The sequence below is a fragment of the Gastrolobium bilobum genome, unplaced genomic scaffold, assembly GCF_033153095.1.
Source record: "Gastrolobium bilobum isolate Gb01-03AN ecotype WA unplaced genomic scaffold, APGP_CSIRO_Gbil_v1 utg22576, whole genome shotgun sequence".
Taxonomy (NCBI): Eukaryota; Viridiplantae; Streptophyta; class Magnoliopsida; order Fabales; family Fabaceae; genus Gastrolobium; species Gastrolobium bilobum.
In genome coordinates, this window is record NW_026895773.1 from 30736 (window position 1) to 174914 (window position 144179).

Here is a 144179-nt window from a genome sequence, read left to right on the forward strand (position 1 = left end):
AGTTACCTGAACCTGAAATATGTGCCCCAAACGTGGGGTGAGATCTCTAAAAAGAAATCTCAGTAAGGTAAGGGGTCCTCAAGGATTTCTCCACCCCAAGCTCACTTACATGTGCAATATAAGTTCAGAAAGCAGTAATATAATATAAGTTCTAAAATCAGTGCAATGCAGCAGAATAATCATGTCATGTGTGTCAACTATTCTACTAGCCAGAGAAATGCAGGATTTACATACGTCTATTACCTACATTCAGTGCAAGTCACTACTTACATCCACCCACAGAATCACCCTATAGTATGTCTCCTACATACACAGGTTTACCGTCTAGGTGAACAACACATGCATATTATAAGCACTTGCACATATAGCTCAACAACATTTCAAAATCAATACATGAAAACACATCATGCATATAAACCATTCCCCCCATGGGGTATGGTGGAACCAACAATGGCTAAACCGAGGACACGAAAGCTTACCTCGCAAGCTAACTATCTAAGCCAAGCTCACACTAGCTCAATGCCCACAAACAGCACAATCACAATCTGTTTATACAATAATTAATCATCAATAATCATTGCCCAAGGTTACATTAAGTGATTAAGGCTTTCCAACTCATTTTAAGTGATTTCATGCAAAATCTGCATGAGGTATTCAAATACTCCTCGATGAGTATTCGAATACTCCATGTCTCTAGAAAGTATCTGAATACTTTCACTCAAGTATTCAAATACCACAAGGTATCCGAATACTTTTCTCCCAGTATCCCAATACCACCAGGTATCCGAATATAATTACAACAGTATTCAAATACTTATTCAAAGGTATCTGAATACTTTTCTTCCCAGAAATGTATCCCAATACTCCTCCAAGTAGTATTCGACTACCAAGGGATAAGTATTCGAATACTACATGAAAAGTATTCGAATACTTATCAGACAGAATGCAAAAATTCGTGCATTCTCTGCATAAGTCCCATTTTAAATGTCCAAACTCTATTTGGAGTCCAATAACGCCATAAACTGATGTTCATTAACATGTTTTAGACTTAAATTACCAGCCCTTAGCTCAAATGGTTCAAGTTTCCCTTTTTAATGGATTAAACAAGCTAAAACCATGAAAATAACAAAGAGGTGATCATGATATACCTCAAATGCTCAAAACTCAGAAAATGAGGCAGATTAGGAGCCTCCAACACAGCTCCGCAACACTGACTTAGAAAGACCACGAAAATGCAACACAAGATGGGTCATTTCTCCCCAAAGACCACTTCTTGAAGCTACAACAACCAGGAAAGGCTTCTACACCCTCTCAACAAGGTGGCAGCAGCACCACACCACTCAAACAGAGGCTAGCCCTCAGAAATGGACCACCAAGATCCCTCACTATGCTAGCTACTAAGTGTTTATGTGATCAAGGAGGAAGAATCAATGTAAAAGGTGTAATCTTGGTCCATTCTCAAGCCTAAAGGTTAATACTTCAAGAGGAGAAGAAAGTTCATAAATGAGGCACAAGGGAGGCATGTAGAGCTGATGAGAAATCAGCCTAGGGTTTTGTGCCCTTACGCATATTAGGTCCACTTAATTAGTCGTCGGTATTAGCACTAATAGCTACGCTTAGTATTTTAAACTCAAACTTGGGATTCTGAACCTAGCCATTTTTTTAGGATTTTTCATATTTTTATATTATTTTTCGCAGCACTTTTCAGGTACGCGCTTTTATTTAGCCAGTATCAGTTCTGACACCAGTTCTTACTATTTTGAGTTGAAACTTGTTATGCTAGTCCTATACATTATTCTAGTGACATATACATAATTTTCATAATTTTCTGGGATACTTTATCGGTACGCATTTATACCGTGGAGCAGAACCGCTATCTGCACTTTTCGTCAGAAAAACGATTTTCAGCATTATTACTCACTTACCATAGTTATTTAAGCCTTCTCATAATTATTAGGGTCAATTATGGAATTATCTCATTAATTTCTTAATTAATTAATTAAATTCCTAAATTAACGGTGTGGGTTCTTACATTGTAGATCTGTGACTTAGATACTCACTATTTATATTATGAGGTTATTCAGTGTAGATAGCTGTTTATTTGCAATTACATACAGACAACATTTTGAAAGTGATTAAGTAATCAACTTGGTTAATAATAATGACGTCATAATTGAAAAGAAAAAGTTTATTCCGCATTTTAATTAAGCGCTGCTTAATACGATGACATGATAACAAATCGGGTATACACGGGGTGTTACATACATCATTTCTTCTTCCTTGAGTTGGCCAACCTTGTTACAACTTGAAAGTGATCACCTTGGGGCAGAAAGGCACCTGCTTGGGGGAGTTGTAGCTGATGTGTTTGGGTGTGTGGGGACTGCTTTGTGGTTAAGGGTGGGTTGGAGCCTTCTTGGTCACTATTGAAGCTCCAAGGAGTGGGCTTTGTGAAGAAAGGGCCAAGCTTGGAAGCTTCAATTTGTACTCCTCCTTATACAGAATCTGGAAGAGGATTTTCCAACCTTAAAGACCCTTCTTTTCTGGTTGTAAGGCTTTGAGGTACATTTCCTACCTTTGTTCATAAGTTTCTATATTAAAGATAAATTCTTGGCATGTAAAATGAGATGATCAATTAACCAACATGAACTCTGGCTTAAACATGTCTAAAAGTGCATGCTTAAACGTTAAGAAGTATTAAAAATGGAGTCTTGGAAGGATATCTCTGCGAAATGCAAGAACTGCATTCTGTCGCGAAATATCTGGATATGATATCTGAATGTGGATATTCGGATATGGGACTTATGATATCCGGATATGATATCTGGATGTGGATATTCAGATATGGGACTTATGATATCCGGATATGGATATTCGGATATGTTCCCATGAAATATTCGAATGTTCTGGGAATTTCTTGTTGTGAGTTGTTCTATCCAAACAGAAGCGTGAATTGGGTTTTTGGACCCTTAATTGGTTTATGTGAACCTCTATAATAAGTTAACTAAGTCATAACCACTTAGATTGAAGGCTTATGGCTTTAAGAGAAGCCTAAGGTCATTAAACGAAAAGGGAAACATTGTCTTAATGTAATAAACTTCTAGATTATGAATGTTGATAATGTTTCTGGTATAAACAGACTGTGATTGTGCTGTTTGGTGATCGTGGATTTGTGTGGACTCTTAATTGGGACTGTTAGCTTGACAGGAAAGCTTTCGTGTCCTCGGTTTTGCCCATTGTTGATTCCATCATACCTCGTAAATGGATGGTTTATATGCATAATGTGTTTTCTGAATTTATGTGAAGAATATTTGAGACGCTATTGAGCTATTTTATGAGTGCATTGCCATATGATATGTATGTGGGGTATTCCACTTAGACGGTAATCCCTGAGTATGTGGAGACATACAAGATGGTAACTCTGTGCGTTAGGTACAAGAGTACTATGGGTTATAGACGTATGTAATTCCTACATTTTATTCTCTGGCCAGTAGGATGCATACACACATGACATAGACATATGTTGTATTGCATGGATATTTGACATTACACTGTTACTATTGTTTTGGAACTTATATTGCACATGTAAGTGAGCTTGGGGTGGAGAGATCCTTGAGGACCCATTTTCTTACTGAGATTTCTTTTTAGAGATCTCACCCCGTGTGGGCATATTTTCAGGTACAGGTACCTCTGAGGTCAAGACCTCTGGCGGTAGGAGGCCGGAGTTGAGCTGATATATGCATGCCTATATATTGACGCATTTGGATTCATATCTGCCTTGTTATTTCTCTATGGTTATTATATTGGAAGCATGTTATGATTATGTTGTTTTATTTGGTGAGCATGGGGGTTGTCCATGCCACATTGGTATAAGCTGTATTTGTTCAGACTTGAGTTGTATTTGGTATCAGGATATTGTCCGGTCTACGTGTTGTAGTTCCATGACTTGATACTTATTTATGATATGAGGTTATTCAGTGTAGTTATTTATTGCAATTTACATACATGCGATATTTTGAAAAAGAGTAAGTAAATCCACTTGATAAATATGATAAGTTTCATAATTGGAAAAAAAACTACCTTCCGCATTTATTCAGCTGCGTTATTCCCATTTATACGTATAATACGTCGGGTGCACAAGGGGTGTTACATTTTATGATATCAGAGCACTTTCTAGAGAAAAAGCCTGTATGTATTGCAATAACTTAAGATGTCTTGTTGTCTGAATTGTCTTGTGAGTTTCTTTTAGATTTTGTTGTGATAATGCATGCGTGACCACATTGTGTGGGCCTGATCAACTCATTCTTTGTGTAACATGTGCAGAGTTATGGCACCTCCTAGGAGATCTCGAGAGACGAGTGAGGGTCAGTCTGATCCTATCCTGACTGTATTAGCTGAGTTGCAGGTGGCTAGACAAGTCAATCAGGAGGCCACTAGAGCGGCCAAACAAGCTATGTTACATGCGGTGAGAGAGGCGAATAGGAAAGCCACGGAGGACATGCTTGAGGCGAGCCGACTGGCGAACATGACTATGATGAGAGTCATGTTGGAGGAGATGAGGACTGGTCATACTGATGGCTTACATACTTAGCCATTTTATTGGCTTTTGATCGGTCTAATGCAAAAAATAAGCATATCGTTGCTTTACAAACTATTTACTCATTTAATCCAAGCGAAACGCGCACGTGTATACGTTTATGTCATACATCACCCTATGCATGATTTGTGCAAAAATAAAACTCATCGATGCATGTCTTACAAAGCACAACATGTGACACATTTTTTGAATTTTATATTAGTTGTATATGGGGTGATGTACGACTTAAATATGCACATTTTACATGCACTTACACTCGCATTAAATAGTAAAGTTTGCTAAAAAAATTAAACTTTATTTTTTTTAGGTATATGTTTGATTTGTTTAACTACAAGGATAAAACGCGCATTTTATTGAGTATCATGCTGGAAGTGACCGCTGATTTTTTATTTTCTTTTAATAATATTCAAAAGGAATAAGTTCATTAAGACAAGAGTTACAAAGACAAGAGGTTAAGATATTCTAGCGAGAAAACTATTTAAAACACAAAATTAAAAAACAAAATTCAAGAGTAACTGCTAATTGCTGCCCAATCAATAGCAACTAATATTAGTATATTACGTTTTTTATTTCGTTGGCCTTGGATTCGTGTATATTTTTTAATAGGTTGGAATTCCTTGTATATTTTTCTTTTTTTCAATGGTGCGTGCATATTCAAACTATTCTTTTGCATATTATCTAGGACACGGCATGATGGCAACTTGGCAAGACCTGCGTCATTTTTTAAATGTCAACGAAAACTTGTTGCTGATATTGTCAACAAATTAATAACAATTTAATCCTAGACTATGGAATTAATAGCATCTTCAATGCATTTAATGGAACAGTTTCAACTTCGTTCCAAGGCTTAAAATAATGCAATTGCTACTCTACACTCAAACAAAAGAAAATGTTTTCTTAAAATCACTTTGGGTGGATATTGTATAAATATCACTAAACATTTTTAATGCTTGAACTTTTTATTTCTTAGGCTAATTGAATTTAAATGTATGAATAGTTTTTCTCCTTGTCACATGACAATTTTATAGAAAATTGTTCTCTAGTGTTAACAGGCTCAGCCGAAATGGTTTTTGATCTTAAAAGGTTAAACATGTGTTTAAATATATCAGTATGGTTTATCTTGTTACCTGTTATAAATATAATTATCGGTTTGTGGCCTTGTTTATTTACAAAAAAAAAAAGCCTGATTTAGCCTATTAAAAAAAATAAGACAATAAAAATTTATCCAAACAGAATATATGATCAATAACACTAATAATTCTACAAAGATTCATAAATTCAATGTATATCCAAACAACATAATATAGAACAAAATCATTCTAAAAGTCTTTTTTTTTTTTTTTTTTGAGGTTACAAGGAATTGAACACAACACCCTACACTACACACACTCCTAACACAACAAAATCATTCTAAAAGTCTATTAAATGGTTTTTCTTTTTATTTATTTGATGGCAGCTCTTTTAATATATCTGACTTGAAAAATATTTTCCAAATTAATAAAATACGAATCATATAGTTGATGCAACTTACCAATCAAAGTGTTTAAGTGTATAAGGTCGATGTAAAAAACTTAAAAGCTTTCCCTCCCTAAAATCTCTATGCATTAATTACGAACGAGATTTGGTCTTGCCCTTTTGTAAGTGTATTGAAAACAATTAAGGCTGCTAAGCTGATATGGTTATATAAATTAGGTTCATAATTTATTTATTATTTGGTTTCTGTAAAATATTTTACCCCATCCCCTTCATTTTAATATATATCCAATGGTCTTCTACTCATGCTTTGAAAACAAACAATCATATTCTTTCCTGTTTCTTCCATATATATATATATATATATATATATATATATATATATATATATATATATTAGTTATTATTATTATTAAAATTTAATAATTCTCTCGCCAATGGATCCCACTCATTCTCATGTATCAGCCGATTTTTTTATTTTATATTGTTATTAAAAGATTAATATTTAAATATAAAAAAGGAAAAATTTAAAGACACATTAATGACATAGTTAAACAAACATATACATTAAATTGAAAGTTTGAAATCTAGGTTGTCTCTTTGTCCTTCTTTTCTCTTCTCTTCTATCTCCCAAAGGTTTACAAGGCAGTTTCCCTTATATGATGCATTGAAACGTTCCCTCCAACAAAATGCCAAACCCTCTTTCTCTCTCTCTCTTTAAAAGTTCCCATGAGAGAGTGACACATTGAAGCAAACAAGGAAAGAAAAAGGAAGCAATGAAGGGAAGTAATGAACGAAGAAAAATAATCCAAGCATGAACCGAAATTGCTGTCACACTGACAAGTGTGGAGGCGCTCCCAGTCACATTTTTCCACGTATGCATGCAACCCTTTCAATCTTTTTCTCTTTATATATCACATTTTCTCTTTGTCAGTTTCATCTTATGCTTGAAGTCTCACTCTTTCTTGCTCCTTTCTTAGTTGCAGTTCTAGTTTTCTGAGGTCAGTTGGTGTTTTCTTCATGCATCAGTCAGCATCATGGCCATGTTTAATTCAGTTCTTCTTTTTGAGTTGATCATCATGATGATATTGATGATTATTATTTTAAATTTTTTTCTTGAGACATGGATGTCTTCCGTTTCTTTTTATTCGTCTTTATGCATCACGTTTCTCTATGCACATTTCATCTTTTTTCTCTGATACTTCCTTCCCTATGTCTTAACTCTCATGCTTCTCCTTGTTGTAGATTTGTGGTGGAATTTTCACAGCTGTGTTGGTTTGTGGGTTAGTATGATCATCTTGGATTCATTTTTTATTTTTTAATTTTATTGGGGTCCAATGTTTTAGTTTATGTCTTTACTTTGTAAGTTTTTTTAATTTTCTTTTTTAGGTTATAGAATTTTAGATAAAGTTTGAAACTTTAGGATACTCAAGAGTTAGATTTATAGTCCCCCAATCTTTCTTAAACCAACTGTTCCAAATATGATATGGTTTGAGTCTGAAGGAAGAATCTTCTTTCTTTTTTTGTGAGTTCTGCTTTATAAAGACCCTATCTGAGTCACTGAATCAAGTTGGGGAATCGAATCTTAATCTTCACGTATGGATTAAGAGAATCTAGAAAAATAGATAATTCATAGGTGAAAAGGGTGTTTGATGATGGCCCTACTTGATTACTAGGATTTGAACCTTTTGGTTAGCACCTAGGGAATTAATTCTCCTAAATGCACTTGACTGATGTAGGGCACATGCCTTTAAGATTGTTTGGGGATGAAATTGGTCAAAGTTGATGTGAAAACTGAGATAATCTTCCCAAAGTAAAACTGAGATGAAATTGGTCAAATTGGTCAATAGTTATAGTTGTGCATATGCTGATTGGTATACGTGCAGGATCGGTCTGCTATATAGTTATGTAATGCACAATATCTGGTTTGTGCCATGAATTATTTTGATTGTTTTTCACTGTAATCTAGTAATTCAAATCATTTGAGTTGCTTTTACTTTGCTCGAATATATGCACAAACACAGGACAATAGTTGAACTTGTCTAATTTTTCTGTCTGCCTATTTGGAGAACCTCTCATCTGATTTATTATCTTCTTAACTTGCCATTGCCTGTACACTCTACTCTATGCGTGGAGCATAATAGTTTTATCTTTTCAATCAATAGACAAGCCTCCAATTGCATCATCTATTATTACTGATTTTGTTTAACATAAGTAACTGTTCTAATTGTTGTCCTAGATTAATTTGTCAATCTACTCGTGTGGATTTAACTCCTCTTAGATAAAAGTGCTTTACTTGATGCATTATCTATGCAACAGTGACAACAAGATATACCTTTAAATATTTATCATGTAAATAGATTGTTTTGAAACATGCATTTCCTGTTAAACCTATCCCAACATTTCCGAGAATTAGGACCCTCTTGACTCAGTTTGACCTGCTATTGTTTTACATTCATTGAACTTTATCTCTTTATTGTTCATCATATTCATATTAATGAAATGTGAGGTGCGGATTTACTGCTTGATAATTGAATGAACATCTACTAACCCTAAATTTAAATATTTAATTGATATCTTTTCTCAGATAGATTAAGATTTGATTTTTTATATGTGCTTCTCATATAGAATTATAATATTACTAATAGCAATGTATTCTTTTTCTTTTAAATTAAATTCAGAGGTCTGGTTGGCAATTTTCTTGTATGATTACTCGAACGCGTACTTGACCACATGATTCACTCTTTCCTTTGTGGATTAACGCATAAAAATTACATCGAGCATCTCTTCTGGATTTAATGTTTCTGTCAAAGTTTTAACAAGAACTATTTCAGGATGGAATCACATATTAGCAACAATGAGAAGATTGATGGATATCTGGTGTATACTCGACGCAAAAGGAAACAAACTGCTTCTGAATTAAGTAAATCTGCCATAACCTCAAATTCTTTAGCTTCTAAAGAAAAAGTTGATGACCATGTAGACAAGCCCGAGCATGCTGCAGAAAAGGATGGAGTAAGCTTTCTTTTGCCTTTTGAATCTTCACTGCTAGATTTTTCTACATATCATTATATACATAAATAGTTGCCCTAAGTTGCTTTGAAACATAATGATTTCATATACTTTTGCTTGGAATTCCTTTGTTATATTTCTTTCCATTTTGGTAAGACTTTAATGTTATAGAATGGTTGCTGCTAACATGTTTTAATAAAGTTAATTGATGAAAAGTCTGTGAACATAAAAGTTGTGCAACCAGCATTTTTTAGGAAGGACCATTCATTATAAAGAAACTGCTTAACATTTCTGCTTAGTGAACCCAATTTAATATGTGTGAGTGTGTGTCTTCTAATTTTACATCATTTTAATGTGTGTTATGTGCGGTGTGATGATGGGGGAACATTGATTTTCTGTAAGGCATGTTGTCTTAGTTATCATCTCCAGTGTCTTAGTCCTCCACTTGAGGTGTGACTGTATTATGCATATTATAAATCCAGTAGTGTATAGTTTGATTTCTTTAAATGTATATTTGTTTTAGGACTGATATTTGTTTCAATTTGTTTCATTTGAAGTCTGTTCCTGATGGAGCGTGGCGATGCCCAAACTGTTCTGGCAATGATGATCTGTCAAAGCCAATAAAGAATTTCAAGACACATAAGAAAGAAAACAAGTCTTCCTCAACTTGTTCCTTATGTTCAAGGGCCAAGAAGAAATTAAAATTGTCTAAGGATAAGGCTGTTAAGTCAGTGTCCTCAAAGTTCAGCTTAGCTTATGAGGTATGCTTTTAATATGACATTTTTCTACACCTTTGTGTTTGATATTGTTTTGAACATTTTCATTTGTCTATCATTGGTCATCTTTTAAGGCTACATTCCCTTTTACCTAGTGTTTGAATTTTATGATTTTGCTCAATTTATGCCAACCCTCAATCTTCTCATATTTTTCATTGAGTTCATGATCTTCCACCGACCCCAATTAGTTTGGGATAAATTTGTTGTTGATGTTGATATTTTCATCAATTTATGCCAACCCATAAGAACTCAATCTTTTCCTTGTGAGCATTTTGCGTAGTTTAGGCTTAGGTTTTTATCTTACATACTTCTATTTTAACCCTATGTGTTTTACATGAAGTAAGAATGTATTTTAATAAAATGTTGACTGAAACACATTCCAAGGAACATTTGTGTAAGTGATTTTTTGTCAATGGTTTTATGAATTTTTTAATTTTCCTTTAAAGATTACAAGGATGGAAGCTGTTGTAGAATAGGTTATGAGGGATTACTACTGTCCTTCTGTTATCTTTTTCCTTTCTTTTAACCACACATTGATAGATTGTACAACCAAATGGCCACACAAACTGGTTGTTGGAAACTTTTAAGTTGATATCCTTATTAGATTTTCAATTGTGGCATTTTGTTGCATTGCAGATAAATTGTGGAGTCATCACTTATTTATCCAATGGCTTGATCCTATTTGTTGTTTTGAACTGATCTGCTGGTGAAAATCCCTTTGATTTTCAATTTTTCCATACAAAACATATATAAATTGTTTGCAAGAGTAACTGAAAGTTATTGATGGCTAGAATTGCTCTAAAATAAAATAAATGAAATCATAAGTCTGTAGTTAACTTTTTCCTAGATTTTTCTATCATTTTTAAAATATACTTTCAATCATAATGTCATTAAAGTGTTTCCTTATATTTTCAATTGATCTTATTTATTGCTGCTATGCCATTTTATGATTTTTATGCTGCACAACTTGCAGCCCAATGCATCTGCTGAAATTGATAAAAGTGAAGTTGCAAACAGAGGGGAAGCTAAAGTTTGTGACGGTATCATAATAAAAGATACCCTCAACAAAACCAAACTTAGCAACATCAACAAAATCAAATGTGACAAACTTTTGATGCTCAGGTACTTCTCTTCCTTCCCTTCATGTTCTGAATCTTGATTTATTTACTTTTTTTTTTTAACAGCTACTCTAAAATACTTTGGTTTTCTTCTATGATTTATGCCATACTGTTTCCTTATTTACCCATCCCTTTCTTTAACCCGTTATTATTTGCCATGTCTTTGAGTGACTATTGTAAAGAACCTTGGGATACTCACACAAGAGTCCTTTGGGCTTGAAGCGTGGATTATGCACAGGCCCAATTTTTGGTTTACCTTTTGTGCTTTTTGTTTTTAATTCCACTTTAAAGTGGGGGACGGTGAGGCTCTGATACCATGTAAAGAACTTTGGGATACACCACCCCAAAAGCTAGCTCAAAGGGTAGGAGTGCCCAAAGCCTTATAAAGGCCACATTAGTTGCTCATACAACCAATGTGGGACTATATATCTCAACAACTATGTCGTCTCGTCGGATTTGAGCTACTCTTATATAAAAACCTTGCTTCACATAACCCAGTCTTGCTTTCAACTGTAACTTATTCTCTATCAATGTAGAACTTGTTTATTTAGTTTCTGTGGTGCACTGTTTCCAAGCTAAATTTATGGTTGGAAAAATTTACATCGTTTTAGAAACTTGGCACTTATGAACTATTTGATGATGTTGTACGAGGAAAAATAGCCAAGTTTGCTTGGATTCAATTGAGGAGACTCCCTGCTCAGACAAGGCAAGTGATAAATCAAACTAATGCTCTATATTTTACATTCATTTTGAGTTGTTTTTCATTCTCACTTGTTAGATATAATATAAATATGTTAAAGATGTAATAAAAACAATTCACACTGACCTAACTAATACAAGATAAAGGTGTTGTTGATGTTGATATAATAAAATCATTCATGTTTTTCACCCAACCACTTAAATTTTTGGAAGTTGGTTCTTAACATTTTCAAGTGATCTAGAGTTTGATCCTTAATGCTTCTATTCTGATAAAAAAAAAAAAAAAAAAAATTCAGTACAAGATTAGTGGCCTGTGCATTCTTCGAGCCCATTATAAAAAGGGCTCTAGTGTGTTATATATAATATACATATTATAGGTATAATAAAATCGTTCATGTGCCTTCATCTAGCAGCTTAAATTTTTGGAGCAAGATCCAACTGCAAAGAAGCAACGAGATCCAGTGCATACTAAAGAAGGCCAAGCCAGAAAAGAGAAATAGTAAGTACACAAACTTGATTCCTGGTCTTGTTTCTGTCATAGTAAATATTACTTTCACACATAAATTATGTTCTTCTAGCAGTGCTAAGCTTCGTGCAAGACAGAAAGAAAGAGTGGCTTTGAAGAACAGAAACAAGAAGCCCCTTTCAAGTTCAAGACCAGTTAGACCACAGCAAAGCTCTGATCTCCAGATAACCAAGTATGATGAACTTGTTGCATTGAAGGCTTTAACATCTTGGAAAGGTAAGGAATCAACACATTAACATGATGAAGCATGGCAAATCAAATAGATAGACAGGTGATCAAAACTTGGTAATAATTATAAAAAAAATTCCCCTTCTAGGTGCAGATACTCAATATTCTTCTCCCAAAGGTTTGAGTGGCCAGGATAAGATCACTCCTATCTCTTCATCACATTTGAAGGTACTATACTCCTCAACTCGGGAATGGATTCTCTCATATCTTGTTTTAACATAACCATTTTATGTAAAAAATCATAGTCATTCATTTGCAGTTTTAATGACAAAACTCATTAAACTGAATGACTGATATTTTTTCACATGACATGATTATATTAAAACAAGACATAAGAGGATCCATTTGGATTTATATCTTCATGGAAAACTTTCATCACCATGCTAACTAGAGGAAACTCATGATTGTTGTCAGAATGGTTCAGCTTCAGGATTTACATCAAGACCGGAAAATATTAACACAGCAACCTCAATAAGGCCTTCTGGGTTTCTGAAGAGAAAAAAAAATATGGATGGTTGGTCTGAATTTGAACTTGATGCTTTGTGGGTTGCTGTTCGTAGATATGGTCAAGGTAACTGGGAAGCCATATTAGCAGATCCAGTTATGAAAATTTTAAAGAATAAAACTCCACAAGATCTAGCCACAAAGTGGGACAAGGAGACTCTCAGAATCTTTCCATCTGCTATGCCATTAACAAAGAGCACTGTGCCTCCTACTACATGCACTGGTACCACAGCAATGCAATTTCCAAGTACAAAAGTTCCAGCTCGTGATTCTGGCTCTGGTATTCAGAGATTCCCTCTTGGTGTTGAAAATCAAGGTCGACTAAATTGGAGAAAGAGCATTCCTCCACTGAATTCTAGTATCTTTGGTTCTTACAATCAAGGATCATCATCCTCAATAGTTTCTCATTCATTACAATCAAGCATGCCTTCACTGAATTCTAGTATCTTTGGTTCTTACAATCAAGGATCATCATCCTCAATAGTTTCTCATTCATTTCAAAACAGTGCTCCTCAGAGGGCATCATCACAAGTCAACTTAAAACCAATGGTTTCAGAACATGTTCAGGATCTCAATCAGAGGACTAATCTGGACAGAAACATGAGGCCTATGAGAGTGCAGGCATCACAAACTACACCAAAAGTTTTCTCTTCAAAGAGAAACTCTTCTTCAACTAATGCTGAGGCTGAGGCTGAGACTAAGTATCTGCTTTGTGGTCATTACCAGCTTCCCAAGGTTGTGATACATAACAATAACAAGAATGCAGGTCATGGTACCAGAAATAACGAATCAAATCCTTGAAATATATACATATAGAGAGAACGTTTCTGACATCAATGACAACAAACCAGGTGTCTTATTATAGTTATGTTTTTCAATAATTTCATGGGATGATTTGATATTTGATGTAAAACATATATTTGGAATTGTGAATAACTCCTTATAGAACGCTTTATAATGTTTGGACATCAATAACATGATTTTATCAAATGATTGGCATTTTTCTTATATTTGTTGATAAGAAGATTATCATATATATTCTTTATGGTATAGTATTAAAGTATATACTAGTTTTTCATTGTGTCAACCTTTTAAGACAAGTTATTATAAAATATAAAATCTTCTTCCTTTTCTTTTTGATACATAAAATAAAAAATATTCTAAACCCCCAAACTATAATAATTGTTGCAAAAAATTCATTAGGTTCTTAGATATATGCAACAGAAGGTTTCATGTTGGGTTCCTCATTTCTGCTATCACTGCTGATGAAAAAACTTGTAGCAAATATATTTATATAAGATACGGAGCCGGATCCTGAAATTAAAAAAAAAAAAAAAAAAAAAAATTCTACGATACTAAACCAGATTCTAGTAGAAGTAAGTGTTGCTGCAAATTTTCTGAACACCAGCAAGCTATTAAAGCCTTTTATTAAAGTTAAGATTCTTTATTGCTATCATCATAACATGTCAAATGGAAATATCTATCGAAATTAACCGCATAAAGCTACAACATGTATTCTAATAAAAAAAATTTAGATATTGTTAGTATTTGGGTGTCCTAGAGACAATCTTATGATTAAATAAGGACATAGATGTAGACCTTTTTAATATTGTCGAAAATAAATAAAAGCACTATTTATCTTGTTTCATAATTCTGTCTCGATATTAATGTTAATATATTATGAATAACTTGATAAACCTCGTGGAATAAAATAGTTATCTCTTGAGTATCTGTGATGAGATCACAATCATGAGGATTCAAGAATACCGGATGTTTATTCCTAACTTTATGTTCCTAGTCTAGAGATACTGAGAATGGGGTCAGTGATCTCGGGTAAGACTAGCACGACTTATCTACTTGTATATGGATACAAGGTATAGACCTCATGTGCTACAGATATGGAGATGTCTTAGCTAAAGTCGTGGGTAGACCTATAAGGGTATAGCTCGCACTGAACAGACCCACAAAGAGACTCTATGAGGAACTCTCACAGAGAGTATCATTAGAGTAGTCTCTTTATATTTGGGTATGTCTTTCCTAAGACCAGAAGTTATTACCTAGACTGTGCTCTAGAAGGCATGCTTTGATTATGCACCTCGTCTGCCTGAAACATGGAGACTCATAGGTATACTGTTGGGCTTGTCCTGAAAGAACACAGGGCTAGGGTGATAAGCTGAAGGAATTCGTCAAATCTCTGTGAGAGATTAGGTTATCTGTAAACCGGAGAAACCGGGATGACATTTACAGGGACTCGGGAATCTATGCATAGTAAAAGAGATCATGAGATGATCTGCCTTTAGAGTCTGTAAATTGAAGATTCCCTATTTCGAATAAAGCTTACCCTAAACCGTAGGGGTTGATACGCTTCCTTACCCTAGGTTTTATGGGAAGGTAACCGAGACGAAAGGAAATATATACGGCAACCAAATATGTGTAATAGGATGATCAAGTCACTAATCTAACTAGTTCTGAGGCAACAAAGCATTGCTAGTGCTCTGTGTTGTCATTAGATGGATTGTGGGCTTATTGGGGCCAAGCCCATTTATGTCAGTGGTTATGTTGGACCTAATGGGTCACACACTAACACCTAATTGTCTAGATGCTCTAGCATTAATGGTATTGGGCCTAACAATTGTTATTAGCCCAAGAAGTAGTTTGGACTCCACAGATAGGGTGGAGGGCGCATGGATCTAAGTAATGGGCTTGGATAGTCCAAGACATTACTAATTAATTTAATTAGTTAAATTAATTATCAAATGTTTAAATTTTGAATTTTGAATTTGAATTTTGAAATTCGAATTTTGAATTTGAAATTTGAAATTTGAATTTTGAATTTTGAATTTGAATTTTGAATTTTGAATTTTGAATTTTAAATTTTGAATTTTAATTTTGAAATTTGAATTTTGAATTTTGAAATTTGAATTTGAATTTGAATTTAGAATTTGAATTTGAATTTAAAATTTAAGTGTTTGAAAGTTTGAATCCAAATGTTTGAAATTCAAATTTGAATTGGCTATGAAAAGTTGTTTCATAACAAAAGGATAAGATGAGATCTTGTTGGAACATATCAAGAGGAAATCTTTTGGACATAATCTAAGAAGATTTGGGGTGCTGATTTGGCTGTTGGTTAGTCATCAGAATCAGCTCCAGAAGATACGATCTGTTGGGAGAAAACGGGTCGGGCTGAGTTGGGTTTTCTGGCTCGTTTAATTTTTCGGGCCAACCCTAACCCGACCCGTTTTTTACGGGTTGAATGCGGGTTGGGCCGAGTCGAGCCGGGTTGAACCCTTCAGACCTACCTTGATCAGCTTAAGTTTTCACGAACAAGGTATGACATACGTCTTAAAGTATGTATCTTGACATGCATGTGTATTCCGCTTGCGGAAAATTTTTTGTTTTTCCCTCTCACATGCTACGGCCTTCAAGGCCAATTCGAACTTTCAAGTGGTATCAGAGCCCGGTTGCTTTACCATAGACAGGTGATGGTACCTTGTTTGTGATCATATTTTTCATGGTTAAAATTTCTTTAAAAGTTAAAGATTCAATTTTTGCGTATGGATTTCAATTTCCAATACTTTAAACAGTTAAAGTTTTCGTTTTTATGAACATGTTATTTCGAATGCTATGTTCATGAATCCATATGTATACATGGTTATCTTTTACTTTGTGAAAGTTTTAAAAAGGAAACACCTTTTTGAAGGGTGGAGTTCGACCATGAAAGGTGTTTTGAACACCTTGATTGTTTTCTTATTTTTCTCCATGAATTGTTTCATGTGTGTAACACTCCGTGTATACCCGGAATATTACCATTACATCGTATTAAGCGGTGCTTAATTAAAAATGCGGAATATTCTTTTTTTTTCAATTATGACGTCATTAACAATTACCAACTTGATTACTTAATCAATTTCATAAAATATCGCCTATATGTAAATTGCAATAAGACATCTACTGACATACCTCAATATATAGATAAAGTGTGTATCTAAATCACGGCATTACATCAAGTAATCCGGACAATATCCTGATACATTATTACAACTCCAAAAGACTCAAGACATAACCAAGACATAATAATACTATGTGCCATGGACAATCCCCATGCTCACCAAATAAACATAGTAAACAACAAGTCTTAACATAAAACTCCATAAACATAAATTGAAGCTATAAGCATAAGCAGCATGCAAATCCAGCATCCAATCATGGCAGCATAATATAACAGCAATCTAACTCAGCTCCAGTCTCCTACCGCCTGAGGTCTCAACATTACCTGACCCTGAAATAAGCATTCCCCAAACGTGGGGTGAGATCTCTAAACTAGAAATCTCAGTAAGACAAGGGGTCCTCAAGGATCTTCCACCCCAAGCTCACTTACATGTGCAATATAAGTTCAAAAAGCATTTATATCATTATCAGTTCCAAAACTATGTAGTGCAACAGATATCTATGGCATGTGTGTAATCACTATCTACTGGCCAGAGAAATGTAGGAATACGTCTATTCCCTACATGTAGTACAAGGAACACCGCTTGCACCTCACCCACAGCCTCACCCTCTTGTATGTTCTACATACTCAGGCTTACCGTATAGGTGGAACACCTCCATGCATATCAACAGGCACTAACATATAATAGCTCAACAACATTTCCAAAACATCAAAAGCATGTAACACAGCATGCATATACCATATCCCCATGGGACATAGTGGAACCACAACATGGTTAAACCGAGGACACGAAAGCTTACCTCTAAGCTAGTTATCCAATGCCACAAGCTCAAAGTCCAATCACAGCAGATCACAATCTGATATGGATCAAATATAAATCAATAACATGTACCACATGCATACAAATTAAGGACAACGCCTTTTCATTACGTTTTCAAGTCTTAAAGCTTCTAACAAAGCCACAAGCCCTTAATCCCATGATTCTGGCTTAATCCATTAAAAACAGAAGTTCAACTTCATCAATCTAGGGTCTACAAACCCCCAATAGCCTACTGTATGCACAGCACAGCTACTGTTCTGCGAAATCCCAGAATATTCGGATATTCCTCGGGACCATATCCGGATATATCCAGATATCTCACTGTACATATCCGGATATGCAATATCCGGATATCCGGAATCCCATATCCGAATATACAATATCTAGATATCCCAAAACCCCATATCTGAATACACATATCCGGATATCATATTCGGATATCCAATATCCGGATATTCCACGGGCAGATATCCGGATATTTCACGACAGAATGCAGTTTCTGCATTTTCGTGAAGATATCCCAAAAAGGTTCCCTTTTACCGATTTTAAACACCTAATCATGCATTTCTAGGCGTGTTCAACATTACCCAACAACAAGTTATCATCTTTTAACCTTAACATGCATCAAGCTTCCATTTTTAAGCCTTAAAACTCAAGTTAAAGCTTGGTACAACATACCAAAGCTCAAAACTCAGAATGGAGGTGCTCTTGGAGCTCAACACAGCCCCTCAAGTCTGACTCGAGAAAGATGCACGAAAATGAACAAGAAGGTAGGTCTTTCACTCAACAAGAAAGCATCTTGGAGCATCAAAATGCCAAAAAAAGGTCACACCCCTCAAGAACAGCAAACACAGTTCTTCAAACTCCCTCACAGGTTCTCTAACTCAGAAACAGCACCCCAATGCAGTCTCAAGACCAACCTTCACCCTCACCAAGTGTTTGAATGGAAGAACAAGCCTCAAAGGTGAAAGCTTGCTCATGAAATGGAAGGGAAGGCAATGGAACAGTGTATAAGGTGCAAGTCAGCCACCAAGTCACGTAGACAATTCTGAGTGCCTAGGGTTTAGGGCCAAGAGTGCCTATTTATAGAGATTTATCACATAAACGCACTGTATTAACTTAAATTGCTACGCTTAGCACTTTAATCCCAAACTTTGGATTATGAAACTACATAATTTTCTAAGAATTAACATATTTTTCTTATATTTTTCTGAGCAACTTTCCGGTACGCGCTTTTCAAAGCCAGTACCAGTTTCTAGCACCAGTTCTCATTATTTGGACTTGAAACTCGTTTAACAAGTCCTACATATTATTCTAGTAATTATCATGCACTTACTTTAATTTTCTGGGATACTTTTTCGGCACGCATTTGTACCGACTAGCAGAACCGGTATCTGCACTTTTCTTCCGAAAAGCGACTTTCAGCATTCTTAATCACTTATTATGATTATTAAGCCTCATAAATAAAAATTAGGGTCAATTATGGAATCATTTCCTATTTTTGCATAATTAATTAATTAAATACCTTAATTAACGGTGCGGGTTCTTACAATGTGCATGACATTAAATTTTTCGAAAATTTATAGCATATACACAAGGTATATGGTTCGGCAATTAACATGTTAATGGCTACATGATTGGTTTAATTTTGTGTTCTTTGAGAAAGAGTCAACAAAATTTGAATTATAATAAATTGTTATATAATTCGGCCAATTGAAGAATTAAGAAAAGGTTTTGAATTTTAATTATGCTTTAATATTTAATTGTTAAATATCAAGACATACGTGAAAAATATATCATATGATAATATTTTTGTACTTGTGAGTTGTCTAACATTTCAGGTGCAAATGAGGAAGGGGATGGTCATGGTGCCCGAAATTTGAAATTTTAAATTTTAAATTAATGTGTAATTTTGGGCTCTTTTAAAAGAGATGTAATTTGAATTTCAAATTTTGTAATTTAAATTTTGTATTTTAAATTTTGTCCCTCCAAGATGTTTTGGAGTTTCTTTAATTGTAATTAGAGAAATTAGGCTAGTGGCGTATAGACGACAAGAAGCCGTAGCTTGAGAAGCAAGAAGGACAAAAGATCGAGCACCATGACTATCTCAAAATAAAACTGTTTTATTTGCATGTATGTTATTATACGACTAGTATGCATGAGATAGAGTATCGCGATATGTATGCTTTATGGCTTATGACGTCTAGTATACATGAGTTGGACTAAATCGCGTTTGTATGATTATTATGCAAGTCCAATTGCGACTAGTTTAAACCGTTAGATGTATGACATAGGTAACGACTAGCATGATAATATATTAATGCGTTTGATGAGACTTAATAAACCCTTAATAAAATGAACCCTTAAAAGGAATAAAATTATTGAGCGCATGATTACCTCCCACCACCAATATTACTCAAACCTCCTCTAAAAAGTGGTGTTCTACAACCCAGTTGGGACCTACTGTTTCGTTGAGTAAGAGTAGTATTAGAAGTGTAAGACACTTGGGGTGCTGGTTAGTGCTTAACTGAGACATGAGCTGCAGGCTCAGCCGGGCTTGTGTGCTTAGGGTAATAGTGCTAGGTTGGTTGCATGAGATGCACCACTAAGTGACAAGGAGTTGTCAACCTAATGTTAAGAAAGGGTATGAGATACCATTGATAAAGATCAATCCATTATTTAAATTAATCTTGCGGTCTCAGACGGGGGTTAAAATAAATAATCGCATTCTTAATCCCACTAAGGGAAATTCTAAAAGTAGAATAACCCTAAGTCAAAAGGAAGGGTCATTGACTTAGATAAAATAGTGGGAGGGGCAAAATTATTTAAAGTCTTTAATAATTTGTTTTTACATGATCAAATATTAATTAATTTTATCTTTACATTTTTCAGTTAATTAGTATGACTAATACACTGTCACTGCGCTCCATACTTGATACGAATAAGTTGACCGGTCCAAATTTTATGGACTGGTATCGAAACCTAAGAATTGTTCTAAGGGCCGAAAAGATTGCTTACGTCCTAGATGCTGAATTACCCGTAGCTCCTAGGGAAGGGGAAGATGGGTTCGCGGAATTTGATTTCGAGGCCCACAAACAGCACATGGATGACAATGTGTTGGTTGTCTGCATCATGTTGGCATCCATGTCGCCTGAACTGCAAAAGCAGCATGAGCATATGGATGCTCCCTCTATTGTCTTACATCTCAAGGAGTTATATGACATTAAAGGCAGGCATGAGAGGTATGAGGCCTCAAGAAAATTGTTCTCTTGTAGGATGTCTGAGAGCATGTCTGTTGGTAGTCATGTTCTTAAGATGATCGGTCTGATTGAGAAGCTAGGAAATCTAGGCTTTATCATGGATGCCGAACTAAGTAATGACATAGTCCTCACCTCACTTCCACATTCCTTTAGTCAATTCATCATGAATTACCACATGCATGGGATGCAAGTGAGCTTGCCTGAGTTGTTAAGTATGTTAACAACTGCTGAAGTGTCTATCAAAAAGGATAAGACACAGTCTCTTCTGATTGGTGGGCCTAGCAAGGCCAAGGGAAAGGGCAAGGAGCCTGCTAAAGGTGACTCCTTTAAGCCCAAAGGAAAATCCAAGAAGAAGAAGGGAAAAAAGAAGGGTAAGAAAGCATCCAAGGACAAAAATGATGTTGAGTGCTTCCATTGTGGCAAGAAAGGCCATTGGAAGAGGAACTGTCCAGACTACCTGAAGAGTGTGAAGGAAAAGAAGCATGGTGATGTTTCTACCTCACGTATTTTCATGATTGAGATAGATTATTCATGTGCTAATCCTAATTCATGGGTATTGGATACCGGTTGTGGTTCTCATATCTGCAATATGTTGCAGGCACTTAGGAGCCCCAGGAGATTGGAGAGGAACGAGGTGGACCTCTGCATTGGAAATGGAGCAAGAGTTGCTGCTCATTCTATTGGAGAAGCCGACCTCATTTTGCCTACGGGCCTTATTTTGCATTTGAATAAATGTCTTTATGTTCCAAGTATTTCTAGAAACATTATTTCAATTTCTTGTTTGGAACAAGATGGTTTTATTTTCAGTATTAAGAATGGTACATTTTCTATCATTATGAATGATATTGTTTATGGTACTGCTACCTTAATAAATGGATTGTATGTTCTGAAAATGGGAACTGAAGTGCTCAAAATAGATGTGAAATGACCTAGGATGGATAATCAATCATATCTTTGGCACTGTAGACTAGGGCACATAAATGAAACAAGACTGTCTAGGATGCATGCAAATGAATACCTAGATTCCTTGGATTTGGAATCCTATGGACAATGTGAATCTTGTCTAGCTGGGAAAATGACTCGTCACACGCCCAAAGGGCTTGAGAGTCATAGGGCTAGTGAGTTATTAGAACTCATTCACTCTGATGTATGTGGCCCAATGTCTATTGAGGCTAGAGGAGGATACTCCTATTTCATTACCTTTACGGATGACAAATCAAGATTTGGGTATGTGTACCTTGATGAGATATAAATCTAAAGCTTTTGAAAAGTTCAAAGAGTTTAGGAGTGAAGTAGAGAAACAGTGTGGCAAGATAATTAAGACATTACGATCAGATCGTGGTGATGAATATTTGAGCCATGAATTTCAGGATTATCTGAGAGAGAATGGAATTCTCTCGCAGTTTACTGCTCCTTACACACCACACCAAAATGGTGTCTCCGAAAGGAGAAACAGGGCCTTGTTAGACATGGTAAGGTCTATGATGAGTGAGACTCAACTTCCAAAATCGTTTTGGGGATATGCCTTAGACACAATGGCATACCTTCTAAATAGGGTACCGTCTAAATCTGTTCAGACCACACCTTATGAGATATGGAATGGTAAGAGACCCAACCTGAGTTATCTCAGGGTTTGGGGATCGCCTGCTTATGTCAAGACATTGGCATCAGACAAGCTTAGTGCTAAGAGTACTAAATGTCTTTTGTGGGGTATCCTAAAGGTACAAAAGGATACTACTTTTACTCTATGGATGAACACAAAGTGTTTGTATCCAAGAATGCTGAGTTCCTTGAGAAGGATTTGATCTCTCAAGGAGCCAGTGGGAGTAAGATTGATCTTGAAAAAGTTCAATACATGAACAGATTGAGGAACCCAAGTCTGCTCAGCAGGCGACGTTACCCATGGAGAAGTAAACACACAACTCCGTAGGTCTACGAGGGTCATCCATCCACCTGAGAGGTATGGATTTGTGATTGAGAATCAGCAAACCGTCGAGGATGATGAAACAAGTAACTACAAAGAGGCAGTCAAGGATGTTGACTATTCTAGATGGCTTGAAGCCATGGAATCTGAAATGGATTCGATGTATCAAAACAAGGTATGGACCTTGGTTCCTAAACCGAAAGGAATAGTTCCTATTGGTAACAAATGGGTCTTTAAAAGAAAGACTGATGCAGATGGAAACGTTCAGACCTACAAAGCTAGGTTGGTTGCGAAAGGGTATCGTCAAAGACAAGGAGTTGACTATGATAAGACTTTCTCACCTGTTGCCATGATCAAATTTATTAGGATCATGCTTGCAATAGCGGCATATCACGACTATGAAATTTGGCAAATGGATGTCAAGACCGCCTTCTTGAATGGGTTCTTGAAGGAGGAAGTGTACATAACACAACCTGAAGGCTTTGTAATCAAAGATCAGGAGCATATGGTATGCAAACTTCAAAGGTCGATATATGGGCTAAAGCAAGCATCAAGGAGTTGGAATATTCGTTTTGATGAGGTCGTTAGGAGTAACGGTTTCATCAAGAACGAGGATGAACCTTGTGTTTACAGGAAGGTTAGTGGGAGTAATGTTGCCTTCCTAGTGCTTTATGTAGATGACATATTGCTTATAGGAAATGACATCCCCACATTACAAACAACGAAAGAGTGGCTTTCAAAAAGCTTCACCATGAAGAATTTGGGAGAGGCGGCCTTTATACTTGGTATAAAGATCTATAGAGATAGATCAAACAGGCTGCTGGGTTTATCTCAATCCACGTACATTGACAAGATGCTAAAGAGGTTTAGCATGGAAGGGTCGAAAAGGGGTTTTCTACCTGTCAGTCATGGGATACATCTTTCAAAGGCTATGTGTCCTAAGTCACAGCCTGAGAAGGATCGCATGAGTGGAATACCATATGCTTCGACTATTGGGTCCATCATGTATGCCATAATATGTACGAGACCAGATGTCTCCTATGCTTTAAGCATTACGAGCAGATACTAGTCTGACCCTGGAGAAGGTCACTGGACGGCAGTCAAGACCATCCTTAAGTACTTAAGAAGAACTAAGGATGTGTTTCTGGTCTATGGTGGGGTTGATGAGTTAACAGTGAAAGGGTTCACTGATGCCAGCTTTCAGAGTGACAAAGATGACTGCAAGTCACAGTCAGGGTTCGTATTCACCTTAAATGGTGGGGCAGTATCTTGGAAGAGTTCCAAGCAGGAGACAACAGCAGATTCAACGACAGAAGCTGAATACATAGCTGCTTCAGAAGCGGCTAAGGAGGCCGTGTGGATCAAGAATTTCATATCTGAACTTAGGGTGGTTCCAAGCATGGATGAGCCCATACAGTTGCTGTGCGACAACACTGGAGCCATTGTGCAGTCAAAGGAACCTAGGTCTCATCAAAGATCTAAGCACGTGCTCCGCAGATATCACCTGATTAGAGAAATCATTGATAGAATGGATGTAAAGATGGATTATGTTCCCACAGATGATAACATGGCCGATTCTCTGACAAAGGTTGTTTCTCAGAGAAAACATGATAGTCATTATGAGGCTTTGGGTATACGACTTAGGTCTGATTGGCTCTAGGTCAAGTGGGAGCTTGTTAGTATTTGGGTGTCCTAGAGACAATCTTATGATTAAATGACATAGATGTAGACCTTTTTAATATTGTCGAAAATAAATAAAAGCACTATTTATCTTGTTTCATAATTCTGTCTCGATATTAATGTTAATATATTATGAATAACTTGATAAACCTCGTGGAATAAAATAGGTATCTCTTGAGTATCTGTGATGAGATCACAATCATGAGGATTCAAGAATACCGGATGTTTATTCCTAATTCTATGTTCCTAGTCTAGAGATACTGAGAATGGGGTCAGTGATCTCGGATAAGACTAGCACGACTTATCTACTTGTATATGGATACAAGGTATAGACCTCATGTGCTACAGATATGGAGATGTCTTAGCTAAAGTCGTGGGTGGACCTATAAGGGTATAGCTCCCACTGAACAGACCTACAAAGAGACTCTATGAGGAACTCTCACAGAGAGTATCATTAGAGTAGTCTCTTTATATTTGGGTATGTCTTTCCTAAGACCAGAAGTTATTACCTAGACTGTGTTCTAGAAGGCATTCTTTGATTGTGCACCTCGTCTGCCTGAAACATGGAGACTCATAGGTATACTGTTGGGCTTCTCCTGAAAGAACACAGGGCTAGGGTGATAAGCTGAAGGAATTCGTCACATCTCTGTGAGAGATTAGGTTATCTGTAAACCGGAGAAATCGGGATGACATTTACAGGGACTCGAGAATCTATGCATAGTAAAAGAGATCATGAGATGATCTGCCTTTAGAGTCTGTAAATTGAAGATTCCCTATTTCGAAGAAAGCTTACCCTAAACCGCAGGAGTTGATACGCTTCCTTACCCTAGGTTTTATGGGAAGGTAACCGAGACGAAAGGAAATATATACGGCAACCAAATATGTGTAATAGGATGATCAAGTCACTAATCTCACTAGTTCTGGGGCAACAAAGCATTGTTAGTGCTCTGTGTTGTCATTAGATGGGTTGTGGGCTTATTGGGCCCAAGCCCATTTATGTCAATGGCTATGTTGGACCTAATGGGTCACACACTAACACCTAATTGTCTAGATGCTCTAGCATTAATGGTATTGGGCCTAACAATTGTTATTAGCCCAAGAAGTAGTTTGGAACTCCACAGATAGGGTGGAGGGCGCGTGGATCTAAGTAATGGGCTTGGATAGTCCAAGATATTACTAATTAATTTAATTAGTTAAATTAATTATCAAATGTTTAAATTTTGAATTTTGAATTTGAATTTTGAAATTGGAATTTTGAATTTTGAATTTTGAATTTGAAATTTGAAATTTGAAATTTTAATTTTGAATTTTGAATTTTGAATTTAGAATTTTGAATTTTGAATTTTGAATTTTGAATTTGAATTTAGAATTTGAATTTGAATTTAAAATTTAAGTGTTTGAAAGTTTGAATTCAAATGTTTGAAATTCGAATTTGAATTGGCTATGAAAAGTTGTTTCATAACAAAAGGATAAGATGAGATCTTGTTGGAACATATCAAGAGGAAATCTTTTGGACATAATCTAAGAAGATTTGGGGTGCTGATTTGGTTGTTGGTTAGTCATCAGAATCAGCTCCAGAAGATACGATCTGTTGGGAGAATATTTGAGTGATTTGATTCAAGTTTGAATGCAACTACTCAAATGTATTTGGTCATTATTTAGGCTATATGGGGCGCACCATATAGCTGAATATATGATGATATATGATCAAATATTTGATTAGGCTTTGAACCTAATATCATAAAGATATGATAGGATGTTGTTGGCAAGATTTGATAAGATTTGATTTGCAACAAATCCTCTTGTTTCTCCTTGTTGGTGCGCCTTTTGAAGGGATTTTGAGGATCAAAAATCTGATTGCATCATGAATCTCTTGATCACTACTTGTGCGCCTAGTAGTATATATGTTCCTCCTAGGGTTTTGTAAAAAGACTAAGCCATTCTCTCCTTATTCCTGCGCCACTTTTGTGAGGTTTTCTCTCTGAAAACTTCACTCTTCTAAACACTTTTACATAGTCTCCTTTCATCACACATTGAGCGCATAGCAAGCCTTATTGTGGTGATCAGTCGGCGGCTTTACTGGAAGGAGTTCCTGTATCTAGACGCGGGTGGTGTGGACGTTAGAGGGTCTGAACCCTTCAGACCTACCTTGATCATCTTAAGTTTTCACGAACAAGGTATGACATACGTCTTAAAGTATGTATCTTGACATGCATGTGTATTCCGCTTGCGGAAAAATTTTTATTTTTCCCTCTCACATGCTACGCCTTCAAGGCCAATTCGAACTTTCAGATATATGCAAAAGAAGGTTTCATGTTTTTATGGAAGTTAAGAGCCTTTATTGCTATCATCATATCATGTCAAATGGAAATATCTATCGAAATTAACCGCATAAAGCTACAACATATGTATTGTGAGGTAAGATCCTTTGACACCGGTGTCAAATATCTGAGAGCCGTGAGATCAAAAAAGATCAATGGTGTCACATGCTTACAAATCAGAGTCGTTGATCTTTTTTGATCTAACGGCTCTCAGATGAGGTGTCAAACTTTAAATTTGACACCGGTGTCAAAAGATCCTGCCTCATGTATCGTAATAATTTTTTGATAAAAGTATAATTAATTACATTATTTTCTTAATAATGAGATACATTCAATCATTTTATTTTGCTTTAATGAAAAATTTTAAACCAGTACGATGTACATATTTAAATTTTTTAATAATAAGTTATATTTAAAAAATAAATTATTAAGTATTTTATAACGTTTTCACTTTCATAAAGTATATCTTAAAAAAATATTAAATATTTTTGTAATATATATTTTTTAAGATTCCTACAGAATTAATCGCCTCCTTCAAAAGTATTTGCGCATAGACTTACTAGTTCCATATTAGGGTACGTAGAATAATATGCCAATTATTTGTTTGAGATATTCTATTCGTTCATTTCTTCGTTACTAATCCGATTCAGGACGGGTCCAAGATTAAACTTTAAATCTCTCTCATAAATGATACTAGAGAGGATCGAACACATCTATTTTTTTTTTATTCCTATTTTATCTACTTCTCTTCCAATTCCGCTAGATGGCAATCTCAACTTGAGATTGAGATCTAATAATACCAGAGAAAAATAAATACAATAAATATGAAAAAAAAAAAATATAATAGTGTATCCCAACTATAATATAACAAATTTGTAAAAGAAACTCAACAAATTTTTTATACCAATCCTAATTACCTAATTAAGAACGAATTTACTCATGATATTCCCTTAAATTTCAACTAATTTTAAATTTATAAATTGACGTTATTTTAAATTATATATATATATATATATATATATATATATATATATATATATGAATTTAATGTTTCTAAAGTGAACGTAGATAAGTTTAATGTTTCTACGTTCACTTCCAAAACGACGTCGTTTTGGTTATAGGATAAGATATTTTACCTATATTTTTTCATGTGTACCTTGTTTACTTATCTCCAATATTGTTAAATCAAAAGTTTAACTAACTTTTTCCATTTTTCTTACTTTTGAGATTCTGATCTAATAATGTTGAAAAGACAATGAATAGATAGAATAGGCATGAAAAAATGTATATATTATATTCTATCCCTATATCTATATATATAATCTTAAATTAATTTTTTAATATATATTTTTTAAGATTCCTACAAAATTAATAACCTCCTTGAAAAATATTTTGCGCATAGACTTACTAGTTCCATAATAGGGTAGAATATTATGCCAATTTTTTTTTTATCTACTTTTCTTCAAATTTCGCTGGACGGCAATTTCAACCTGAGATTGGAGTCTAATAGTGTTAGAGAAAAATAGATAAAATAAATATAATATTGTATCCCAACTATAATATAACAAGTTTGAAAAAGTAAATTCAATTTTTTTTTATACCAATTTTAATTACCAATTTAAGGACGAAGAATTGACTCCTGTTACTCCCATAAATTTCAAGTAAATTTTATAACTGACACTAGGGGTGTTCATCAACCGATTCAAACCACGGTGACCGAACCAAAGAATTGATAACCGAATAAGCCGAAAATCGAAAAATCGAAAACCGATTAAAAACTGCAAATTTTAATTGGATTGGATCGATTTTTGGATTGGTTGATGAGAACCGATCCAATATATAAATTTCCCTCTACCTACTTGGGTATTTCCTTAATCATAGCCTAAAAATATCTAAACCCAAGAGCCATTAACCCATCAAATAAATCCAAGAAAAAATCTAGTCATATCTCATCAAATAAATCCAAGATAAGTTATCTACGTTCACTCCCAAAACGACGTCGTTTTGGGTTTAAAAATAAAAAAATTATAACGAAAAAGACTATTATAACCCTGAAATCAATTATAATTACAAAAATAATTTGATTTCCGCCTCAAAACGACGTCGTTTTGGTTATAGGATAAGATATTTTACCTATATTTTTTCATGTGTACCTTGTTTACTTATCTCCAATATTGTTAAATCAAAAGTTTAACTAACTTTTCCCATTTTTCTTACTTTTGAGATTCTGATCTAATAATGTTGAAAAGACAACGAATAGATAGAATAGGCATGAAAAAAATGTATATATTATATTCTATCCCTATATCTATATATATAATCTTAAATTAATTTTTTAATATATATTTTTTAAGATTCCTACAAAATTAATAACCTCCTTGAAAAATATTTTGCGCATAGACTTACTAGTTCCATAATAGGGTAGAATATTATGCCAATTTTTTTTTTATCTACTTTTCTTCAAATTTCGCTGGACGGCAATTTCAACCTGAGATTGGAGTCTAATAGTGTTAGAGAAAAATAGATAAAATAAATATAATATTGTATCCCAACTATAATATAACAAGTTTGAAAAAGTAAATTCAATTTTTTTTTATACCAATTTAAGGACGAAGGATTGACTCCTGTTACTCCCATAAATTTCAAGTAAATTTTATAACTGACACTAGGGGTGTTCATCAACCGATTCAAACCACGGTGACCGAACCAAAAAATCGATAACCGAATAAGCCGAAAATCGAAAAATCGAAAACCGATTCAAAACTGCAAATTTTAATTGGATTGGATCGATTTTTGGATTGGTTGATGAGAACCGATCCAATATATAAATTTCCCTCTACCTACTTGGGTATTTCTTTAATCATAGCCTAAAAATTTCTAAACTCAAGAGCCATTAACCCATCAAATAAATCCAAGAAAAAATCTAGTCATATCTCATCAACAAAATTTTATCTTCATAGAGCTTCATATCTCATTGCCAAAATTAAAAAAATTATATTATAGTTTACTAATGCTTTTGTATTTCAAAAGAAAAATTTACAAAACCAATATATACAAAAGATATTATTTGCACAATAATCATGAAATAAATTTTAGGATTTTCAAAAAACCGAAAATCGATCCAATGCAAACCGAAAAAAATTGGATTGGATCGGATCAGAATTAAAAAAAATTAAAACCGAATGGATGATTACATAATCAAACCGAAAGAATTGGATCGGATGATTTTTACTTTCAAAACTGATCCAATCCAGATCACGAACGTGTAAGTGAGACTACCACCGAGTGGGGCTTAATTAACACCGTAAGGCGTAAACCATTATTATCATATTGAATATGGGTTTGGTGTTTGTCATTTTAAATGACATAAGTTATGTCATTTTAGGAGAGAGATAGACACAGAAAAACGGAAATCATGGGAGAGAGAAAGTGTGTAGTTTTTTTTTAATTTAAAATTTAAATTTTCTGTGTCTGTATCTCTCTTAAAATGACATAACTTTCTGTCATTTAAAATGACAAATACTTTATATATTTGAATATGTTTATTTAGCCCTGAAATTACGTACAACGGTTAAAACGAGTTTAGTCAATGAATAAATACTAAACTGACCGTTTTTTTTTTCGAATCCTTTTCATTATCTTTCGAATCCTTAGTTCTCCTTTCTCTCGTTCTCTGTTCGTTCCGATAAATCACGATTTCCACCACTGAACGTTTCGCTGCTTTTTCGTTTTCGCCGCTCAGGTTCGCTTCTTCTTCGCACGTGAATACCCCTTTTAGGGTTATATCTGTTCTATGATGGATCATCTCCTACAATATATGTTCTATGAGATTAGGGTTTGGGGTTTCGATTTTACGCGCTTCCCTGGTGGAACTTTTAGGGTTTTGATTTTAGGGTCCCTTTTAGTTTATTTATCATTAGGGTTTTCCGAAGGATCGGCGATACGGTAATTGTAGGGTTTAGGGTAGTGGCTATTAACGCTGATGAGCAAGGTTGAATTATTGGTCTTTCGTCCAACTCAGTTGTGGGTGGAAAGTCTGGAAGTTCTGCGATCGAGTTGTTCTGCCCGAGATTTTCTTTCGGTGTTTATCGTTTGCTTTATAGTTTCAAGTATTTTATGTTTTATGATGGAAAATTTGGAATATAAGAGGTTCTGTGTTTTTTATGAGGGAATGATTCTGCGGCTTGTTGTTTATTGTCGAGTTAATGGAGGAAAGCATGAGATGTGGAGGATTTTATTGATAGGGTTCAGTGACTGATTTGGTATACGACTGGAATGTTTGTTTTTTTAGAGTAATATGGCTATGAAAGGTGCGAGGAGGACTGAAGGAACCGTTGGGACAACATGTGCTTATTGGCTAGCAGGGCGATGCAACAGAAATCCTTGCCGGTTTTTGCACAGAGAAACACCATTACCGTCTGCTCCTTATTATAATGCATATCGATATCAAAGGAAGCCCCGATCAAATGTCATTGAGGCTTCTCAGAAGCCGTTGGAAAGTGTGGCTTCTCAGAAGCCGTCACAAAGCGTCTGCAGATACTGGATGGAGGACAACTGCTTACGCGGTGACCACTGCCAGAATTTACATTCATGGTTTTATGGTGATAGGCTTTCCATAGTAGCAAAGCTTCAAGATCATAAGAAGGTACTTTGTTTTAGTACCACCTTTTAGTATTCAGTACCACAGAATTGTGATTGTATATCCAATGTTGTGTTTTGTAAAATTCATCTTTATTAGCATTGTTTTACATATTTGGATGAGTATCTGAGTTAATTGGATAAGCTGAATTGATTATTGACTGATATTTTAATAATTACTAATTAGAACCATTGAACTTTATAATTTAACTATATGGTGTTTAATTTGGAAACTGCCAGTAGCATCCTAATGAACCTGATGTGAGCTGGAGTGTTTTTAAAATTACTGTATTAGTTTCCTGGGAAATGCTAGAAATTGTGTGGCTTTCTTCTATGTTAATATGTACTTAACCTAAAACTTTTGACAGCAGGTTGTCACTGGGATTGCACTTCCAGTTGGATCAGACAAACTTTTTTCTGGCAGCACTGATGGGACAGTTCGGATGTGGGACTGTCATTCTGGTCAATGTGTTAATGTGATAAATGTTGGTGCCGAAGTTACCTCTTTGATCAGTGAGGGCCCATGGGTTTTTGTTGGTGTGCGGGATGTTGTGAAGGTAAGCTCTAACTTCAGTTTTCAAGTTGTTTCATTGTGCTGTCATGTCTTACATGTTGCAGCAGCTGATTATGTTGTCATGGTTATTGTGAAGGCTTGGAATATTCAGACTACTTCAGAGTTTACTCTTGATGGACCTAAGGGGCAAGTCCTTGCCTTGATTGTTGGCCATGATAAACTTTTCGCTGGAGCAGAGGTAACAACCATACTGCGGTTTATAGTTGTTATTTAATACTATTTAGATTTTTTGTAATTAGTTGCTGGATAGATTTGTCCTTTGATCAGAATTCTATCTTGCTTTTTAACAGCTCTTTTCTTTCATCTATCTATTTATGTATCATCTGATGATTTGGATTGTAGGATGGTGTGATTTCTGCATGGAGAGGCAGCTCTGAAGCTATTTCCCCTTTTGAACGGATTGAATCACTAAGTGGCCACACTAAAGCTGTGGTTTGTCTGACTGTTAATAGAAATATGCTGTACTCAGGGTCCAGGGACCATAGCATAATGGTATGTCTATTGTCCGTCAATGAGTAGTTTCTATTTTTTTTTTCTTTTAAATGTATGTTGTGATCCATGTCAAAAGATATGTGATTTCCCTGGACCACAGATTGGACAATTGTAAAACCGTCTCATGGTCAGTATATCATACTGACGTAGACATTGCTAAACTGTTTTTGGTCTTTCTGTTGTGTAATGTTGAAACTGACATTATTGTTTCTTTGGGTAGGTTTTTTTATTTTTTTATTGTCTTCATTATGAATCTTAGGCAGTGTACTGCTTTCCTATGTTAGCTACTGAACCGATTGTTGCTTGTTTCTACTTGATAATTTGTCTGAAAGAATCTTTTTTTTTCTTCCTTGTTTTCTTCAGGTTTGGGACCTTGATACCTTAGTGTGTAAAATGACACTCAATGGGCATACTGACGTAGTCAGATCCCTTATTTGTTGGGACAATTATTTGCTATCAAGTTCATATGACTGCACAATTAAGGTCTGGGGTGCCAGTGAAGAGGGAACTTTGAAAGTGACATATACGCACACAGAGAAAAATGTAAGTTCCATAACCACTATAACATTTCTGCATGAAGTAAATATTTGATTTCATGTCAAATATCATTTTGTTGTATTTTCATTTTTAGAAGTCAAGTTGATATTTGTTATAACTGGTCAAGAAGGAGTTAGTTGATTCATCTTTTCCATATTTTCTATTTTTATTATAGGATGTTCTTGCACTCTGTGGAATGACTGATGCAGAAGACAAGCATATACTGCTTTGCTCTTGCAGAGACAGTTCAGTTCGCCTCTATGAATTGCCATCGTTAGTGAACTTAAACTTGCATCCTTTGTGTTCTTTAACTGTCATTATATTTCTGTGTTGGGCAACTGTAGCAGACCTGACCATGTGTACATGTCTACTTTTACAGATTTTCAGAGATGGGTCGATTATTTACCAAAAAAGAGGTTCGATCCTTAGAGATAGGTCCAGGTGGGCTTTTCTTCACCGGAGACTGCACTGGTTTGTTAATGGTGTGGAAATGGCTGGAAGAGCCCAAGGTGTCATCGTCTTGATAAGTGTCTCAGAGCAGCGAGCAATATTGCTTGTTCAAGATGTACATATGACTTGACAAATTCCAATTTTCCACTTCTTGTGCTATTAGTTCATTTTTTCTAGCAGATGTAATCGTCTCCTGTTTTGATAAATATACTAGAAAGAATCTTTTTATCAATGGAAACCATTTTTTTTATCAACTTCTGTTTGTGTGTTCACTTAAAAAGTTTTTTTTTTTCTTTCTATAATTTATATTTATTTGAGGCTGAAGTTGAAAAAGTAGGTCCTTTGGTTGGCAGAAGAGTTTGGAAGTTTTTTAGGTGTCTCCTGATTCTTAAATAATGTAAGAGTTTGGCCTGAGGTTTACCACTACTATCTGAGAACAATGGCTCGAATACACTCGGGGAATGATAAGGTTGCATAAATACTACGAATATTTGCAATAGAGAGGAATCTCTCAAGGGCATGAGGAAGCCTATCAAGTCCATTGTGAATTTCAATACCGAAATGGATATTGAGATTTAATCATGATTATCAAATATTAGCAATCCGTTCAAGCATGATGGGGGGCACCTTAAAATTGATACTGAATTTGTCGTAATGCAACTTTTGGTTACGTGAATATGCTCATGAAATCTGAATGATTTGTGAGGTTGACTCTTACTGATATAACTACCATTTCCTGGAAATTCTTCAATTAACGCTGATGGTTGATAGGCCACGATCAAGCCTTGTTGCTTGCTGCTTTTTATACCAATCAATAATCTACATCTTGTTCTTTCATGGCTGACTTATATGCAGTTTGTTTTGCATTTGGCAAAATTGGTAGAGACCTAATTTGATCATGTTTCCGTCGAAGGCAAGGGATCCATGATTTCCGTGTGTAGACACACATCTTCAATTATGCTAAACAGTCAACTTTCTTGAATGCATTTATATATGTGTTTTGTATTGAAGACTAGGTGTTAAGTATACAATTACACAGCTCTCAAATGAAATGAAAAAGATAACGACTTGGAATAGACTCCTCATAATCACAATTTGTATGGCAATTGTAAGCTTACATGATGGTGCAGCTCTCACTACTCCTGTTAAAAAAAAAAAAAAAAAAGTTACAGTAAATAAGATTTAATCCTCTAATCTTCTTAAAAAAATATAAAAGTTTTATGTTCTGACAGTGTTGTCTTTTGGACAAGCATAAGTCATCAAGTTCTTCACAAAAGTTGTTTTGTGTCTATCACAATTCTTAAGAAATAGGGAAGGATCCAAGATATGTACCTCTTTATTTCTTCGTATTTGCTGAGAGCTTCCACAAATTTGAGCCAGAGAGTACTTGTATCCTGAGGGTTCACATTTTTTGGCCCCACAATATATGCTTGAACAAAAAACTCTGGAGTTCTTTCCCTGAATTACAAATTGAATTGAACATTAATTGGATTGGACAAACAGTCAAGAAAATAAGGATTAAAATTCATCCATTATCTTTTGAGGAAACACATATTTTAGTGCTCCAAAAATATAAGTTTCATCATTTTTATCCTTTAATTTGAAATACATTAAAATGATCCTTCATATTTGGAGATCGGTAACTTCTACACAAAAAGAAAAATTTTAGTGGTGACCAAATCAGACATACCTTCCTTCATATTCTGATAACCATGCTACATAGGCAGCACCAAAGTACATGGACGCAAATGGATTGTTTAGATCATCAACAGTTTCAAGTTTATAAGCCCTGTAGCCCAATTCCCTGAGGAAAACAAGACATTCCACACAGTAATCAGTATTAAGGGAAGAAACAAGAGCATTGCTTGAACAATAATATATCCATTTTTATCAAAATTAAGATGAAAGCTTTTCTTTATAATTGCAAATCAAAGGCAGTAGCAGACTTGTAATATCAAAAAGATTCGATAAATGGTGCCATTTTACTGCATAAAACTAATAGAATTGGACCTAAAAATAGGAAAAAGTAGGAAGGAACTATAGTCTAATGTCGACAAAATATATTACAAAATACACAACGTCATCAACATCATATTTATCCTAAACTAGTTGGGGTCCAAATAAAAGCCTTTGTCAATATGTAATCTAAAAGTATAATAATGGATATGTCCTATACATACAAGTAAAGCCAGTAAGCAGTGGAATAGTCAATTCCCATTATTCCAGGTCGTGGTCCAACTCCATGTGCAAAACGCATGCTAACAACCTCCGCAATGGCACAAAGTACTGCCTGTGAACCAAACAATACTCAGGAAATATCAGATGGAATTAACATTTTATATTTTACCAGCAAATGCATGTCAAAAATGCGCACAATTGAAAGTGCTGTCTGTAGTTTCTTGCACCCAATAAAAAAAAAAAAAGCAGGTCAAAATGCTTGAAATCTTGTCATCAGGGCATTATTATTTCATAATATCATAATGACGCCAAAGAGAAAAAGAAGAAGAAGAAACTTAGTGCTTGTTTGGGAGGTCTTATTTTTAGCTTCTCTTTTTCTTAAAAGCATAAGTTTATTTAAATATGCTTTTGTAAAAGCTCTTATAATACAAAGAGTTTTTTTTTTATATATAATGAATAAAGGAAGGAAAAACCAAAAAATTTGTCCCCCTAAACTTTATATACTATAGGGTACAACATCAAGAGAGGGCAAGCCTTTGAGTACCCTAAGGTTGCTCCAAGGAGTCATATAAATGAAAGCTTTATTGTCAAAGGAATCCTAAACCCCAAAAGAAAATGAAAAAGATGGAAATGAATAATCTCATGTGTTATTTAACATGACCATGTCATACGAGAAGATCTCAACCGTTTATAAACAAATCAACTGTAATTTTTTCCTCACCCTCTTATTTATCTATAAATAGTTGAAATCACCTCACATGACATGATCATTTTAAATGACACATGAGAGGATCATTTCCCAAAAAAGATAGTCATTATAACTCTTATGTTTTTTACTCGTCCTTGAATCATGTTGCCATCTAAAAGTGCACATTTTAGAATTTTCCATTTTTGGCAAGAAAGATCTGACATGGAAGGGGACACTCTTGAGAAATATAAGAAAGTAGCCCCAACTAAAAACATTGAAGTGAGAGCAAGATGGGAAATAAAAAATTTCTCCAAGAACTGCAGTCTATGAGCAAATGTACTCAGGAGAAACAAAAGATTAATCAAGCTTTACATAGCACAGATGCAACGAGGAACCTCTGTATTGTGGTACATTCTACTTCGATAGAACTTAGCAAACTATTATAAAAACCAGTCATTTAATTGGACTTATGGTCCCAAAATGACTACATTAATGGTGAGGCTATTGGGTAAGACTACATTAACAGTTTTATATATCTTTAACACGCCCTCTCATACGAGAGTCCATTGAGTTTAAAAGGTGAATGATGCATTAGGTCCAGCCTACCTGTGCTAAGAAACTCTACAATACTTAATTAATTATTAATTAAATAGAGACAGTGAGGATCGAACCCGTCACTGAGGATTTGATACCATGTAAAGAACCAATTTAACCCAAAAGCTTAAGCTATTGGGTGAAGCTACATTAATGGTTTTATATATCTGTAACAATCGCTAACATGCCAAAGGCTTCACACATGTGTATGATGCCAATATTTCTTGTAAAATAATGTTGAACATATGCATAAGATATGGAAGAAGCAAGCTAGTAAGATGCTCAAACTAAATACTCTCCTGAAGAAAATAGTCATGTAATTACATGATACGCCATTCAGAACAGTAACTCATCAAATCTCATCTCATATCTAATCTTTTAAAGTACGTATACACAGGAAAATTTAACCAAGAATAGATTTGGTCACTGAAGGGGACGGGTAAATAGCAGTGGTGGAAGTATTTATGATATCATTTTAGGAATACACATACTGTTCACTGCCAAAAAGTTTCTCAATATTCTAAACTTTTTCAATATGTGCTGTAGGATGCCTGGACAACATTTATCCTAATCATTTCCAATTTACGTAAAATCAAACTCCTCCAGTTCTATATACTTACTGATTTGATTTTCGTTGTGATGAGGTATTTGTATAGAACTATATCCGCAACTGCCTGTAAGAAAAGATTAATATGATAAGGACTCACATACTTCACCTTCATATGCATTTTATTTCTTAAACACTAAATAATTTTAAAACTTGGGGTCTATGCTATCATTTTTATGTGAAACAAGGAAAAATAAATACAAGGAATGAAACATCAAAATAGTAAAAGCCACCTTCTCAAATCTGTCCCTAGAATTATATATAATGAAGTTATCAGATTGCACCCGAAATTTAAGAAAATAGTAAGCATTATTTTCAACCAAAATTATAAATACTTTCATAATGTACAATTGGAGGTAAAAGCGACAGAGAAGAGGAAACAAAGTAATACAAAATTAATTTATCCGTTATAAGTACACTGAGAAATTACTCAGTAATAGATTCTTACCTTCAATTCCACCCGAGAAAGATATGGTCTCTTCTTTTCATCATGAGAAAACCGCACCTTTCCCTGTATTTCTTTGGTTTTATTCCACTCTTTTCGAACCTCAGGATGATTCCACATAGCTTCCATATCTTCTGGAGATGCTCCGGTGTCCCAATATGTGTCAACACTTCCATCTTCATTAAAAACACAGCAAAAAGTAGTGAGATCAAGCAATGCCTTAAGCATACGTTACAACTTTGGATTCTTTAGAGATTGGAGCAACCTAACCGCTGCTCCAAAGCTCTCTCTCAAAGAAAAAAAGAAAAAAGAAAATCTGTTTATTGATGAGAAAAACAAATAAACATACAACTTCTCTTGGCAATGGGCACTGCCCTTTAACTAAACACTCTCGGTCTAACATAATATTTGTCAAAAGCTGCTTCTCACCAAAAGCATATTCCCTAATATAGTTGGGGAAGCTAACAGCTCCTAACTATCTATCCTCTCAACTAACTAACTACCTCCTAGCTTTCTAATCACTTGGTATATTTTTCCCAGAATATCCCTTCCCTCTTAATGATACATTCCTTGAAGAATATCCTTTCTCTCTTAATGCTAATTGTTCAGCGTCTCATTCTTGAAAAATAAGGTGTTAAAAGTGGGGGGAAGGAAGGGAGAGTAAGTAACCTCTTGAGTTTTCTGATGAAGAAGGTATAGGAGATCCAGTATGAGAATGAGCAGGTGCTGGAGTGTCATTCGGAGGAGGACAATCATCAATAGATTTTCTGCACAACCATGAAGCACTAGCAATAAGACATTCTAAACAACTCATTTCAATTTGAGCTTTCCTTCTGAGTTCTAACCCATGAAATAGACTATAATTCATAATTTCATACACAGCTGTTGATACTCTTGTCTCCCACATTTGTACTAGTTGAAATTCGGTAATCAAGTGACATATTACTATGATATGAGGACTAATCCTCTCTCAGCTTATATTTTCATATTCTTGTCATGAGGAAATTTCTTAAGTATAGATTTTCACAAATATTCATGTCTAGCATAACAATTGTAATCAATTGGAATATCTATGAGTAGTATAGGTTTAAATTTTTAGTGCTACCTAAATACATGCTACACCAAATTAAATTACAACACATGGACGCAAATCAGAACTACAATTTATCAATAAGGAAAAGGAGGAACCACCTGGATGAAAAACTTTCTTTCACAGAGAGATAGCTTTTCCAATAGCGCAAAGTTGATTTGTGAATTGCCTTCTTTGGACCACCTTTATATGCCCTTACAATAAACTCTTCACTTCTTTTTCTGCAAGCAATGCCCCTCAATGTGATGAATATTTCAGGACAGACACTCATGGTAACCACTGGACAACATTCATTGCTAATGCAAAGTGTGTTTGTACATGAATCATGTGAAATATATGGAACTTACTTGTCCTCAAAGTTTGACAACCATTTAATATAAGCCGCACCTAAGTATACATTTATGAAGGGTTTGAATAGGAATTCTATATTCTCTTCTGCTGCATATGAACGATAACCTAATTCACTGTAAGCTGCAGTTAACCTCGGTGAACCATAATCATATAACAATGAAATAAGCTATAACATCTAGCCAGTACCTGATCAACCAGTCAGCATTTTTGGATTGAAGTTGCATAAGCCCCACTGTAGGCTCTTTAGATTTGTGGTCAGACCGCATAACAAGTAGTTGCCTATCACTTTCAAGTTCAGCAATAGCACAAATCATGTCCTGCAGCAAGGATAGATTACAAACTATAAAGATACTTGACACTATCAGCAATTAAAATTATTTTTTAATCATAGAAGTACTGCAAATTAGTAAGAGGTAAAGGTCTAAACAAAAGATAGTTCTGTGTTAAGCCAAAATTATTTGTGCCTGCTAAACCCACCCTTCAGCATGAAATAAAATCTATTTATCTTTTCCCAAGAGTACATACCTTAAAGAAACTTAAAATTGTGTCAAAGATTAACATAGTGTGAAGCTCATCCATATGATCCTATAATATTTCATAGCAGACTAAAACTTATGCCACATTCTTCTTTTATCCCTCTTCTCATCAATATTTCATATCAACAAATCCTAGACTATACTATTTTTACAGCAGCATTGCAGAGAAGTAAAATATAGAAATTCAAATGCCCTACTGCAAAAATATAGCAAGTACCATCCAAAAACTCCAACACCATATTTTTATTATGCCGAAAGTAGTACCAGTAAATCTTATTCAGGACTTGGAAAACAAAACAGATCAAATGATAAAATACTTAAACTAAAAGAAGACATACAGGATCTATCTCTGATTGAAAGTGCCTTTCGATGACAATGTCAGCTACAGCCTGAAAATACACAAAATGATGCAAAGTAAAACAAAATAATAGTTAAGAAAAATAAAAACTAGGGAATACACAATCATCATCTAGTAACATGTTTTGAATCTAACATGCACATTTAATGCAATAAAAAAGCAGTCATGACTTCCCATTTTTCTCATAATACAAGTGTCGAGATTGCTGATCCCAACTAGTTTGGGATAAAGGTGACACTGAAGATGGTGATAAGAAAGTGTCAAGATTATAGAAGGAATAGAAACATATTGAAATCTAATGTCCAAAAGGGAGTGGAACTTCTATTTTAGAGATTAGAACCATAAAACCATCATTTTCATGCCTATTGGTACTCTCAACTTATGGTCAGGTCACCATTTAACCTATATATCATAATTATGCTCTGCTTAGTGAGGACAAACAACTAATCAAGCATAACAGAGACTTGTTAAGCTTAGTATTGCCATTATTTTGCAAAAGCTACTTCTAATGGGTAGCTTGGAAAGATACAATAAGTAGTGTTGATGTGTTAGATAAAGGTATTAGAAAAGTTGCTTTTAAAAGTAGTACAATGTTTGGTATCAATTAAAAGCACCTTTTAATAATTGGGAAATATAAGAATCATGTTGCAGGAATGGCACTGCAACAAGGATCCGTTTCCGTATCTTAAGGATACGGCATCGTATCCTGATTTTGGTCTGACTTTTTTTTTTAAGCGTGGGACCCACACTTGATTTGTGTGTGCAGGAAAGTGCTCTAGTCATGTCACATGACAAAAAGCGAACCCTTAATAATTATAAGGGTTCGCGTTTTGTCATGTCACATGACAAGACCATTTTCCTGCACACACAAATCATGTGTGGGTCCCACGCTTAAAAAAAAAAGTAAAACCAAAATCAGGATACGGCGCCGTATCCTCAAGATACGTTGCCGGATCCTTGTTTCAGGAATGAACAGTGTCATTCCTACAACATGATTCTTATATTTCCCTAATTATAAATACCTAAATGGACATGCAAATGGTAGAAGTTACAACTTACAACAAAGAAATATTTTATCACAATTTGAAAATTAAATGCACGAGTACCTTCTAAAAGTATCCCACGGAAAGAAAAAAAAAAACTTTTACAAAGTAGCATTTGAGAGATTACGAAAATCTTAGTACTAGTGTTTATTATAAGTAGAAGCCAACCATGTAGCAATTCCATACATAGTGAAATCCTTGAGGTAGAATAATGTGTTTTACCCTCATTTCAGTCTGTGTCAAATATGGCTGCCCATCAGGATCACGTGAGATGTGAACCTTTTGATTTCTCGCCTCTCCAGCTTTTAACCATTCAGCACTCACATTAGAAACGTTCCACATTGCCTCCAAGTCCTGGGGCTCAACACAATCACCCCAATAGCTGAAGCTGACGGCCATCCTGACATGAAATAAAATTAATTGATCAAATTCTGATACCTAAAATAAATTCACAAAAGCTAAAGTGACTTCTATTTGAGTTTCCATGGATGAATTTAGAGACACCAGGAACTACCACAAGATAAACAGATAAATAAATAAAAGAAAGCTTGTTCATGAACTTGTACCTGTATAGGAAATCATATAAACATCCACATATTTGTAACCCCAACACATAATTCAAAGATCATCTGGTCCAAATTTCAACCCCACCACCACCACCACCACCCAATTTTTTTATTTTTATTTTTAGATTTCACATGAATCCCATTCCTAAAGAATGAAAACCCATTTGGCACAAGCCATTATAATGTAACAACATTTTCAATCAAACAATTATTGTCCCAAATAAATAAAAATCAGATGCATACTTACAAGACAATGTGGCAAGGTGACAGAGAGACCAAAAGGCTTTTTGCAAGGTGATGATGATAAATTTTCCTCCTAAAGCTGACAATGGAAGAATTGGTTACATAAGGTGAACAATTATTGCCAGGAACGAGGAATGTGGGAAAATCTCATTAGGCCATTAACAATTTACTATTGCCATCTTTTGTGGGATTGCAAAACATATCCTCATTGGGTGCCAAACTTTTTATGGTAATGATCATTTCAGAGAGCAACATTTGGCATGCCAAGCTGTTCGGTTAACGGCCTCTTAAAACGCTTCATTCGAGTTTACTATTTAAAAAAATAATAATATTTAAAATTTAATTTGGCTAACTTGATTGTTTGTTTGTTTGTTTTTCTTTTTAAGAAAAAACGTTATAAATTAAATTTTTATTAAAATAAGTAAATAAGTTTTTTTTTATTATATATTACAAAAAAAAAAAAAAAAAAACTCTCTTTTTGGGAAATTTTAGTGATTCATGGGCTAACAGACTTGAAGCTTGTGTCGGAGTAATGTTTGCTTAGTTATGATTGTTGAACACGTGCCAAAGAAATGCAATACTTATTGTATTTCTGCAAATATGTTTCTTGTTCTCCATGAGTGCTTTGAGCGCAAGTTCGTGTCCAGTCCATCATTCAAAGGATAAATGACCTTATTACCACTTAATATTTTGCTCACTTCATTACACAGAGTATTCTACGATAATGATATGCAAGGCCCACACATGACACATGTTGGGCCAAACAATTAAAGGCACAATACATTCCCTGTTAATTAATATTCCATAGGTGAGTACGAGCCTATTTGTTTTAACTTTAAAAAAAAGTAACTTTTATCTCCTCTTTATTTTAAAAGTATTTTTTATAAAGTTAAAGCTATTTATATTTTTATAAAAATATTTAGTTTTTGAAAAAAATATTTAACTTTTGACTTCTGCTTTTTGTAGAAGTTAAAATTTTTAGCTTCTGAAAAAAGTAAGTTTTTGTCTTTTTTGTGACTTCTACTTTTTTTAAAGGTAGACATCTAAATGAACTAAAAATGAGAAGTGTTTTTTTTCAAGAAAAAAAGCAACTTTTGTAGAAAAAAAAGTCCATCCAAACGAGCCCTATATGGTTTTGGGAATCTCTTCTCCTTGTGCAGCTCACCATCTTACATCCACAGTGATGAGACAATGCCTCACTGCATAGTGAAAACAAAAATAACAATTTTTGACTCACATTTTTTTCTCTCTCATCATTATTAGAGAATATTTATTTCTCTTATAAAAACTCATTCTTTCCATAAAAAGGAAATACTTAATTTCTAATACTTTTATGAGTTGTTAGTTTGCTAGATTTTAGAGCCATCATAGTCTACACATAATCCCTCTTGCATTCGTCTTTGCAAGGTGACTCGCCTTGAGTTTTGATCCACCCCACTGCTTGTTTCATGTGTAAGTATGAATTAATTCAGGCTCTGAAATTGCGAATGACTCCTTAAATCAGTTATAGTTTGTTTGATGGTTCTACTACTAACCGTAGTAATTCTAGAGTTAATACATGCATAAGAATTCACATAATTAACATACTATATTCGATACAGACTTATCTCTTAATCCACAACAATTCACACACAATTGGTATGGGGTCCAGGGCATAACAATTCGGGCATCAAATAAATGATCCTCAAAAATATTTTGACAAAGAATAACGGTGACATATTGGAAAATGATTTTTGGTTATTCTCTCTTTGCACTTTGATCTTGAGCTCTCAATTTCATCCTTGGCCAAACTTATCCCCACCCCCTAATTTTCTGTGCTACCACAACACTCACGCCGACATGATTGAGAATCCATATTCCAAACGAGAAGCTCATGCTGCCTTATAAAGTAATTATGATCTTTTTTTCATGGTTGAACATTCACTCTCTCTTATTATTCTGGATGAATTCCAATATCATAAATAATGTCTTTCGTTTTAAAAATGACTAAAACATTATTTTATATGAAAATATGTTGAAATTTTAAAATATAGGTAATTAAATTGGTTTAGGTGCTTTAAAAACAATTTCCCAAATCAATTAGGATAGGTTAATTTATATTAAATAAAAATTGACTTGATTATGCATCCCTTATCCCTAAGTGATTTGTTAAAGTCAATTTTAGACTTAAAAATGTCCTATTTGTGCAGAACACTAATTAGTAGGGATGTGAAAGGATCAGACGACTTATCAAAGGCTTATTCAGGTCAAGCCAGACAAAATATATTCAATAAAAATGAAACATAATATATTCAGTTAAATAAAATAGACTCAAGTTTTTTTATTTAAAAAAGGCTCGTTTAGAAAATATGTCATAAGCCTGTTTTTATAAGACTTGACTTACAAGCTAATTGATCGGTATCGTATTATTTATTTTAATTTAAATAAAATAAATAAATATTTAAATAATTTTAACTCTCTGTTTGGATGGATTTTCAAAAAATGTTTTTATACCTTGCTTATTTTATAAGTTTTTTTTTTTTTGGTAAATGAAAAAGCCGAAGCCCAGGAAAAAAGAAGAAGAAAAAATTAATAGACTACCATGGCACGAGCCCTACCAACAGAAGAAACATAAGCTAAATGCAATAACAGAATACCGGAAGGAGGTTCATGATAAACAACAACATCAACTTCCTCCTCATTATCAAGGATGAAATTAGCCATCCAGTCAGCACATATGTTGCCCTCTCTATAAGTGCGACGAAGCTTAATTCTCCAATCTCTTTGAAACCATGTCCGTATGCGAGAGACAAGATGACTCTCACGGACTGCTGCTCCAAGATTGGTGAGCATGGTGATTGCACTAGATGAATCACTTTCAAGCTCAATATTTCAAAATTCATCATTCCAAGCCAACTCCAAACCACGAAGAATGCCCTACAGTTCTGCTTTATAAGAAGAACATGTTCCTCCTAACTTAAAGGCAAATTTGCTAAGCCACTTACCATTAAAGTCACGCAGTTAGGGGTGATAAACGAACCAGAAGCCTTTGGCTCGGCTCGTGAAGGCCTAAGCTTACATGCCTAAAATTGGTTGTTGAAACCAGGCTTGAACTTGTATAAAAGCTCGTTTAATAAAAAGGCCTCAGGCTCCAATCCAAAAGCTCGGCCTTGGAGCCTCTCAAGCTGATCTAGTATATTAATTTTTATTATTATTTTATATTTTTTATACTACTTGTAATATCCTTTTCTCTCTCCTCAATCCATTTCACTTCATTTTATTAGATAAATAGACATTTTGAATGATTTTGTTCTATATTATGATATTTGGATATACATTAAATTTATGAAAATTTATGGAATTACTAGTGCTGCTTGTAGATACAATGTATGTTTTGATGATAACAAAAAGGCAAGATCATTTGATCAAGAGCAAAAAGCATCAATCATATGTGGATATTGAAGATGTATGATGTAGCCACACAAGAAGAGTGATGACATATCAAAGTGGCAAGATCATTGGATCAAGAGCAACAAGGAATAATTAGAAGAGCAATAACAAGATCAAAGACAACTAACCATGGACAACATCTAAGAGAAACTCAATATCATAACCATGATGAAAAATGATCAAAACCAATAAAGTGTCAAGTATTGTCATATTCAACAAGTCAAAGCATCAAGTTCAAGAAAAAATCCAAGACACAAGACATGAAGCTAAGTCTAAAATCATATTTAGAATATATATTTAGGACCTAGAATATATGTGAGGGTATATGATATATTGCATTGCATGAGCTCAAAGTTTTTCTCAAAGTAAATGTGTTTTTCAAATTACATAATCATAACCTTTATATACTTGAAAGAAATTTGAAAAATTCATGGAAAAGATCCTTGACATATTTTATAACTTCAAAACATATTTATCAAGTCAAGATCTTTCACAAAAAGTAGTTGGAAGCAAAACATATTTTATATACTTAAAATTTGTTGTTTAATTTTGCTGCTGCCTTCCATACAATTTTTCGTATCTAAGATGATCGATTTGGATCTTGTATTCTTCATAAAAGTTGTAGATCTCTCTTTTATCTTTCCAACGAGACTAAGATCACATCAATCCAACAAGTATAACTCAAATTATAGCCAAAATACAAAAAATGTTCTTGCTGTCAAGTTGGGAATCGATTACCACTGCAACAAATCCCAACGGCTATAAAACGGCTAGTTTTTCAAAAGAGATTCCAACGGCTATAAACAGCTATAAAACGGATAGTTTTTTCAAATGAAATCCCAACAGCTGTAAACGACTAGTTTCCCAACGGCTAGTTTTTTTCCAACGGCTATAAACGGCTAGTTTTTGCAAACACTATATATGCATTCCCAATGACTCAAAAAACATTGGGGCATCATTTCTACACATATTAAGCATGCTTTGAGAGCTTCTACACTATCATTTTCATATTCTTTCATATCTTTCAAAGATCAAACATATTTGAGCTCATATCTTGAAAATTCATATACCCATAGTGCTTCAAGTTGTATATCCACACTTTGTTGAGAATGTATATTCATTTCTAAATATATCCCTCCTTGTATTCTTGAGTTGAAAGGGTTGTGAGACCCATTGTTTGAGAGGTGGCCAAATACCTAAGTAAATTTGGAGTGAATTGTAAGGTTACCAAGTACCTGTAAACTTGGAGATTTAAAGGTATCCAAGAACCCGAAGTCTTGGAAGATTGTAAAGGTTTGTCAAGCACTCGTGAAGCTTGACCTGACCATTAGTGAAAGAGTTGATCGAGCGGCTTCAGTCTGGACGTAGGTCACAAGTGGTGGTGACCGAACCAGGATATATAGTGTTTGCAATTCTCTAAACTCTTTATTTCTAGCACTTTAATTGCTTCTTTGATATCTTGTATGTGCTAGTATAAATTCTTCAATTGTGATACATTATATGCTATGGATTATTTGAATGCATTGATTAGCTTTTCATATGTCAAAGTGTGCTGATTATTTAGAAACTAGAAAGAGGCTTTTGCGAAAATCTTGTAATACTCAATTCACCCCCCTCTTGAATATGGAAGCCACATTCCTAACACTACTGATTGTATATTCTATTTAGATAAATTTTTGTTGTCTTATTTTTTTTAAACAAGCTAACAGGCTAAAACAGACTTTTATTTTTTATAAATAAGTCAGGTCACAGGCCGATAATTATATTCATAACAGGTAACAGGCTTGGTCTGGCTGACACATTTAAATACAGGTTTAGCCTTTTAAGACCAAAGCTCTGCTCGGCTCAGCCCGTTAACACTCCTACACGCAGTATACCTCCGCAAACAGCCTAGTGTTTTTTACAAAAGGTAAAGTTGTTTAGAATTTCTAAAAAAATGTGATTTTTGAAGGAAAAAAAATTGGCTTTAACTTCTGTTTTGTTTAGAAGTTAAAAATTTTAACTTAAAAAAAAGCAAGTTTTTTGTAACTTATGATTTTTTTTAAAAGCATGCATTCAAACAGACTTTTTTGGAGAAGTATTTTTTTTTCTAAAAACAAAACCATCTAAACGGGCTCTAATTAATAGAATAATAATATTTTATTTTATATTATTTTTACAATTTTTGGTAAGTATTAAAAACTTCATAAACTTAAATAGGCTACTTGGCCTAAGCCATATATTTTTTTATTTTTTAATACCAAATCTATAATATTACTTACATAAATATAACTTATTTAAATAAAACTTAATCTAACCCAACTCATTTACACCATAATAATCCGACTTCCCATAAAATCAATCAAGAAACTTATATATTGGGATTGGAGGCAAAAAAATTGATTTATTGTTTTTTAAATAAAAAATTACGAATTTATGATAATTTTGAAAATAATTACACACTTATTGCACAATGTCACACCCAATTTGGGCGTCACCAATCACGCCTAAATTGGGCGTCACTCAAGAGGCAATCACGCCTAATTTAGGCGTCACTCATCAGGTGTTGACAACACGTGTCACATTTTTTTTCCAAAAACAAAATTAACAATTTAATCGTAAAACTTCTGAAGGTAATAACTTTTGACTCATGTATCCAAATAAGGTAATTCTTTTTTTGATTCCGTATAAATTTTTGAGATCTACGCAATGACATCTCATTTGACATATTTTATTTCTCACAAACACAATTTAAATTTGCAAAAGCCTCCTTTTTATCCGTGTACATTTTTTAACGTTTGCCACCTCTTTTAAAGAGAAAAGGGTAGTCATTCGTCAACACCGCCTCTCTCTCACATCTCTTTGGAAAGTTTGCATGTCCTCTCTGGCCACCTCTCAGCTGGGCCTTGTAATGAAGGAAGAATTGTGGATGTGGAAGGTAGAATTGAGCCAATGTGTGGAACAGCATTCCCAGTATGACTTGCCTAGCTAGTGCTTCCTAGCTGACTGTAGTAGATGCATTGATGTTGTCCAAGCAGCACTGCATTCAATCTTGCATAGGTAGGGGTAGGGTTTCCATCTCTATAAGAGCGGTTAAACCCAGAAGCCTCTGAGTTCTAGTTTGTGATTTAATATAAAAAAATAAATAAAGATTTGATTTGTGATTTAAACTCAAAAATCAATTTGAAAAATCTGTATTAATAAAGAAAATAATTAAATAAATATTCTAAATCTCTAAGGAAGAATGATTTTATTTTTGAAATTAATGATTAATGCTATAAGCTTCTGGGTTATTTTTCGTGGTCTGAAATTAATGATTAATGCTATAAGCTTCTGGGTTATTTTTCGTGGTCTGAAATTAATGATGACTTATGAATGTTTTACAAAAATAAAATCCTTCTTCTTTGGAGATTTAAAATATTTATTTAATTATTTCCTTTATTAATACAGATTTTTCAAATTGATTTTTGAGTTTAATTCACAAATCAAATCTTTATTTTGTTTTCCTTTTTAATAATAATTTTTATTTTATTTTTAATTTAAATCACAAACCAAATCTTTATTTATTTTTTATATAAAATCACAAATCCAGAACTCAGAGGCTTCTGGGTTTAACTGTTCTTATAATATCTTTCTTGCATATTTAAATTATGTTGTGAGAAATAAAATGTGTCAAATGAGATGTCATTGCGTAGATCTCGAAAAGTTATGTGGAATCAAAAAAAGAATTAATTGATTGAGATACCCGAGTCAAAAGTTATGGTCTTAAGAAGTTTTACGATTAAATTATTAATTTTTTTTTTTAAAAAAAATATGACACAACACCTGATGAGTGACGCCTAAATTAAGTGTGATTGTCTCTTGAGTGACGCCCAGTTTAGACGTGATTGATGACGCCGAAATTAGACGTAATATTGTGCCATAAATATATAATTATTTTTAAAACAGTTATAAATTCGTAATTTTTATTTAAAAAATAATAAATTAATTTTTTTTTCCCTGGGATTGGAAGCATATTCCTTTTCTTTGAACCTCACCTTGACCTCTCGTGTAGCTTCCCAAAAAGGTCAGCTACCTGTCACAATCCATCCAAATGCATCTATGGGTCAATTCTACATTTGCATCCTGGATGGGATCCCAGCTAACTCAGCCTGCAACTAGCAACACACCAAGCTAGCTAGCCAACAAACAAAACTAGCCACCATCAGCACAAATCATATTTTATTCTCTCTATTGGTTGGTGTGTTTGCTGGTAACGATTGGTGTTAGGAAAAGCGAGCATGTGCTGTGCTATATCTGCCTATGTTGCAGGTACCCCACCCCACCCCAACTTGAATTCCCCATCTTGTAGGGACCGTCCCCACTTCGAACCATCCGAACGTTTCTGCAGTTTCTTCTTTACAGTTTTTAGCTTTTACTAGTTAGTTGACGTTATTAATAAGGTAGCTAATTCACCCTCAGACTTTGCCGTCTTTGTCCTTTTTTTAATTGAAATACGTTATTTTTATAATTTTTTATTTTTTTAAAAAAATTATATTATTAATTAATTTTAAATTTATTTATTACGTTTTTTTTTTCAATTTTTATTTGCTTATGAAGCCTAAAGCAAATTGAATCTTTAAGAAGAGCTTTATAGCTATACTAAATTAGAGTCCACAAGCTGGATAATAATCAAATATCGCAGTATACTTTTTTTCTTTTTAAATTTCTATTCTTTAAAATTTTAAATGTAAATTAATTTGAATTAATTATGTATATATCTTTTTAATACTTTGAATAGTTTTTAATTTATACTTTTAAAATTTTACTTGAATTAATTATGTATAATCCTTTTAATGCACATGATGCTTACGAGTCAAATTAAAAAGGAAGTGAAAAGGATACCAAATAAAAAAGGAAGTGAAAAAGTTATTGCAACCCAAAAATAGATAGGTAATATAGTTAACCGATTTAATTCGTACAAAATAGCGGGAAGTGTTGAATTTGTTAACTCAATTTTTAAACTTAGTCTATTTAATCCACCCACTTAAACCACGAATCAGAACAAGCTGACCCGTATAAACCATCAATTCTCCAACCTTGTCTTATTTTTTTTTGTTGGAAGGTTGACTTACCAAAAAATATGGTGGATTAGATTTCTTTTTTTTGAACATTGCAGGGAATCGAACCGCACACCTAATACACCCTAAACACACCCAACACCAATAGCCTAGTGGTGCGGTGGATTAGATTTCTTAACCTATATTCTTAACCTATATATCAACAACAAATTAACTTCTCTCGCCTCTATTTTGACTAACCCATAAAAAGCACTTCGTGAGTTTATCCACTTTGCCATCCCTTTTCACGAAAGGATAAAAATAGTATTATATTATCAGTTTAAAATATGTATTAATGTATGTAACTTTTCTCAAATGGACGCAACAAATATTGCCTTACTCTAAAATAATTCTTATCTAAAAACGTTATAGACTCAGGGAAAATATGAGGTAACTTAAGTAATAAATAAGTTTTATCTAGTATTTATGTATACATATAATATAAAGGAATTGAACTTGTTAGAAAGCACTTTGTGCAAGAAGAAACTTCAAAGAGAGTAAAAATTTCACACAAAGATATATATATATATATATATATATATATATATATATATATATATATATATATATATATATATATAGTGGCGGACATAATTTTTTTTTTTTATATCCGCACATTCAGTGGCAGGGGTTCGCAGGCAGCGCCCTCGGAATTTTTTTTAAAGAAAGTTTAAATAAATGCTTGAACCCACTCATAATATAGTTGCTTCCATAACAAGCTGCAGACAATAGATTGACCAATTATTTCCCCCCTAAATCTTACCAATCCTCCAAAACAAATATGAGAATATACTCCAGTACATCCATACATCATCATTCTATTTTTATAGTGGTGAATAAAAAAGTCAACACTACCTGTACAGAAGGCAAACAAAATCACAGTGAAAGCTTCGTCTCTAGATATAACTTATTTGAGAATGTCAGACCTGCAATCAATCTTCTCTTTTTATAAAAATGAATGAAGAGAGCATGTCAATGGGTACGTGATAGGGGAGGAAGAATAAGTTTTATGTCTAATCAATTTGCGTTGCTACGTTGTTTTAATCATCTCCATACGTTGCTAACTAATATAAGAATAAATATCCTTTTTGGTTTTAATAAAAAATTCGGTCCCCACTTTAGTCCATTATAAAAAAATTAGTTACCTGGTCCCTAAGAAATTCAAAGTGGATCCATTTTGGTCTTTTTGAGGGACTAATGTAGGTCTTTTTTGAATTTATAAGGGATCACAATTTTAACTAAATTGATCCACTTTAAATTTTTTAGGGACCTCGAAACTATTTTTTTTTGTAAGAGACTAAAATGGGGACCATATTTTTTGTTAGGAACTTAAAAGAATATTTATTCCTAATATATATATTAAATCAAGAGACAAATAAGAACCTGCAACCAAGAAAAAAAAAATGAAATCAAAAATTTTATGTCAGCACTTGCAAGAATTTGTCCGCAAGTGGGTCCGCTAGTGTGTATATATATATATATATATATATATATATATATATATATATAATTGTAGAGTAAAATTACCATGCTCATGAATATGCATATGCTCGCAATCCTTATACCCCTTTAAGATTGAAATTGTACAATAATAGAAAGCATTATACATAAATTAGTTTAACTGAGACTAATAACCTTTCGTGTTCGTAAAGGGCGCACTTTGGCCTTTGGACTACCCCCAAAAGTGATTGCTCTTTTCAACATGTCACGAGCACCAGCATCATCTTTGCGTAGATTATAATTATAAAAATCAGATACTATTTCCATATTTCCTAAATAAGGCCAATGTAGTGGATATTAATTTAGCATGCTATGCAAAGAAAAAATAGAAGAAAAAGACAAAGAGATTAATATATTTTAGGTAAGTAAAAGATATGGGAATATTGAAATCCATATGTTGACAATTTTGAAAATTATTTGTAGACAAGATTATACTTTAATGGACACTATACTATTTATCGTTTGTCTTTTTATCAAGTGTTTATACTTTAATGTAACAAAAAAAATATTTACGAATCAGTTTTTAATAGTTTAGAAAAAGTAAGTGAGATAATTGTAAAATAATCAAAAGCAAAGAAATCAAGGGTACAAAAACTTACTGTATGCAATGCACGCATCGAACTTGTGGCACATAAAGAGAGCTAAAAACAACTTGGACGTAGAAGAAAAACGCAAGACACCAACCCGGTGACGTTGAAAGCGGTGACGGTAGGGCTACAAATCTGAGAAAATGCCAAACACAAAATAATAAAAAAATAATTATAAAATAAAAGATAAAATAAAAATATATAGAAAACGAACACAGTTGTCCAACGTGGCTTTCGAGGAAGGGTCACAATAGTCCTCTCCGTTCATCAATTCAAGACAAACACCCTTCCATACTCTCACCCCTACTCTGTATTTTGCACCCTCAAGATCTTAACCGTCCATTTAAGCAGAACCGTTAAACTAAATATTCTGATTTGTTTTAGAAGAACGAGAAATTCTGATTTTTTTTTTAGGGAAAAGTGTTTATCATTTTAAATGACAGAAAGTTATGTCATTTTAAGAGAGATACAGACACAGAAAATTTAAATTTTAAATTAAAAAAATTACTCACTTTCTCTCTTATAATTTCTGTTTTTCTGTGTCTATCTATCTCACAAAATGACACAACTTATGACATTTTAAATGACAAACACAAAACTTTTTATTTATTTATAAATATGTGAGATTCCCCTTCGTGTTCTATGTGTAGCAATTGATTAGTTGTGTAATTTATCTCTTTGAATGATTAGATTATGTAATTAATCATCCTTTTAACACACACATATACGCTTTTTAATCAAAAAATATTTTTTTTTCCTTTTTGCTTGTAATAGATTTATCCATTTAAGTGTTTGCATAGATTAATTTACTTTATTTTAAACAATTAAATTAAAAAAATTAATTTTATTAGAAAAATTGATTTTAAAAAATAATCATTACGAAACATGCAACAGATTTGATTATGTAGTTTAATAGTATTACTAATATCATATTTCTTACTTATTAACATATAAATATAACTTTATAAAGGTAGAGTTTGTAAATGCTATTTTACATCTCTAACTTATATTATTTGAAAATCTATTACGTCGTAATAATAAGATCATACATCATCATTTACAATTGAGTTAAAACTTTGAATTCATTTATAATTTATCAACATGCAATTACATAATAAACACTTTTGAATTAAAAGTACATAACAATGCAAATTTAGTTACCACTTGAACTACTTATTAAACTAGTTAACTTTACACATATCTAGCATATTTTAAATTTTATCCCCATAAATATTTATAGCGGAGAAATATTTTGACTCTAGTGTAAGATTTAAAGTCTCATTCTCTATCTCAAATGTTGATTTATGTCTATCTAACAATTGTTATTTATTTAAAATTAATAATTAATTAATTGATATAACTCAATAAAATATAACCATTAAATGGACGAAAATCAACGATTAAGATAGGAAGTAAAACTTTTAAATCTTACACTCAAGTTAAAAGATTCCTTCCATATTTATAATTTATTAGACAAATATCTAGTTTATGTTTCAATTAGTGTGTTTTGTATTTCTTCACACTAATTCTTTTGTGTTAATAAATCTTTAAGTAAGTTCTCTTTCAAACAATTTTAAGAATGTTCCTTTACATTCACCTAAAATTGAGAAGAAATAATTAATTTTTTTATGTTCCGAGTCATTTTGTTTTGACGTGCAAAAAATTTATAACTAAAATATTTTAAATAGAAAATTTTATTGATTAATTTTATATAAAATAAATTAAGTCAAATATGCATATACACTCGTAAATTATTATTTAAGATTTAGTAATCATATAATTTAATTTTCTTTCTTTGTGATATATACAATTGTGTAAGTATAGTAAAAAAAAGGAATCTTAATTTATTCTTAAAATTTATAATTTTAATGTGGGAGATGTTATACTTACTATCATTTTTTCTTTTAAAATTTTAGCAATAATAAACCCAATAATTTTTAATAAAAATATTATTCATCCATAAAATTGATATTTAATAATATTTAAAGTAAAAATGTAACTAATATTTTATTAATTAATTCCCAAGACAATATTATTGTATAATGGCATAGATACGAATACAGACAAACACTTACCAAATAAAGCAACCATCCAAAACTTGCCACATTTAATATGATGTATAGGCTCATCCGCAGAGGATAAACACCCTTCTTGAAGTGTGTATACAGTGATGTAGAGAGAGAAATCGCAAACGGTTGGTTCCATAAGAAGCTCCGCTGGGGAATTGCGTATAAAAAACACGAGAAAAGAGTGTAACTCTCGCTTTATTATTATTCTTCTTGCTTCCTAGTTGTTGGTTGGTGCAAAAACCAGAACCCACAACTTTCAGAAAGAAAGAAATCCTTCTTGTTTTTCTAGGGTTTTTGCTTCGTTCATTTCAATGGCGGCTTCTTCTCTTCTCAGATCTGCGTTTCTCGTTCCTTCTCGCTCTGAGGTCTCGTTCTTTATTTCTTCCTCATCATCGATGATTCTCGCACGTTCTTCTGATAATTAGCTGAAACTTTTGAACTACTACGTGCCATGTTTTGATCCATGCTTTCTTTTTTATTTTATTTTTTCTCTTGTTTAGTTCTTGAAGTTTATACTTTGTTTTGGATTTTGTGAAGCCTCTGTTTGCTTACTCAGAAGACAGAGGAAGAGGAAAAAAGTATAATGCTTTACTTTTCTTTTCTTCTTAAATTTTCATTTCTTATGTGTGAGGTTCTTCCGGATAATTGTATAGAACTGATTCATTTTTTAAAACGATTTTAGCGCCTTAGAGAGATGTTGAAGAAAGTTTGTTGCTGCTGAATCCTGGATTGTTAAGAAGAGTTCCTTTCTAATAGTTTACATTCTTAATTTTCTGATGATTTCCGGTTTGGTGCATTTCTATTTGGGAAAAAATGTTTGTTATTCTAAAGGACACACATTTGTGTCATTTCAAATGAAACTACTGTTCATTTAAAATAACTCAAACTTGTGTTTACCCACTTATTTTTGTATTTTCTCAATGTAACAGCTTATTGATATATGTATCTGTATGTATGATTCAGGTATTTTGCAATGCCTCAAGTTGTAATGTAAAATCGGAGAGGTTACAGAACAGCATATTTGGAACTTCAATTCCAATTGAATCATTAGTCTTACAGTTGAGTAGCCCGAATTTTTTCCTTAGTGCCCTTCTTCTTTTCTCTTCTGTGACTGTTTTTTGTTGCTTTAACAATATGTTGTTTTATTGTTATTGATCATGATGTATTGTTATATGCTCAGAAACTGCAATGCCCGGAGCATCCAGCCTATCAAAGCAACTGCAACGGAAATCCCTCTCCCCGTACAGAGTAAGAATAGTGCAATTATTGTGTGTAGAATAGGGTGATTTGCATGCAATTTTTTTATTCTTACTCCTGGCTGGTCTGTTCTGTTTAGAATCAAGGAGCACTGGGAAGACAAGAGTTGGAATTAACGGTAACTTTCTTGTTTCTGCTCACAGTTTTTAATTTTATCACACACTTCCAATTTTGTGCCAAATGAATCCTCATAGATGATTGATGATTTGAAGCTTTGCCTTCCCCACCATTTTTTATCGTATCCGGGTTTCATGTAGGATGTAGTAGGCACAATATTGGGAACTCATATTTGGAATTTATAAGAATGGTCTTTGTTTCGGGTTTATAACTCGGATGGGTCTACTTAGACATAACCTGGGAAGCCCATGTATCGTTACCCGGATAAAATAAGCCCGTGGGTTACGAACCCGTCTACCCGGAACCCATAAGTAGAGCCCAAATCGTGAGCCTTTCTCAGAACACAGAATTGGAGCCCAGAGTGTGGGCCCCAATCCACGATTCTTTCCTACTATATGATGGTAAGACCATGATCATTATAACTGCCAAGTTAGTAACTACCTCATATCCATTAATAATAACCGTTAATAGAACATATATAAGGAGGAAGATAAAGTTCACAGGGGATTAAGTTCTGATCAACCATAAGCACTACCGAACCGATTTAACCTTTAATGTTCACACTGAACATTTGGCACCGTCCGTGGGAACAGTAAAGTTTATTCCCACCATTGTTAATGGCTAGTAATAACCATCACGAGCGAAGAGTCGAAAACGGTCCACTCTCGGCGGAGGAGGAGGAAAATTCTTTCCGATCTAACGCTAGGAGCCGTTCTCTAAACACTATTGGATAGGCATTGATCCAATTAGCAGAAGATATCAGAAATAGACATCACAACGAAAGGAGAAAGAGAAGACACCATTTAGAAGAAAGACCACAGTTTGAGAACAGGCATCGATAGGAAAATCCCAGAAGAGGTTTGCGATCTCCTGCTCCCAGTTACATTCCCCTGCCTCATCCCCAGAGACAAGAGGGTACACGTTAGGAAGACAATCGTCATCATCACTCGGGGGAGTCAAGGAGTCCGCCAGAAAGGCCAGATAACAGAAGTAGAGGTCAAGAAGTTAACTAGAGAAATCAAGAGTGAGTACATGTTGAATACACTCGCAATTCAGATAGGAATGTGCATTACCAGGAAAGAAGGGAATATGGGCATCATTAGGCTCAGCAGGAGGGACATAGGTATGACTTTTACGGTCATCAAGATGCTCGTAAAGAAAACCAGCTTGAGTATAGCCGTCACTACTATGCTTGCCAAGAGGAAGGCCAGCGTAATATTCGAGGACGTCAGTATGATTATCAAGAGGACCGACAAACAAAGGCTGGCAGGTTCCATCGTGCCCGTCAAGAGGAGTACCAACACGAGGTGCCCAGGTATCGCCATGCCCGGAACAGGGAGGATCAAGGGGAATATAGAAGCCATTACCAGTAGGGTAATCAATATGAGAGGGCTGAGCATTATAACGCACAACAAATTGAAAATCAGCAGTATCCACCCTTTCAACAGAGATTCTAGGGGGGTTACCAAGTTCCACCTTATCAGAATGGATTGCAAACGATATACCTAGGGCCAGGGGGACCATGTCATGGGAACTCGCATACAATGGTGGCACCATATCAACCATTTCAATTGCAAATCCAAGCAGCACCAACTATACAGGGACTATCTAGAACACCTTTGTCATGGAGGTTAAGGGAGGAACCAATTCCGGGTTGGTTCAAACAACCAAATGATATGGAGGCGTATGACGGAGGCTCGGATCCTCGGGAGTTTATAACTGTTTTCCAAGCAACAATGTCGCTTTGTGGGGAAACAGATTCGCTGTTGTGTAGAGCTTTTTCAATTTTTTTGAGGAAGCAAGCTCTAGAGTGGTTTACCACATTGACGGAGAATTCAATTGACAGTTGGGCCGAGTTGGCGTCACGATTTACCCAGCAGTTCGCACATTGTGGACTACAATAAAAAACTACTCATAATTGATGTGGAGTAAGGCAAAAAACCCTGGGAGAAGTTAAGAGAGTATTATGAGCATTTTCAATTTGAAGCCAGACAGCCAGACAACTTAGAGGCTTGGAAAATCAGACGTACTTGTTACTATTTACTACTGGGTTACAACCAGGCGGCCTAACAAATTCTCTAGCAAAGAAGAGGCCCGCCACAAAAGAAGAACTATTAGAAAGAACTCGGAAGTATATTGATTTAGAAGAATTTCGGGCATCCCAAAAGGAGATTGAACGTGGTTTCCGAGAAGCCACACAAAACAAAAGACCAGATAGACCCGCTGGTAGGGGGTAGATGGAAGAAAGGAGACTTCATCTAGTAGGAGAGAGGTTCAGAGAGGGATTTAAGGGGGAATTCACTCTTTTAGATGCTCCTAGAGCATAGATTTTGAAGGATGTAATGAACACGGAGATGAGGAATGTCCCGAGGCCGCCACCTATCAGATCGACTTATGCACAGGCAGACATGTCCAAGTTGTGTGAGTTTCATAGGGGTTATGGGCACTTCACAAATGACTGCTTTAATTTGCGTAACGCTGTTGAGCAGTTAATTAGAGAAGGAAAGCTTCAGAAGTATATACGAAGAGGAGGAGTAGATGGATGTAAAGAAGGAGAAGGTAGATATAAAAGGCAAGACAGAAGCTGTAGCCCGACAGGAGAAAGAAGAAAGGAGATAAACAAAGATGAAAAGACAGAGGCACAGTCACCCTCATCCAATCATGTCCAAGTCGTGCATGTCTGCACAATAGCCGGACGAGCTGGGGGAGGCGAATCGGGCAATGCTCGGAAGGAGGAAAACAAGCAAGCAGATAGTTTTTGATGATTTAGATGATGAAGTTTTGGACCAGGAGCATGACGATCCATTGGGCATTTTCGGGCTCTTAGCAAACTATTGAGTAGATAGAATGTTAGTGGATCCAGGAAGTTCCGTGGATATTATATTTTGGGATGCATTTAGACGATTGGACTTGGATCATGATCAGTTAGAGCCTTGTGTAGCAGACTTGCTGGCATTTACGGGAGACAAGATTAAGCCATTGGGGTATATTTCTTTGAGATTGACATTAGGAAAGGCACCTACTCATAAAACGGTGACTTTGTCATTGGCAGTAGTGGATCTCATGTCTGCTTATAATGTTATTCTTGACGGCCATTCATGAAGAAATTTAAGATATTTTTGTCTATAGATTAGTTAGGCCATGAAATTTGTAGCGAAATATGGGAATACGACCACAGTGAAGGCGGATCAAGTCGTGGCACGAAATTGTTACAACATGAGTTTGAGGATTCCTCAAGAAAGTAAAAAAGAAAAAGGTAACAAAGTGGAGAAGGAAGTCAAGTGGGAGGAAATCAAAGCAGAGGAGGAGGAAGAAGGAATATAAATGAAAGAAAACAAGGAATCTCAAGTGATGTTAGTAGGGCTTGATCCCCGAGTTGAAAGTAAAAGAGGAAGGCCGGAACCCATCTGGACAATGGTTGAGTTTCAACTCGGATTATTACCCGAGCAAGTCACCAAAATGGGTTCCGAGTTATAGCTCGAAGTGGCTAGTGAGTTTCTAAGGAAGAACACATATTTGTTTGCTTGGAGGCCGTCGGATATGCCGGGATAGATCCGGCTTTGTCATGTCATTGCTTGTCGGTAATACCCAGTGCTAAGCTGGTCGGTAATGCCCGAAAAGAAGGAAAGCAATTGAAGAAAAAACATAGGAGTTGTTAGAAGCAGGGTTCATACGTGAAATAGAATATGCAACGTGGCTAGCGAACCCGGTATTGATAAAGAAGCCAGATGGGAGATGGAGGATGTGTACAGATTATACAGATTTGAATAAAGTCTGTCTTAAAGATCCTTTTCCTCTTAGCATCCCCTCCTATCCTCAGCAAGCCGAAACTAGGTGAAATTTTACACTTATATTTGTCTGTTTCACAGGATGCAGTTAGCTCGGTTCTTATCCGAGATGGAAATAAAAAACCTACGTATTTTGTAAGTAAGGTGCTGAAATTCGTTATCAGCATGTAAAACGTACAAAACCTGCGTATTTCTAAAACGTCTTCTTTATTCAAGATATCCTTTAATGTACTTTGTGAGGGTTCATTATATTGAAAATACCGACAACAACAATGGAGAATACAAGACAACCAACAAGTTTACAAAATAGAGACTAAAGAATGAGTATAGGAAAGTGAGTGAACTTACTTGTTGTAGAGCGAAACGATTCTTGAAACTGGAAAGGATGCTTCGGCGAAAATTGAAGGAGACACACTAATAGAAGAAAAGAAAGGAAACAAAGAAAAAAGGGGAAGAATAATAGGTGAGAGAGAGAGAGGAAGTTTAAATGAAGAAACGTGCGTAGTAAGTTATTGCCGTTTCAAATTTCGAAATGATTGAAAAGATGTCGTATCGTGCCGTTTGATAAAACCAAGATCAGCCAAAAGAGGATATGTGGCAGATGTAACGTATAATAACAAGTAGCATTTAATGATAGGACTGCTCGGTGGATCCGAGTTATAAAGCTAAGACAAACTCATATTGGCAGCTCGGAGTATTTCTTGCATAATACTTCGAGCTGGGGGGGCCTTAATGTTCCGGGTTTATAACTCGGATGGGTCTACTTAGACATAACCTGGGAAGCCCATGTATTGTTACCCGGATAAAATAAGCTCGTGGATTATGAATCCGTCTACTCGGAACCCATAAGTAGAGTCCAAATCGTGAGCCCTTCTTAGAACACAGAATTGGAGCCCATGGTGTGGGCCCCAATCCATGATTCTTTCCTACTATATGATGATAAGACCATGATCATTATTATAACAGCCAAGTTAGTAACTACCTCATATCCATTAATAATAATCGTTAATAGAACATATATAAGGAGGAAGATAAAGTTCAAAGGGGATTAAGTTCAAATCAACCATAAGCACTACCAAACCTATTCAACCTTTAATGTTCACACTGAACATTCTTGAAAGCTGTTAGTTTGTTTCTGATGTGGAGTTTGCCTGTCATTTTTAGATGTGGAATTAGCTCAACTTTTATATTCAAAGAACTGATAATCTATTTCTTGTTCACAACTTGCTTGTAAAGATTCCTTGATTGTTGAATTGCTTTAGATGGAATGGGTAACCTCTTCTATGGGTAGTGTTTGACGAAAGCTGATCAAGTAAAATAGTTAAAGCATGATCCTACTGTGTGATTATTTGGTCCAATTGACCGGAATTTGTATGTCTTTAACTTGAGTGAAAGATTTCAAGTGGTATTTTGTGAATTCCTGATTTTATAGGATGAACTTTGCTTAATGTTTTTAGGTAGCTTGTATAAGCAAGTTGTGATTTGTGAATAAGAAATAGATTATCAGTTCTTCAACTTATGTTTTAGTTTGGACTTAGGAACATGCAAAATCAGTTGCCCGAACCTGACAGAACTGTTAAAAGAGTATTATTTTGAAATGTTATTATGTGATTCCGAATCAGCTTTGTCTACGAACAAGGAAGCTATAAGTAATGCAACTAGGAATGTCATGGAGAGTTCAAAAGAGTATTATTTTAAAATGTTATTATGTGACATGTTCAAACCTTGTTTTAAAGCCACATATTCGTATAATTTTTCAGCTTGTCTTAAGAAAACATTCATATGCTGTATGCTGAAATGTGCAGGTTTTGGTAGAATTGGAAGGTTGGTGTTACGTGTAGCTACTTCCCGGGATGATATTGATGTTGTTGCAATTAATGATCCCTTTATTGATGCTAAATATATGGTATGTATGTGCAATTACCTTAGTGGTTTTGCTTATAATATATAATGTTCATGGTTTACAATAATTTGTATTTACGTGCATGTATGTTTATATATATATATGGTGATAGGTGCATCTATCTCAAAATTCTTATTTATTTATTTATTTTTGTTTGGATGTCGCTGTAAACAGAAATCTTACGTGGACTTTAAAGATTTAGATTTGTCTTAGTACAATGCTCTGATCTTGGATGCCTACCATGATACCAATCAGTAGTGATATAATTTTATCTTACGTCTTGTATGCTGATTGAGTTGGGATGTTCTGCGACTGTAGTCTTTGTTGTTTTATACCTCTTGCCTTTTGTAGAATTTACTTACATATCTTGGGATTGTTTATTTATATTATACTGTTTTCACCTCAAGTCCTCTCAAATATTTAGCAGAATCCAATTTGCAGTTCTTAAACATATCCCAAACCTAGAAAGTGTCATTCTGTAGAAGTAGATAGTTATGTTGGCTTTAGACTTGAGATGATTAATTCTATTTGCATTGTCATGTAGTGCTGTGCATGCCATGACAATAGACGTTCTAAAACATTTAAGAGATGGTTGTGAGGGTATTGTTTGTACACTTGTACTCCAACTTTCTTCATGAATTCATCTTTTGATTTGTTTTCTTTATTGTTTTATATACATTTTTTAATCCATTCATAGTGGGATGCTTGGTTGTTTTTTTATTTTTAATTTATTCATTTTTAATTGTACTTTATTTATATTATGCATACATTTTGCTTTAGCATTTCATCTCTTCTTTCTTTTAGGCTTACATGTTCAAGTATGATTCTACTCATGGACCATTCAAGGGAACCATTAAGATTTTGGATGACTCTACTTTAGAAATTGATGGGAAGCAGGTTAAAGTTGTGAGCAAAAGGTATCTTGAGTTTAGCCCTAATAATTGAAATGGATTTACAAATGCATGTTATTGGTTTACAATATTCTTGGAGGTATCAGAGTTCAATATGGATTAACATGCATACCTTTTTATTCCTCTATTCAGAGATCCCGCGGAGATCCCTTGGAGTGATTTTGGGGCTGATTATGTCATTGAGTCTTCCGGAGTTTTTACAACATTGGAGAAAGCCTCTTCACATTTGAAGGTTGCTATGTTCAAATATCAATTACTTGTGTATTAAGTGTTCTCTCTCTCTCCCCCTCCCTTTTTCTAGTTCTCTCCAGCTTCAAATCTTAATTCGAGTTGTCTTATTCTACTGTAGGCTGGTGCCAAGAAAGTCATAATATCCGCTCCTTCTGCTGATGCACCAATGTTTGTGGTAGGAGTGAATGAGAAAACATACATGCCGAACATGGACATCGTTTCTAACGCAAGCTGTACAACGAATTGTCTTGCTCCACTTGCCAAGGTTTGATCACATTGTGTGATGCCAAGCTTTATTGAACTCATGCTTTCTCTATAATGAGAATGTTAAATGTTTTTGCATATGATTTAACTGATTAAAAGCCAATTAACTTTAAGATTAATCGAAGTTCCTCTTCCTTAAAGAGTAAGAAAAATGATAAGGGTTAAAAAATCTTAGTGCTTATGTGACATCCTAAAAGGGGAAGCATGATAACAGCATTTCTGGGAGTGTCCAAGACATTAAATATACATTTTTCTCCATTAATCAACTTATAATGCCGTAATTTTCTCTCTTGATCATTATTCTTTTCTTCACAGATGGATCTGGGAATTGATCTTTTTTGTTTTAGGAGGGTTGTGTAAAATATAGAAACAAGAGCTAGTAGGATCATAAAACTCAGATAATTGTTTCATTATCAAGCTTTTCTGCAATGTCTCTTCCAATATAGGGAGTTAAACTATCAGAGAGAAGTTAATGGTGGTCTATCCAAACCTGTAAGCCTTTTGCACAAGTTAATTGGTTATATAAAAAAATCTAACATGGTGCTTCTTCCTCCATTCCCTTACCACTTCCTTATTCATTACAAACCTGCACAAAAGCATCTAATTCTTCTATGTAAATTATTCATCAGGTGGTTCATGAAGAGTTTGGTATAGTTGAAGGTTTGATGACAACTGTGCATGCAACAACAGGTCTCTTGCACACTTGCTAATTATAGCCTCTAATTTATTTTTCTCTTTTGGATTAAACCATCCCTTTGTATGTTCACATGTTGCATTAGTAACATCTAATTGTCTTTTTAATTGCTCAGCAACACAAAAGACTGTAGATGGTCCTTCAATGAAGGATTGGCGAGGGGGACGAGGGGCCAGTCAAAATATAATTCCAAGTTCAACTGGTGCTGCAAAGGTAAGAAATGGACGGCATCAAAGAGATTTTGGTGCTTACTATTTTCAGTATTGATTTATTAATTTGTTTTATTAAACCACAGGCTGTCGGAAAAGTTCTTCCTGAGCTGAATGGAAAGCTCACTGGAATGGCATTCCGTGTGCCTACTCCTAATGTTTCTGTCGTGGACTTAACATGTCGGCTTCAAAAGAATGTTTCCTATGAAGACGTTAAAGCAGCAATAAAGTATGACTTGAAAAGGGTATTCTGATATATTTTAGAATTGTAAATAATGTGTACAAGGGATTCTCTATTTATAGAGAATATGTGACCTACTTTTAACCTAAAGGCCTTGGCCCAATACAACAAAGGGCTTGGCCCAATACAACAATAAACTAAATAATAACTAAATCAATATTATTTACAACACTCCCCCTCAAGCTGAGGAATAGATATTTATCATTCCCAGCTTGCTAGTAAGTTCTTGAAATCTGTCTGAAGGAAGCCCCTTTGTTAATAGATCAGCTAATTGACGCCCAGTGGGAATGTATGGAGTGGTAATCAACCCGCTATCAAGTTTCTCTTTGATGAAATGGCGGTCGACCTCAATATGTTTAGTCCGATCATGTTGAACTGGATTATGAGCTATACAAATAGCGGACTTATTATCACATAGCAGCTTCATAGGTCCCTCACATTTTATTTTGAGATCATCAAGTACAATTTTCAGCCACAGTAACTCACAAATGCCTTGAGCCATAGCTCGAAATTCAGCTTCTGCACTTGATCTGGCAACCACATCTTGTTTCTTACTTCTCCATGTCACCAAGTTACCGCAAAGAAACATGCAATAACCAGTGGTAGAACGACGGTCAATCATGGATCCAACATAATCAGCATCTGTGTAGACTTCTAAAGATAGATTGCCATCACGTCGGAATAACAATCCTTTACCAGGAGTACCTTTAAGATACTGAAGAATTCTCTCTACAGCCTGCATGTGTTTTTCCTTTGGATTGTGCATAAACTGACTGACAACACTAACAGCATAAGCTAGGTCTGGTCTAGTATGGGCCAGATATATCAATTTCCCAACTAGCCGTTGATATTGTCCTTTATCAACTCGAGGACTCTCTTCTTCATAGCTCATCTTGTGATTCTGCTCAATAGGAGTATTAGAGGGTTTACACCCGAGCTTTCCTGCTTCTTTGAGAAGATCAAGAACATATTTCCTTTGGCTGATAAAAATTCCTTTGCTTGAATGAGCTACTTCTATCCCTAGGAAATATCTCAGTTTCCCAAGGTCTTTGACTTCGAACTCAGAGGCAAGCCGTGTCTGCAGAATCTGTCTCTCCACAAAATCATTACCTGTGATAATAATATCATCAACATATACAAGGAGCACAGTAAGCTTCCCGTTTTGGGAGTGATTAAAGAAAAGAGTGTGATCTCCTTGACTCTGTCTATATCCTAAGGTCATCATAACCTTAGTAAACCTCCCAAACCAAGCACGAGGTGACTGCTTCAATCCATACAAGGCCTTTTTTAATCGACAAACTTTATTTTCCCCCTTCACAGAATCAAAACCAGGCGGGATTTCCATGTAGACTTCTTCTTCTAACTCACCATTGAGGAAAGCATTTTTCACATCAAATTGATTTATATCCCAATTGTAATGGGCAGCAAGGGACAACAAGATTCTCACTGTATTCATTTTTGCAACTGGAGCAAAGGTTTCTTCATAATCAATGCCATAGGTTTGAGTGTAACCTTTGGCGACTAATCGAGCCTTGTATCTCTCAAGAGTGCCATCAGAATTATATTTTAGGGTATAAACCCATCTGCACCCTACTGCTTTCTTTCCGTTGGGTCTATCAATAACCTCCCATGTTTTATTTTTCTCCAACGCATTCATCTCCTCTTGCATGGCTTGAGCCCAATTCCCATCTCTCAAAGCTTCATGTACTGATTTTGGGATTGAAGTAGAATCTAGTGCTGAAACAAAGCTTTTGTGCTGCACAAAAAGATTAGCAGAGGAAACAAAATGGGAGATAGGGTATTGAGTACAAGAGGGACAAGAAGAACAAGATTTCTTGGAACAAGATCTTTTTCCTTTTCTTAAAGCAATGGGTAAATCATCAGAAGCAGTAGTAATGGGTAAGTCATCAGAAGTATCATGATCAGAAATATGAGATTCAAGACTTACCAGTGGTTCAGACGATTGAGGTTGCTGTTGAGGCAATGTGGGCTGTTTCCTTCTTTGATATACCAATTCAGGTGTTACAATCTTTCGTATCTCTTGTGTACTTGATGTATCAGTCATAGGAGGATCAGTCACAGACACATTAGGAACAGGAACAAGAGGAAGAGACACTGACACAGGTGAAGGAGTAGACACTGAAGTTTCAAAGAAGGAAGGTGATGAGTCTTCTGGTGAATCATTCTCCCCCTGAAGATGAGGACCTTGGAAAAAGGACTCAGATTCCTGAAATGTAACATCCATAGAAACAAAAAATTTCCGACTTCCAGGGTGATAACACTTGTAGCCCTTCTTATCAGGAGCATATCCAAGGAAGACACATTTAAGAGCCCTAGGATCCAACTTACTGCGATGCTGTTTATGAATATGAACAAAGACAACACACCCAAACACTCGAGGAGGAAGACTTTGCAAAGTTGGAATAGAAGAAAAAAAAGAAGTCATGGAGTGAATAGGACTTACATGATCGAGAACCCGAGTGGGTAGACGATTGATCAAGAATGCTGCAGTAAGAATGGCATCTCCCCAATAGCATTTGGGTACATGTGTTTGAAACAATAAGGCACGAGCAACTTCAAGAAGGTGACGATTTTTCCTTTCAGCAACCCCATTTTGTTGAGGGGTGTCTACACATGTAAGTTCATGAATCATACCTTGATTTTGTATAAATTGGGAAAAAGAGTGATTGACATATTCAGTACCATTATCTGTCCTTAGTCTTTTGATTTTTTTACAAAATTGAGTCTCAATCATTTTATAAAATTGAAAGAACAGTTTTGGTACCTCAGACTTTTCATGCATTAAGTAAACCCAAGTTACACGAGTGCAATCATCAATAAAAGAAACAAACCATTTATTTCCAGAAGAATGAGGGACCTTAGAAGGACCCCAAACATCAGAATGAATAAGATCAAAAGGTTCAACACTTTTAGTAATACTAGAAGGGAAAGACACACGATGATGCTTAGCAAACTCACAAACATCACAATGATAAGACTCAACAGACTTAGACAAAAACAAAGACGGAAATAAAGACTTGAGTAAACTAAATGGAGGATGTCCCAAGCGCTTATGATGAAGCCAAATCAGAGAATCAGCAGTTGACTGGCCATGTGACAGTAAGATGTGATCCTTAACATGAGTTGCAGGAGATTGTGACACCAGATAATACAGCCCACCTTGCTCTTTAGCACCCCCAATCGTCTTCCCTGTGGCGAGATCCTGAAAAACACAGTGAGTAGGAAAGAAGGTTACAATGCAATTTAAATCTTTTGTAATTTTATGAATAGAAAGAAGATTAGTAGAAAGTTTAGGGACATGAAGAGCATCTTTGAGATGTAAGGAAGGCTGTAATTTTCTGTTACCAGAACCCGCAACTGATGTATGGGAGCCATCAGCTACGGCTATCGTATGAGTGCCAATGGTAGGGTTATAAGAAACAAAGGGGTCAGCACAACAAGCCATATGATCAGTAGCACCAGAATCAACAACCCAAGAATGTTTAAAATCAATACATGAAGTAAGAAAAGAAGAAATTTTGGAGCTCATACCAGTCATAGCCAAATCACTAGTACCAGATGGCTTACTCAGAGAATCAAGTATGGTTCGAAGTCGTTCCAACTCATCTGGACGAAGTGCAGGTTGGGTCTCATTAGGTGTAGGAGCTATATCAGAAGAAGTAAAATGCGCTTGACCACGCATCCTTGCTATCTTTTCTAAGACAGTTTGTTTTCCATGGAGGCGATAGTATAGATCCTTGATATGACCTGTTCTTTTACAATAAGAACACCAGCGATCATCTTTCTTAGGTCTAGAAGATGCTCCATCAGAATATTTTGGAAAGGAACTCTTGTAAGTAGAACCATCTTTTTTTGTTGAAATCATAGCAGACCCATCAGTGGGTTTAGAAGCAGCACCATCTTTTGATGATAACATGACAGATTTATCAGGGTTCATCATAACACCCCGACGATTCTCCTCTCCCCGAACAGTATTGAAAACAGCAGAAAGGGATGGAAAAGTTTCTTTGCCAAGTATCTGAACCCGAATAGGATCATACTCGGAATTCAAACCAGCAAGAAAATCAAAAATACGCTCATTTTCTACCTCCTTGGCTAAAGCAGTAGCATCTGCAGTACATTTCATCTTCAAACTCTGAAATTGATCAAGTTCAGTCCATAACTCCTTCAAGGTGCCATAGTACTCAGTCACGGATAAAGAATCTTGTTTTGTAGTGAATATTTTATTGCGCAATTCATAGCGCGCAGCCATATCCTGTTTCAAGGAATAAGTGGAGCGGACAGTTTCCCAAATCTCCATAGCAGGAGACAAGAACATACAATGACGACCCACTTCAGGAGTCATCGAATTCCACAACCAAGTCATGATAAGAGAATCCTCATTATCCCAAACAGCAAAATCAGGATCCGTGGCAGCAGGAGCAGGGCCATCAAGATGAGCAATCTTATTGCGACTCTTGATTCAGATAAGTTTAGAGTTGAATCACCGTCGGAAGCGGCCATACTGCAAAACAACTCAAGGAATAGTACTAAGAAGCCAAAAAATCACGAAAAATTACCAAACGAGGTCCGATCAAAGAGGTGAGCACAGATCCAGAACGAGCTTGGAGAGTCGGTCAAGACTGCACCGGTCCGCAGCCAATAGCAACCGTCACGCGCTGTCACGCGCCGGTGAAGCTGGTGGCGCGTGAGATTCACGCGCAGGGAAAGAAGAGGCGCGTGGAGGCGCGTCTGACGTCCGATCGGGCTGGGCTTTTCAGGCGAAGGTCGTCCAAGGGTTGCGAACCTATCTGGGGCTGATCGGAGTTGAATGGCCGCCAAAAAGAAGGTCAATCGCGATGAACAGTGTTCTTGGTTAGTGAAAAACGCTTCTGTTTGGAGGTGACGTGGAACGGTTCAGTTTGGGGTCTTGTTATTGAGGAAGATGAGAGAAAAACAAAGAGAAGCAATGATCTCTCGGTCCAAGAGGTCCCTGGAGAATTTTTCCGGTGGCGGCTGATGGCAGCGAGAGATGGAAAACAAAAAAAGGGTTTCGTAGGCGCGGAAGCAGAGCCCTCAAGATCGAGAGCTCTGATACCAACTTGAAAAGGGTATTCTGATATATTTTAGAATTGTAAATAATGTGTACAAGGGATTCTCTATTTATAGAGAATATGTGACCTACTTTTAACCTAAAGGCCTTGGCCCAATACAACAATAAACTAAATAATAACTAAATCAATATTATTTACAACAGTATGTCTATTGCCTTATTGCTCTGGCTTCTATACTCTTTTCTTGGGATTCATTGATGCTAATCCTTGGTTGATTTCTGACCTTGTCACTGAAAAAAATGAAGGCATGCCTCAGAGGGATCACTGAAAGGAATTCTTGGATACACAGATGAGGATGTTGTCTCTAATGACTTCGTTGGTGATTCAAGGTAATTGTATTTTTCTGCTTGTAGAATATAAATCACTATCAGCATCTTGAGGATGACAGAACTCTCTCTCCTTTTTTCCAGAGTATGCTTCCTAAGATGTTGTCTTGTACATTTCTTTAGTTTCGTGTACAGATGAAATGAGGGAGGGTTATGTATTATTTTGGTTGGAAAGTGAATGAGACTCCGTAGAACATGAGATGCCCTGTTTCGTTTGTTACATTTGTTCCTAAATGTGGTAAAAACAGATTTTAATTTGCCATAAATAAAACTGAAGTTTAAGTATGCCTTTCTGCTAGTAGTTATAACTTGTAATTTAGTCGGTTCTCTTCAGATATGTTCATTTGTGATATAAATGGCTTATGTAAAATGAAATTCTTTTGAACAGGTCTAGTATCTTTGATGCTAAGGCTGGGATTGGGCTTAGTTCTTCCTTCATGAAGCTGGTTTCGTGGTATGACAATGAGTGGGGTTACAGGTATGTGCGCATGCAATTGCATCCACACTTTTTCTATGCATATAAACTAATAAAGACTATCACTGATGCGTAATGCATTTTTTAAAGCAGAATTTTTTATTCATGCTAACCTTTAATCATGTTATTTTTGAATGGTATGCTTTGCAGCAACCGAGTGTTGGACCTTGTAGGGCACATGGCAATGGTGGGAGCCCACAATTGAACACCAATATGGTTTCTGTTGCTGCTGATGTCGCAATTCTTATCTGGCCTTGAGTTAGGTTAAAAATTAGTGGCTGCTTAGGTTCGCATATTTTGGTTTTGATCAGATTTTTGTAAGATGTGAGGTTAATGATCACATCATGTTCACTGAAAAATAAAATACAAGGACATTATACTGATTATACATGTTTGTAATTGGTTTTCATATGCCAATGATGAAATTTACAAACTTTTAAAATGCTCGACATTTTGTGCGTGATTGATTTATATGGGCCTGCTTGGATAGGGTATATAATTCACAAAAGCTTATCTTAAGAATAATTCAGTCTCGTTACCGAAAAAGAAGGGGAAGAAAAGAAGAAAAACTCAGGTGTTGTGTATGATTTTTCAATTGAGTATTATTTCTTGTATTTCAAAATATTACTTTCGTATTTGATTCATGATTCATTCATGTCTACATTCTGGATGGAAACTATGTGTAATAAAAGGCAGGCCATTCAATTAGTTCACGAAGTCTTGTAATGCTACTGAACCGTTTTGTAATATTCTACGGACATGAAGTCTTAGAAATCTTATAGTTGGATTAAAAAATTTTATTGAATAAAATGAGTTTATGAAATTTTATATAATTTGATAGTTAATATGAAATTATTTAATCATGAATTCTATATAAAAATTTCTCATTATAGGAGACATAGCGTTTGTCCAAAGGGTTTGATGTTTGTCATTTTAAATGACATAAGTTATGTCATTTTAGGAGAGAGATAGACACAAAATGAAAATCATGGGAGAGAAAGTGGGCGGTTGTTTTTTAATTTAAATTTTAAATAAAAATATATTATTTTGTGTCTATTTTTCTCTTAAAATGACATAATTTTATATTAATTAGAATGACAAACACTTTTTGCTTGTCCAAAACATTGAAAACTCGATATTTCTCATCATTTTAGACTTGGTTAAACAAAAGATTAAAATTTACAGTTACAAGCTATGAATTATTGACACGTGCTTTTTTAAAAAAAAAGTGTTGAACACGTTTGAGACACTTATATGTGTTTGACACGTGATTAATATTTTTCGACATATGGTTAATGTTAATGCAGATTCAATTTTTTTATTTTATTTTTTTAACTAAATTTGAAAAATTAATTTATAAATCAAATATTTAATATTGTGAAATTTGACATGAAAAATTAATAAGACATGAAAAATTGTTTTTGCTTTAAATTTATGGTATAGAATTTAAATATGTGATTGATCATATAACTTGTCATGTGCTGTTATATGTATTAAATATAAATTATATTATATATATTAAAAATATTATTTTATATTAAAAATGTGTCATAACATGTTTAAATCTAATATTTTTTAAAATTAATATATTATATCATGTGTCGATATAAGTGAAACACAGGTTACAAGTCACCATAAAATATTAAAAGCACGAATTAAGTTCTGACAAGGCAAATAATGCTGTGGAACGTTGCCTTTGAGGCAGTGTTTGTTTGGGGATAAATTTTTTTTTACTAGAGAAATGTAATTGATAGGGAAATGGTTGGAAAATGAAATTGGTAGGAAAATGTAAAAAAAGTTGTTTGGTTGACCGAAATATTACCAGGGAAATTTATTTAAATATGCAAAATCTATGTTCGGGAGAAACTTTGCACCTGTTTTTTCACTTCTCCAGTTATCTCAAAATACCATATCTCAAGTGGTATTCTGTAACAGTGAATTTCATTCAAAAATCAACACAAAAGTCATTTTCTCATCTATCCTACTTGCCTAGTATTTTTTGAAAAAACCTGAACCAAACGTGGTATTTTCCAATATCCACTTACACTTTCCCATCAATCCCAAAATAAACTTTCAACCAAACACTACCTGAAAATAAGAGGAATGGGAAAGAAACATAACGTTGGTCATCAAATCAAATTTTTTTAATATTTATTTATAGGATTAACATTTCTCCGGATATTTAAGGAAACTTCATAATATAAAAGAAAAAGAAAATTTTCAAAATAACTTATATTTTTCTTTCTTAGATGAATATTATACTTACAACCTATCTTCGTTCACAATTTCTTATAACATATCTTAACCGTTGATTTTTGACTATCAACGGTTATTATTTATTACGAATTAATAATTAATTAATGATTTTGATTTACGAAATAATAATCGTTGATTGACGAAAATTAACGGTTAATATATGGTTGTAAGAGGTTGTAAACAAAAATAAATTGTAAATATAACTTTCCTCCTTTTCTTAAACCTTAATATAACGCGGTTTTTTTTATGGGTTTTATAATTCTCATTTAACATGTGAATTGAAATCTTCCTACATACTCTTCAATTTCCGTGTTGATATGAGTCCCACAGATAATTTTTTCTAACATATGGATCTCATATATTTTTTATTTCTATGGCACAAGATTTTAATTTTCAATGTAACTTGAAAATTATAAAACTCTTTTTTTATCTCGTGTTATATAGACGCCCTTTATTTGAGTAAAACAACTTTTTCAAATCCATATGAGTGCTGTTAGTGTTAACCCACTCAGGGGCATTGGATGAAGCTATCATCCCGCTCGGGTCACATTATTGAATCAAAGACTCATATTACAACCTAAAATAAAATTAAAATAAAAAAATTAACTCATTACAAATCATATTTAAAACAACCCAAAAAATAAGTGGAGGTATAATTATTTCTCTGTATATGCATTGGGAATGGACTGAATAAGTAACGATAGTATACTACGACTCTTGATTTCAGGATCTTGAATAGAGTGGCCATCGCCATGCTGTCTCTAAGAGATTTCTTGAGAAAGAACAACTACGAGCTTCTTCATTCATCTTCTTCCACGATGTACACATTATGGATTTTACATACTCACGAGCATCTCCTTCAGAAGCTCCACTGTCATTCATGTAGCATTGAATTGACTTAGGAACGTCGCCTGTCTCAATTTCACGCTGAAAATGAAAGAACAAAAAAAATGAGAGAAAATAAAATAAAATAGAATGTTTAATAAGGAACATGAATAAGATTGAAAGGGTACTTTATATGTTCCGAGGTCATTAGCAAGGCGTATAATGATTGCTGAGGATCGAATTTTGTCGGAATATTCTTCTAAATAAACTAATTCCTCCTTTTTGAATGAATTGTGGAATTGCAAAGTAAGCATGAACAAGTACAGCAGGGGCACCTATGGAAATCCACGCATTCTCTATGTATTCTCCAAAGCTTGGCTTATATCCACTGTGGTACCACTTTGCTTCAATCAAATATGATTTACATGTATCTGCCCACTGAAAATATTATAAGTAAAAGGGTTTAAGTTTTCTTATGTTGTAGGTAGGAGTGTAAATGGGCCAGGTTGGCCCAGCCCAGCCTACGGCTCGGCCTACATTGAGCCCAGCTCAGGCTCAGCCTTTCAGGAAAGTAGAGTAGGCTTAGGCTTATAAAAAAGCTTTTTTAATAAATAGGCCATAGGCCAATTTTGTCAAGCCCGGCCTACAGCCTTGTAGGCTGGCCTATTTAATTTATTAAAATAAAATATATATTATTATTATTTTATGTGGCAAAGACACAAAGTACCAAATACCAAAATCTCTTACTTTTTGTGCTATTTTATTTTGTGAAAGAAAAACTTGTATAATGTCTCCAAATTTTACATGCTGTTGCAGCTTAATACCATGGAACAATGGGTACCTTGCTGGATTATGATGTTACTGATGAAGATCTTTCAATAATAATCTTCTTTCCCTTGTCTTGATGGTGGTTTAAAGATTTTTAGATGAATGACATTCTCTTGTAGACTTTATTTCAGCATCCAGTAATTGTATTTTTCTTATTTTTCTCATTTCTTCGACTCTATTCCTCTATGATATACATTCTAGAGCTGAGGTATTATGTTGACTCTTTCTTGTTTGTCATTTTTTTCTTATGAGAAGTACTAGTGTATGCATGAATGGAACTTTCTTTGCTCTATACATTTATTTTTTTTGCTTAGTATATATAGTGGGAGGCCTACAAGGCCTGTAGGCCATGTCAGGCTTTCTTATTTTTGAAAATGGGTCGGGCTTGACCTACAAATAAAGCCTTTAATAGGCCAATAGGCCAGATAAGCTGACTTTTTTTTGACGTAGGCTTGGGCCAGAATGGCCAAAGCCCAGCCCAGCCCAGCCCATTTACACCCCTAGTTGTAGGATTGTAGGAGAGAAAAAAAGTAGAGAGAAGTTAAATGTGGGTCCCATATTTTATATTTAAAAAGAAAAGAAAAATTAATTGGCACGGAAAACTAATTTGAGTAGGAAATTGATTTACTCTCATGTAGCATGAGAGTATTATTTCCCTAAGTAAAATGAGTTGACAATACTCTTTATTATTTAAGTACAATACAATATTGTATGCTTTCAAATTTATGCCAAATAGAGAGAATTTTAATATATAGAATCTTAAACCCACCATTGGAAACTTTGATGATGTGTCGCTCTGTGCTTCATTCTCAGTTTTGTGTTCACACTTGAAAGAATTTGAAATGTTTTTTATTTTGGAAATTTTTAAAATTCAAAATTTCAAATTGGTGGGTGTGAAGAATAATTCAAAATATATAGTGGAAGACACATGTATTGATGATCCACTACTTTCTACATGGGTAGGTGGAAAAGTATTAATATCTCATTACTTTTTACATTGGTAGGTGAAAAAGTATTCAAATTCAAAATTTAAACTTAAAGGTGGGAAAAGAGTTCATCATTAATATCACACTACTTTCTGCATAGGTAATTGTTAACCCTATTAATATTCCACTATTGGGCTTAATTATTAAAAAACGAAATTATTTTGTGTATAAATAAGATATGTGTTACTGGGTCTTTTCAATTGGTAATTAGCTTTTGTGCATATGTTTCTTCTCTTCTCTGTTTATTTATCTTCTTCATCTTATCAAGTTGTTCTTCTATTAGTTGAACATGTAATATTTTTCATTTTTTTTTGTAGCACTATTGTAGAGTAAAGCTGACGGAATGATTTGGAATCACTAGAATATGTATTTCTTTACTTCCTCAGTGGAAGGTATGACATTCTTCTCTATCTTTTTTTCTTCTACAAGTATTTTTTTCCATAACACAATATCATGAACGAGATGATATAATAAAATGTCCTTACTTTTAAATGATTAAATATTTATGTTTAGCCTTGGGCACCATCTCAAAATTCAACACGGTAAAAATTTATCTTTTATCTTAAAGTCCTTATGTTTTCTATCTTTAATACCTGCAAGAGCAAGATGAGTTTTTCCTTCTATTTTTTTTGTCCATACATAATTTGTTTCTCACTATTGTTGTTGTTCGTTAATTTATTTTTGTTCTTGAGAAATATGTTTACCGTGATGGTGGAAGTGATGAGTTTGATATGAATGATACTACTTCGACCTCATAAAACCATCATCTATCAATCAGTAGATTTCAAAGCTCTTAATCAATTTCTCTCTGAAAATGTTAGCTGGCAGGATGAGGCCATATGTGCTATCAATCAAACTCTCAACCTTTGTAGATCTGGTGCAGGAAAACGCAGAGGCTCACATGTTAGAGCAGACATATGGTTTGCTTTCCTTGGACCAGATAGACTTGGAAAAAAGTAATACAAAAAGAGAACATTTTTTCGTACAAGTATTTTTTTAAAAACATATTTATTTTTGCTCTATCAATACTTTCTAAAGGAGACATATTTAATATAAAAGTTTCCTCGTTATCCTTCTTCGTATGGCCTTTTGAGCTCCCCAGATTGCATTAGTGTTCAGCTCCCTTTCTGTTGGGATGTGATCCTTATCTTGTGCTCTTTGACTGTTTAATGTTGTTGAGATATTCATGAATCTACCTCTTAGTAGATTCTTAGGTGAGTAGTTGAGATATGATATTTATATATCCATAACAGTATTAGTAATCCTCCCCTATGTATGTATGTCTGTCTTTTGTTTCTCCTTGTCTAATAAAACAGCTTTTCTACATACAATGGGGAATCCTTATACTATCTACAGAAATTTAAATATTAAAGTATTCATGTTACACATGAGTAGAGTAGGTTGCAAGTTAAGACCGTAAGTAACACAAATCAAGTAAAATTAGAACTTTCACATGGATGATAATTAAACAAACCTGTCCCCAATCAAGCTCCTTTCTTTCTGGTCCCCACCTACAAAACCTAGCTCCTTTCTCTCTCTCCCCTGCAAAATCATCAATTTGCCTCATCATCTTGGATGAATGACCGCGATCATGGACATGATGAGTGAAATTCTTAATCTCGATGATTCCTCCTTGGAAAGTTTTCCCTACCTTAAAGAATTGGGGCTAAGTACTTGCGGACTTTCTGATGCTGATATTCTTCCTTCTCTTAGTATCCTTGATTGGGGTGACGTTTTCTGAAGGCGACAAAGGGACAGAAAGTGACGGAAAACGGAGGCTGGTGAAGAGAAAGAATAGCAGCAGAGAATGGCAACGCATTGTAAAAGGTAGTTGTTGTCGTTCAAAGCTCAGAGAAGATGGTGTGTGGGACTTTTCCCTAAATCCTAATCCTTTCTTCTAAGCCCTAAATTCTAAGGGTAATTAAGAGAAAAAAGTTTTTACCACATTCGGCATTTGGCTGGCATCAACTTTATTTTGGATTCTGCATATTCTGCCTAGAAACTTCTTCATTACTCAGAAAACCTGAATCGTGTGAGTCATTGAGTGAGTCTAAATGGATGCGATTTCATGTTCCTTTTATTTTTTAACAATAACGCTTTTCATGAACATCGATCGCCGAAGGGGTTTGTTTCGTTGTTAAGAGTATTAATTCATTCTTTGTTTTCTTAGTCGAATTATAATGACGGGCTATACTCTCATATTCATTCATTGTTGGTGTTCTTCACTCTTGGATCCAACTTTGCAATCAAATTAATTTATTTTACTAATATTTAAATAAAATCATATAAAGTAATCAATCAATATTCACTTTTCGATACTTGATATATAAAAATAATGCTAAATTAAACATGGATGAAAGTGAAAAGTAAACAAATGTAAAAGAAAAGAAAAATAACTGAAATCTATATAAAGGGAATTAAACATATGAGACAAAAATTATTCAGAAAAGTACGTCAACACAAATATTAAATATAAAAAATAATTAAAATCCTAATTTACCCCCCAAAAAATACAATTGATAAATTAAAGATAATTTCTCTACATTGATCTAGATCTGCCTTATGACTTCAAAGCCTGAGACTCAAATCAATCACCTCTATATTTTCATCATGAGGCCTCCTTGAAGAATTGTTTGCTTGATCAGAATTTTTCTTATTATGTGCAAGCTTGCTAATAAAATCAATCTCCTTTACAGTAAAACTCCAAGATCTTTGTGATTGTTGTTGCTCTGAAATTTGTGATTTTCCTCCTTGCATGGAAGAATAAGCAGATTGATTTGATTCTTGGGGCATCAAAGTTGTCTGATGCATGATTGGTTGTGCACGATTAACCATCTGTTGCCCCAGCCATGAATTACGATACGAGTTATCTTTGAGTTGCATATAAGGCGAATAGGGTTTACGCATATTCTCGAATAATGGTTGAGATCCTGCTCTCACGCTACCAAGTTGACCTTGGTTTGAAGTAAAGTCAAAACGGTGAGATTGGAAATTAGAAAGTGAGTAGTAATAAGCAGATGTCGTGCTAAGAATCTTTTCTCTTTTTGCTGCTTCTCTCTTCTTTCTATGGGCATTCTGATGCCCACCCAAAGCATTGCCAGTGCTGAACTTTTTATTACAAAACTTGCAAGGGTACATTTTTTTCACTCTTGCATGACTTGATGTTGTAGCATGGTGAGTTCCATGATTGCTATTTGTTTCTTTGTTTTCCTCTTCTATAACTTGCCTAGGTATACTTCCAAACATCATCGAAAATTGATCAGTAGCAGAATGCATTGTTGCCTCGATGATTCTTGTAATGCATCACTTGAGATGGTAAATGACTTATATAGAAATTCCTTTGTACCTTGTACTGAAGTGAGCAAATAATTTAAGCGATTACGATGATTTTGTAAATTTTCCTTATTTTATCACCAAAATTTCCTTTGATTTCGCATTTTTTCCTTATTATATTACCAAATTTTTCTTCTAAGGTATCCTATGACTTCAGAACATTATTCTATCGTATATCAGATATTGTTCCTTAATTTTTATTACCTGAAATAATGAGATATTTGTTATGCTCTTATTTTAATGAAGATTTGAAATTATTTACGTAACTTTTAAAGATAAACTTAAAAAATATAACTTATTTAAAACTGAATTAATTAACCCAAATCAAAACATAATCAAGAATGAATCAGTTGCATTTTCTTCAAGAATGCAATAAAATCCTAATCATGACCGCTCTAAGCAAGGGATATGCAACATATAAGAATGGATTAATTTTATAATTTTATTTTCTTCTTCCCTTAATCATGATATATTAAATCTTCTAGCTGATATGAATAATGATATATTTAGATTTTTATTAATTTACACTTATTTTCTTTTTATTTATTCAATTGAGTGTTGATTACTGTCCGGATTGCTCTTTGAAATTTCTATTCATAAATTAATTGGTTGAGTTATATATATATAAATTTTGAAATTTTATATATAAAATATATTGTACTCATTAATTCTCTGAGAATAGAGATTAATGGTTATGTTTGACCTATTGTGAGACTTTTTAAATTGTTATTTTATTTTAAAAAATTAAATTAAGAAATTAATTGAGTTGTAAGCAACAAAGAGAATTAATATATCAAGAAACTTCCTCACCAATATATATATATATATATATATATATATATATATATATATATATATCAAGAAACTTATATTCTTATTAATTGAAGGAATCTCCATATCAATTATTGATCAGATTCTAGTTAGGTTAAATTCAGAGTGGCCTAATATGCCCGTTCATACTCTATTTCTTAGTTTTTACAGTGTTTTTTAAATTTGTTCTCATTTAAGACTTTCATAAAGTTTATTTTATTAATAAATTAAATTTATTGTGTGGTAAGAAATAAAGAGGGTTGATACATCAAGAAACTTGATATTAATTAATTTCAGAAATCTTCATATATATTACAAAAAGAAAAAGAAAAAGAAATCTTCATATCAATTATTGATTAGATCCTAGTCTGGTTAAGCCTAATATATATGTCTGTCCATACTTTACTTATTAGTTTTTATTTTATTTTTTAAATTTATTCTCATTCAAGACTTTTAAATAATGACTTATACAGAGATTCCTGTGTAGCTTGTATTGAAGCGAGCAAATAATTTTAAGGTTTATGATGATTTTGTTTTAGTAATTTTGCAAAATTTCCTTATTTTATTACCAAGTTTTTCTTTGATTTTGCAATTTTTCCTTATTTTATTATCAAATTTTTCTTTGATTTTGCAATTTTTTCTTATTAATGTATTGCCAAATTTTCCTTCGAAGTTATCCTATTATCAAATATTGTTTCCACGATTTTTAATTACGTGAAATAATATGAGAATTTTTATTATTATGCTCTTATTTTAATCTTGAAGATTTACACTACTAAAAAACTCCAATTTTTCGACGAAAATTTTCGACGAAAAATATTCCGTCAAAGTCTTCGACGAAAATTTCAACGCAAAAAGTATTCCGTTGAAGTTTTCGACGAAAATTATTTTCCGTCGAAGATTTTTCAACGGAAATCAGATTCCGTCCAAGATGTTTGACGGAAAATGAATTCCGTCGAAATTTTTTATAAAAATATATGTTAAAAGAAATTATATTTATGAATTTTTAGAAGATTTTTAACGGAAAATAAATTTCGTCGAAAACCATTACACAAAAAATAAATCAGAAAAAACATATTTATGAATTTTTCGACGGAATTCAGATTCCGTCGCAAATATCCGACGAAAAATGAATTCTGTCGAAAACCATTATAAAAAAATAAATCATAAAGAAATTATATTTATGGATTTTTCGACGAAATTTATATTCCGTCGAAGAGTTTCGACGAAAAATTAATTCTGTCGAAAACATTTATAAAAATATAAATCACAAAAGAAATTATATTTATGGTTTTTTCGACGGAATTCTGATTCCGTCGAAAATATCCGACGAAAAATGGATTCCGTCGAAAATCATTATTAAAAAATAAACCATAAAGAAATTATATTTATGGATTTTTCGACGTAATTCAGATTCCGTCGAAGATTTTGGACGGAAAATGAATTCCGTCGAAAATCATTATAAAAAAATAAATCACAAAAGAAATTATATTTATGGTTTCTTCGTCGGAATTCAGATTCCGTCGAAAATATTCGACGAAAAATGAATTCCGTCGAAAAACCATTATAAATAAATAAATCAGAAAATAAATTATATTTATGATTTTTTCGACGGAATCTGAATTCCGTCGAAAACCATTATAAAAAAATAAATCAAAAAAGAATTGTAAATAAATGAATGAGAAAAAAATTATATTTATGAATTGTTTTTATAAACAATATTCAATATTCAAAAAAATGTTTTAAGAAACAATATTCAAATAGGGCCTTAATTTTTTTATTTATTTGAACTTGTATTCGGTATTTTGATGAATAAGTTTAGATTTATATTTGATTTAATTTTTTAATTTTTTTGGTGAATGAGATATCTGATTTAATTTTTAAAGCACTTATCTTCCTTGTGATATTTTTAATTCAAATCCACCTTTAACTCTTAAATATTGGGTTAATCTAGTCATTTTGATTTTGTGAATAATAATAAAATTATCACAGAAAATGTAAGTAATGAAAAAAAATTTTGATGAGGTGAGAATGCGATTGGGCATGATATCCATAGATCCGATTACCAATTATAATGAATGTACCAATCAAAATTAATTGTGTTTGGTACATTAATTGTGATTGGTCATTGATATGAACCTCTACATAGATGAAATTTTATTGATAAAATGTGACTAGGTTTTTTTCTGGATCTAGTTCATGGGTTAATGGGCCTTGGGTTTAAAAATTTTGGGGGCTATGATTGAGAAAAAACCCAAGTAGGTAGAGAAAAATTAATATAGTGGATCGATTTTCGGTTTATTCGGTTATCGATTTTTCGGTTCGGTTACCGCGGTTTAAATCGGTTTGGATTGTTTGATGAACACCCCTAGTTTTCAAATTCAATTCCATCTGCTTGTGTACTTTTTTTGAATTAAAGTCAAAAATTCAAAATTCCAAATTGTTAGTACATAGTTGTCTTAAAAACAATCTGAGAGTCAGATGGACCCATGTAGGTATAACAGGTTGATCATTCAATGAACTCAACTAGCTCTAAGACAACAAAAGAGAGCAGGTGGTTTCATGGGTCAAGTTGAAATTTGAAATTTGAATTTAAATATAGTCATTAAATTAGATTTATTGAAGATAAAGAAAATAAAGGAAATAAAACAATTAGATTGATTGGAAACAAATCAATTGGATTCATTAACCAAAATTAAGGAAACAAATTAATTAAATTAATTGGCTGAATTTTGAGAAACTAATCAATTGGATTGATCGGATAAAATCAAGGAAACCAATCAATTGGATTGATCGGATAAAATTAAGGAAATCAATAATTAAATAAGTAAAATTAATTAACTTTTGATAAACTTAGCTTGTTCAAATTAATTTAAAATTTTCAATATTACATATAAAAACAAGAATTATATATCAAATAAAAAAGAAATTAAATTTTTGAATTTTAAAATAAAAAATGGAATATCTTATTTTCAAAATACATATTTAATTTATTTTAAATAAATTTTATTCTATTTTTAAAGATATTTATAAAATGAAAAATTATAAAGATAATTTATGAATAAATCCCAAAGTAAATAACTTGAAATATTATTGAAATGTAAATTTTCATTATTAATTTCATTTGATGATATCCCGATGAGGCATAGAAGCACTTTATTTATTTAAAAAAATTTAGTATTAATTTTTAAATTTGACAAATATGATGTAATTGCATAGCCATAAGATAAACTTTTAAATTGTATATTTTATTTTATATTATATGTTATATTTATTTTTTACCACACATATTATAATCATTAAAAAAAATAAGATTTTTCACTCTTTGTTACTTTTCTCCTTATCCAAATTATTTCCCTCTTCTACTTTTTCACAATCTAAAAGGTCCCGCTTTTTTCCAAGTTATCCACGCTTCCTTTTTCATTTTCACCTTCATCATCTTCTTCTTCGTTTCTCTCATGCCCCAATCACTCTTCAACCACATCGATACTTTAACATGTAGATTCTTACGCTTTCGAAGAATATCTGAATATTCTTCAAAAAATTGCATTATTTCTTTCTTTCGCTCATATTGGAAGGAGAGAGAATATGGGTTCTATGAACGATGATGCACAGCTTATGGAAGAGGGTCTTCTTCAGGTTGCCTTCACTCCATTTTTCATTCTCCATAATCTTGTTAAGTTTGCTTATATGAAAAATTCTTTCTTGTTGGTTCTATGAATGTTCTAGCATATGGTTACTGGGGACGATACTGGACAATTGCTATTTTCTCTACGATTTATTTCTTTTGGGTTTAGATGTTCTATTAGGATTTTTTTTATTTGTGGGTTTAGATGTTTAATTGTGAATATTTTTGATTTCAGCTCCGCAAATTGTAACGTTTAGGATTTTGGATGGAGGTGCTGTTAGTTTATCTCAAAGACAGAGCTTGGTAAAGCCCGTCAACACTAAACCTCCAGCCTGCTTCCTCGCATAATACAAACTGTGGTATATTTAGTGATATACACTTCCAGTTAACTTTTAACTTTCAGCTAATGCATACTAAGTTAAATTTCACTTTTTTTTTAATCATAATGGAAGTTATGCTATGTCAAGAAAATATGAAGTATTAAAGAAGGCTATATACTATTTGTGTATTTATATTATATCTAACAAAGCTATATACTATTTGTGTATTTATAATATATTTGTTGTGAGAATTGGGGACAAATTTATATAATGAGTACATTATCCATTAAAATTAAAAAAAAATGCTATATATGGTTTGTTTTATACGCGTGTAATGTGAGCAATAAAATTGGTTTATATGAATGTGGTGAAAGAATGACCAAGTGAATGAGAGGGAGGCTTGGTTAATGGCCTTGGACAAATGGCCATCATGCATGACTTGCCTTTGCCAAGTGGCTTTCATGCCTAAGGTTCTCATGTTAAGTGTTGAACATGCAACCTTGGTGAATGAGGTATCTCAGCCAAGTGAGTTTGTGTAGAAATTGCATGTCCAATATTGTCTAAGTGCCACACAAGAGAGTGTGGGCCGAGGAGTCCATGAAAGCATGATGGGGTGGGAATTTAGGATTGGGTCGAGAATTTCTTTGAGGAATACAAGGTGGAACTTTGATTTATATAGTAGGGATATTCATATGGTAGGGATATTTTTTTGTATGTATAATTCTAACACAGTGGCACCTATGATGACGAATTTGATGTTAAGTCCTGCATATGATTAGCGTCTCAATTTCAGTGTCTTGGTTTGAAATGAAATTTACTATTTATCCAGGGAATTATGATCATAACCCGTGGTTATGAGGGTTGTAATTGATTATTGTTTTTTTTTTTTTACAATGTTATATTAGGGGATGCTATGATACTAATAACTCTTTTCTCTGGTTGATTGCGTTACTCTGTGGAGGTGGAGGTTGCTTCTCTGTTCAAATGTTCCATAATTCGCAATATCCTGGTTTACAGGTAGAGTATCTAGAGGTATGGAACTTTGGTTATGCAAACCTTCTTATTTTAATGGTTTTTTTTTGTTATGCAAGCCTCTTCGGCCTCCTATATTTGTGTCTTATATTTTTTTTTTGTTAATGCTTCAGTATGTGATGGTTTTGTCGAATAGGATAGTGCCTATTGCATTTGGTGGCACTGAAGAGCCAATTGATATGGAGGAAAAGAAAAAAAACCAATCACTTTCATTTGGTTATTGTCAGGAAATAAGTCTAGTAAACTTTATTTTAATACATTAAGCTGTGCATGCGAGGCATCCTTATTCTTTGATACAAATTAGAGATATCTCATATTTAATGCCATTTGTTTAATACAGGTACTAGAGATTCATCCCACTAGTAAATGGACAAAGGGAAGGCCCTGGAATTTCTGTTAGAGTTACTCCATGAGTTTTAATCTAATACATTCGATTTTGGTTCTTGGTTTTATTTGTAACAGATAAACATGCAAAATATATGTATATATATATATATATACTACAGTCTTTTATTGAACTTTTAAGGTGATCCATTATGATGAACAAATTGTATAGGACACTAAAGTAATAACACATTAGATTTTATGTTGCTGATTATTTTTGTTTCTTGTCTGTGTGTGGATATGGTGCATGGGGACCTCAGCAACAACTTCAAGCACTCATGAAAACGCTTAACAAAACAGAGCCGCATTACATTCGATATATCAAGCCAAACTCTTTGAATCGACCCCAACAGTTTGAGAATACCAGCGTCATACACCAGTTACGCTCTGAGGTCAGTAGTTTAGATATTCTAGCTCATTTACTGTTATCTTTCAACAGGATTTGCCAACTATATTGATGTCTTTCCTGTTTATATTGGTGATTATAGAACCGATGAAGATGCATTCAAGGTATCCCATGATCTTAACTGATATATTTATTTTTAATTGTTATTTCTCTAAAAAATTAGTGCTCTGTTAATTTGTAGACCAAGTATATTTGTTAGTTGATTGTCAATTGTTTTATAATAAGTAGGAAATAAGACACAAGGGACAAAGGTTTTGGTATTCTTGTCTGGAAATTGGGTTTGTGTCCATATGAAGTCCACTATGACTCTGGCTCAGAGTAATTGAGAAGCTGATAAAATGTGTGTCACTTGCTAAATGCTTGGCTTTTTTTTTTATATTCCTTTTCAGTTTCTTCTTCTTTTTCTTAATTCTTCTTTTCATACTGTTAATGTCGAAGAAGCATTCCAGTGAATAGCAAAGAATGCCTTGAAAAGTGGGGAAGAGGAAGAACTGTAAGTTCTTAAACATGTGCACCTTTTTTTTCATGCATGTGAACAAGCCAAGGCAGCATTATTTAATGGCTACCCTAGTGATTGTGGATCTTTTTGTTTATTGGCAATTGAAATATTGCATTTCGTTTAATTCTCCGTGTTGTTATTTGAGTGTTGAAGATACCTGCCGGACACAATTGATTTTGGAAACAACAATCAGCAGCGGTCAACGGGATGTGAGTGCTAAATATACTGCCTTTTCTCTTCAATACAGATAAAGTACATTACTTAAATATGATCTCTTCATGCTTAGCCATTACTGTCTATGAAACTTCATTGTAAATTATTGTTTGCTCAAGAATCTAAGTGGTCCAATGCTTGTTTGTTTTATGTGCTTTGCGTTCAGATTAGTTCTTCTTGTATGGTATTTCTATATTGTCAAGGGTATGCAAAGATCATTCTGAAGTTTTTTGTTTCATTGCTTATTTTTCTTACCCCGCATATGTTAGAGTTTTGTATGCTCAATTTTAATTTTTTGCTTCAATGCTTTCAGCAGAAACCTTATAATCTCCATGGTGGTTGCTACAATGCATGAGTTTTAGATCTATCACCCACTAAAATGTAAAAAACATACTGGAGTTCACAATTAATTCATTTATTTATAATAGCTGCTCATAGTAATAGGCCTTAAAGAACATGTATAATATCATTGAGTGTATCCTAGGAATTATAACCGTTTGATGGGGCTGAAATGCAATGGGAAATGTTAAATATAGGGAAGTATATAAATATATATATATATATATATATTATAACTAACGCAACTTAACTTTATATTATATAAAGTTACGTAACTTTATATAAAGTTACGTTATATTATATAAACTTAACTTTACGTTATATTATATATTATATAAACTTAACTTTATATAGTATTATATTATATAAACTTAACTTTTACGTTAGATTATATGAAGTTACGTAACGTAGCATTATATATATATATATATATAACCTAACAGATTATTATTATAAAAAAGGGTTTTTTTATTTTTTTTGTAAATTTTTATAATTTCATCTTTGATTCTTTATATTGTAAATACATTAGTTTAAAATTTTATCATGGGTGTTTTGATCCCACTATGATAACCAGTACTCTGAACCCTTTCCATTTGGCTCTATGTAGCCTACTCTCCACAATAGTGTTCATGATAGAAGTTCCACCTTGATATTGAATTGAAATCCATGTTTTAATACTATTCTGTTTGTAGATTATTTTGTGGCTGGACCCAGAGATCCAGAAGTGGAAGACTTTCCATAATTGGGTTAAGTTTTGGTAAGCTTTGAACCCTGTTTTTTGATAAGTTTTTCTTTTTGTTTTTGGGTAGTAATTCTGTCATTTTTGACTCCATATTATATGATTCTGGTGAAGACAAATTATTTACACATGGAATTAAGTGTTGACATATGTCAATTGAAATATTTTTGTCTAGTTAATTTTTTTGCTATTAGTAAATACAAGGAGATTATGATAATATTTTATTTTTAAAGCTCGGTAATACTAATACCCTTTTTATGAATACAAGGAGGCTTCCAGGAGCTTATTATAGTCAAGGGTTAGGTACACAGGAGCATATAAGCAATATTGGTTCTCTAGTAGGCTACAACTTGGAGTGTCCCAGCAGGAGCGTGACAGGATGTGCACATTGATTACGCAGTTACAAGGTACAGTTGCACAGCAAGAGGAATGTCTCATGGCTATGATGCATAGGCGAATGAAAAAAATAGAGAAGCTTATGCGGAGGCTTCTTGAGACATTATTAGATATTGAGGATGATGACAAAACTCAACCCCTGTATGAGGACCTACGTGATGACCACAATCATGCAATTCATCCACCAGCATGACTTTTGTATCTTGTTTGGATGCATATGAGATGGACTATTGTATATTATCTCCCTTTTGATTAGTATATGTCTTGGACATTTATACATATAAGACTCTTTCGAAATTATATGACATGGATGATTTTGATATGTTATTTACTTTTATTATATTTGTTTATTAAGTGCAAAACATAAATTGGTATTAATTTGTAGAGAGAAATAAAAAAAATTCGACTGAAAAGCAATTCCATCGATAATTGAGACAAAAGTTTTCGACGGAATTTCATTCATTTTTCGTCGAGTATTTTCGACAGAATTTATATTCCGTCGAAAAATATTTCAAGATTTTTTGAAGGAATATATTTTCTGTCAAAAATTATTACCAGAAAATTTCGATAAAATTAGTTTTTCGTCGAAAATCATTACAAAAATTTTCGACAGAATTTCATTGGTTTTTCGTCAATTTTTTTTGACGGAATCAGTTTTCTGTCGAAAACCATTACAACAATTTTTGACGGAATTTCATTCATTTTCCATAAAAAATCATTACAACAATTTTCGACGGAATTTCATTCATTTTCCGTCGAAAATTTTGGACGGAATTTATTTTCCATCACAAATTGAGATAAGATTTTTTGACAGAATTTCATTCATTTTCCGTCGAAAATTTTCGACGGAATTATTTTTCCGTTGAAACTTCTCACATAAATTATTCTGTCGAAATTTTTCGACGTAATCTGTAATTCCGTCGAAAAAATCGTTACCCACGAAGATATATTCGATGACTTCATTTCCGTCGAAAATTCCGTCGAAAACATCATTTTCGACGGAATTTTAGAGTTAATTTAAATAGCTTTTAAAGATAAAATTTGAAAAATAATTTATTTAAAACCGAATTAACTAACTCAAATCTAAAAGATTATTTGAAGTCAAATCCTAATCAAGAACGAAATCAATTGTTCTTTCTTCATATGAAATCGAAACATTACTTTATACTATATAAGATATTGTTACTCAATTTTCTATTACGTGAAATAATATGAATTTTTTTTTTATTATGCTGTTATTTCAATCTTGAAAATTTAAAATAAATTTACGTAAGTTTTAAAAATAAGCTTTAAGAAGTAATTTATTTAAAACTGATTTAATTAACTCAAATTCAAAACATAATTTGAAAATACAAACACAGATGTTCTTAACTCTTATAATTTAAATGATTTAAAAATTAATTTTAAATGGATGAATACATACTCATTCATAAAAATAAGGGAAATTATTATCTTATTTTACATGAGATAACTATCTCATGTTGTTCTCACATAAAAAATTATGCCACCATTTTTTTTAATAGGTGGTGGACCCCTTCACATCATGTGTCTATAGTAGGAGATAACTATGAGAAAATAGAATCCCTAAAAAAATTATCTCTGTGGAAAAATTCCTATTGGAACAACTACTGCAGAACTTTAATACTCAAGTTATGAGAGAAATTCCAATATCTGTGCAGAACCACTTGAAAGAAAATGTCCAGATGAAGGAAAAAAGAGAACAGAAACCACCCTGGAAACATCGTAAATGGGCATGGGGATAGAATTCTCCATCATAGGGTCAATACTGCTAATACAAAATCAATCGTGGAGAAATACCTACTCGATATTCTTGATCACTTTGATTGGCAGAATCTATACGTCAAACACTCATTGAACGTGGTGGTCCGTCAAGCAATTCCTTCGAGACACAGGAGTTAATGCGTAAGAGCATCAAGAGATCGAAGAACGGAGAGGAATTCTCTCCCAGATTCTACGAACAGAGGGGCGAGCCTTGGGAATATTCAGGATTGCATCCCTTCTGCAAAACCTAAGTCCTTTGCAGAGGCCCTTCGAGCTGACACACATCTTGCTGGAGAATATGATTCTTGGCACAATGATACCCTTGAGGAAGTTAGCGAACCACTCGACCCGAGCCTTGGTACTATTGATGAGTTTGGCTTCCAAACCATATTCGGTGAAGATGGCTCTGTTCGAATACGCTGCACAGAAGAAGCAAAGCAGAGATTGAGGAGCCCCTGGAGAAACACTATCATCGTCAAGCTGTTGGGCAAGAGAGTGAGAGTCATGTACATGAAAACTAAGCTTGAAAAGCTCTAGGCCAAGACAGGTTCCATTGTTGTAGCTGACTTGGGGAATGATTTTTCTCTGTGAAATTCGCAAGTCTGGAGGACTTGAACCTCGCTCTAACTGGAGGACCTTGGATTCTGATAGGTCACTATCTTGCAATCAGAAAATGGGAGCCATTCTTCAATCCCCACAAAGCTAATATCCATAGGGTTGCAGCTTAGATTCGGCTACCAGGAATTCCCCAAGAATTTTGTGTAACTCCTTTCCTAAAGCTTATTGGAACCACAATTGGAAAAGTTCTGAAAGTTGATAGAAATACTTTTACGGGAGACAGAGGGAAATTTGCGAGACTATGTGTTGACTTAGATTTATCCAAATCCCTTAGGGGTGAGTACATCCTGGAGAATGAAACCTTCAAAGTAGAATATGAAGGACTGTACCTGATTTGCATTAGATGTGGCAAATATGGCCACAATACAGAACACTGCCCTGAATCAGAAAAAACAGAGGTTGTTAATAATAACCAGGAAACCAACCCAACTGAGACGAATATACCTCCAGCTAATCAAGGAGTAGGTCCTTGGATGGTAGTCCAAAAAAAAATTCTCCAAACCTGCCTCTCCCAAGAAGACCGAAGGAAAAGGAGAAAGACCCTTCGGGGCTGATATTTCCAATAGTAGTAAGACCTTGCCTCAAAAGGTTGAAGTCATTTCTTTGTTGAGAAACCCAGCCCGAAAACAAGCTATAAACAATAGCAAGGAGAATCATAAGGAAAACATCAAGAACCTCCCGTCCAAGATTACATCTCAAACAGCTCCCCAGAAAACCCCTTCGGTCCTCAAAAAATCTCCGGTCAAAACCAGCTATAAACCTAAGCAGGTTGAGAAGAAAAATACCTTTGTATTTACGTCTGAATCCCCCCGATTTGGTAAAAATCCTTTGCCTTTAGAACTCCCTTCATCCAGTAACTTAGCCAACAGGGGAAAGCAGAGTAAAGCTTCCCCTCACCCTCCAGAACCTGCTAGTTATAAGCAAAAGGGAGCATCTCCTGCTGATGCTAATGGGGTTTTTTGTTCAAAATTTTTGGCTACTAGCATTAATGGTTCTGACAGTCCTATGCCTTCCTGCAACTTGTGTATAGTTGCGGACAAACCTTCGGTTATGGATATCACTAAACCTGAGAGTGATGAAGACCATAGGAAAGCTGTACCTCCAAACAAAGAACTTGATGATGGTATGGAAGTGGAGAAAAATATAACTGAAGATGCTTCTGAGCATATGGAAGAGAGTATCCAGGACCTCTGCAATCCTGGGACCGATACAGTTACCCAATGAATTGCCTAGTTTGGAATTGTAGGGGTGCGGCCAAAAAGCCCTTCAAAACAACCCTTAGAAATTTCATTAGAAAATACAAGTTTGGTTTGGTTGCTATTTTGGAACCAAGAATTAGTGGAGCTTGTGCAAAAAAAAAAAAAGATAAAGGAACTTGGATTCAAGAACTTTATTCTAGAAGATGCAGTGAGTTTTTCGGGTGGCATCTGGATTTTATGGAAAGAAGATCACTTCAATGTTTCTCTCATAGAGCAAACTAGCCAGCTTATTCACATTTCCTGTTCTACATCTCAAGGAATTGATTTCTGCCTTACTGTGGTCTATGCCAACCCAAGAGAGGAGATCCGAGAGGGTCTTTGGCTGGATTTAAAGAGAATTAGTGATAATGTGGTGGGTCCTTGGGTTATGATGGGTGATTTCAATGAGATTGCCTCAACCAAGGGAAAAAAGAGAGGAACTCCTGTCAATCATGCAAAATGTCAGAAGTTCTCTACCTTTCTCAATGATTGTAACATGCTTGACATGGGCTGCAAAGGGTCAACCTTTACCTGGAGGGGACCAAAGTGGCTTCATCTTGATAGAGTGTTTAAAAGGCTGGATCGAATTTGTGCCAATGCAGAGTGAAGAACAGCTTTTGGGGAAGCTACTGTTAGTGCTCTGCCTCGTTTGAATTCAGACCACAACCCCCTTCTACTCTTGCTTTTCCCTTAAGATCATGTTTGGAAAGAGAGACCCTTTAGGTTCCTGGTGGCTTGGCAAGGGCATAACTCCTTCTCCCACTTTCTCAAGTTTTCCTGGAAGCCTCATTTGAAGATCATTCACAGCCTGAGTACCCTTGTTCCCTCTCTCAAATCCTGGAACAAAAGGGTTTTTGGGTGTATTCAAGTGAGAAAAGAGTGCCTGCTTAAGAGGATCCAGGAAAACTAGAATTACTCTTCTAATCATACAGATACAGTTCATGCTGACCTTGACAAAGCTCTTCAATCTGAGCTGAACCGGGTGTTGGAGCAAGAGGAGGCATTATGGTTTCAAAAGGCCAGATGTAAGTGGATAGCTGACAGGGACCGTAATACTACTTTCTATCATACTACCACCATCATTAGGAGAGCCAGAAATAGAATCAGAGAATTAAAGAATGAAGGTCAGATTGTGAGGGAAGGTAATAATCTGATTCGACTTATTCATAATTTTTTTGAGATTTTATTTTCTGAGGAAGATTTTAACAGACCCTAGGTTTTGACTAAGAACAACTGGCCTGATATTGAGGAAGCCGAATTGGCTGCATTGAAAAATCCAATTACAGACTCCTTAATTCAGGATGCATTCTTCTCTATGAATGGCCTGAAGCTCCTGGTCCGGATGGGTTCCCAGCTTTTTTCTTCCAAAAAAACTAGGAATTATTGAAGAACCAAGTAGCTGATTGTGTGAAGCAAGCCTGGAACAATCCATCTGAGGTGAAAGAACTCAACAAAACCCTCCTTGTCCTCATCCCTAAACTGGCTAAACCTGAAAAAATTAACCAGTTCAGGCCTATTGCTCTTTGCTCAGTTATCTACAAAGGCATTAACAAACTTATTGTGGGTAAGTTGAAGCCCCTCCTGAACAAGCTCATATCTCCTCAACAAGTCAGCTTTGTGCCTCATAGACAAATCCAGGACAATATTGTGATTGCCCAGGAGATGGTTCACTCAATGAATAGAATGAAAGGGAAGAGGGGTTTCTTTACGATAAAGATTGATCTTGAGAAAGCATATGACCGAATGTCCTGGAATTTCATCCACAAAGGCTTATCTAAGGTGAACATTCCAGATAATTTGGTTAACCTAATTATGCACTGTGTTACCTCAACCCAGTTTGAAATTCTCTGGAATGGCACTAAAGCAGGTAGTATATCCCCCAGCAGAAGCCTTAAACAAGGAGATCTGTTATCTCCTTATATCTTTGTCATTTGCATGGAGAAACTGTCCCACTTGATTGCGGATTCTCTGGAGATCAAAGAATGGAAGCCTATGAAAGCAGGGAAAAGTGGGCCTACCATATCCCATCTCTTATTTGCTGATGATTTATTGCTCTTTGGAGAAGCAAGTATTGATCAGATTAATGTAACCATGAATTGTCTCAACAAGTTTGGTAATATGTCTGGTCAAAAGGTTAGCCTCCTCAAATCCAGCATTCTCTTCTCCAAAAATGTTACTCCGGAGGTTGCTAACTCTATTGTGGAAATCAGTGGTTTTACTCACACAAGGAACCTGGGTATATACCTGGGCTATAAAATGAAGCATGGCCGCATTAGCAACTCTCATTATGGGGACATTATGGAAAGGGTCAACAATAGACTTCACGGTTGGAAAAAATAATGTTTGTCGATGGCAGGGAGAATCACTTTAGCAAAGTCTGTTATCTCAGCAATTCCCATGTTTAACATGCAGAACAGCCTATTGCCAACCGGTATATGTGAGCAAATTGAAAAATTATAAAGGAACTTCATTTGGGGTGACTCTGATTCTCATAGGAAGCATCAAGCTATTGGTTGGGATCACCTAAAGCTCCCAAAAAATCAAGGTGGCTTAGGTATCTTAGACCTTAAAAAACAAAATGAAGCTTTCCTCCAAAAATGTGCTTGGAACTTGGTTCAATATCCTCATCAGCTTTGGGTTCAAGTCCTTTCTGCAAAATATGCTAGGAAAAAGGATATGCTAAAGGAAGCCTCTTGCAAATCCTATGATTCTCATTTGCGGAAAAGCCTCTGCAGAATCTGGCATGAAATGCTTAGCAACACCATTTGGCAAATTGGAAATGGGGAGAAGATCAAATTTTGGACAGATAGGTGGATAGGTACAAATCCAAACCTTTTATCCATAGCAACTAACCCCCCTGATGAAGCTGCTAAGCTTAAAATAAATCAAAATGCTTTCTGTTCTGAAGAGGGCTGGGACATGTCTTACCTACTGCACCATTTTGATCAAAATACTGTGAACAGGATTATTACAATCCTGCATCCAGATAGTGTAGCTGGGGAAGATATATTGACATGGAAAAATTGGAATTTAGGCCAATCAATTGTTAAACTTGCTTACTGCAACAATATGTCTCTCAATCCACCTGCTTCGGACTTTTGTTGGGACAAAATTTGGAAATGGAAAGGAAAGGAAAGAGTCAAAATCCTTATGTGGAAGATGCTGCATGGAAGAATGTTAACTAAAGATAGAATAGCCAAATGTGGTGGAGGTTCGGATAGCTGTATGTTCTATCCTGATAAGGTGGAAGATTGCGTGCATGTTTTCAGAGACTGCTCCAAGGCCAGAAAGGTTTGGCTTCTCCCCATCTTCCACCCACTCCCTTTGGACTTTTTTAATTTTAGCTCTTTTCATGATTGGTTGATCTTCAATCTTAATCTGGTGAACCGAAATGCAAAGGACTGGAGGGATTCCTTTTTCACGGTTTGTAATTCACTATGATTATGGAGAAACAAAGACCTGCATGAAGAAAATTTTAAAAGATCGGATGATCCATCCTCTTTCCTAACTGAGCTTATTGAGGAAAATTAGTACTGCAAGCGATGGATCTTTAAAGGTTCCTCTAGCAACCTCTCCTCTACCACTCCCTCAAAATGGCTAGCTCCTCCTCAAGGTATTCTCAAACTGAATGTTGATGGAGCAGTAGCTGTGGATAGGGCAGCTTGTGGAGGACTTATAAGGGATTGTTGTGGCTCTTGGATTGGTGGTTTTTCTGTTTTCATAGGCTGTTGTTCCCCTTTCATTGCGGAACTCTGGGCGGTTTACCATGGTCTTGTTTTTGCCTGGAGCCATGGTTGGAAGCACCTTACTTTGGAATCGGATTCATCTCAAGCTTTAAGCCTTCTTACCTCTGTTGGTAATGATTCTCGAAAGCTACCTCTAGTAGCTAAGATTCGAGCTCTTCTTCAAAAGGATTGGACTATTCACCTAGTTGGAATCCCAAGGAAATGTAACTCTTGTGCGGACTGGATTGCAAAAAAGGCCTTGGATGATCCCCCCGGCCTTATTTCAATTTCATCACCTCATTTGGAGCTGCTAAATCTCCTTGCTGCTGATATTTTGGAACCTGGACAATTCTGCTAGCTGTTCTTGCTGATATTCTGGAACCTGGTTGTTTCTGCTAGCTGTTCTAGGAGTCTGCTGTTTCTTCTGTTTTAGTTTTATTCGTATGCTTTTCTATTGTAGTTTTGTTTTGAGTTGGTGGTTGTAATTTGTTTTCTTCCTGTTTTTTTTTTTTCTGGGGCTATGCCCTTTTTGAATACCAGAATAAAAATAAAAATAAAATATAAACGATTCAAATTTTTGAAAATGTGATAAGTAATTGGAAACTTACATGATTTTTTGAAGTTTTTCCTTTATTTCATTTTATTTTTTAGGATCACCGGTGTTTGAGGCTGCTTTGCCTTTATAAATGGACTCTTGATAGAAAATAAATGAGTAAAGTTTCTTCTGAATTCCTAACAAAAAATATGATCTCCAATTTTGGTCATTCTATAATGGGAAAATATACTCTTATATTGTAGGAGAATATTTTTTTCTCCTACGCATATATCGATTTCTGTATTATTATTATTTTTTCTTATTCCTTTTTTTATAAGTGGGTGGATCCTACACATGATTGTCTTTATATAGCATGAGATTAATAAAGCCCTTCTATAATTGCAGTTTTTTAAAAATGTGATTACCCAAAAATTCAATTTATTCAAAAAAAAAAGATTAATATTGATATTATTTGTAATGAACAAGTGGGAATCATATTTTTATTAGGGACCAAAAGTTACTTTTACTCAAAATAAATCTATCAGATGTATTTGTACCAAATAAAATATATCAAGTGTGTTTTGACTTTTGATCATGTTTTATCATGTCAAGGATTAGTAATTCACTTACTTTGTCTTTTGTTTTTCATAGAACGAAACGGTTCCCCTAGAAATAGGGTAAAACAGAAAGACTACCTTAATAACAACTAACTAATAGGTAAGGTAATCCAAGGTTCTTGAGCTTGTTAACCATTGATTGTGGACTTGGAGACAGAACAAAATCCTACTACAGAAAAGTTGGGAGACAGTCATAACCTAAATCCTAAACTAAACCCAAAAGGCCAAGCCCAACAAGTAAAAATAAAAATAAAAAAAATCTAAAATAAATAATAATAAGAAGAAAGCATACGAAAAAAAAAGTGATGAGAAAATTTTCTTTTTATGTATGGCTTCTTTAGCTTGTTAGGAAATATGCAAGAAAGAAATACTCTAGTTGGAAAGGAGGAACCCAACATACATAGCGTAAGTAGCTGGTTGGTTTCTCCTTTTCAATTACAACATTTGTTTCTCGTGAGAAGAATATTGAGGAAAAATCCCTGCAGTTTCTCCTCTACATGTTCTTCGTCTCCAACATCACCCCTTCCCAACCTCCGTAACCGGCGAACCACTGCTCCTCCTTGCGAGTTACTACAAGCCGCCACGACTCCTACCAAACTTCAATGTGCATTTGAATATTAGGTTTTGCTTCCTTATAAATGGGCCTACTATTGTATTCTGTTGCTACTGACCCATCAGACTGGTAACTTGGCTTGGTGCTTGGTGCTTGCTACTGACCCGCGGCTCCACTTGGCTTGGTGCTTGGTAACTTTTATATGGGTTTATTTCCTTTAGAGGTGGGCCCAAATCTTCAAATAGGTCACTTACTAATCTTGAGTTGTCTTCAACTTAAATAATTTTATGGGAAAATATACTTTTATGTTGTAAAAGAGTATTTTCTTTTTTTATACATACATCGATTTTCGTGTTACTTTTTTTTATCTTTTTTTATAGTGAATGGATCTCACATATGATTATCTCTAAGTATGAGAGAACTTCTCTTCTATTATATGAGATTAATAAAACTCTAATTGTATACATGGATAATAAATAGCATTTTTTTACATACAGACCCAAGTACCCAACACAGCATTTTATTTTATTTTTGGTGAAAACCCAACACAGCATTGTACTCCGAAGCTTCCCAACACCTTTCCTCGGCCCCAGCTTTTTATTTTGAGATATTGAGTATTGCCAAATATTTTTTGTACAAGAGTATCACGATTTTAATTACGCACGAAATGGAACAAGATTTAAGTCTAGCTTTTAATTTTATTTTATAACCTATCAAATGAAAAATTATGTAAATTAAACTTCTATCAATTATCTTAAAGATTAGTAAAAGCACAAAGAACTTTTCAAGTTTTAATAAATAAATCTTAACAATCATTCCTTTTCAAAATTTCATAAATTTTGATTTAAATTAAGGATGTTTTTGTTTGATTATTAAAAAAAAGAAATTAAGAGCTTTTTATATTTTATTTGTTTAAATTTGTTCTATACAGTCCAGGAAAGCACACATAATCCACCAAGAAGTGAATTGGGCCAATTAGTCATTTCTGAGCCCTTCTGATTTTAAGGGCCAACTCGCTGTAATCCTACAATCCCACTCTCATGCATATGTTATACTAAATTTGTTGGAATCCTTCACAAATCACAATTCAAAAACACAGTCTCATCTCATTAAGGTTTTCATTACAGCGTTCATAAACTTTTTTTTGTTTCGAATATTTAAAGATGCGGTTCATAAACTGGTATGGAGAGGAGAATGGATTTTTGTGAGATGTGCAATTTTTTTTTTTAAACAGTTATTAACCGAACCCAAAAAAAAAAGAATTCATTTTTTTTTTCTTTTTCCTGTAAAAAAAAAGATTATTGAATTTAAACATAAAAAGATTCATTTGAGTAGTAGAATAACATTATTTGCACTATTATTGAATTTAACATTTCTGATGATAATTATATGAGTTTTATAATTCTCATTTAACATGAGAATTAAAATTTTTCTACACACCCTTCGATTTCCGTGCTGACATGGGTCTTATATATAATCTTTTCTAGCACATGGGTCCCACATGCTTTTTATCTCTACAACATAATATTTCAATTCTCATTCAACATGAGAATTATAAAACCTTAACTATATATGGGGTAAACATTTCTACAGCCACTTTAGATAAGATTATCTATAACTTTCCTTTTTAACTAAGTCAGACCAGTCATACATAAAAATTGCATTTTCTCTCTCCACCACGTCAACTGACAATGTATCAGGAGAAAGAAAAAAAGAACAAATTGCATTTTCTCTCTCCATCACGTCAGCCAACAATGTCTTATGAGAAAGAAAAAAAGAACAGCTTTATTGTTATAACTATGTATGACTGGTCAGACTTAGTTAAAAAAGGGATAATTGTAGATGATATTATCTAAAGTGGCTGTAGAAATACTTTTTCCATTATATATACACTATTTATTTCATGTAATTAAAACTTGTTAAAATTATAATTTTATATAAGAAGTAAAGCACTTGTTTGAATTTTATCTATAGTTTAATAAAGGAATAGGATCCGTTTACAAACTTTTTTGTAAATTACACTAAGTACGACCGGTCGTACACTGCATGATTAATTAAGGTATGACCGGTCGTACTTAGTGTAGTTTGTAAGAGTTTGTAAATAAAAAAATTTATAAATATAATCTGCTCCTTTAATAAATGGAAAAGTTTATACGAGATTAGTCAAATTTAAATCAAATCATGAGTATAAATAAGTAATGACTTCGTATTTGAAAGATGTTTCCATTTATATCATTCAAACAAATGTAACACAAATTAGTTATGCCTTCACTACTGAATAATCTGAATATTTCATAACAAAGTTTTCATCACCATTTGAATTTAACATAATGATATCATAAAATGGCGCACAAATTCACAAAGTCAAAAACGACATGTTAACATTAACAAAGTAACACCGACACAAAATGAAAAGATGAATTTTACATTACAAAATATTACATGTTTCCAACTTTTCTAAAAGTATTTGCTCTAAAACTTTTGAGTGGAATCACTTAAAAAAAGTGTCGGGGCAACTATATATTTGTGTATTTGAGTATTATGAAACTGATAAGAGTGCTCAAATTTTGCCAATGCTCATGGGTAATTTTGGCAAAGCAGTCTATAGGAGGGAATGATATATGATCTGATCATTAAGGTATGTCAGAAGTTCCAACTTAGCTACGCAAGCCTCCCACCTCTTATGACCCCAAACAGTTATATGCCCCAACATTATATCCATGATACACCTTTGCACATGATAGTCCTCAAGAGTTGAGGCCCATTTAAGTGTAAATTGTTCCACAAAACCCATGTTTTGGTTATAAATCACCCCCTTCAACCTTCTTCTTTTCATATAGAGCAACTGTTTTGAATAGTGGACCAGAGCAATGCCGAAAGTGGGAATTAAGGTAGACCTGGAGCAAATTTAACATTATCTCTTTCACATATGACTATTGGGTTAGTTTGCTTTGTTCAGGACACCTAAGGCCCATCAAAAGGAACCACAAAATAAAGAGAGAAGAAGGAGTGTTGTGCAGAAAGGAAAAAGAAGTCTGCTACAGTACGAAAGCAAAGAAGCTGAGCAATAGGGAGCCGCCACGTTAGCTACAGCAGAAGGAGTGGAGGTGCCTCCCTGAATCTGATACTCCTACTCACAAAGGGAGCCAAAAGCAAGGGGGACCACTTCCATTTAAGGCCAAGCTGGCAGAAAGCAAAGCTACCATTGGAGAGGATTTAGACAAAGCACAACCCTTGATGAAAGGAACAATGGAGATCAAATGAAGAACCCTATAAAAGGAACAAGCAATCCTCATAAATGGGATCATCAGCACCCATCCTAGGACTGGTTGTCTCTTGTTTTCTTATTTCTTTGTAAAAATGCTCACTAGGAGCTAACTTCCTCTAAGTAGGTGAGGGTTCCATAGAAGTAATCTCTTTTGTCTTAGGATAGCTTTGTAAGGAACACATATTTTATAAATGAATTTTGAGTTGCTCTTTGGTTTAATTTATTGATTTTGTGAAACCCTTTGGGCTGGCAACCTCATCCCGGGACCACTCGGTTGATGAAACACTGACAAGGGCGTGTGGAGCATTCTCAAAATCCTGGGGGTAGTTTAGCCTGAAGAAAGGAGGGATAAATACCTGGAATGTGGAGCACTGCCATGTGAATCCATGCTCTTTTGAGAAGGAAGCATGGTTTCCTCGCATATAACTCCAAGTACTATGGAGTAACGTGGAGAGTAAGGCCTTACCCTCTGCTTACCTATAGCAAAACAAGGGAAGGAGCAAAATCCACTCGTAAAATATGCTATTAGGCAGGGTTAACCAAAGGGATGAAAACATGGAACCCGTAACACCTACTTGATCTTTTTCTTTCTGAAATTAATCTTAACTCAATTCCTATCACAACATTTTCCTCACGATAACTGAACTGTGTTTTGCTAGCTGATGCTCTTACTTTCATTTCGTTGACTGCTCTTAAAGTTATTTCAATTGATGCCATTTTATTCGATGACCATGCTAAGTCATTCACTGCTCTCATCTGGTTCAGAATGGTTAACATTGTTTAACTAGCTGCCCAGAGATTGCTCTTTGTGAAGCTTAGCTGAGAATAGTGATTTCTTTTATTACTCCATTTTACAAATTAAGTTTCCTTTAGCGCTTCTTACTTCACAACTGCTCCCTGAGGACGATAAATCTGGGGCTATAATACCCTATATTGCTTGACACGTACGCTTGCGTATAGTTGAAGAGGGTTGCTCTTAGTCAGAATAGATTGCTCCTGTTGGCAATCCTGATTACTACTCTACACTCTTGCTCTCTGAAAGAAATATTCCCGAGCAACTCTCGGTTCGACCAAGCAGCACATAAGTTAAATTTAGGGAGATTGTGTAGGCTTGACGTAATAATATTGTTCTGCAGTTAAATTTAGGATATACTCAATAAAGAACAAGCTATGCTTTATGCCATTATTGTGGACGATGACAACAGTCACAACCGAGTAAGACAAGAGGAGGCAAAGGCTGCCAACCAAAATTGTTCTTTTAAAGTAATGGGGTTCATGTTAGGAATGTTGCAAGCACACCAAGTTCGGCCCCTCATTGCAAAGTTCAGCTTTTCTTTTTTCTCTCTTTCTATCTCTATTTCTGGGTCACATGAAGTTTGGGTGATTAAGTGGGTGTTGCAAGGTCGAAGGCCCATTGTTCCTATGTGTGTATGATAAAATTGCGTAAAGCGTATTTTGTTATTAAAAAAAAAAAGTAAAGAGTATTTTAAGATTGTTTACTCTGATAATTTTATTTGTAATTTTTTTATAACATGCATATATGTGGCCACTGGCCATATGCATGATGTAGATGTTATAGTCTCCGACTTAAGAAAGAAACAATGTTATAGGTATTACAAGAAAATTGTGTCCTACTTAAATTATTTTTGTATCTATACAGAAATTTTTCACGTCTAGAATGATATCTAAGGAGAAAAGGCCAACAATAAAGAGAATCACGTGATTTTCTTGTTTCGGAATTGCAGATATTTGAAATTAAAAGAGATTGCACTTGCACACTTTGACTCGTATGTAAGTATATAATCCATCCGCTATCTCAATTATAATGAAATTTTCTATTAGGGGCATTTCGTAGGGGAACTTTTTATTTTATTTTTTATAGGAAAGTGTTGGGGAAAGTGAATTTTCTAGAAATGTTATCAAAAAGATATTTAGTAGGTCAAAATATTCTCAGAAATGTTGGCTCAAGTTTTCTGGTTCTATGTTTGATTGATTGTCAATGATTTATAGAAATATGGGCTGGTTTTACAAAACTAACATTTGATGAATTCTTGAAAAAATATTTCTGATATACCACAAAAGGATCAAAACGCGGCATTAGAGAACAAACTCAAATTTCCTAAATAAAATTTACCGTTCTCAAACTAATTTCATTCTCAAACCATAGCAACCCAAAATTGTTCTCAACCCCGAAATTGGAGGACAAGGACCAGTAAAGGCGTAATGAAAGGGAAGAGAGAAACTCATGATTTTGTAAAACGGAGTATCACGACTAGATCTTTAACAAGATAAGGTATTTTAGTAATAAAAATATTAAAGCAGTATTATTTATGTCTTATATATTATGTAAAAATTTCCATCAGGTGTGAATCCAAAAATACCACCCACCTGATGGTATTATTTCATTAGTTTCTTATTTATAATTTTAATTCGCAGTAATCTCATTTTTGTAGGAAAAATTTAAGAATCATTGTACTAACCGTAAGTAAATAGAATTCTCTTAGTTTCGTGATAATCTACAATTTATTATTCTACCAAACCGCCCCTCAATTTTAGACAGGGTGTAAGCTCTTTTATTTCTTTTAATTTTACACAATAATACTCTAAATATTTTGTTTTCTAAACACAAATAAAAAAAATACTGATTTTGAAAATTGGCTTAACCTAATTGGACTCTTATCATTTGAAAAAGAAAGGAATAAGAAAAAATGGTGTATTAAAAAGCATGGGTGATCCTTTTAATGAAAATGGCTTATATTCTTTCCTCTTCTTCTCAAAATTGATCAAATAGGGTACCATAAGCATAGGAAGACACCGACCAAGGTTGGTTGGTTAGTGTGATTGTGTTAAATCTTCGCCATATAATTTTGGCTTCTTGTCTCCAAAGCAAAGGCTTTGGATTTTGGAACCATGCATTTTCATCTTCCTTCTCTTTTTCTCTCTCATTTCTCTTTTTCATCATTTCTAGCTTTGCTTCTCTTGCATCGAGATTTTACTCACTTTTTCACCCACCAAAAATCATACCAAATCAACAAAGTCGACTTTCAAGGTGATCATGTTCCTATTATTGTAATTGTGTAATTATTTCCATTAACCACTAACTCCCAAGCCCACTATGTTCCAATGGCCAACTTGAACATTTATAGGTTATAAGAAAAATTAAAGTAGGCTTCAATTTTCTCCTTTGTATGGCCTTCTGCACTCTACACGTATGTACCAAATAAAAAAGTAGTATTGAATTTACCAAAAAAAAAAAAAAAAAGTAGTATCAATAATAGAATACATCTATTCCTTTTTTATGAAAAAAGGATTTTGAAATTTTTATTCATTTATTCAATGAATATCTAAACTAAACAGTTCTATTGCACAAGACATATCTAAACCTCGAAAAAAATTAATATAAATTGATTCAATAATTCCTGTCCGAGGCGAGTTCTATTGCACAAGACAGCATCGTCCAAAAATGGTTGCTTACCAACTAAATCACAAACTTTAGTCATTTATGGCTTCAGAAAAGCAAAAAAATAAAAACAAAAACAAAAACAAAAATAAAAATGCAACAATATCGAACTTTGCTCCTTTACATAGTAGAAAAATATAAATAAAAGCATTTTTTTTTAGATATTTTAATCAGTTCACTACTTTGCAATTAGTCTGATTCAGAGAGAGTTCCGAGATTAAAGCTTTAAACTCCTCCTAAAGATTATACCGAAAAGGATTGAATACATATTCTCATGCTCGCGTACTCAATTTTCTGACACCAATTAAATTATTATCATTTGATGCCTTATCACCCTTTCATAATGCATTCTGACTATTATTTAATTTTAAAACTAATTTAATTTAGAAGAAAGTTATACTTACAACCTTTTTTTTACAACCTCTTACAACTATATCTTAACACCGTTGATTTCCGACAATCAACGGTTATCATTTTTTGTGAATTAATAATTAATTAATGAGTTTAATTTGCGAAAATCATAACCGTTGATTGACAGAAATCAACAGTGTCAAGATATGGTTGTAAGATGTTGTAAAAAAAAAAAGATTGTAAGTATAACTTACCTCTTTAATTTATTAGATTAAATCTCCATGAACTGTGCATAATCTTTCTTACTTTTTTTTTTTTTTTTTGATAGACGTAATCTTTCTTACTTTATTAGGTTGCATTTGGTGAACAGCCTTGGAATATAAAATGGAAATTAGGCCTTTCAAAATCTCGTCTTTGTAATTGTTGGATTTGCTCAGTCAATTACCATACTGTAGTTGAGGAATAGCTAAAGAGGCTATTGCCAATTAAGGTTTCTTGACTGAAACATTTGGAAAAATATCTTTGTATGAAGAGACGTGTAAATAAGCAGTATTTTCCAATTCACCTTCTTTGCAATATATATTAGGTAAAATTAATTTCGCAGCTGCTTAATGTTCAATGACATGTGTATGATTATTATTTTTTATATTTAATGTTTTTATCTTTTATATAATTATAATTTCCCACATTTAATATTGTCATCCTATATATATGGTAAATAATTAACTGTTGGACGTCAAGTGGCTAGAGAAATGTAAACCCACACACACAGGGGTGAAAGTGAGCTGGACTGGGAAGAGTTTTGCCTCGAAAAGCCTAAGCTTATGCTAAAAAAATTTAATTTGGCCTGGCCTGAGCCTAATACGAGCCTAACTGTTAGCCTGATTTGGCCCGCTTATAAAAAAACAAATGGTCTGGCTTGGCCCGTTAGTCTGTTATAATATTTAACTTTCAAGAAGAATCATAAATCAACTTACAAAATATTCAAATTCTATTACTAAAACAAAAATAACAATTTCAACGTCTAAACAGAACCATGAATCATAACAAAACTCATCACAATATGCATTTAAATCACTTTCAAAAGCAAAATACTCAAACTAAATCAGGGGTAGACCCAGAAAATTTTATTTATGTCTGCTGACGGGATTTGAGGATGGCACCTCCATAAAAAAATTAAAGGAAATTTTAAATATATTAAAAAATAAAAGAATATATAATGAGAAGAGTAAAAGTAATTAAGAGCTTGATTGCCTAAGGTGCATTGAAGAGAATTAATAAACAAGTGTAGTGCATCATAATAGTGTTATTTAGGAATCTCTCATAGAAAAATAAGTATGTATCAAATGTAAGGATTCAATTTTGGTACTATAATTACAAGATTTATTTTCTTTACATGCATTGTCATCAAATTGCGTGTTATCAAATTATAAAAGTTGGACGGTTAAAAGCAATTATTGTTGAAGAAGTTTAATTTTTTTAACAGATAGTGTGATAACATATCAATAAAAAACTTATATTATATCTACTATTAAAAATTATTTTTTAAAAAAAATATATTAATGTATTAATAAATAATAATTCCCAAAATTTTATATTAATCATTCATAAATTTATACAGATAATTTTTCGTTACAAATTTATATTAACGAAAAGAAAGCCTATCACTAACTTATTAATCGTTTTAATTTTTTATTTTCCAAGGCCCAGCATTTTATAGAAAACCTATCTTATGTATTTTGATTGACAACACTGTCAAATAAGACAAAGGGTATCGGCGATTAGTTAATTTTTCAAGGATCCACAACTGCTAAACGAGAATATTCTGCGATGTAGTTAAAAAAAAAATTCCAAAAATTTGTCTGCCGTTGCAGACATTTGCAACAATTTGGGTCCGCGTATAAACTAAATAACATATATTTCATCATATCTAACAAATAAATCTATACTACGTAAATTAAAATAACTATATGAATCCAACAAATACATCATGATGCTTGTAGTAGCCAAAAACTTCTCTTCATTTTCTCTCCCCTACAAATACAATTTCAATATTACATAAGTTGGCAAACAATTTATAAATGTAGAAAACAAAAAGCAAGAATAAAGAATAAAAAAAAAAAAAATTAAGAAACAAAAAATCTTGTAATAGATTTATATAGGCAATCTACATGCTGAGATGTTGGTTACTCCTACATAAAAAATAAAGTCACATTTTTATTAAAATTTAATCGAATATAATTAAATTATAAAATAATTTCAATTGATTAAATTTATACCTTTTGTTTTTCCTTCAAGTCATACTTATTATGTAGCCAATCTTCGTCGTATATTAAAGCTTGGATGGTATCTTCATCCAAGTTAGAACGATATGCATTAATAAATCTTTCTCAAGCACTAAATGTTGATTATGATGATACTGAAGAGATTAGTACAGATTTTATGCCACTCTCAAAAATAGTATTGGTGAGGGAACAAACCTAAGTCCTTCCACCACCTACTTAGCTCACATGCACCAACTGAACTATCATCATTTGGTACTACTACAAATAATATTATTTTATTTTATTTAAAATAAATAATATGGTATAGGTCGGTATGTAAAAAAAGCCTATCACCTACTTTCTAAATATGCTTTTTTAAAAGCCCGAGTCTGTTCTATTTGACTATATATAACAGGTCAATACGGGCCTGATATAGGCTAGACCTTAGGCCCCTATTGGCCGACCCGACCCACTTTCACCCCTACTGACACACACACACACACACACACACACACACACACATATTATATATATATATATATATATATAGGGTTCATTTTTTCTGCAGTCAATGTAGATAATATAATAATCTTTCTCATTATGATTTTTTTATTTTTCAACCCAGAATGACATCGTTTGTAGTGAATGTAGATAACTTATCTACATTTATTGTATAAACATTAAAGCCATATATATATATATGTATATATATATATAATTGGAAAAAATATTTCTACAGCACTTTAGATAAGGTTGTTTACAACTATCCTTTATATTTAAAACTAAAGTAAAATTAAACTTATAATTAAATTTAATTATTTTAAATTATATGTGACTTTAAAATATAAATTAGACATAATTTATTATTTTTAAGGGATTCTTTTTTCTGCAACAACTGCAGATAACTTATTTGCATTAAACCCAAAATGACGTTGTTTTGGGACGGGAATTAAGGTATTTTTGTAATTTTAATTTTTTTCATGGTTATAAAAGTCTTTATTATTATAATTTTTTAATCTTTCAACCGAGAATGATGTCGTTTTGGGAGTGAATTCAGATAACTTATCTGCAATCACTGTAGAAATATTTTTTTGTATTTTTAAATATAAAAACCTATTATATGCTTATATAAAATATTGATAGTTAGAGATGACAAATTGGTTTCGACCCATCCCGTCAGCCAACATATTTTTTTCTTCTGATATTTACTGTCTGACAAACTCATCTTTGTGTGGCAAGTGTTTATTAGAAATTAAACGTAATAACTCGAATATTTGTCAACTCTTCGACTAATATATATATATATATATATATATATATATATATATATATATATATATATATATATCACAAATACACATACTTTAGTATGGGAAATTGTTAAATCTATTAATAATATTTGTTATTATGTCCATTGGGTGGGAAAATATTTAATATTTCAAAACTCAAACTTTTTAAATTTGAATTTTTAACTTGATAGGTGGAAAAAGAATTCCGCATTAATGTTTCTATCGTGAAAAAAAAATTTATAATAAAATTAAATTTAATATGTTAAATTATAGATTAAACAAAAATTTATTTAAAATTTATAAAAAATATGTATAGTTGATTAAAAATAATTTAAATTTGAAATTTAAATGATAAAATTAGAAATGACATATTTATACCTTAAATAAATTAAAAATTTAACTTTAAAAAGTAATACAAAAAGAGAAAAACATTTCCACACAAGTATACCACCCAGCAAATCCTTGCAAAAAAATAAATATTTATTATTATTTTGTAAATCTAATTGTAATAAATGAAAGTTCTTCTCTGAGATAAAAAATAAAAACCTAGACGCAACTATAAGGGCCCTTTTTTGTGGATAAATATAAAAACCTATTACATGCTAATAGTGAGAGGTGAAAAACTGAGCTCGGCCCGAAGGGCCGACCCACCAACATATTTTTATAATTAAATTAAAATTTTATCCTTCTTCTCTTATAATTAAATTCCCAAATCATTTACCAAAAAAAAAAAAATTCCCAAATCAGATTTTGATTTTTGTAAATACAAATTTGTAAAATTTCAAATACAAACGACACAAATCCTTGCAAAAAATAATTATTTATGATTATTTTTTAAATCTGATTGTAATAAATGAAAGTCCATCTTTGAGAAAAAATATAAAAACCTAAATGTGACGATAAGAACTTTTTTGTGTGGATAAATATAAAAATCTATTGCATTCTGATAGTTAGAGGTGGCAAACTGGGCTCGGCACGAAGGGCCGGCCCACCAACACATTTTTATAATTAAATTAAAGTTTTATCCTTCTTCTTTTATAATTAAATTCCTAAATTTGATTTTAATTTTTGTAAATACAAATTTGTAAAATTCAAAATACTAATGACCCAAATCCTTGCAAAAAAATAATTACTTACATAAAACGATGATAGTTAAAGGTGGAAAATTGGGCTTGGCCAGAGGGCCTGCACGCCCCGCCTGCCAACACGTTTTAATAATTAAATTAAAATTTCACTATTCTTCTTTTATAATTAAATTTTTAATTCACATTTTAATTTTTGTAAATACAAATTTATAAAATTTCAAATACTAACTACACAAATTCGTGCAAAAAATTAATTAATTAATATTATTTTATAAATCTAATTGTAATAAATGAAAGTTCATCTCTGATATAAAATATAAAATCCTAGACGCAATTATAAGAGCATTTGTCATTGATTAAATATAAAAAACTATTTCATGCTAATAGTTATAGGTGCAAACTGGGCTCGGCCCGGAGGGCCGGCCTACCAAACATTTTTATAATTATATTAAAATTTTATCTTTCTTCTTTTATAATTAAATTTCTAAATCTGATTTTAATTTTTGTAAATACAAATATGTAAAATTTCAAATACAAACGACGCAAATCCTTGGAAAAAATAATTATTTATTTTTATTTTTAAATCTGGTTGTAATAAATGAAAGTCCATATCTGAGATAAAATATAAAAACTTAGATGCAAATATAAGAACTTTTTCGTGTGGATAAATATAAAAATTTATTACATGCTGGTATATAATGCTGACAATTAGATATTGCAAAGTGGAGTCGGTCTGGAGGACTGGCCCGCCTATATTTTTTGTAATTAAATTAAACTTTTGATCTTCTTCTTTTATATTAAACATAATAATTCAAAAATTTGCCAACTCTATATGTACAAAAAGTTGGAGTTAGGCAAGCAAGCACCGACACGCGCAAATTTTGAAAATTTGCGTGTCGGACACGTGTCTGACACGGACACGTTCTGACACGCGATCAACATTTGGGGACATGTTCCGACACGTTTTTTGGACACGCGATCAACGCTCGGACACAGTTTTTTTTTTAATTTTAATTTTATTTTATTAACTAAATATAAAAAATAATTTATAAATTAATTTTTTCTATTATGAAATTTGACATGAAAAATTAACAAAATACGAAAAAAAAATTATTATATTTATGTTATAAAATTTAAATATTTGATTGGTTATATGACTTATTATGGACTTTTATATGTATTAAATATAAATTATATTATATATATTTAAAATTTTATTTAATATCAAAACGTGTCCCAACGTGTCGAAATATGACATTTTTTAAAATTAACGTATCGGCGTGTCGTGTCGTGTCCCGTGTCAGTGTCGGTGCATCATAGGAGTTAAGTAGCTAACAATATTGATTTGAATAAAATGCAGAGATATATTTTTATGATTTGCATTAACTTTTACAAGACAGACAAACAAATTTCTTTTTTTCCGGTGCATCGCACGAGTTATACTTAATTTTGAAGGAGTTTTTTTATGTAGGGTGCTGATTTGGAATATTATCCAAAAAAACTTAACGTTCTTAATGAAAAATCCATGTTATTTAAGGTTAACGTAAAAAAAATAATTTGGAGTCATATAATGAGCCAAGATCTCAAGTTTCAAGTGTTTGAAGCAACGAAGCTATTGTCACCTCATTCTTTAAGTCTTTTGGTGGACCCAAATATATGTTGTTGTTTTTTAAAAATTTATCATTGTGGGTTCTTTATATTGTTACAAGTTTTTAACATGTGTATTTATTTGATGCTGTTTAGACACATTTGTTCCAAAGTAAGCAAAAAATATGACTCATACATGACCATTTGGTTAATTTGCTTTCAAATCCCTTTCAGACAACGTTTTTTTGGGTTCTAAAAAAAAAAATAACCCATTTTTTGCTGAGATTATTACTTCTGGGTGTTAACATATTAGCGTAATTTATTTAATGAGCATTTGCATTTTGTATCGTAGGCATAAATATGATGGTAGAAGAGGATGTCGCTGGTAATGCATAAACATAGGAAATCACATGTTTAGTATGTGTTGAACTTATCCCTCCAATGATTGCTACAGAATGACACTGAATTAATGGCGTTTTCTTATTATAGGTACAAGCTGATCTTTTAACTCCATATTTGATTGGTCTGTTTGTTACCTTGATTTTATTAGTGGCTGTTATAGTTAGCAATAAGTTGTATGCATTTTTTTTTTTTAGCCATCCTCATTTTAACATAGTCTACTATGGCGTATTTATTTTTTACATAACTCATCGATGAGTAGATAACTATATTTGATTTGCATAATATTGATCACTCTGGATAGCAGATTTGTGTTTATGGTTGACATTTGCAAAGTTCTGTGTCAATGTTGTAATTTTTTCCACCTGAAATATAGAACAAGATAACAAAAGTTTTTGTAAGTATAAGGTTTGCAGTACGATTAATCAACCATGACGAACGACAAATATTTTGTTTTTTTCCCGAGCTCCCGCGGGTAATTCACTAGTAAAAGAAATAACTGCTTACGGCTTTCTTTAGGTATGGAGTGATGTGGTACCCATTCTTTTCTTGGATTTCTAAAGCCATTTCATGGACAAAGTTGTACAGTGTATGGAAGCATATTCTCATGTAGTCTGGGAGGCTATCCGTGGCATTTAGATTCCATCTAGAATCATAAACAAATATTTATAATTATTCACTAACGATGCAGAATTTTCGATTAAGATAGGGACAAAGTTATTACGGAGGAGCAATAATGCTAACCTGTCAATTGCTTATGTGAACAGCTCTAAGGTTGTGTTTGTATTGACTTTTCAATAAAGTTTTTTTAACGATTTTCTTATTTTAAAAGTACTTTCTACAAAAGTTATAGCTATTTAAATTTTGAAAAAAATATTTGACTTTTGATTTCTGTTTTTTTAAAAGTTAAAATTTATAGCTTCAAAAAAAAAAATTAAGTTTTTGACTTTTTTTATGACTTCTGCTTTTTTTAAAAGCAACATCCAAATAGATTTTTTTCGAGAAGTGTTTTTTTTCTTAAAAAAAAGTAACTTTTGAAGAAAAAAAAGCTCATCCAAACAGGCTCTAATTCCTCCAAAGTACCGTACACATCATAAACATCATCAATTGTTGTTATTAGGGCATTGACTTTTGTTATGACTCTGAAATATCCAAAATCTGGCTTAAAATTTGTTCCCACGGTCCAAATGAAATTCTCTACCAACCTATCCCTGCTAAAACTCAAATTTTCTGCAATACTAGTTCTTTTCCACCACCTTAAAAGCAGACAAAATTTTAGAGAATTAGTACAAAGCATTGTATTCCCAAAATCATAAGAAGGAACTATTAATTGAAAGAAAACAGCATATATATTGAACTTAATTTTCATCAAGCAACTATTAATTGAAATTACTCAAAGCATGTAAATACTGCCTTCACCTTGATGTATACTTAAGATCTTCTTGGTAGATTGCTTGAAGAATGTTGAAATCCAATTTAGCTAACTGAAGTAAAAGAGGATTCATGTTTTGCTTTCTTTCATATGCATTGATGAACCATTGAGCCTCCCATCTTGGAATTGTATTGGAAGCTCTAAAGCATGACCGATTAGAAGTGATAAGTGGTTAACTCTGTTTTGGTTCAAATATTCTTTGAGAATTTCGAGGTGAAATCACGTGCCTCATCCAAGATGGTTTCATCTTCGAATGAATGAAATGAGGCTTCATATAGTGATAACATTCCCTCAATATCATCATACTTGCATTTCTTGAAATTACCCGTTTCATCATGAAACTAATAAAAAACATCTGCATCAACAATAATTAAGATTACATATATATAACACACAGACACATGCACATTATAAACTGCGACTTTCTCAACCATTATTAATATTTCGAAGTAAAATGTTGATCTCTAGTCTGATGATAAGTTGAAAAACCTGTAGATATATTATAGGCATGTTGCCTTGAGAGTCTGAACTCGAGTGCCGTGTTATGTAAATTCTTCTTCCTATTGGATGCATCCATGTTGTAAATATTGTCCAATATGTTCGTTATCTCATTGTCAAAATGGTAATCCACTCCAAGCCTTTGCAATACATCAATAAGCTCAAGTTTATCAAGCTCATTTTCCGTTTTGCAAAGTATCGTTCTTACTTCTTCCCTTAGCACTCTACCTTGCTCTGCGTATGTTGCAAAGCCACTTGGGTTGCTGATCCAAGACCCAATCCCTCGGGATAAGGTTACTCATCGGGCCATCAAGAATAGGACCAGGCCCAGTCGGTTTAATGATTTTGTAATGGGCTGATAGCCTTTTGTTAATAGGACCGCATGAATTGTAAAACCCATTGTTCCTTCATAAGATAAATAGAAAATACACAAAGAAGAAAAGCATGAAAATTGTTGGACAAACTTATCTTCCTCAAATTCTCTCTCTTTTCTAACTAACTTTTCTGCGTAATCTTCTTCTTCCTCCCTTCATTTGGTGCTTTCATTGCTGCATCTCCTCCTACGGCTGACAACACTAGGATGAGAGATCTTCAAAATCAGCTCACAGAACTTCGTCAACAGCTTCAAGCTACGGACACTAGACTTCAGACCACTGAGAACACTACAACACAGCAATTCACAGCTTGGGAGGTTGCCCATGACCGACGCTTCCATGCGATTGAGACTCAACAGAATGAACGCTTTGAGGATATGCGCACAGATTTGGAAAGGCACATTCAGCAGCAAGCCCACAATGGCATTGCTCCTCACCATGGCCGTCAACTAGGCATATTGGGTCCAGGTCCTGGTGGTGGCCGTTCCCCACGTTTAGATCTTCCTCGGTTTTCTTCTGGAGATCCAAATCGGTGGCTATTTGCAGTGGAACGTTACTTTCTGTATTATCAAACCCTTGATCCGGACAAGCTCCTCATCGCCTCTTTCCATTTGGATGATCCTGCTGCTAGTTGGTTCCAGGATATGTCACGCGATGGTCTCATTCCCACTTGGAATGTCTTTCTCCAGGCCATCCTCCAACGTTTTGGCCCTACTGAATTCGATGACCCAGCTTCCCTGCTCTCCAAACTGCAACAAACAGCCACTGTCCAAGACTACCAGACTGCCTTTGAACGTCTTTCAAGTCGCGTACCTGGGTTATCCCCTGCACTTACAAAGAGCATGTTTATTTCTGGTCTCAAACCCAGAATCCGCAGCTCCATTATCCCTCATAGACCTCTTGATGTCCATCAAGCATTCGCCCTTGCCCGTGTATATGAAGACCAACTCAACCTTGAACGTTCCTCCAAACCTTGGTTTAACAAATCCAATACAACCACACAGACCATTTATGTACCTGTTTCTCCTCCTGTGTCACATGCTCCACCTATTGCTGCCATTCCCATTAAAAGGTTATCCCCTGCAGAAATGCAAGCAAAACGTGATAAAAATATTTGTTTCAATTGTGAGGAAAAATATCACTTTGGCCATATATGCAAAAATAAACCAGCTCTGTTATATATGGATGGCAATGATACCGAGTTTGTCGAGGATGATGCTTGTGAATTGAGTGCTGATCCACTAGTGGCCATTGACCCCTCTGATGCACAGCCCGAAATTAGCTATCATGCTCTCTTTGGTCATCGCAACTCGAGATCATTTCGGTTGCAAGGTACAATTTCCGGTAAATCACTTCAGGTACTTCTTGATGGCGGAAGTGCTCACAACTTTATTACTCCTTGCATGTCTTCCTTTCTCCATTTGACAATGAATGCCATTCCTCCATTCATGGTCCAAGTGGGAAATGGTGATACCTTGCTCTGTACTGCCCAATGCACCAAGGTGCCACTGTTATTGCAAGTTGAATTGTTCCATGTGAACTTATTTGTCATTGATCTTAAAGGGGATGATATAGTCCTTGGAGTGCAGTGATTGGCCACACTAGGTCCCATTCTCACTGATTATAAACAGATGACAATGTCTTTTGTTCGTGGAAATTCCAAAGTGTTACTCCAAGGAACACTTACCATGAACCCAGCTGCGATTTCTCCAGCCCAATTGCATAGACTTGTTGCTCAGAATTCGGTCTCATCATGCGACATGTGTTTTGCTACTGCCTCTCTCCCTAGCACCCAGACCACTGATTGTTGTTCTGAGGATCCAGCCATTCAGCAGGTGTTACAGGATTTCACTGATGTGTTTTCCATTCCACCTACACTGCCACTAAGCCGAACCTTCAACCACAAAATTCTACTCCAACCGGATACTAAACCAATTCAGGTGCGCCCTTACCGGTATCCTCATTTTCAAAAGAATGAAATTGAGCGTTTGGTTAAGGAAATGTTGACCGAAGGCCTTATCCATGCTAGCTAGTCTCCTTTTAGCTCACCCGTCCTTCTCATTAAAAAGAAAGATGGTACCTGGCGTTTTTGTGTGGATTACAGGGCTCTCAACACTGTTACTATCAAAGATAAATTTCCCATTCCGACAATTGATGAACTCTTAGACGAGTTACATGGGTCTACCATTTTCTCGAAGTTGGACTTGCGTTCCGGTTACCATCAAATTTGAATGGAACTCTCGGACATTCAGAAGACTGCGTTCCGGACACATCAGGGTCATTACGAGTTGTTGTGATGCCCTTTGGTCTCACAAACGCACCGTCCACCTTCCAAGCTACAATGAATGAGGTTTTTTCTGAATTTCTTCACCGCTTTTTTGTCATATTTTTTGATGACATCTTGGTCTATAGTGCTTCCTTACAGGATCATGTGCACCACTTAGTCCAAGTGTTACAAACATTGCGTACCAACTCCTTATATGCAAAGCTGTCCAAATGCTCCTTTGCCCTTCATTCCATTCAATTTTTGGGACATATAATTTCGGGCACTGGGGTACGGCCAGACCCTCACAAAATACAGGCCATTGTTGATTGGCCCGTGCCTGTATCTCAAACACAAGTCAGAGCTTTCTTGGGTCTTTCCGAGTACTATCGACGCTTTATCAAACACTATGCCTTGATAGCTGCTCCTTTGTCCGATTTATTGAGCAAAACAACCTTCATATGGTCTGATATTACCCAGGAAGCTTTTCAGAAATTAAAGACACTAATCACTGTTGCACCGATTCTGGCCCTTCCGGATTTTTCAATTCCATTCATTGTCGAAACCGATGCCTCAGGCATTGGTGTGGGAGCTGGTCTTCTCCAAAACAGTCACCCAATTGCTTTCTTTAGTAAGAAACTCTTTCCCACAATGCGAAACAAGTCCACTTATGTGCGTGAAATGTTTGCAATCTCTGCGGCAGTGGCCAAATGGAGACAATACTTACTGGGCTCTCCATTTATTATCCGGACTGATCACCGAAGTCTTCACCACCTCTTAACTCAAGTGGTACAAACACCCGAACAACAGCTATTTTTGGCCAAATTGTTGGGCTTCAACTTTACCATACAGTACAAATCCGACAAAACAAATGTGGTTGCAGATGCTCTTTCCAGACAACCAGATGACACCCCACCTATTCCAGCATCCCAATTCTCTGTGCTCTCCGGCCCAATCTCCAATTATTCCACTACCCTGCAAAATGAATTGCAACAGGACCCATATGCAGTTCAAATCATGCGTGATATACAGCAGCATCCCAATTCATGGCCTCAGTGGAGAATCCAGGGTCAAATCCTTCTATGCAACAACATGATTTTTATACCTGCAGGCTCCTCTTTAATTCCTCAACTGCTGCACGAGATGCATTCATCCGTTCAAGGTGGTCATTCGGGTTTTACTGCAACTCTTCACAGTCTATCCTGCACATTCACATGGAAGGGAATCAAAACTGATGTTAAACAATTTGTCAAGAATTGTGTTGTATGCCAAAAGATTAAGCCTCAGAATCATGCTCCTTATGGCTTATTACAACCCATCACCCCACCCGATTCACTTTGGACAGAGTTATCAATGGATTTTATCACCCACTTACCCCTTTTCAATGGCTTCACAGCCATATTCGTCGTGGTAGATCGCTTCTCCAAGGGTGGACACTTCACTGCACTCCCATCCAATTACACAGCTGCACACATAGCCAAGGTCTTCTGGGACTCAGTAGGGAAATTGCATGGTTTTCCTCGCACTATCATATCTGACCGTGATCCTCTCTTCTTGAGCACTTTCTGGCGCATGTTGTTTAAACTTCAAGGCACTTCGTTGCATTACAACACGGCCTACCATCCTCAATCGGATGGCCAGACTGAGAGGGTCAATCGATGTCTTCAGCAGTACCTTCGAGCGTTTACCCACACGCATTCGAAACTGTGGTCGAGATATCTGAACTTGGCGGAGTTTCATTTCAATACAGCCTTCAATCGGTCCACTGGTCTTACTCCGTTTGAAATCACCTTTGGCCGCAAACCACCTAACCTGCTGGCTTACACTTTTGGTTCATCCACAGTGGATGCCATCGATTCTGATTTATCCACCCGTACTCAGATTTTCAGCACACTCAAGGAGAACCTGTTTAAATCTCAGAATGCCATGAAGGCTTTTGCAGATCGCAAGTGGAAAGAGAAACCTTTAAGGAAGGAGACTGGGTTCTGTTGCGTCTCCAACCCCATCGGCAGTTGTCCGTGTCCCGCTGGTCTTCACAGAAGTTGGCCCAACGTTTTTATGGTCCCTATCAGATAACAATACAGATATGTTTGGTTTCCTATCGCCTGTGACTCCCTGCAGATGCTCGCATACATGATGTTTTTCATGTCTCTCTCCTCCGCCCCTTTCATTCGGAACACCAGATACCACACCAGCCCCTTCCACCTTTACCAACGGCTGAACCACCGCTGCATCACCCCTAAGCTATTGTCAATACTCTATCGATTTGGAGACAGGGTCAGGAAGTCTCTCAAGTGTTAGTAAAGTGGGATGGCTTACCACTTGACGATTGCACCTGGGAGGATGCTTCCACGGTGGTGGAGTTGGCTGCCGGCAACATCCCCATCTCTGGTCCGGTTATTGACCCCCAAAGTTTTGATTTTTCGGCACAAGCTTCATTGTCACCGACAACTTTCATTGAGCCTTCTAACGGGTCTTGCTTCCCATCCACACACGTGGCAAGTTCACCCACTCCCGTCCCATCCGTCCCAACATGCACTCCAGCTGGGTTGATTGATCAAGACTCTGCTGGCTTCATTTCCACCGTTGATGATTCTTCATCACACGGTCCATCACGCATCGCGGACGATGCTGCAACTCATGGGGGAAGGATTGTTGCAAAGCCACTTGGGTTGCTGATCCAAGACCCAATCCCTCAAGACAAGGTTACTCATCGGGCCATCAGGAATAGGACTAGGCCCAGTCGGTTTAATGATTTTGTAATGGGCTGATAGCCTTTTGTTAATAGGACCTCATGAATTGTAAAACCCATTGTTCCTTCAGAAGATAAATAGAAAATACACAAAAAAGAAAAGCATGAAAATTGTTGGACAAACTTATCTTCCTCAAATTCTCTCTCTCTTCTAACTAACTTTTCTGCGTAATCTTCTTCTTCCTCCCTTCAACGTACACTTCTTCCTGCATTTATTTAACATTTTTCACACATTAAGTTATACTTATAAGCATATATAATTGAATGAGGTTTGAGAAATTGACAAATATGAAACAATTAAGAAGTATTAAAACATGGGAAGGATATTGTAACAACCAATTAGGTTACTACCAATGTTACTATCAATCAATTTCACCGTTAAATATAAAGTATTAAATATGGAAAATCATAACCCTACAAAGATAGAAATAAATATAACCGTTGGATCAATGTAATCGATCTAACGGTGAAATTGATTTATAGTAACATTGGTAGTAACACTAATTTGTTGTTACAATATCCTACCCCTTAAAACAACCTCATAATCACTGCGCAATGATTGAACATAATCGTATGTCCAAATTGAAGGTTGAAAATATGAAGATCGACGAAGAATTGTGTGACTATTATTACAAACTATATTTGATGCCATGCATTGAGTTGGATGTGGGACATTGGTGCTCTTTCTAGCTAGAGATGAAGACTTTGTTTGCGGAGGAAGAAGCATTTTACCAAATGAGAGTGATGAAAGTTGAGGCAGAGCCATTAAGCTAGAAAGTGATAAGTATATTGTGGAAGTTTTTGTTGGCTCTGATTTGATTTTGTTATGCTAATACTAAACCCATATCAAACTTTTAAATAGCCAAGTGTCATGGGCTCATGGCCCATCTATACGCACTTTTCCTGTACATGTTATTGAACGTGGAAAATGATGCTAAAGACTATTTTGTATTATGTTACCGACACAAAATGATACATATTACGGTTTATTGTTTTTCATGCAACCCTAACACTAAGTTATTTTGACGGTTAAGAGAATTAATAAAAGATATTTTAATAAAATTAATATAATAAATAATTTTTTTTAAAATATCATTCATTAATTTTTTCAATATCTAAAATGACATAGTTTAGAGGTTGTTGGAGATAATTTTATTTCTTAAAGAAATATTTTTTTTACATATTTATAAATTATTTATACGTAATAGATATTTTAAGAGTAAATATCATTTTTGGTCCTCAGCAAATTTTATGATGTCCGCTTTAGTCCCTAGTAAATAAAAAGGTCCATCGTGATCCCTAAGAAATTCAAAATAGACCCCTTTTAGTTCTTTTAGGGACTAATATGAGTCTTTTTAAAATTTGTGAGAGACCACGATTTCAACTAAATGGGTCCATTTTGAATTTCTTAGGGACCACAATGGACCTTTTTATTTGCTAGGGACTAAAGCGGGCATCGTGAAATTTTCTGAGGACCAAAAAATGTATTTACTCATATTTTAAAGATAAATATTCTTATTAATCACTTTATGTACGTTATGCACACGTGATACATATTTTAAAGATAAGTGCGGCCAACAAAATAGAAAAATGAAAAAACAAAAAATTAAGAAGATTAGATGTTGCGGACCACCCGCATTTCGGCCCTTGTGCGCGACCCACAAACCCAATAATTGCTCAACCGTATGGTCCACACGCACAAGAAACCCTCCTGATCGATTCAGAGATTAATTGAATTTGATAAATCAGATTCCAGATTTCATAATTTATTGAGATTCATGTCTCATCCAATTATGGGTTGCCAATTGCAGGTTCCGGTAATATCACTCAAATTCTAGTGATGAAATCTAATCAGTGTGGGCTAATGCTAATTAAAATTGCTTCTTCTTCTTAATAAATCCAAAATTTTGTTGTGACACGTATACACTTTTGTTCTGTTTTGGATGTCAAGATAGAAGTTTGAATTGTGGACTCTAGAAATTTTGAAGAGGCTACGTGTATAGTTGTCTTGTTGATACAACCATGAAATATTTGGTTATTGATGTATATAGTTATATTTAATGGCTTTTGGTATAGCATATGTTGATGTAATTAAAAGTTGTAGAAAATGTGTATGTGTTGGAATAGAACATTAAACTTGATCAGGATGTGAAGTTGCTATTTATTTGGGAAAAATTTGTGGTCATGTATGTTGTCTCATTTTGTAATCGATGGTCATATAATGATATGAATTGATAAGAGACCGATGTATTCATAATGTATCAACTTGGACAATCGTATGAGTAATCAAAATTGAATGCATAAGTAGGTTTGTTTGTATGGCAAGTTTGGTGAATTTGTGTCTCTCAAATTCGGACTATTTTGTAATTGTATTTTAAATTGGAAGAGGTGAAGAATTTGGTTTTGTTAGGTTGTTGCAGCCCGTGACTTACTAAGAAAATTCAGCAGTTCTTATTTGAGGAAGTGTAGACTGGGATACCCTAAAAACTACCATCTTCCTCCATAAATTTTAAAACGATTTTATACCAGTTCAATAAGTAATAACAGTGGAATCAAGTTTTTCCTTTCTTAGAATTGAACTTTCACTTAAGTGTGTTGTTGTACAAATAAAACTAAAAAATGTTAGGAAAAAGCCATGAAATAATCCTCCTTGTATGGAATAGAGAATAGTTAAGGTCTAAATTCAGTGTCATTTTGACTTTATGGTATACTTATGCTTAGACCCTGATTGGGTCGATTGTTTCCGGTACATATATTTTTTGGGTTTGGAAGAGAGAAGATAAGTGTGGGGTCATAAATTTTTGTTTAATTTTGTAGTGCTACGTACAGTTGATTTGAATCATATCTAACGGTATAAGAAAGATAATAAGAGTAAGAAAGAAAATTAAAGCGGTAGATAATGTTAATGACTCTAAAAATATACAGTAAATATTCTTTCTAGTCCCTGGCACTATCCACGAAGTCCTTTTCAGTCTCTAACAATAAAAAATGAACAAATTGGTCCCTGAAATAACAAAAAAGAGGTCACGTTCATCCTTCCGTTAACTCCTACCTAACGACCCAACTAACTGTGCACAGTTGGCACGTTAGTTTGCTGACGCGGCTTGGATGTGGGACACCGTGGAAGACGAGACGACGACGTTTTGGTCCCTGTCTAAACAACGAAGGCCATTTTGGTCCCTATGCACGAGGACGTTTTTAGTCCCTGACAAAAAGCACGGGACTCTTATTGGTCCCTAACCAGAGAAAAATAGGCACATGACTTCATTACTTTTCTATGCAGTCCAATTTTGCAAAACAGAAGTGCATTATATCAGAAATAGGAGTGCAATCCATTTGTTCATCACAAAGTAATTAAACTAAATTTCATCACAAAGTAAAATACTCCTTCTTGGCATTTTATTTCAATGAAGTTTGTGTTTCTAACTGAAGTTTTGACCTTATTGACGATTATTCATTTCTTTTTCAATGCTAATTAAGCTTCCCACTTTGTTAAAAGAGATTCTTGGCTCTTGCAAACAGCTTTTACGATCCCTAGAATACTATGAACTGCTTTAATTCTTAGTCTGTATAAGACATATCGTTATGCGATTTACGAACAATATCTTCAGTAGTGTAGCATTACAATTATACTATTTATTTTTCTATAAAAGATAATTGCATGATTGTTGATATTTAAATACAGAGAAAAATCAGAGAAGAAGCCAGGTAAATGATTGTTGATAATTGCAATGCATGGCAGTTGACTGGACTGCAACAGTTGGTAGTTCTCAGCCACATAAAGGCAACTTGAGAGGAAGCAGCCCACCTCCATCAAATCCGCAACAGGCAAATGAGCTGTTGAGTAATGAAACAATGAATGCAGCAACCAGTGGCACACGAAGTAGATTATTGGCCTTCATGAGCACACCTGATTTTAGGCCACCAAGGCCTGCCTCAAGAAAATGACATGCTGTTGTATATGACCTGGGAGTAGTGCATGAGCCAACTGAGAAGGGTTTATTATTATGTGACTATTTTTTTTTTTGAAAATTTTGGCCATTATGTATTTGGAGGCCTTATTATGTCAATGACTTTTTTGAAAATTCTGGCCATATTGTATTAGAGGCCTTTCTTCTAATTCCTGGCAGTTGGCTTTATTTTGTAATGCACTACTGTACATCCATGTCTTCAAATATAATGATACTCAAATCATGTTCCAGCTATTATGTTTCACAGGTTGATGAATGTTTAAGTTTACCATTTTTGATGTTTTTTAAATAATATAAGTAGTTGTAGTTCTTGTACATCCAAGTCTTCTGGTTTAACAAATTGGACTGCATACAAATCCAATTTAATGTCATATTCCTGTTTTGCAAAATTAGATTGCACTCCTGTTTCTGATGTAATGCACTTCTGTTTTGCAAAATTGGACTGCATAGAAAAGCAATGAAGTCATGTGCCTATTTTTCTCTGGTTAGGGACCAATAAGGGCCCCGTGCATTTTGTTAGGGACTAAAAACGTCCTCGTGCATTTTGACAGGGACCAAAATGGCCCTCGTGGTTTTGACAGGGACCAAAACGTCGTCGTCTCGTCTTCCACGGTGTCCCACATCCAAGCCGCGTCAGCAAACTAACGTGCCAACTGTGCACCGTTAGTTGGGCCGTTAGGTGGGAGTTAACGAAATGATGAACATGACCTCTTTTTTGCTATTTTACGGACCAATTTGTTCCTTTTTTATTGCTAAGGACTGAAAAGGGCTTCGTGGATATTGCCAGGGACTAAAAAGGATATTTACTCAAAAATATATTAAAAAATCCCAGAAAAAAGTATGTTACTAATATTCTTCTACATTAGTATTTTAATAATCCTTTCATAATTTACCACTACTAATGTCAATTGATTATTGTTTTGTAATGAAAGAACCAATAATTATGAATAATGAGTGTGAATGTTGTAGCCATAGTGGCCAATTTTGTCAATGATAAAGAACCTCCCTGATCTCTTGTTATAGGTAACTATATATAGATGAAGTGCACTAGTAGTTGGAGAAGGTGTGCGCATAATGAATGGTTTTTCCAAAGACTTAGTGGTGCCATGCAATGCATAAGTGGTTATATGTAGTCGAAGGAAGTCGAGAGATAGTGGGGGAGTGAGATGCTTTATGTAGTGAGGATAAAAGTGGGGACCATTTAACTGATCTATAACATAAGCCCCCAGCCTGGTATTGCGCAAAGTCGGAATGCCGAGGTGAAAGTAAAGCCCCCGTGCCTTTCAAGTGTTGGGCAAAAGGATATGAATCCCGGGAACGTTCGGCTTGTGGCTTCTTCCGGGTTTCGGTTGCATTTGAGTTCCTCATATTCATTTTTATCTGAACACTATGCAAATTTTATATTCAATTTATTTTTACCCGGAATATGTTAAACCTCCTAACTCGGAGTAACGTAACTAGGTATTCCGAGGTGCAAATAATAACTGTAGCATCTCCGTCTCGAGCCGGTTCAATTAACATACATATGATACAAACAGAAACAGCGGAAGGCTTAACTTACGAAAATACAAGCTAACTTTTTCTTTTTCTATTTTAATTCTTATTCGACGGAGACGAAAATCGGACAGAGTAACCCCTGTAAATTAGACAACTGGGGATTTGCCAATCCCACTCTCAAAGGTTCTTGATAAACAGTTTATACCATATACAATTTCAGAAATACCAGATATCTATAAAGGACTATATAGCTATCCATGGGTGCATGCATACTGGCTCCGTGCCACTATGTCTAACAACATACATATTTCAGCACATGCACATATCTGAATACACAAATGTACATGCATCAAATATGAACACATGTACAAAACATATACAGACCATATATTGTATAATGGATCAAACATCATGATCCCAAAATGAATAGAACACTATATAACAGTACATATTCTCCAAAAATAACATCTATAATAAATAGTAGCCTCCGGCTACCCAGAACTCCATATCCTCATACTAGTACCTCTAGCCACGGGTAGTGTCCTTGTCCCATGAGGGCTCTTCAATTAACTGTGTTCCTGAAATCATATCCCCAAATGGGGTTAGAGACGAATCTCTAGTAAGCTCCAGGTTTATAGAGAACTCTCCATACCCTGAGCTCATTTCCTGCATGACAGTCAGATATATAATATACAAAACATCATATAAGCAAATATCATAGCTGAACATATCTCAAATAACATATCATGTAATTCAATATCATAACTAAACCAAGCATATACACAAATCTTATCAGAGACGTACGCAGTCATTCCTAAGGGATGACCCCAAGCAGAAATCAACGCACATAACAAATATCTTTTACAAAAATCATCACAATACTCATATCAGAACAAAACATGTTATCTCAAAGACGTACGCAATTATTCCCAAGGGATGACCCCAAGCAGAAATCAACGTACGTGTTCCCAAGGGAGGACCCCAAGCGGAACCAGAACATATCGGAGGCCTACACCATCAATCTCAGGTGGGACCCCAAGAAGACATCAGTGTACATAAGATCAATGGCTAAAGATCATCACATGACATAGGTGTACACAATCAATCCCAAGGGAGGACCCCAAGCAGAAATCAGTGCACATGTTCCCAAGGGAGGACCCCAAGCGGAACTCAACATATAACAGATATATACACAGTCAGTCCCAAGGGAGGAACCCAAGCGGACATAAGTGCATAAACAAACCAATGTCCAGAAATCATTACAGAAATCATATCGAAACATATCAAAGTAAACACATCAAAAGATATCCAGGTAAACACATCAAAAGATATCCAAGTAAACACATCAAAACATATCAAATTAAACACATCAAAACATATTATATCACATCATCATATAGCTCTATATGAATGCATCTATATCATATATCTCATACATATCATACAACCTGACCACAATCCGTACACTATGGTGGAACACAAAGTAGGAGTGAACTCCATAAACGTAGAGCTTACCTCTTGGAGCTTTACAATTCGCTTACTTGTCGCACAAGTTACTTGTATAGCTTCAACAGGATCCAAACCCGTTTCAGTCCCTAAGCACACCTAGAGAAAGAATCCAAAACAAAAATCAATAAAATGCTATCATGCCGAGATTTTTACATAAGGCATACATTTTATCGCTTACTTTCATTTCTTTACATTTTTGCCAATCTTATGCCAATACACAAGTCTAGACCATACTTTCATAAATTCTCTTATTAGACCATTTTACAACATTAATCACTCCCTAGCCCCCAAAGACCCTAGATGCCGATACCAATGTTAGGAATGGCTAGGAATTTACATCAATTTATTTGACAAAACCAATAGTTCTTAGAACCTTCACTTGGCTCCTAAATTAACTCGGTATTCGCTTGAAAATTTTAAACATAATTCATGCCACTTTTCTTCATAAGGTCGTGGACATACCTAAAGGGAACCAAGATATCTTTCAACGATTTTCAAGTCATTTCACTTCTTAATCTTATCAACTACATGCATTGGAAACACAACACATTATCAAAACAAAATGTAACATAATTCATCATTAAATCACCCTATAGGCTGAAACATAGGTGTACAACACCATATCATTTTTCTCACTTTGGTATTTTCATTTTTTACACTTAAATCTCCACTTACACCAACACAACACATTCATAATCCATGTAATTAAATTTTTGAACAATAAACCCTATTTAACCTATCAAGGCCGAAACCTAGGGAGGGAGGTGCAAAGGGACTTTTCAATTTTCAATCAAAGGTTGATGCTTAATTCACACTACTACTTCCTAAACAACAACAATTCATCATCAATTTCAAATTCAAAACTAAATTATTTCCCACCAAAATATGCTCACAATTATCAAGACTTAAATCACAAACATAAAACCATAGAATTAGAGGTTTCTTACCTATAGTTGCTATTCCAAGCTCCAAAGAACAAAACCTAAGCTTTGATCACTCAAAAGCCCCACTTTTTCACAAGGATGAATAATGCCACAAATTGGGGGTGATGAATAACTTTCTCCACAAGCAAAATCAGCTCAAACTAAGTGGTGGAATGGATTCATTGGGTGATTTACTATAAATTTCGTCTAATGCACTTTAGGATTTTGATGATTGTAGAGTGAGAAATCAAGGAAGGAAAGCTTGAAGCCAAGCTTCCATGGAGGCTACGGTGAGAGAGAAAAACAAGGAAAGAAAACATGCAGGAAAGAAAAAAGAATGCGGAGTTGTCACGTTTTCTAAGTATAAAATAGGTTAAGTTACTTTAACTGGGTAATAGCTTATCTATCTACACACCTCCATTCAATACCAAACTTTACCCAATGAACTAGAATATTTTTCTAGTCATATTTCTAACTTTACTTTCACTTTTCGGGTAACTTTTTTTACCCGCATTTTTATCCCTTAACTGTCATTTTAACTCCTTTTTCACCAAAGGTGACTTTATTTCTTTTACTTCTAATTATTCTTCAATATTAAATCTCCAATTACTAGTGAGGGTTATTATAATAACAATTTAATGTACCAATTTTATCATAGAGGGCCGATCTTTATCCCAGAGAGCTGGTCTTTTAATAAACTATTTTTATCCCGGAGGGCCGATCTTCTTTTAATAAACCATTTTTATCCTAGAGGGCCGATCTTCTTTTAATAAACCATTTTTATCTCGGAGGGCCGATCTTCATTTACTAAACCATTTTTATCCCGGACGGAGGGCCGATCTTCTTTTGGCGGCAAGGGACTTTGTTTTCTCGCTTCCATATAGGAATTGAACGGGTGCCTAATAGTCCATTTCTGACGTCAAGGGATTTTGTTTTCCCGCTTCCGAGTAGGAATTGAACGGGTGCCCAAGAGTCCATTTCTGACGTCAGGGGACTTTGTGCTTCTACCCGAATTGTGATTGCTTCAACATTGAATTATGAATGCAGTGGATGTCTTGCACCTTGAAAAACATAAAACATGCAAGCTTGCAATATACTCAGTTAATTGTTAGGGTATTTATTGGAAGGTTATAAAAAGAAAGATGAGTTTTAGCAAGAACCGATATATACTATTGATAAGTGATTCTTCCTTGTGCTTAAGATGCATGCTAATAGCCAAGATGACACGCTATCGTGACTGAGGTCCCAATATTAGATCCGTTCGCACCCACTTGAGGGGCATATGGAGTAAGATCCAAATTCGAAGGGCGGCATAATCATCTGCTTGGTTTTGCATTATGTGTGTTGTCTGTTGCCCGGCGGTTGTGTTATGGCAAAATATCTTGCTACGCGGAGGTCCACTATTGCTATAAGTTTCTTCGTATAACCTGCCATTTGAATTCTGCATGTTATCTTCCATAAAAGCATGTTATCTTCCATAAATGTTATGTCTGGATACTGATTATGTTTATCTTTAGTATATTGTTATATGACTTGAGACTCTGTTAGGCTTTGTTGCCTTATTTGGTGAGCATGATGGTTGTCCATGCCACATTGATGTTATTTATGTCTTAGCTTGGAGTTGTATAGATTATCAGGATATTGGTAGCTTTGTGACTAGAAACACATTTATTTATATATGAGGTATTTCAGTAGTTGTTTAATTGCAATTTCCACACAGTCAATGTTTTGAAAAAGGATTAATTAATCAACTTGGTTAATAATAATGACGTCATAATTGAAAGTAAAAAGTTAGTTCCGCATTTTAACTAAGCGCTGCTTAATACAATGATATGATAATAAACCAGGTATACACGGGGTGTTACATTTTGGTTTCACATTCCTCTCTAATTGAATATTAATTTTCTACCAAAAAGAATAAAAAAGAAAAAATAGTATTAACTATTATAATTAACCAAGGGTGCTTGATTTCTTTTTGCTTTGTGTTCCACTTTCGGAGGGCAAAAGATTCTCAAATCATAACTGCTCGCACAAAGAACTAAAAATAGATAAATTAAATTAAATTAAATAAAAATGCAACACTGTGAACTGATTAATATTGATTATTGATTAATGGAGTTAAATCGTCATAAATTATGTCGATATGTACTTTTCGAATAAATCTTTGGTACTACTGCTGCTGTACCAAAAATTCAGTGCATCTCACCAATGAAAATATTACATGTCAGTTAAAATTCCTTTTTTTCTATCAAATTTTTTTTCTCTCCTCTGATGTGTAATGTTCTTATTAATGCGATACACTGAATCTAAGTACAACAGTAGTACCAAAGATTTATTCCTACTTTTCAGAGGACATTCCCAAGTACTTTAAGCTATTAGGAGATTAATAGAGTTTTATTGTATATTTTTTTATTATGGTATCTCATATTAGAGTTTATTGAGTTTGAAGAGTGAATAATGTATAAATCCATTTACTTGAGCTAAAAAGTTCTACACTATTTAATATTTTTAATTTATGATTGAGCTTTTGTGACAACCCACTTAATTACAAAGACTCTGGTATTATACAAAGAAGCAATATAATCCAAAAACTTAAGCTATGAAATTACATTTTTATATTATATTCCTTTGAAAGAATAAGAACTTGATTAAACACAAAAAGATAAGACTTTATCTATTTCGAGGATAAGTTTGCTCCGTGTATGCCTCGTTTTTTAAATGAACCTCATGTAATACAAAAGTTTCTAAAAGAAAATAATTGAGATGTAATAAAATAATCGTAAAAAGTTCAACTTTAGGAATAGTCTTAAATTTAAAATTTAGTGCCACTATATGCATGCATACAAACAATCAGGAAACTATGCAAGAGCCCTTTTATGTACACGAAAGTATATATGTAGACACACTGGAAATGTATGGTTTCTCTATACAAGGAAATCAAATAAAAAGCTTAATGGGGTCGTCACTTGTCAATTCATTTCTGTCTAGAATTCAATTTATTTATCATCATTATTATTACTATTAAGGTAAAATAAAATTAATTGTTTAAATTTTATATCTTTGTAATTTATTTAAAAATAAAAAATGTCAAAATCTGACATTCACATCTCATGCCGACTAAAGTTAACACATTAGAAAATATTTAAAATTGCTATAAATTTAAGAGTTTGATAAGTGGGGTTATAGGGAAAAATATATTATTTTAAAGTACATAAGCTTATGTCTTTTTAGGTAATTTACACAAAGTATGACTGATTATATTTAGTGTAAATCTGAAAAGTTACTTTTTCTCTCTCTTTCTCTTTCCATTCCTATCACTGACGTGTAAAATGTAAAAAAAATAAATTTTTTTTTTTTGTAAATAAAATAAATAAATAAATAACTTGTCAGATTTTGTGTAAACACACTACTTACATCTTTTAAAAGCAGAGACTCTAAACCCGGGGTTATAATACTAGAAGCTATCCATTATTACAGTTTCAGCAATTTCGGGATGATTGGTCTTGATAATTTTTTTATTTTTTATTTTATGTTTGGTTGCACTTATCCTTAAAACATGTATCACGTGTAAATTATTTATATGATGTGATTGACTGAATGACCCCCGTTGGGTCACATGTCCGCACTGATTTTGGAATTTTTAATTTGTTTTTTTAGTTATGTAAGTTATTCTTTGTCTCTTGTTTCAATATTTATAATAGAAATAAATATTATTTTAAGCCCCTAACAAAAAAATATGGTCTCAATTTTAGTCTCTTATCAAAAATTAGTCTCGAAGAGGTCCCTAAAAAATTTAAAGTGGATCAATTTAATTAAAATTGTGGTCCTTCACAAATTCAAAAAAGACCTACATTAATCTCAAAAAGACTAAAATAGGTTCACTTTAAATCTCATAGGGACCAACGACTCTTTTTTTTTATAATGGACTAAAGTGGGGACTAAATTTTTTGTTAGAGACCAAAAATGATATTTATTCTCATATTAGTTAGCAACGTACAGAGATGATTAAAATAACGTAGCAACATAAATTGATTAGAGAGAAAACTTATTCTTCCTCCCCTGTCGCGTACCCATTCCCATGATTTCTCATTCTCATGATTTCTTCATCCTTTGTTATGGAAGTAATTAGATTATGAGCGGGTTCAATCGTTAATTTAAATTTTTTTTACAAAAAAAAATTCGGGACAGCCGCCACTAAATATACGGACATTAGAAAAAAAATTCTGGGTTCGCCATGTGATTAATAAGAATATCTATCGACATGATAATTAATTATAATATTTCGATTAGTCGAAGAACACAAATGAATTAGTCTGCAACCGTTATTTTCCTTTGCAGGAAAGATTGCATGAAAGCAGGCCAACGAGGCCGACAGAGGCAAATCATGACACCTAACCTATTAGTTTTAAGGGAAAAATGTCTATCATTTAAAATTACACAACTTACATCCTTTCACTCTCACAAAGAGGTGGGATCCACACCTTTATTTTTTTTGTCAACTCTCTCTCCTCCTTTATCTATCTCTTTCTCTCTCTTAAAATGACACAACTTTACTTCCTTTAAAATTATACACACTTTTCCCTAGTTTTAATCCTACAAATTGAATTATTGAAGTATTATAATATCAAATGTTCTAGTGCATGAAAAACCTACAATTACGAAATATGAAAAACTCTAATTAACCACTCAACAAGTTGCCAACTTGTTGGCTAATAATATCCTCATACTGTAGCCTATATCTAGGAAAAATATGTGCATAAAACTGGTATACACTTTTTTTTTTTTTGTAAATAAAACTGGTATACACTTAATTAGTGTAATTATGTCTAGTAGCCTAATAAATTATCGACAAATCATCAATTAGAATAATTAATTAATTATGGTGACTAATTATTAATTAATAATGAATTAATAATTTGTTAGACTAGTCCACAAATTAAACGCAACAATTTTATAGGTTAATTACCTACATATAAGACTTGAAATAGAAAAGGAAAGATTAACTACAAAATGCTTTTATTCCATTTTTAATTTACTTTTTTTTGTAATTTATCAATTATTCAATTAATCTTATTCGAATCGAAAAGCATCAAACAAAAGCTCTCATATGATCAGGCCACTTGACTCATTCAATTTATCAACTCACGCCACCAAGTTTTATATAGGCCAAAAAAAGTTCTCATTAAAAGTAATTGTGGGCACGAGCACGATCACGCCATCATATGATCAAATCAAAATTAGTGTAGATTTTAAAGAATGGTACCGTGGAGAAATATTGTTACAGTGTTACTTTTTATATCTGTTTATCCTAAAAATTCTCCAAAATCTGGTTAACTATTAATTATTCTATCGAAATGATTAAAAAAAATGTCAGGAACAATATTAAATGGGTTTGTTTTTTCTGATGTTACTTTAGATAACTTTATCTAATGTTCATCAAAACGACGTTGTTTTGAGACGAAAATCATGATATTTTTGTAATTTTAATTTATTTCAAGTTATAATAGTCTTTATCACTCTAATTTTTTAATTTTTTAACCTCAAAACGACGTCGCTTCGATGAACATTAGATAAAATTATCTAAAGTAACATCGGAAACTTTTTTCCCATATTAAATATTAAATATTAAATATTAAATGCTCCCAAATGATGAATGATTGAATTATGAAGAACTTGGCACTATAAAAGCTTGATTTGGGTTTCGTATTAGTATAACAAAATCCACACTCAGATCCAACAAAACTTTCCCAATATACTTTTCACTTTCTAGCTTAATGGCGCTACCTCAACTTTCATCACTTTCATTTGGCTTCACTAAAATGCTTCTTCCTCTGCAAATAAAATCTTCATCTGTAGCAATAAGGAACTTCCATGTCCCTCGTCCAACTCAATGCATGGCATCAAATATAGTTTCTAATAATAGTCAAACAATTCTTCGTCAATCTTCATATTTCCAACCTTCAATTTGGACATACGATTATGTCCAATCATTGAGCAGTCATTATAAGGTATGTTTTAATACTTCTTAATTGTTTCATATTTGTCAATTTCTCAAACCTCATTCAATTACATATGCTTATAAGTATAACTTGTTGGAGGTTATGAGTTAAAAAATGAGTTTGAGAAAGAACAGAGTTTGTGTGCTTGAACTATTACAATATTGTATTGTAATACTTCAAGAGGCATCAGAATTTGAAATGTTCAATAGTGTTATCTCCAGTTTAGGAAACTATGAAAGTAATGCAAGTTATTGAGTTCCAATCCATATGGATTCAAATAACCATATTTTTATCTATTAAGTTTGTATATGAATATATTATTCAATTATATTATTAATATATCTAACGTAACTTATATGTGATTTTTTTTAAATAAATGCAGGAAGAAGTGTTCGCAGAGCAAAGTAGAGTGCTAAAGGAAGAAGTAAGAATGATGCTTTGCAAAGCAGAAAATGAGTTTGATCAACTTGAGCTTATTGATGTATTTCAAAGGCTTGGAGTGGCTTATCATTTTGACAATGAGATAAGGAACATATTGGACAATATTTACAATATGGATACATCCAATAGGAAGAAGAGTTTAAATGCCACAGCACTCGAGTTCAGACTCTTAAGGCAACATGCTTATGATATATCTACAGGTTTCTAAGATTTAACTTAGAAATATTTATATAGGTTGAGATAGTCACACGTTCTAATGTGCATGTGTCTGTGTGTCATATATATATATATATATATATATATATGTAATATTATTTGTTGTTGTTGCAGATGTTTTTGATTGCTTTCATGATGAAACGGGTAATTTCAAGAAATGTCAGTATGATGATATTGAGGGAATGTTATCACTTTATGAAGCCTCATTTCATTCATTCGAAGATGAAACCATCTTGGATGAGGCACGTAATTTCACCTCTCAAATTCTAAAAGAATATTTGAACCAAAAAAGAGGTAACCACTTATCACTTGTAATTGGTCATGCTTTGGAGCTTCCAATACATTGGAGAATTCCAAGGTGGGAGTCTCAATGGTTCATCAATGCATATGAAAGAAAGCAGAACATGAGTCCTGCTTTACTTCACTTAGCTAAATTGGATTTCAACATTCTTCAAGCAATCTACCAAGAAGAACTTAAGTATACATCAAGGTGAAGGCAGTAATTACATGCTTTGAGAAATTTCAATTAAAATTTGCTTGATGAAAATTAAGTACAATATGCTGTTTTGATTCAATTAATAGTTCCTTCTATTGATTTTGGGAATACAAGCCATGTACTAATTCTCTAAATTTTTGTCCGTTTTTAAGGTGGTGGAAAGGAACTAGCATTGCAGAAAAGTTGAGTTTTAGCAGGGACAGGTTGGTAGAGAATTTCATTTGGACCGTGGGAACAAATTTTAAGCCAGATTTTGAAAATTTCAGAAGAGTCATAACAAAGGTCAATGCCCTAATAACCACAATTGATGATGTTTATGATGTCTATGGTACCTTGGAAGAACTAGAGCTCTTCACAGAAGCAATTGACAGGTTACAATTATTGCTCCTCCGTAATAACTTTTTCCCCATATCAGTAAATGAAATTTTTTTAAGTGGGATTAGATACCAATATCCCACTAGAGTCAAGAAAGATTCTCCAATCTTTTAAAAAATTTCAGGAAAAATTACATATCACTCATCATACTCTTAGCCAACTGTGTCTATTTTTGTTGGCAACTTTTTTCCCGTCTTATACAAAATTTTGCATCATTAACGAATAATTATAAATATTTGTTTGTAATTCTAGATGGGATCTAAATGCCATGGATAGCCTCCCAGACTACATGAAAATATGCTTCCATACACTCTACAACTTTGTCGATGAAATGGCTTTAGAAACCCAAGAAAAGAATGGGTACCACATCACTCCATACCTAAAGAAAGCCGTAAGCAGTTAGTTATTTGCTTTATTCTCTCAACTTGGCATAAATTTGGAAGCATAGAATATTGTATTGTACTTAAATAATAAAGAGTATTGTGAACTCATTTGACTTATAAAATTTCCAGTGGACAGATATATGTAAATCATATTTGATTGAAGCAAAGTGGTACCACAGTGGATACAAGCCAAGCTTTGGAGAATACATAGAAAATGCGTGGATTTCCATAAGTGCCCCTGTTATACTAGTTCATGCTTACTTTGCAATTCCACATTCATTCAAAAAGGAGGAATTAGTTAATTTAGAAGAATATTCCGACATAATTCGATTCTCAGCAATGATTTTACGCCTTGCTAATGACCTCGGAACGTATAAAGTACCAATTCAATCTTAGTTCTTTTCTAAACTTTCTTTTCTTTTTCTTTTTCTTTTTCACTAATCCTTTTGCTCTTTTCAATTTTAGCGAGAAAATGAGACAGGAGATGTTCCTAAGTCAATTGAATGCTACATGAATGAAAGTGGAGATTCTGAAGGAGATGCACGTGAGTATGTATCATCCGTTATGTGTACAACGTGGAAGAAGATGAATGAGGAAGCTCGTAGTTGTTCTTTCTCAAGAAGTTTCATAGAGACAGCTATAAACCTTGCAAGAATGGCAATTTACATGTACCAGAATGGCGATGGCCACTCTATTCAAGATCCTGAAATCAAGAGTCGCATACTATCGTTACTTATTCAGTCCATTCCCATCGCATGAACAGAGAAATAATTAAAAACTCCAGTAATGTAACGGGTTGTTTTAAATATGTTAAGTAATGAGTCTTGTATTTATTTGTCTTTTTAGCAGGTTGTAATATGAGTCTTTGATATGAGACCATAGAACCCCGAGTGGGATGATGATCTTCATGCAATACCCCTAAGTGGGTTAACATCATTCATAAGGTGTGTATGTATGGGTTTGAAAAAGTTGTTTTACTCAAATAAACAAATATTAAATAAAATTTGAATTGATGACCAACCTCTGTTTTTTCCATTCCTCTTATTCTCAGAAGCAACATTGTGAAGCATTATTTGCCTTGTCAGAAGAACTCAATTCGGGCTTTTAATCTTTTTGTGGTGATTTCGAAATGTATTTTTTAATCTTTTGTTTAACTAAGTTTATAACGATGAGAAGTAGTCTTTATGAAGATGACTTTTCAATCTTGGGGGAAAACGCTATTTCTCCTATAATATAAGAAATTCTTATATTGTAAAGAACCACTTCAACTCAAAATCTTAAGGTATTGGGTGAAGGTCTTTTTAGTGATTTATATTATTCTCTAACACACCGTCTTATGTAAGAGCCATTTGGGCTTGAAACGTGGATATTGCATAAGCTAATTTTTTATTTTTATTTTTATCTTATGCTTATTTAATTCCACAAGTTGGGGGCGGTAAGGATCGAATTCGTGACCTTATGGTCACTGAAGCTTTGGTACCATGTGTTCTGTCCTGAAGACAAAGATGTCTAGCCCAATAGGCTAGTAAGTTTCTTTTGGATCTATGTGCTCTCTAAGATATCTATGAGTTAGATACCCTTGAGTTTAGAAGATCACTGTGCACAAAGGAATAAATACAGCTTTCGCCAAATGGGTGATGTGTGTGAACAGAGACAACATAACAGTAAAGAGAGAGAATAGTCATACCTATAGGCTTTACCTCTTATTTATAGAGTTTACCTGTGGGTATTAGGATTCTGGACCTTCCGTGCCTCTTCTAGCAGTCCAAGCCTATGTTTGATGCTGTCGTATTACGATTAATATCTTTGATGAATATCTTCCTTTAATTATATTAGATTTAAATTTGAATTGCCCCTTATTGGGCCTTATAACAAATGAGCCTCACATATGAGTCCATAACAGTTGTCTCTTTGCCAGGCAGTTTGGGTGTCCGTCCTGCCGGGGTACATATAACTTTAAAGATTATTTGGATTTCTACAGTTTCTATGCATGTTCGAGTTTCATGAGAAATTGTCCGAATTTTTCACTCTAGAAGTATCCGGGTTTGCGTTCATACTTACCAGGATTCCCATTTGGGAGTGTCCAGGTTTGTTACACTTATTCATAGGGATAATGTATCTGTCTTGTATCTTAGCAAATTGAACTTTCAAATTGCCAAGATATGATTTATATTGATTCAATCCAAGTTGCGGTTAGCCTTGGATTATCTTCACTTTTTTATGACTAATTGCCACCAGGTTCAACCTTCTTTTGAAATCCCTGTTCAACTACCCCTTATAAGGCTTATCGTTATTGGATATGCAAACAAGTGTCTTTCTCGGAACCCGGTTATTATTCTCCACATAATTTCATATGTTTAGATTCTATATGAACCGAGTTAATTCTCAGTTCTTGGCTATTTACAAAACCATGATTCCGAGATAAGAGCTTTACACTTATTCAAATAATGATGCGATCTTTACACATGGTGACTTTTGTTCTTGCTAGCGTGCTGTTGCCAACATATGTCGTCTTCGCATTTCGTATGCATTAAATGCGCGAATCGTTTCACCCATCTAATCATTATTTTTGGGGCAACCTCTACTTCTTCCATTTCTCTTATTTTCAGAAGCAACATTGTAAAGCACTATTTCCCTTGTCATAAGAACTCAATTCGGGCTTTTAATCTTTTGTGGTGATTTCTGTAACACCCCGTGTTAACCCGGTTTGTTAACATGTCATCGTATTAAGCCACGCTTAATTTAAAATGCGGAATATTCTTTTTCTTTTCAATTATGACGTCATTATTCTTACCAAGTTGAATTACTTAATTCATTTCCAAAACATTGTCTGTATGTAAATGCAAAAGACAGACATCTATACTGAAATAACCTCATAACATAATTAAGATCATTAATTGAGTCTCTAGTCACGGCACTACTACACGTAAGCCAGACAACCCTAATAGTTTATACAACCCAAATCTAATCAACAACACAGTCCAATGTGGCATGGAAAATCCCCATGCTCACCAAATAAGGCAACAAGGCCCAACAACAGTCTCAACAATAACAACATAATCATAAAGATAGCATAACAACATCCTGCATATATTCATAACAGCATACATCTAACTCAGCTCCAGCCTCCTGCCGCTAGAGGTCTCAACCCCCGCATTACCTAAACCTGAAATGTGTGCCCCAAACGTGGGGTGAGATCTCTAAAAAGAAATCTCAGTAAGAGAAGGGGTCCTCAAGGACTCTTTCGCCCCAAGCTCACTTACAAGTATAATATAAGTTCAAAAATGGTAATTTCAATGCATGTTCATGTTAAGGCATATATATCATGACAGTATAATCCATTGCTCAACGAGATAAATACTATAACTCATTAATCATGTCATGTATGTAGATGCGGTTCGACTGGCCAGGGAACAAGATAGGGATTATGCACGTCTGCGACCCATCTAAACATAAGAGTCGCAGTCTTATGCCTTACACACCAGAGTCGCTGTTTGATCGTGTAAGTGACAACATCATTTTCATACACTACATGTCTTACACACCAGAGTCGCTGTCTGATTGTGCAAGTAGTCAACAATTAATTTAATACAGCTCAGGCATATATCAATGCATATTTCATCTTTCATAAAAGCATACCATGCATATAAACCACCCTCCCACGGAGGTCGGTGGAACAAACACAGACTAATCCGAGGACACGAAAGCTTACCTTGTAAGCTAGCTATCCAAACCCAGAGTCCACACAAGCTCAAAGACCAAAACACAGCAGATTCACAATCTGTTATGTTTCAATAATATATCAATACTCATACTCTACAAGCATACAATATAAAGACAACGCCTTTACTTTACGTTTTACGTCTTAAGGCTTCACACAAAGCCACAAGCCCTTAATCACTTGATTCTGGCTTAGTTCAATTATTACAGAAGTTCAACTTCATCAATCTAGGGTCCACAAACCCCCAATAGCCTACTGCGTGAACAATGTAGCTACTGTTCTCTGAAATTCCAGAATATCCGGATATATGTCGGGGACATATCTGGATATCAATATCCGGATATATGTCGGGGACATATCTGGATATCAATATCCGGATATCATATCCGGATATCAAAAGATACACATATTCGGATATTTCGCGACAGACAGCAGCTTCTGCATTCGCGAAGATATCCATCCAAGGTACCATTTTTAACACTTTAAAACGTCAAAGCATGCATTTTTATTCTGTTTTAGGTTCATACAACAGTTGGTTACTTTTTTAACTCATTAAACATACCAAGACATTAACTTTAACCCATTAAACTCATTATCAAGGTTGGTGACACTTACCCAAGCTCAAAACAGAGCAAGAAGGTGCTCTTGGAGCTCACACTTCCACTCTTACAATCTGACTTGCAAAGGAAACTAAAATGCCAACCAAAGCTTGGCCCTTTCTACACAAAGGAAGCTTCTTGAAACTTCACAAGCCAAGAACAAGACTCCAACCAAGGAAACTCAGAACACAGCCCAAAGAACCCCTTTAAAACAGAAACTCCACTCCACAACAAGGTCACAACTCATTCCCCATGATGATTCTCACTCACACCAAGTGTTTAGAAGAAGAAAGGTGACAACTTGGCTCACAAGAGGTGGAGGAGAGGTGGTGGCAAGGTGGCTGGTTGTAACTCAGAATTTCTCACGTAGCAAGTCATAAAAATGACCTAGGATCATGTGACATGGCCTTATATAAGCCACTTATGAATTAAACACACAATATTAACTTTAATTGTTACACTTAGCATATTAATGCCAAACTCAGGATTCTTAACCTACTCATTTTTCTAAGATTTATCATATTTTTATAATATTTTTCGGAGCACCTTTCCGGTACGCGCTTTTCATAGCCAGTATCAGTTTTTGGCACCAGTTCTCATTATTTTAACTTGAAACTCGTTTTACAAGTCCTATATATTATTCTAGGAATTATCATGCACTTATTATAATTTTCCGGGATACTTTTTGGATACGCATTTATACCGACTAACAGAACCGGTATCTGCACTTTTCGTCAGAAAAATGACTTTCAGCATTCTTAATCACTTTCTATATTTATATAAGCCTTCTCATAATTATTAAGGTCAATTATGGAATTATTTCCTAATTTCACGCATTTAATTAATTATTTTCCTTAATTAACGGTGTGGGTTCTTACAATTTCAAAATGTATTATTTAATCTTTTATTTAAATAAGTTTGTAACGATGAGAAGTAGTCTTTATGAAGATGACTTTTCAATCTTATGGGAAAACATGATTTATCCTATAATATAAGAAATTCTTATACAGTAAATAACCACTTCAACCCAAAACATTAAGGTGTTAGGTGAGGGCTTATTTAATAGTTTATATTGTTCTCTAATACATCTCCTCACTTAAGAGCCCTTTGGGCTTGAACTGTGGATATTACACAGGCCCAATTTTTTTTACCTTATGCTTATTTAATTCCACAAGTGAAGGGGTAATGAGGATCGAATTCGTAAACTTATAATCACTAAAACTCAGATACCAAGTAAAGAACACCTTCAAGCCAAAACCTGAAGGTATTGGGTGAGATCCTTTTAAAGGTTTATATTATTCTCTAATATATATATATATATATAGGGGCAGGACATTTTGACACCGGTATCAAACTTTGAAATTTGACACCAAATCCTAACCGTTGATTTCCGCCAATCAACGACTATCATTTATTGGGAATCAACTCATTAATTAATTATTGATTCCCAATAAATGATAACCAATTATTGACGAAAATCAACGGTTAGAATTTGGTGTCAAAGGATCTTATCCCTTATATATATATATATATATATATATATATATATATATATATATATATATATATTGTAACACCCTCCCTTGTATGCATCCAAGAGAGTTGTTTGCTAAGTGGATTAGAGTCCTTACTTCAATACTTTGATTCTGAAAATGCATTTTTGTTACTAATTAAAACTCGAGTCGAAATCTGGTTGTTCATAAAAATCAGAGTGACATTTTAAAAATACATGGCTTGCTGAAATTATTTCTTGACCTGATAGACCTTGCTGTCTTGAAATATTCGCGTAAAATCAAGTTTTCAAAATTCCATTGTAACGTTTATATAATAAAAAACTAGACACGTGGGCTTCACGTGCATATAAAATATAAGCGAATCGGAGGTCGTTAGCTCCTCGAAACATGACTCGCAAAGTGCTCGCAAAACTGTTTGTAAATCAGCACTTAATACAACGTCAGAAATTATTTTCGCAAAACGTTTTCAGAATTTTCCCAAAGTACTACCTGATCATAAAAGTCTTAAAACAGTGTCTAAATCCTAGTTCCAACAGCAATCCATACTTCCCAAAATAATACAGTCACCCATCAAATAAAACAGCAACAGCGAAAATCCAAACAGCAGTAATTAACAGCCAATATCCAAAATAACCATTTCCTCATATGCTCTTTCGTCCTCCTGCAATTTTATAAATATTGCAGCCCCAAAGGGGTGAGAAAAATCCCAGTAGTGTGATAACAAAATCAGTAATGCAACAGTACTAACTAAATACAGAATTATAAAGCAGTCGCATCATCAGTTCAAATCCGTCAAATACTAATCATAATCATATTGCGTATATAACGCCAAAGGGTGCGTATATAATGCCAAAAGTGTATGTTCATAGCACTACGGTGCACGTATCACTAACAAACACAGTGGAGAATCCTGGGTGGCTCCTCAAAAGGGCTCCAACTGTGACCTAAGCGGACTGAAGCCAAATGTCCCATACCCTGGTACCGACGGGATGCCTACATGATGCGTGCTCAAACGTATGCTTAATTTTCATAATTATTTTCAGTATCAGCATGAAATTTATGTATGTATGCTATGTAATGTTCGCACACAAAACAGTTAAAATTATGATATGAGTATGCATGACTAAGCAATAATCAATATAGCATATGTTTCATGGATCTCCAATATTAAAATGCTGAATACCAAATACTTCTCAAAACAGAATTTCCAGCATGTCAAATCCATGAACAACATACGAATAACATATACAAGATTCGAATCCAAAACATGAGAGCAACAATTCACAATCCCTTACTAGCTAGCAGTCACAAGAGGTAATGTCACCTAACACTTACCTCACGCGTCACAAACAAACTACCAGGCAGCAGCAAAAGTCCACAAACTCACAAAATATGCACACCTATATACAAGTGCAACCAATCAGAATACGTTCCATGTTATTCCTATAAATTACCAACAAGTTTCCAAGCTTAAAGGCTCTTGTACCCATTCGGCCATCAAGGTTCTTTCCCAAAAATATTCTGACTTCGAATTAATCTATACCAACGTTTAACCGCGAGAATTTCTTAAGGTTTCCAACCAAGGCAGAATCGGTTTTATCTAAACAAAACATCAAGGATAATTTCTTCCAAAACTCAACTAATTCATTTATGGTACGCTACAAGGGGGGGGTCTAAGCATGCTATCCTATTATATAGATTTATAAAAAAATTAGAGATACACCAAGTCATCACCAAACAGCCCCCACCATTTATTTTAAGATCATTTCCAAGTTTACTAGTTATGCTTTTAAGCTAAGGTCCAAGGGATTGAATAAGGCAGAATCTAGAAGATATAAAATAAACAAAAGAGCTACTTCCTAAGCATGCCTCACGATTTGAATCAGAGGAAGGGAGGAGAGGTTTAAAACTTTGTGCTTACCTCTTTCAAAAACACAAAGAAAATCGAATTGAACAAGGGTAACACCTCTGCTTTCTAAGCTCTACGAACACAGCAAACTCAGCCCTCCACACCGTGGTTGTGCGCACCAAGGGAGAAAGAGGGTTTCCTTGAATTCAATCCTACATACAAGGGGACATTTTCCATCAACTAAACGTGGTAAGAGGAAGACAATGAAAATGAGGAACTTCTATACCTTCTTGTATGAAGAATATCGGCTGGACAGGGAAGAGAAGATGAATGCTTGAACTATAGTTGTTATCTAAGGTCCACGATTGGTAGCAAGAAGGAAGGAATGATATGAGATTTTTTTTCTGAATGCTCTCACTTTACTCAACTCACGGTTTTTAGTGGGAAGAGGAAGATGGTACGATTCAATTTGTTTCTGTTTCAATAGTCAAAGATTCAACCATTTTCTTCTACAACATCAGCGCCTAGGAAGTGAAGGAATGGGGAGTTTAAGGCTGATTAAAAAGAGCAACTAAGGTCAGAAAGTGCTAGGCTTACTCTCTTTTTCCTTGCGCACAAAAGGGTATAAGGTGGGTGAGTTTTCTTCCCAATTGAAATGCATGCAAGCTGACTACTAATCACTCATTGGGTGCATGTAAAGGCTGTTTTAGTTTTGGTTAATTCTACAAGCTAACAGAATTTTCTTCTCTCTTTTTATCTAACCTATGCGCAAGAGAGGGGAGGAGTGGAGAGTGGGCTGACATGCTTTTCTTGTGAAGGGAACTCAATCAGAATTTTTTCTCATTTTGCAAGTCCCATGCGCACATGTGAGGGAAGAGACAAGGATAGGTTTTCTGCCATGTGGTGATTGCTTCCTGTTGGGTGGTTTGCTGATGGTGGAAAATATAAGTTCTGATAGGGGACGTTCCTCTGTTCTTGCAGAACACAGATTCGTCCCTTAGTTCCAACCCAAGTGCGCAAGTGCACACATCAAGTAATAAAGGGAGTATTAATGCCCAAATTATCATTCCCACGAGGATAGAGTGCAAATTATTGTTTTATCACTGTTTATAAAGAGTAAAAATGAGAAGAAAAGTTGGTAAATGAACTGTCTGGTCAGACGTTCCCTACTGTCTTGACAACGTTCCTCAGGAACAGTAGGTTCAACCTGATGGCAAACAGTTGCTCGCTGCGTTATGTATGTGATCCTTCCTGTTTAGAAGAAGTTGAGATAACAATCATTGGAGTTTTTATAAGTACTAAAATAAAATAAAACTACCAAAACAGAAATAACTATAATCAAGAGACAACAGGGTGGTGGTTAAAACAGTTTAACAGAAGGAACAGATTCATTGCTTCACTCTTAAAGGGGTTGTTTTCTCTGCTCAAGACGTAGCACCTTTTGGCTTTGTCCCAGTTTCTTTGCCTGCCAACTCTGATTCCTCAGCTCATGGTCTAGATGGCTCACAAGTTTCCATATTCCTACGGCTCCCTTGACTCCAACAGGTACTTAGTTCAGAACCTTAAAATGGACGAGTTGGCCCCTTATTCCTAAGGTGACCAGTAGCGTTTTTGCCATGACATCTACCTTCCCCCAATGGCTAAGCTGTCTGAAATCCTTTCCTTATGGAAGTTCCTTTCTCAATATGTACCCAATTTCCATTAGCGCACAATGAATATAGCTTACTTAGCCAAAGAAATCAAAAAGCTTCGGTCAAGTGTTTTGAAAACAGTTCTTTAATAGTTTCACAGTTTACCCGTTCCGTAGATAGTTCAACTCATGGCTGATAGTTTAAACATAATTATTCTCAACTGAGATCACATAGACCCGAGATTCAGTCAAGAGATAACGATTGGAACGAAGAGAAAAACACTTATATTAATTTAAAAGACAGTTTAAAAAAAAACAGAAAATGGAGAAAGATGGGTATTTGCTCGTGAGGAGTCTTGATGGTTGTTTACAGAGAAGGGAAGAGGGATTGTCACTTAACTACAGTTACAACTGAAAATTAAACTAAGTTACTAACTATTACTACTACTACTACTACTAGGTGATCTTCTTCCTTCTGGACTTTAATCCCTCCAGAATCCGATTATGTTTTTGTATGAGGGTGGTCCTATTTATAGATGGAAGGAGAGTGGCAAGCTTGTAAATCCTTTGGAGCAAGTTGCTTGAATGAGGGGACGGGTCGGTGGCAGCAGAGTATGGAAGCTACACAAATTGCTGGATGAAACAAGGTTTGGTGATGATTAGCCTAGTTTGCAGGTCTTCCCATGTTTTGCTTCTCTTTTCAGCCAATGATAACTCTTGATTCCCTGCTCTTCACGTTTCCAGCTGCTCAGTTGGTGCACCGCCTTGCTTTTTAGAAGTCTTTAACTCTACGTTACCTGCAAAGTGTACAGAAGCATTAAATGAATGGAGCAGGTGCATTAAATGCGTCTCAGTCCGTTCCCCTTTTAAAAGAATAGCATAACAGAAAGGAACTTGAGCCAGTGAGCAACCATGAACTTTTCAGAAAGTAAACAGTAAGAGTATTCTGTCCTCAGATAAGAGAAGGTTGCTGATCTCTTGTCTCACTGTCACTCATGGGTTGGTGTTTGCTCTATCCATTCCTGGATGTGATTCTTCAGAACTTGCCTTTCTGCTGCGTTCCTATGAAGTACAGCTATCTTCCGTTCCAAGGATTTCTTTGATGGGTAAGTGTATGGAACTGTGGAAGAAGTGGTGGCCTGATTTGTGGGATCAGGGAACGTTTAGCTTTTGTGCCTTTGAAGTTGGACTTTTTCTATTTTGAGGGAACACCTTTTCTTGAACATTTTTCCACCTTTGGAGGAAGGTTTTCTGGTTTTTCTTGAATTCTTTTGAATGGTTGTTCCCCTTTTTCTTTGTTTTTCTTCTGTCCCTTTTTGGTTCATTGTTGAGTACGTTCCTTGTTTTTTCTGATTGACCAGATGGTGTATGATGGAGGTGAGGTGAGTGTGTGATTCTGTTTTGATCCTTGACAGCAGAATTCATCTGTCTTCAGTAGTACTTACAGCATCAAGGCAAGCTGAGAAGTTTCATTGTGGTTACACCTCAGGAACGCTCTCAGAAGT

At 34.3% G+C, this 144179-nt stretch overlaps 4 protein-coding genes, 1 long non-coding RNA gene and 1 pseudogene across 12 annotated transcripts; 4 read left to right on the forward strand and 2 right to left on the reverse strand.

The window, feature by feature from the left end:
- The first annotated feature begins 30532 nt into the window (after nt 1-30532).
- LOC133295766 (zinc finger CCCH domain-containing protein 48-like) lies at nt 30533-33808 on the forward strand. Its single transcript, XM_061494620.1, has 8 exons — nt 30533-30626; nt 31176-31529; nt 31894-32079; nt 32173-32274; nt 32439-32588; nt 32952-33131; nt 33301-33398; nt 33505-33808. Exons 2-8 carry the CDS (start codon nt 31182-31184, stop codon nt 33647-33649), a joined length of 1209 nt encoding a protein of 402 aa, XP_061350604.1. The 5' UTR covers nt 30533-30626; nt 31176-31181; the 3' UTR covers nt 33650-33808.
- An 881-nt stretch (nt 33809-34689) lies between these two features.
- LOC133295761 (uncharacterized) lies at nt 34690-41864 on the reverse strand. Its single transcript, XM_061494615.1, has 12 exons — nt 41688-41864; nt 40403-40453; nt 39715-39845; nt 39525-39641; nt 39279-39398; nt 38757-38854; nt 38091-38263; nt 37656-37709; nt 35756-35865; nt 35266-35379; nt 34908-35033; nt 34690-34717 (listed from the first exon to the last, which is right to left on the reverse strand). Exons 1-12 carry the CDS (start codon nt 41862-41864, stop codon nt 34690-34692), a joined length of 1299 nt encoding a protein of 432 aa, XP_061350599.1.
- Nucleotides 41865-55134: 13270 nt separating this feature from the next.
- LOC133295764 (glyceraldehyde-3-phosphate dehydrogenase GAPCP1, chloroplastic-like) lies at nt 55135-70918 on the forward strand. 3 transcript variants are annotated; one of them, XM_061494619.1, is made up of 15 exons: nt 55135-55302; nt 55507-55515; nt 55901-55995; nt 56118-56185; nt 56274-56312; nt 61905-62005; nt 62807-62919; nt 63046-63145; nt 63263-63409; nt 64038-64098; nt 64218-64315; nt 64398-64540; nt 69912-69995; nt 70381-70470; nt 70618-70918. In XM_061494619.1, exons 1-15 carry the CDS (start codon nt 55249-55251, stop codon nt 70670-70672), a joined length of 1257 nt encoding a protein of 418 aa, XP_061350603.1. In that variant the 5' UTR covers nt 55135-55248; the 3' UTR covers nt 70673-70918. The 3 variants fall into 3 exon arrangements, with proteins under 3 accessions (XP_061350603.1, XP_061350601.1, XP_061350602.1); XM_061494617.1 differs by lacking the exon at nt 55507-55515; XM_061494618.1 differs by lacking the exon at nt 55507-55515 and having other exon boundaries at nt 55135-55277; nt 55867-55995.
- A 2461-nt stretch (nt 70919-73379) lies between these two features.
- LOC133295762 (myrcene synthase, chloroplastic-like) lies at nt 73380-112708 on the reverse strand (annotated as a pseudogene).
- Nucleotides 82936-87735, forward strand: LOC133295765 (uncharacterized). Of its 6 annotated transcripts, XR_009749406.1 has the most exons (7): nt 82936-83144; nt 83369-83492; nt 84415-85261; nt 85358-85379; nt 85504-85983; nt 87019-87083; nt 87334-87735. It is a non-coding gene; the product is annotated as an uncharacterized LOC133295765 (long non-coding RNA). The 6 variants fall into 6 exon arrangements; XR_009749404.1 differs by having other exon boundaries at nt 85358-85983; XR_009749402.1 differs by having other exon boundaries at nt 84359-85983.
- Nucleotides 112709-131225: 18517 nt separating the features above from the next.
- Nucleotides 131226-134120, forward strand: LOC133295763 (terpene synthase 10-like). Its single transcript, XM_061494616.1, has 7 exons — nt 131226-131459; nt 131833-132091; nt 132222-132597; nt 132756-132974; nt 133231-133369; nt 133491-133739; nt 133827-134120. The coding sequence occupies exons 1-7, from the start codon at nt 131226-131228 to the stop codon at nt 134118-134120; spliced, it is 1770 nt and encodes a 589-aa protein (XP_061350600.1).
- Nucleotides 134121-144179: the final 10059 nt, after the last annotated feature.

Excerpts from the sequence above, each read along its gene's own strand:
- LOC133295764 (XM_061494619.1), top strand. The coding sequence starts at position 55,249 with ATGGCGGCTTCTTCTCTTCTCAGATCTGCGTTTCTCGTTCCTTCTCGC. Across the intron at positions 64,316-64,397 it reads GTTCAACTGGTGCTGCAAAG|GCTGTCGGAAAAGTTCTTCC; the intron begins GTAAGAAATGGA and ends ATTAAACCACAG. Across the intron at positions 70,471-70,617 it reads GACAATGAGTGGGGTTACAG|CAACCGAGTGTTGGACCTTG; the intron begins GTATGTGCGCAT and ends TATGCTTTGCAG.
- LOC133295761 (XM_061494615.1), bottom strand. The coding sequence starts at position 41,864 with ATGGCCGTCAGCTTCAGCTATTGGGGTGATTGTGTTGAGCCCCAGGAC. Across the intron at positions 39,642-39,714 it reads AATGCTGACTGGTTGATCAG|TGAATTAGGTTATCGTTCAT; the intron begins GTACTGGCTAGA and ends TGCAGCTTACAG. Across the intron at positions 38,855-39,278 it reads AAAGAAAGTTTTTCATCCAG|AAAATCTATTGATGATTGTC; the intron begins GTGGTTCCTCCT and ends ATGGTTGTGCAG.
- LOC133295766 (XM_061494620.1), top strand. The coding sequence starts at position 31,182 with ATGGCTATGAAAGGTGCGAGGAGGACTGAAGGAACCGTTGGGACAACA. Across the intron at positions 32,080-32,172 it reads GTGTGCGGGATGTTGTGAAG|GCTTGGAATATTCAGACTAC; the intron begins GTAAGCTCTAAC and ends GTTATTGTGAAG. Across the intron at positions 32,275-32,438 it reads AACTTTTCGCTGGAGCAGAG|GATGGTGTGATTTCTGCATG; the intron begins GTAACAACCATA and ends TTTGGATTGTAG.
- LOC133295763 (XM_061494616.1), top strand. The coding sequence starts at position 131,226 with ATGGCGCTACCTCAACTTTCATCACTTTCATTTGGCTTCACTAAAATG. Across the intron at positions 131,460-131,832 it reads CATTGAGCAGTCATTATAAG|GAAGAAGTGTTCGCAGAGCA; the intron begins GTATGTTTTAAT and ends AAATAAATGCAG. Across the intron at positions 132,598-132,755 it reads GAACTTAAGTATACATCAAG|GTGGTGGAAAGGAACTAGCA; the intron begins GTGAAGGCAGTA and ends TCCGTTTTTAAG.